Genomic DNA, 144,179 nt, shown 5'->3' on the forward strand with positions numbered 1-144,179 from the left:
TCTGCTGAGACAGGAGGCAAGGAAAGCCCTCTCTACAGACACACCTCACTTTCACCAGCACATGAACAATTCAGGCAGATTTTTAAGTGGCATATTATTGGTTCTTGTTATGCCTGAAGAAAGAAGGGCCAAGTTATAGTTGCCCCAACCTATGCAATCTAACCATCCACTTCCCCGTTTTGCCAGGCTGCACTTCGTGTCCAGTAAATGGCAGCTTAGTATTTTGTTTCAAGGTCATTGCTAGAATTAGGAACTGAAACTGGCCCAGGATATTTAAATATCTTTTTACAATTACTCAAATAAATGCTTTTAAAAACAGAGTTTACTAGGGTGTCTTCAGATTTTGTACTTATTCCTACTTTTGTTTCGGCATTCACTAGCATTTGTGGGAGCATGTATGTGTCTGAGCTCACATGCTGATCTTTGCTTGGGGATTTGTCCCCATAAAATGGGGCAGAAGGACTGATTTCCCATATGTTTCTGTAACAGGGAAGATGAAGACTTGCTAACAACAGCCTTCAGAGTCAGCACAGGGTCTGAGCCCAGCAGCACCTGGAGGCAGATCCGTAATGGGAGGAAGAGAAGATGGGTGGCAGGTCCTCCCTGGGCAGCCGCTAGGCCTCTCGCATTGCTGCCCACAGGGGATACAGGGGAAGGGACAGAGGAAATGCTGACAAGAGAATAAGCAGCCAGCTATAAATTAATCCTGGAACCATCTCAAGTCCCATATTGTTCATAATTACCTATCGTTTTCCTGATCCAAACATTCACTACTCTGAAAGACCCTAATCCATTACCTGCCATGTACTGCCCCTTTGTAATTTCCTCATCTGCGCTGCAACGCTCCGCTAAGCTTTGATGTTCTGGCAAGACCAGGGAGGCTCTGAAATTTGGGATTAGCAAACATCCGCAGGCATGATGTAGGCTCTCCAGCATTAGCACATGTTCCAGCATCTGAATTTAATAACGGCATGCTAAAATTTGAAAAAGGCAGCAAGGTGATTCCTTGCTCTTTCGGGTGGCAACGCCTGGACGAGGAGAGCTGTTTGAAGCCAGGGCAGGCTGGAAATGTATGTCGTGCGAGCTACAGCTGCTCTGCTAAAGGGAGGTTACACACCCTGCTGTCCAGGCACCTCTATCCTACAGTCAGCTCGGTTAATACAGAAATTCGTTCTGGGGAGAAAGACATTAACCCTTGGGCAATGCTGCCCCAAAGAGGCATCATTCTGAGTGTGTGTCTGCATGCCTTTTTGCTTCTTTAAACATCATACATGTTATTTATGAAAAAACTGTATATAAAAATCTCCAAACTGGTTTACATACCCCAGTCAGGAGCTGAGGAGTAGTGCTTGCAGCATGAGGGGCTTTAAAATCCAGCTGCTCCTCCTGACATGTTTGGAATCCTGTCTGTTGATTCCTAGGTGTACACGCAGTAATTACAGCAGGAGTAGAGTCCTGTTTGTATAAATCCGATTTGAACAACAGTATCAAAGACATGAAAAAACACAAATCACACAGATCCTTTAACCAAAGCGTTCAACATCCCCTGCATTAAAAGAAAATCCTTGAGATCCAGAGTACTAATCATAAACGTATTTCTCTCTGAGCAGAGAAGGTGCCTTTGCTGAGCTCTGACATAGAATATACGTTGCCTCAGACCATGGTAACGTCTGTTTATAAGGTTCAGATGCAGGGGTGTAAGCAGTTCTCCAATTTTGGGATAAACAGCTGCAAACAAAACACAAGAAAAACCAGTTTTGTTTTGGTTTTGACTAATTTGTATTTGCTGAGAGCATGGGGTTTGTTCCTGTTGTTGCAGCTGCAAATTTCAAGGCAGCTGCAAGGTAAAAACTGAAATTGTACAAGCAATTAGCCCATGGTAATGTCTAATCACTGCTGGCATCTAAAAAAATGTGAAACAGCAGGGATGTTTAACTTTGAAAACCAACTACTGCACAGATGCAGGAACTATGTTTGTGGAGGAAGTTTTCCTTGGCATATCAATGTGAATTTTAAAAACTGGCTCAAAACATGGCAACATAAAGACCACAGAACTGTAGAAAGAAGTATTACGGTTCATCACATCAACGTTTGAGTATAATTCCTAGGAAACTTATTCACACAAATCAAATGGTTTCTAAGGGCCAGTCTCCGCCAGATCAGTTAGAAAGTAATTATTTTCAGCTGTCCTTAGTATGCCTCAAGTTCATGCTCTTCTTAGCCATGAAGACTGCAGGTGTGATCCTGCATCCTTTGCACAGGCCCTGTGTGTGACCAGGGGCCAACCCAGCAAAAAAAGGTCACACCACAGCCCAATCCAGCAATCTGTGCTGAACTAAGCAGCATGCAGGAACCTCGAGGGGGTGTCTGTGCCAAAACCTACAGCAAAAAGCTGAAATGCATTAAAAATAACCATAGAAGACATGTCTACAGTCGGGATTCAGCTTGCTGGGAAGGTGCTGGGACTCCCCCCCATCCTGCCCCAGCCAGAGGGGGCTGGAGCCTCTCCTGACTGCCCAGCTCTGACCTGCTGGGTGCGGGGAGCTGGGCAGGGCAAAACACCGATTTATTTTCACGCATTTGGTGCTTCATAACTGATGTGTAATCTCCTATTGAGCAGTGGGGTTGGTGCCGACCTCACCACATGAAAGAGCTCTCCCTGATGTATGAGGATGCTGCTATTGTTTTTCCTTGCAAAATTATGGCTGTGGTATATTGCTGTCTCCAGAAATGTGTCTGTTGGAGAGATGTGTTCTGGGATCCAGAGGTACAGCCGTTGATTCCACATTTCTCAAAATTAGCTGTTAGCTTGACTGCTGGAAAATGTTGGAAGAACTCAGAATTTTCTAACTACAGACCCAGAATATTATGCATTAGTGTTCAGGGGGTGCATACACACAAGCACACAGGACACATGTGTTACCATGGCAGTAGCACAAGAACCAGATTTAAGAAGAGGGACTTGTCAGCCCTTTCCATTTCTGATCTAACTCAACCCCAGCACTGGTCTGTGTCACAGCATGTCACCTTGCATAGCATGCTAAATCCATTCAGCCTTTCTTTTTTTTTTTTTTAAAAAAAAAGAAAGAAAATCCTATATTGATTTAAATCACTGTAGGTTAATAAAATCAGTGGGAGTATAAAAACATGTCCCTGCACCAACTGCTAGCTCCATATTTTCAGATAAAGCAAGAAAAGAGTGGCACAGAGACAGCCAGCTAGAATTATATTAGGAAATAGTGGAGCAGTTAAATACACTCTGCAAATCTCTTACCTGCTTACTGCTTGCCCCTAAGCAGTGTCAGTAGAAAGGCATGGTAATACGTGTCCAGGAGCAGTGGGTGCAGTCACCCTTGGTCTGAGAGCAAAGTATGTGCACCAAGGAAAGCCAACACATACCCATGCTGACAGTGGGGAAACGATCAGCACAAGCCACTCAAAGTTTGCCTTCTTCCTCCTCATGAGTGACCATATGGGTGCACAGAGGGTCCCCACCTACCTGCTGGACTCCCTGCAGAACACCTACAAAGAGAGGACTGGGGGACAGGTTCTCTGCAGCCTACACTGCCTCTGAGGAGCCTCCTCAGCCAGCAAAAAGCAGAGGCTGAAGCATCAATGCTTTTCAGGAGCTTCACATGGCCAGCCCATACTCCTAATGCTCCACCACAGGTTGGTAGGCTGTGGGTTGTTCCCCTGCAGTAATGCTCATTAAGTGCTGGAGTACAACGTCTGGGCAGGTGAAACATCTCAGTAATGGGGTTCAGCTTGGATTAGTATCTGTAGGGAGTAGTTTAGACACAGCTGGTCTGTTCTAGTGAATGAACAAGGTAACATGCCAGTGTCACTCTATGATCCCGAGGCAGAGTGTTTCTAAATGTGCCTTTGGAGCCTTTCCAGCTCCATCAGACACAAGAGATGCACAGGGAAAGGAGCTGCTCTGTCCCTTCTGTGCCCTGATGAGCAGGACTAGCTACACATGCTCCTCCCAGCCTCTGCAGCAGACACAGGTGGATATTGGTTTGCAAATCCACTCATGCACTGAGTGCATGTCCCCAGGGGGAAAGTATGGACATCTGTAAAATGTTCCCAGGTGGGAACTGGCTAGTGGCTGGGACATGAGCTCCTCTCAGAGCAAACACTCAAGCAAGTGGATGGGTGAGAGCCATCACAATCACTAACTCTGGGGAAAATAAAAAGTGCCTGGATTGTCACAGATTGCTTCCTCATAATCAGTATGGGTCATTTCTTGAGCTTATTACAAAATTTAATTAAAAGAGTTTGAAAGCTTTTTTTTTTTATTATTTTACAGCTTTCATTTCTGCCGTCTGGGATTTTTTTGGCTTGGTCTTTTTTCTGGTTTTTGTTTTGGGTTGGTTTTTTTTTAGTTTAAATTACATATTTCTGTACTTCTCTATCACCTATCATAATTTTTTATGACACAGTAAAACTGAAAGTGGGCTTCGACGCACGTATATTATGCCTTTGTTAGCAAAATAAAACTGGAAAAGCGTCTTGCAAAAAACTGTATAAAAGGCCACTGTGTATATAGTATTAACTTTCTTTAATCCATAGCTGGGCACTTTTTCAAGGCCAAGAAAAAGAGATGCAGACTTAAGTACTTTTAACATAATCCTCCAACATCACGTAAATCACAAGAAAAAAACAGCTCCCACAAACACCAACCTGAAAATGTATGTAGGTAAATCTGGTGGTTCTACAAATCTGATGGGGTTTTGCTGAGCAAGTCAAATATGCAAGTTCAAGGTTGGCTGAACATCAGTATTATGTTCCAGTCTACCTCTACTGTCATATATTTAATCTCCAGTAATTAAACTTCTAAATGAATCCATTTCACGAAAGCCACAGTGCATAGAGTGAATCGGTGAGTAAATTTTTGTAACCTCAGAACCAACCCCAGATTGGGGTGGAGCGGCTCTCTGTGAAACAGCCTATGGAGCAGATAGAGATGTAACTGTCAAAATAAAGTCAAAACTAAAAGAAAAAATGCAAATAACTTCCTTGGCTCAAGGTTTTCAAGTTCTTTCCTGTTACTAAAAAATATTTTCTAAATACACAGCATATAGTTTTGCTGCAGCCCCTTATTAAAAAAAAATTATGAGGAAGATGATTAGAAACTTCTGATTAGAGGTAAAAAATATCACTGATAACATCTGGGTGCAAACCGAGAATCCACAGCATGGTAGACATGGAGAGAGCAGTCTGTCACCTGGATTGCTTTCTTTGGTAACATAAAATGAGTTTTACCATGGCCAAATCCAATGCAGTTAGCCAGGAGCAGGGACTGGATGTCATCCAGAGGAGTGCTACAGCAAAAACGGGCTTGCATGGTTCCAAGACGTAGTGCCAGGAGGGCACAGCCTTTCCTGGGTATGCAAGAGCAGAGAGGACAGTGCTGCAACACCACGAACAATACTGGTGTTTGACTTCTGAGGGATGTAGAAAGGCAGGAGGTGTTTTACTGGAAAGGAGGGCACAGTGACCTGAGTGCTAGGGAAACGCTTGCTCAGCACACACTTACAGAGCTTGTTCTTTTGAAGAAGATTTAGAAATGCTTGAACTATAGGACAGAAGAAACTTTGGGGAGAAAATACCAGGCATTTAAATGTTATTTAATAATGAGGGAAGACAGTAAGAATGACTGGGTAGGGACTGAAGCCAGACAAATTCAGATGAGAAATAAGGCATTACATTTTCAGAGTGAGGAGGATTAACCTTTGAAATGAACTACCTAATGAAGTGATGGATCATCTGTCTCCTGGTATCTTTAAATCCAGACTGGATGCCTTCCTGGAAGGCATGTGTTAGCCAAATACAGGTTTCTTGCTTCACACAGGGATGGATGGGTGAGGTTAAACAGCCCGAGGTACGAGGGTGCTAGTATGGATGATCTAACAGTCTCCTGTAGTCTTTAAACTCTGAATGTGTGACTCAAAGAAACATGGAAACATCCCCAGATCTCTGGATTACTGCTTGTTACAGGTCGTTTTGAACTATCCCATGCCCAAGAGGCACTCCCATTGACATCCATGGCACAGCCTGCAGAAGAAGCAGCTGTGCCACATGGACAACCACAGCTCTGTCTGGGCATAAATGATCATAAAATGACTCAATTTGCTTCTCTGGAGGACAAAACGAGCTAATGCATCACATCGTTTATCACAACTGTGAGCCAGCAGGTCTTCACCTTCTACTGCTACCAGCTCAGAAATACACAGAGCAGGACATTAATATGCTTTTCAATGTTTTAAACACATTATTTTTAAAAGATAAAAGTTTCTTTCCCTAATCCCTTATAGAACATGTCCTGAACCCCTCAGACACCTGTGTCCCCCCTTCAGATAGCCCTCCCTATTAAGAAGAAAATTAATCCAGATCAAAACTGGCAAGAACTTCCAGTAAATTCAAGCAAAATTTAAACTTCAGTAGAAGAATAACAGAAGAGACTAGGAAAAATCCTAGAAGTCCCACCAACTTTACAAAGCCCAACCTGTGCATGCTCCAAAGGGCTGACCCATCTCCAGTGAGGCTGGTAGTGTGCCCAAAAAAATCAGACGTCTAGGCTGGCTCTGGAGCAGAAAGGGAATACTTCCATAAGTGATGCAGAACAGCAAACCCAAAAATTTTCCCTCAAATGTCCAGAAAATCAGCAACACGTGGCAAGCAAGGCCACGTAGTGCTACCCCATTATGTTTCACTTCAATTTTTATCCATTCCATGTGTTACTTTCTTACCATTTAGAAAGTTAGTTCTCATTTATCAGCATTTTCACATTTCAATTCTGGACACTGCTACCCATGCATTATCCATCCTTTTTATCTTGCTGTTTGAACTGTGTTCTGTAGCTCTGGTTCAGTTTTACCATTCATTCATCAGCATGAAGTTAAACAATTACTAAACAACTTGGGTAGCTGGCAAGCAGTGAGGAAGCGAGATCCATTTCTGCCCAGAGGGAAGAAAGATTTTATACAATAGCATGGACTTTGTTTTGCATCTCATGGGTGATGCTATTGATGTGAAGGTTGTATCACACTATGTGCCAAACCACTTGAACTAGTTTCAGATTGCAGTTCCCCTTGGGGTATTTCCACTCAATATATAAGATAACCAGATCTGCTCTCTGTCCACTCCAAGCCTGGACAGTGCTTACTCAGCTCCCCAAATCTTGGCAAGCCGAAGCGAGAAAGCAGAGCTGCACTCTTTCCCTAGTTATTACCATTTTATCAATGATCACTCCTCTTAATGCTATGGAGCACATGGCAAAACAATGAGCAAATTGCGTGTTTTCCTGTGGTGAGCAGAAAGCGGTTAAGTGACTGTAAAACACAGTGCCCTGTAAGTGTCAATACATTCTGCTTGCATCTGCGGAATGGTAGTACTTTGGCTTTAATTCATGACCACAAAACTGCTGATTACCTTGCTGCAAAGAAATGGACTTTGGGTGCATGACAGAGGTGCAATTCTGCTTCCCACACACCAGGAACATCAGGATTCAGGGATCTGACCTGGGTCACATTTTATTATTTTGTTTATAGCATTATCTCAACATTTCCCACTACTAGGAAATACTGTACAAATAACAGTGATCTTAGCTTTGTTTTGTAGATCTTGATGTTCCCCCCCACCCAGCTTTATTTTACCTTGTAATTGTTATTTTACATTACAATCTGTATTTCATTATCTGGCTTCCCAGTTTTCTTGCACCATGCTAACTTGAAATACCAAAGAGGGGTTTTTGCAGAGCTTGATACCTAGCAGAAAGACCACTGTTGGATGACTTGGACTGTGCCGTAACACCAGAAACCAAGGTGAAAAGGGGCCAGTCTGCTAACAATCACTCCATAGGCATGTCTGAGGAGTCACAGCTCAAGAGAGCAGGATGTGCAGTCTGGCCTGGGGACGCTGTCCAGACCTTGTGCTTCCAAGGAGATGGGAATGGGGTCTGCAGGGAGGAGTTTAGGATTTTGTTGATTTAACCCTCTCAAGCTGTTTAAGAATAACATTTCCCATCCTTAAAACGTATCTCTGTTATTCTGGTGTCAATTGATTTTTTATCACATTTTTTTATTTTTGGGGGGTTAATGAGCTTTCACAAAATGACTGGAGGCATGTGACTACTCTAGAATGATGTTTTGAGTTTAAAGAACTGGACCTTGGGGCCCTTCTGCCCAGGAAAAATGCCAGATATAGGATTTTGTTTTGAAGAGTACCCAGGGGATCCAGAGATGGTTACAGCAGGTTTCTCCAGCACAAGGTGCTGGAAAGGCTAAGCACTGCTGGAGACAGCCAGCTTTTCAGGTGGGGATCTGGTTGCAGGGTATTAATGTCAAAAACATGTCACCTGCACTAGGGCCACAGAGTCTGCAAAGATTTTATTCTAGCACCCTGAGTCTGAAAATTTAAGGAGACATAAGGAACATAAGGAAAATGCCTTAAATTTTGAGGTCATTACTAAAGAGCTGAATCAAAATTCTCCATAAAGATCCTGAAAGCACTGAGAAATCCATCATCTGATCTCTATGGGTTGGGTTTATAAAAGCTCAAAATCAAAACTGTCTTTTCCATTTAAAAAGTACTCATGCGAGTACTCATCTCAGTGCAAGAGGCTCAGGTTCAAGTCTTTTTTTCTGCTCATTACAGGCTTTTTTTTGGCTCCCTCCCGCTGGAACCATTTAATTTGTATAAACAGTGAAGCATTCACCAGATTACAGCTCCTGCCAGTATAATCTGGTCTCCAGGACGACAGCCGGGAGATGGAAACCCCCGTGCAGGTCTCCAAAGCAGGCACATTTTGGGAAGTGTCACAGCTCTGGGTGCCCACCTCCCGCATTGCCCCCCTGCCACTCACTCTGCCTTTCTGAGCCAAAAATCCATCCCCAGGAAACTCTTCCCGTCACAGCATTATTGAATCCGGCGTGTTTCCGTCAGCGTTGTGCAGTGAAGCGCTGGAACAGGGGCATGTTTCTCACCAGCTCTAGTCAAAATCAGCAGAAAAGGGATGGTAATTTCATCCTGTTTTACAGGCAAGTTCAAAGGCATCTTGGACTTAGAGCATCTGCTAAAAGTAAATGTGTCCAACATTTCTTAGCAGTTAGACTGTGTTGCTTATCAGAAAATGCAACAAAAATAGGCTTATTTTGTTTTCTTGCCTCATCCAATATATTTCTATTGTTTATTTTGATTTTAGAAAAGAAACAATAGAGGAAAGTTCACCAAATGAAATGTTTGCCAATGTTTTCAGAGCAATATCTGCCACTGGAGGTCAGCTCCACATTTCCAACAGTAATTTAATAACCCAAATCTATCATACTGAAAATCCCTCTGGACTCTTAACAAACTAGAGAGACATTCATAGGTCATTTTTAAAACATCAGCATATACTTTGAAGATGACTCCAGAATCCCCTCTGTGCTATAGATTCTTGTTGGACAAATTGTCCCTGAATCTATTTATTTATATATTTTTTTTGCAGCATTATGAGAAAACATTGGTTTATCTAGCTAAAAGCAACTAGCTGTAGTCACACAACTGATGTTTGGCAGAGCACAGCAAGAGAGAAACAAAGGAATAAACTGGAAGCTACCTAGGAAAGATTTCTTTACTCAAAATTGTTTACTGTAACTATACAATTTAAAACCACTCAAAAATCAAAACAGATGCTATCAATGATTTAACTCAGTCCCACTGCTCAGCCTGCCTGAAACGATGATCTGTGCATTTCTTGAATGTCTTTTGCATACATTTTTCTTTCAAATGAAAAAAAGGAACATTCACCCAGGAATTCTCAGCAAATTGACATAAACTTTAGACAAAACCCTCTTCAAGTCAATGTAGGCTGGAGTCATCAGCCTACAGATTACACTGGCCAGCAGGCAGGCAGAAACTGAGTCGGTACACAGAGTCCTCCCTGGAAACGATCAAGGTCAGGTGTTTTTTTTTGCCAGTCCAGCCTCCACTGGCTCCTGGTGAAGAGGGGCCAATGCTGGGGATGGGCACAGCGCGATGCCTCTCACTGATGGTGCCACCACCTGCACTGCCACTGTGGAGCAGCACCGCTGGCTTGGCAGTCAGGGCAGCTTCACCCTATAATCTGCTTCAGCAAAGCCACGCTTAGCCCACCCAGAGATGGAGACTGGAGGTTTCAGGCCAGGCTGGAGGTGCTGCAGCAGTTGAGTACCACGCAGAAGCAAGCGTGCTGCACACAGAGTAAACCAGGGGTTTGGTCAATCGGAGGCACGGCCGGCCTTCCTTCCAGGCATCGACTGCATGCCTGAAGGCACAGACAATCTGTCTGAGACAATACAAAGAACAAATTCAAGCAAACAGATAAATCAGATGTTTTTAAGCAGGACTCAGGGTTTGCTTCGTGATGAGGTTTTCAGCAAACAGCTCTATGCCATGGGACTTTTCCTTTCCTGTTGTCCAGGCAGACCATCCCCAGCTTGCTGAGCCTCACAGAGCAGTAAAACCTCCACTTCTATCCTCGATGCTGCAGGGGAGAGAGCAGGGCTGCAGGCCAGCTCTTACTGAGTGACCTGGAAAGAGCGCAAGTGAGGAAAACCCTGATCTAACCCATTTTGTTGTTCAATCAGAGCATTCGGGCAGGAGTCAGCTGCTGTCCATCCTCCCTCATGCCTGCAGCATAAGAGTCACAGTTAATTTTCTTGCCTGATCTTAGAGCAACACACATGCTCATGCACATCTAATATATATTTCTCCTGGATCTGAGGACACTAACATTTTATTCTTGCTTTAAGAAAAGAGTATACCCTCTAAAAAAGCTCCTTGAGTTGTTCCAGCTACATGCAGCTGGTTTGGGATGAGATGCCTGCAGACTCTAGCTGGAATAACACTAATAAAACACGAGTTCAGGAATCCTTCAGCTGCCTCAGGAAACATGTCCTGCAGCCAGAGGAAAACCCACCACCTTCAGATGTTCCCTGAGGGGTATACAGTGGTCTGTTCCTCCCACACCAGCAGTGCTGGGCGAGCTCTACCATGTCTACCATGTCATCCAGGCAAAGTTGTCTTTGCTGCTGAGGTTACGCTTCTCGGTGAGGCGAGGACAAAGCGAGTTTCTTTGGGGGAAGAATGGAAAGTGTTTGTGTCCCTGGATAGTCTCTGGAAGTGCGTGGGTGTTTCTGCATGCTTTGAGGGCCCGGCTCCACAAAATACTTAGGCACATGTGTAACCAGAAGTGACGTCCAACCGCGTCCTGCAGAGACAGACACTTCCAGCCTTCCAGCTCCATCAGGATCCAAATGGTTGTCCACGAAGTTTCAATTATTAATTTTTTGTTGAAGTCACTAAAATAGCCTTCATTCTGACAAGTGCCTGCCCGTGTAGCAGCTGAATTAAACACACTTGGAAGTATAACAGGCCCTACACCTCACGAGGAGAAATATCCATAATACAAGGTAAGAGATCTTGCTCTGCTGAATAATACCTGGTTATTAATGTGAAAAACAGAATTAATTCAATGCCAAAAAGTTGTGAGAAAGTTTGAGCAAAAGCAACATCAATTACAGGGACCATCTCATACCACAGCTATTTTACAGCAATTCCACTTTACATTCCTTGGCCAGCACAGCTTATTGAATAATTAAATAGCCAGATGACACACAATCAGATTAAAAAGCCTTGAACGTGAATGAATATCAGTTTCCCAGTTCTGAAAGGAATTTAATCATGGAAACTTCCACCTACTGACCAGTTTACCATATTCTGGAGAGAGCTGAAAAACAGTGATATCCATAAGACAGATCATCTTCATGGTGCTTTTTCCAGTACAGAAGGAAACCTGAGCTATTGCCTTGCAGGGAAACTTGGTCACAGGACACAGCTCCTGAAGATTTGGGAGGAAAAACACCCTCTTCTCATCTCCGTGTAAAGTAGCTTTTTCTGACTGGGATTCACACATCATTAAAACAGACACATCATTAAACCAGACACTTCATTAAAATTGAAAACACATTTAAAACTGAGAGTGTGGGATAACTTACTAGAACTATACAGAGAAGAAATCAATTACAATCATAGTAAAAGAAATATTTTTTCACCTAATAGTATCCAATATGCATCATATTGTAAACAGTGTTTTGTGTTATATAAAGAAACTGTTTCTCAGCATATAAACCATTTAATTGCAATAACGATTCACATTTCAGCTGCAAAGCTAGACATGTATGTTTTCTGAATGTGCCAAGTAAGCAGGACACCAACTATCCTTGGTGTATTTAGAAGAACGTGCTTAAACCACACGTCAAAGTAAGTAGGAAAGCTAAACTATTGGTTGGGGGGTGGTTTTATTTGGGTTTTTTTGTTTGCTTTTTAAGCATCCTGATGTTTGCTTGGAACCCTAATACTTATTAAAATGAAAGTATATGAAAAAGTGTTAATGATTCATCCACAGAATGAACTTACCCATCATCTGAAAAGATGCTGAAAATTTTGAAAAGTGTTAAAGTGTGACTTTACTCACATATATTTTCCTTCTCCTGTTTTTACATCCAGAAAGTGCCTAAATAAGTGACAGATTTAATTAGACAAATTTTAAAATGAAACCTCAGAAGATCCTCCATTTTGTACTGAAAGCCGTCATACAGAGGAGCTGTGCAGAGGCAGCTTGTGATCTGCAGTAACTCAAACTTTGTGTCAAGTGGTCTCCATGCAGATGAACAGTCAATACAAAATATGGAGGAACTCCACTTCTCAGCCAAGACCGTAATCGCTATCTGCAAATTTAGAAACAGGTAAACTGAAACTTTCCTTCCTAAATTTGCATTTTCTACACGTAGAGAACCATTCACTTTATTCACTCAACTATATCGCATCTGATAAACACACTTTTCCATCATACCTACTGGGACTTCTTTAAAGAACCTACAGAATAAAAGCCCAAACTCATGAACTGGAAAGCTGGTGTGAGGGAGATGGTGGGAAAAAGGCAGTGGGAAGGGGATCACCCCCTTGCAGCAGCCCAGGCTTGTGCCAGATTAGTGACTGCATTACCATGGCCTGATGTAAACAGAAAAGAAATTTCCTGTCTTGGATTACATGGCAGGGGATGGAGGATTTGACATGTAAATGAGGGGAGGATAAAAGGGTAAAGCCCCTAAATACACACAACAGCAAGTCTGTGAGTAATGAGCCCCAGTTAAAAATGCTCCCGGACAACCACACTTCCAATGAATTGCTTTAAAAAGACTGATTTGCACATTTGTCATAAGCATACCATGGGATTGCCCTATGAGGCAGAAATATCTTGTCTTCCAGCCATTCCAGGGAATAAACAGACTGGCCTTCAGACGGGTGTCAGCCAGTGATGTATCTGTGCCCACCTACCAGCTGCGTCTGTTTACAGGGGGTCTGCTCCTGTAAAGCACAGCGTGGCAACGCTGCCGTTACACGCTGTGGACCAGCAAAGCTGGTGTGAGGCTTTCCTGCCTCCCCGTTGCCTATCCCTGGAAGAGCAGCCTGTATTAGAAGATCTGTTAGCCCAATTGGTGTCTAATCACCTACTGCCCCAAATACAGAGGCCAGGTAATCCTTGCAAGGAATCTTAACATGCTTTGGGTAAGGCTGTTATGATACAAAAGGCCTGGCAGGATGTCTGTGAATATAACAGCCAGACTTTCAGCTGAGACATGGGCTTGCAGAGAGGGACCAAGGGAGAAAAGAGAGGTCAAGACTTCTGTACCAACATTTCAGCACAAGGAGGCAGGAGTGCAAGACAACCTGTTCAAATTCCAGCTGCATTAGGATACACGGGAATCACTGCTACAGACAGCACCAAGATTCACCAGCCTGAACTGTTCCATAACGTGAGGATCCTCATCACTCAGATCTTGTCTGAAGCTTGCTCTTAGACTTCTAGCTGTCAGATTCCACTTAAAAACTGTTTCTTTCTCACTTTGTAGATGCAGCATCTGTCTCGCTTGTTATAGTGGGGGGAGGGAGGGAGATGTGTAATTAAGTGCAAATAGGGTTCTCATGATGCAATACAGACTCATATAATACTTCCCAGGTGCCACTGTCTCAAACAACTTGGCAGGAGTTTCCCAGTTGCGAGGCTAGGATTTAAGAATAGCAGTAAACTTGTGTGGTCCTGCAGAAGCACTCCTTACGTGCGGTGCTCCGATCCTGCCTTTGGGAACAGCTGTGCAAGTCCACGCTTATGGCTGGGCTGGTATTTCGAAGGGAAACTTGGTTTAGATTTTGTGTTTTTCCCCCTCTTCCCTTAAGACAGCCTTCAGTTTAAAACCAAGTTCTCTTAAGTTTATCACAGTGTGATAGTGCTGTCAAGCCACTGCGGGCAGCTGGTTTGTGTCGTGTTCAAGAGTCACAGCACAGGACTAAAAAAAAACCCCCTTAAATAATCCCTCCAGAAAGCAAGGTGTGGAGGAGTACTGTAAATTGTTTCAAAATACAGGCTGGCCATTTAAGAGCAGCTGACTGGTTTGCCAGTTGCAGTTGTTCTGGAAGACAGAGAATGAACTGTCACCAGAGCTGTGAGACGAAGGAAGCGGCTCCCAAGTATACAAAGAGATCAAGAATGGGCAATGCTGCAATTTCCATCTCTCCCAGCCCTGACATTTCCCCTCTGCTATGACTGTATTGGGTAGGATAGGCTTATTTTTCTAGCAAACACTCAATTGATGAATTTCAGCTGCTTATCACAATTTTTGCCTTTTGGCTGGACCCCCAAAAGCATTTTAGCTTTTAGCAAAGGAAATTGTGATAGGTGTTATTTTATTTATTTATTTTAATGAGTAGAAGTACAAGCCAGGAATTTCCCTCCAAAATGATTGCTCATCCCAGACTAAATTTTTGCTACTGCTGCTCCTGGCTCAGGCTTGGCAGGTGGCTGGATAAATTGATAATATGCTGCACAATCTGACAAGGAGCTTTATCAATCAAAACAAGCCCTGCTGTTCAGCTCAACAGGAAAGTTCAATCACTCTTCTCTAGTGAAATCAGTCTACATGTAATGCTTTCATCCCAAGATAATGTTAGACTGCAGATTTGGATCTGTTCTCACTGCTCCAGGGCTATTTATATCTTTGTACCTTGAGGGTTTACTAATTAGCAGCCTTCTTCCACACCCTTTGATATCATTAAAGTAATCTCAGTGTAAGCAACTACTTTCTGATGGTATCTCTGAGGGAGTGGAGAACAGCTGGAATCATTCGAAATATGATAGTTTGAGCAGTTCTCCAAGAGCAGTGACTGAAAGATGGCAATAGTTTTGCCTACGCAAGCAAAGCCAACAAAGCACCCTGACTTCTTCAGGATGCCTGTGGTTGATGGGATATGAAAGATGTTTGCTCTCAGCTGAGTCCAGAATCAGTAGATAGCAGGGAGTTAGTCTGGGCTTTTTCTAGTCATTGCAAACATCATATTATCAGGCAAGCACTTTTCAATCATTTTTTGTTCCCCCTCTTGCCCACCCCTTCATTTGCCTTGTCTTGTTCAGCATGTGGGGTCCTACACAGTCAAAAGACCCTCAGCATATTGGGGGCAAAGTAACAACAAAACCAAGACCCGAATATGAGGGCTCTGTGAGGACGCCAAGAAAGCAGCTGAGAGCTCAGTACTGCCTGTCTGGAATTACTCAGTGTTTGCCACACTTTGCAAAGCCCCCGGTGCCCTGTTTCTCACACAGGAAAGCTGGGCTAACTTGTTTGGAAGATTAATTTAACACTGCTTAAATCTCTTCTCAGGTAGTTTCTAATAACACGGTGAGTGAGGTTTATGTAAACCATAATTGCTTGCATTTTTTTTCCACGTTACTCGCTTCGCTGCTCCACAACACGAGCCAATTTAAAGGCCTATCATTAACTTAGCAACTCATTCTACAAAGTTCAAAACTGAAGATGGGAAAAAGTTTTCTCCGTGTTAAAAATGCACTTCAGACCAGAGAAACTCTGACGTGATCCGATGGCAGCTCCTGCTCAAAAGATGAGCCCTCGTAGGAAAACATGCAGTTTCCAACAGCCACTTTGATAACTGCCATTAATTGCCTGCTCGCGCTTGCATGGTCTCATAGCAGCCTCCTGCCCTTTGCTCCTTTTTGTTCTTGTTCCTGTTAGAGCACTTCCTTTTGTTGCCAGTCTCTTGCTCCCCTTCAGGACCATTTTAGAGAGATAATAAAATCTTTGTGCAGATAGAGCCAGATACAAACGTCTATGTGAGTGTATTTATGTTTATAGCATGAAGCCAGAGAACAGGCTGTCCTGGGTTCTGGTTTCCAACTGCGGCATAAATCCATCAGCGAATGCTACAACCCCAGAGAAGAAAGCAGAAATGTACCAGCAGACACTGCAGGACATCCACCAGAGCCACATCTCAGAGGAGTCCCTATCTCTTAATTCTCCAGAAGTGTGAAAGATGGAGGCTCTCACCCCAAATTAAATGAGCTGTCATTTCATTTCGTTGGTGGGGACTGCAGAAAGGCAGCAAGGAAACAATATCAGGTAAGGAGCATTAAATGCTTGGTTACATGCTTGAGAGCTTCCTCAGCCAAGGAAGCGCTGGGGCACCTCGGAGCTCTGTCTTGGGCCATGTCCTGTGTTTGCTGCCCCTTAACCAGCTGCACAGCTGGCATTACTTGGACTCCATCTTCTGGTCTCCCTTCCTTAAATCAGCTGTTAATTGAATAGTATCATCCTCTCTCAGTCACTCAGAGAGAAGCATCTAATCAATGAACATAGAACAAACTTTCCTTTGCCAAGCTTGATGTACATTACATTTACTGAACTACATCCCTATCTCAGATTGATAACAATCTCCTTCACCAGATAGCAGTCTCCAAAGGGGATCCTGGCACAGGTGGCTTCTCAGAACAAAGGAAAAGACATAGTAATGTTTTTTTTTCTTTTTTCCATTGAATGTTTTGTATGCAGGGCCATGCTAAGTGCAGACCAGATGACAAGCTAAGAGGATCATTTTGGCTGATGCAGGAGTCCACCTTTGTTCTGGTGGAAATAGGTGACAGCAACATGTGCAAGAAAGCCTGGCTGAACTGAAGCCTTAATGTGAGACGTTCACATCTCAATAGACTTTGAGACAAATGGCCTTTTCTTGTCTTCCATATGGTTTTGCTTTCCATATAGTAAGTGAATCATAACACTGACTGAAGGAGAGGAGCTATCCGACTGTGCTTACTGTGCTGAGCTGCGAGAGGAGAGGAAAACTTGGAGGGCAGAGAGAGACCATCTCTGGAGAAGCCATTGTGCTGATGAGGAACGACAAGATGAAAATGATCCAAGAAGTAATGAGCAGCACAGGAGGCTGAATAGAGCTGACCCAACAGTTAGGGTGAAAGGCAGTTAATCCGGATGAGAGGTGACCAGCTCGCCAGCATTCTTCACTCTCTTAACTAGGTTTGCACCAAACACCCTCACTAGTCAGTGTACTTCAGGCCAAGCACAAGGTTAAGCATGTAGTTGGCTCTGGGTCTTTGACAAATGGTTTAGGGGAGGTTATCTAGTCACCACTGACATCAGTTGGAGTTTTGCTGAGGATGTCGCTGAGACCATGATCTCAGTGATGCTCTTGAGAAGAGGTAGAAACAAAGCCTGAATGGGGTCCACTCCAGCATTATGCTTATACTACTAAAACTGCACTCACAGAGTAATTTAGGAGCTGCAAACACAATCTTTCACCCTAGAAATATTTTATACCTTAACACATTAGTTGTCAAGGTTAAAGAGATATGAAATACATATTAAAAGCCAAAGCAAACGGACTCAATGAGAGGGCAGATCCATGCTTCAAGAAGTCTTTGGTTTTATAAACCAATTTAGCCCAGGTCTATTAAGAGCTTTTCCTGGTGAAAGAGTGAGAGTATTTTCTCTGCTATAATCATATCAGCCTGTATTCTGGGTTAATGGAGATGAATATTACTGCCAGATTTTGTTCTTTCCCTGCATGTAATCTAATGCCAGATGGTTCTGAATGGGTATTAAATCCCCCATGTGCATGACCTCCCTGAGGTTTTTATCATTAGAACCTTAAAATAATTCAAGGAAAGCTTTCCCAAAGCCTGATCATAAACCTCCTAATGAGGGACTGAAGTCACAAAGAAAATCCTCTTGTTAATTCCTGTTCGGTGTTTTTCCCCCCTTTATGACAAATACGCAAGAATTCACAGTAACAGGGATGCTTTTAAACTGTTTCAGTGGAAAACACATAAAAAATGAGCATTCAGGTTAACAGTTCAGGTTCCCAGCAGGGTCTGGAGATGTAGAAACTGATCAGCCATCTTCAGCCTCTAATACAGGGCCGGGTAATGTCACCATACCTCAAGGCAAGTAGAAGTTACTGTCAGTAAGTGACTGTTTTATTCACAGTGTAACGTAACACCTAGTGTCAGAATAAATATGATCCAGTGTCAGAGGAGTGGCTGAAATGAGACCTTATCTACGCAAAAGCACAAGGACTTACATGAACACCATCTTTATGCTAACTGGAGTTCAGCATCAACAACTAAATTCTCAAAGGTTTTCCTAAGAATTTTCTGCCCCTTATTTGCACAGACTAGAGGGTACATTTTAATGATTTTATATTTGGTTTTCTACTTGCTGTTTACTGCATTGCACCATGCCTTACTTGCTGCCTGTTACTTGAGTATATAAGACAAAATTGTTCATAGCCTCATGGGTTTTCTGTACTTCTCATTATTGGGTCATCCAAAAGCAACATAAGTATTCCTGCAGCTAAATCACATGTTGTGAGACTAGGGAGGGGTGAGAAATAACCAGAATAAAGTAAAGAAGTTTTACTAGTTTTGGGGTATCCAAACTACACAGAAAACTTGTTTCTCAGAGACCTTTACACTATGCGGGCAAAACTCAACTCTCATTAACATCTATTGCAACTGGGAATATGTAATGTGTGCAAAAACCAGTCCTTGACCAAAACCACAGAAGTAGTCATCTTGAAAGAGTTTAGTTCGGGTAACAGAGGAAACTAAATCCAGTTCATCAGGAAGGCATTCAAATACATGAGACCTTAATCATGGGACCACCCTGCCCTGCCCTGAAGTCCCAGACTCACCTCCCATCATATAGGAAGAGGAATCTAACAGATAACATCCTTCTTCCAAGATCTGGCACTAGACCACAGCCACCCAGGGTGGCAGGAGACCTATAGAAATAAATAAGAAAAAAAAAAAAAAAAAAAAGACAAAGCCTGCCATAATACCCAGCAGTACCCTATCACATCACCAAGGATTGTATCCTTGTGCAACACATGATTTCCACAAACCAGAGTCACTCTCTCACACTTAGCATCCTACCTGCAGCCACACAGACAACACACATACAGACATCTGCCCCATATAGCAGCAGAAAAGCAGATGGCCTCTAGAAAGGTTAAGGAGAGACAGGAGAGTTCAGCTCAGAGCTGAACCAGGAGCACTGAGCTCCAACCAGGCATTGGAGAAGACAACATCCTGATAGGCAACAAGTCAGTTCATTAAACCTGTGAATGCAAGTCTACATCTTCTTACCTGTAACGCCAAATGTCCTGCCTTCACCCCTTATCTAACCTTGTCTTCTCCACCCTAACTCCAACCCTGCCTCATAGTCACTGTTCCTGTCCTTGTGGATCTCTACACCCTATCCCCAACTCTCTCTCCTGTTTACTGATCACTTTATTTATCTCCACACTTTTCTTATCAGCCTCGTCAGCAGCTCGTTAGCTCCCAGCAGCTCCCTGACTCCCCTACTCCAACCTAATCCCCTTTTACCTTGCTCTGCTCCCTGCCCACCCAATCCTCATTCTTCCTCTGCCCACTGCCTTCCTTGTTTATCTCCACTGAGGATAACCTGATGCCAGTCATCCCCACCCCAAGCTATTATCAGACCTGGAGGAGGTATTTGGACAAGTAAATCATTTACATGGTAGAATACTGGCAAAGGCTTAGGGGCAAAGCCCTTTCTGAAATTGGAAAACATCAGAACTGGAAATGGAGCACAACCAAACTCAGCGACAGATTATGGTACTTTCCCTCATCACCACTTTGGGTCATTTTCCTTCCAAGCACCCCGGTCATGCCCCAGCAGTAGTATGGGCTGCTCAGGGCCAGCACAGAAAAGGCAAAACTGGGTATGTAAGAACATAATGGCACTGCGCTGAGTTTTTCATCCTGCAGCCAATAAAATCCTGCCCTGAGTTTTAGTGTTTTACAGCCTCATGCAAGTTATTTCTTATCCTAGGCCAAAAAAAAAATGAGTTGATGGTTTCTGTCCATTCCTTAGATACCACATTTAAAATGAACGAAGGAGCAATGCTGCCACCAGCCCTCACCGGAGAGGCACCTGACGGGGCAGGGAGGACAGGCTGCTTTTTCTGGGTAAAGCCGGTGCTGGGTTGGGGTATGGGCTGTGGGGCCTTGGGATGCTCCGTCTCTGGGGATAAGGAGTATTTCTGGCATGTCGGCCTGGCACCTCCACTGCGCCGAGTGCAAGGAGGGGGGCAGCGGGGGCGAGCAGGCTTTGCTCCGCAGCGCTTTCGAGACAAAGCGATTTTACTAAAAAAGGAACTTGGAGCACTTCATTCCGATGAGGGCTGCAGAGGCCGTGATGGATCTGTCTGCATCCCAGCTGCAGTCCCTGGTGCCCGGGAGGAGGAGAAGGAGGAGGCAGCAGGAGGAAAATGGCAACAGGCACCCTGCTCCACAATAGAGGCTCAGCAGCCTCCGGGGGGCTTGGGGCCAGCCACAAGCGACCCTGGGGATGTCGGGCAGCCCACGGCAGGGTCAGGAGAAGAAAATGTGAGGCTAAACCCAGGGTTTGGGGGCCTGCTGAGGAGCAAGAGGCAACTGTGGGAAACTGCTTCCTCTGCTTTGCTCCCCTTTCCCCTCTCGCTGCTGATTGCCACTGTACGTTCTTGGGGGAATGAACCTTCTCTTGCTATGCATCTGCAACTCACCCACACCCAGGATCCCCCGCTCGCCGGGGACCCCCCGGTACGAGGGTACTGCCATGGGTAACAGCACTCAAAAATAAAGTTCTGGCTACATGGAAAATATTAGCAAATTATAACATTTCCCTTTATAGCTGTGCTGCAGACAGCGTTTCCAGATCGCTGTAAAGCATGCTTTCTTTTTCTTTCCATCCCTCAGTGCAACTTGACAAGTTTTGTGCTTTTTTTCTTAATATGCAGGTTTATTTTATGTCACTGAGCACTGGCAAGGACAGAGGGACTTTTAAATTGCAGTAATCTGAATTCTAGAAATAATAAGCTACAAAGGTCCATGATTAAATGCGGAGTGCGCGATATCTGCAAAAACAAGTACTCTGTGTTCTTTAACAGATCGTTTGGATAATAGCGACATAACCTGAGTACCCGGTCGTGGTCCAATTTAATCAGCAAACATGCCTCTGGAGCAGAACCATCTAACTTAGGAAAAGAAACAGAAGTACAGTCACCACCAGTAGGAGAAATTAATGCATTCCACTTAGACAAAGATTAATTATTATGAATCACTCCAAAAATACATTTGCCCCAAGTGGGAGTACATGTTCTTCTATTCATCAAGTTGCTTTCAAATAATCATTAAACATCTTAAAACAGAAGACAATTTTGTTCACTCAAAATAAACACTACTAAAAGTTACAAAATGAGGACCACCTTTTTTTTAACGTCTGGAGCATTTTGACCAAGAGTAGTTGCCTGAAAGTGGGACAGGCAGAACATCTGCTAGAAGAAACGTGTACAGATGCAGAGGATTCTGCTAATTGCAGTATAATTTTTCATGTTAGTTTTCCTGTCAGTGTTGATTTTTCCATACCATTTTTATCCTAAATTCACCAAATTAAATTTATATTTGCTACTAATTTTGTCCTGTCAAGGGCCTCAGCTGTAGTCTCAATGGCATCTCAAAAGGTCACAAAGCAGATTTAAAGCCCAAAGTCACCACAGTTACACGTTTTGGGGTAAAATGAACATGGTGGTTTCAGGAAGGGCATGAGTACCTGTCTTAGTAAGATCTCCCTTTGCACAGAGGTTCTCCTATTAAAAATGCTTCAGAAGGATGATGATTTTTTTTGTTTTGGTGGGACAAGTATGTGCTGAAACAGACTGGGTTTTTAAGTGGGCTTGGCTCCCCTGCATCACCAGTCACTTACATTTGATTTTCCATTTGTCTCTGGTAGTCCCTGGTAGACACGTCCTGGTGGCAGTGTTCTGGTAGAGCACTGCTTTAGGTAAGGCAATGTGCAAGAACAAAAACTTAGTCAAAATAAAATTACTTTGTCATTTACAAGGAAAAAAGAAAAAGTGCAAAATTAAAGGACAGAAGGAAGCAACTATGTTACTAACTGAAGAATATTATTTTTTTATTAAATTCATGTATACAGAAAGTTTCTCCTGTGAAACATTCCCTAAATCATCACTCCATACTCATGGCTCAGGACTCCTGGTGGGAGAGGAATGAGAAACTTCTTTCCATTTGCTTTTCAGGGCCAGGGTGAGGCACAAAGCAGGCACATAACATCTATTATTTAATCAGCAGAACCCCAGATGTTGAGGTTGACTTCACAGGACCTTTATCTGGGGGACTAAGAGATGGCCTTCTAGTTACAACATTTTTAGCAGTCTTCCTTTTCTCCAGTATTAAAGACTCTTTTAATTTAAGGCTCAGTCCTCATCCAGTCCAAGCAGTGCTGATAGGCACTGCTTCCACTGACGCTTTTTCCATTACAAAATAATGTTCTACCCAAACATACTTTGTTTGACACCAATAAATCAGGGCAGCTCTTTTAATCATATCCGAGACTGAACTAGGCCAATTTTTTTTAAAGCTTATAAAATTTGGTGACTTTTCAAAGAAAACTTTTTCTTTTTTTCTTTTTTTTTTTTTTTTTTTTTTTTAAGTGGCACAGTCCAGCACTCCCTGTTCCTGGCAACAGCTCAGAAGTGCTCTGAGAAATGCATCTCTTGTGGCAGTTCTGACCCAAATGAAATCAAGAAACCTTGGAAATCTCATGGGAGATGGATTTTTGTGAGTTTTCCAATTTAAACAGGTGGAGATAAACCAAGATAAGTGTCTGACACAGATCTGCAACATGTAGAAGGTTCATCTGTAACTAGAAATGTCTGACTTTATTTTTATGGCCTTACCCTTTTCTTGAGATATGCATACAGGCACTTGATTAATGGTGGACGGAGTTATGTAAATGAATGAATGGGGAAAATAGATGTAGTAGAAAGAAGCCTTCATTCTTAACTCTGACAAATGCTAGCTTTCCAAAGGAGAGATTATTTTAATTGGCCAGCTAGTGCCTCAGGATGAGTTTGAAATGACAGGGAAAGGATCTTCAAAAGCCCGGCAATTCTGATGCTTTTCCCAGGCAGCAGCAATGATAAAAAAATATAACATGATGCTTCTTTCTGGTACTTAGATATTTCAGATGTGTTGCTTCAAATCAGCTCTTAAGTTCCTCTACCATATTCACATGGCAAAAAAGAAAAATAGGCAACATCTTTATCTTCAGAACAGCTTTCTCAACTCACACCACAGTTTATTTTATGACTCCAATATATTCTGTATTTCTTTTACTCCATTTCTTCATTACCACCTCAATATTAGCAAGTGTTGCTAAGTAACATTCTACAGGCCCCTATAATTTTGCTACATGACTGCACTATAACCACACGTTAATACTTCACAAAGGCAGCAACTATCAGCAATAACCACTATATTACTTTAAGGGAAGCCACGGTACTTTCTCATTGTGGCTGTATATGCTTCGAAATTGCACCAGTCACCAGGGTAATTCACCACTGCTGGAGGCTGAGATGAATAAATTCCCTGGTGGATTTACAGAAATATTGACGCTTCTCTCATGTAATGGATGTGTGCAATGAGTTTAGCTGCGACTCATTTCCCTTGCATATTAAACAGCAAGTGCATTGGTTCGTGCTGCCACTGGCTGAATATTTTTGCTGTGGGCGTTACGTGTTTGCTGTAGTCACTGTACAGGCAGTATTGGGAGGGCACCTGCTGAGTCAGCAGTGAGGCACCGAGCCAGTCATCGGTCGGCTGGGTCGTGGGGAGCGATGTGACAGCAGGATGACTGGGACATGGTGGAGATCTCTGGTCAGCCATAGGGGCTCCTGTAAACAGGTTCTCCATGTATGATGCCAAGGTGTCACCGCACAGAGCATCTAGGAGGATGATGATCTTGGGAGGCTTGGCCCCTCGGTGTTTTGGTTGTATGTCGGTTCCTTGGGTGTAGATGGAAGATGTTGGTAAGGACAAGTCCTGGAGAAGGTCACCTACAGAAACTTGATATCCTAGAAGGTTCAACAGCAATAGGAAGCCACTTACTTGAAGACAGGTGGTACAAGAAGACATACACCAAGAAATATTTTAGCTTAACTTCTGCCTGAAATGATTCACTGGTCTTAACCAGCAAGGACAGAATGAAAATCCACGTCTCAAGAGTTGATGGTGATGCTGGAGTGGGATAAAGCAAGGCACTTATGAACCTGGTCTCAACACACACAGAGTTCAGAGGGAGTTTTCTGCCTGCATAAAATTTGAGAAGTCAGACATATAATTACTGTGAAAAAAAGAATCATTTTTCATCCTTTTCATTCTGTGGTAAAAGAAATTAAAGGAAAAACAAATACCTTTAATAATTTCAAAATGTTGCACTTTGTCATCAATCTCAATTTGCCATAACAAGCCTTGCAGGAAGTTCAAAAGCAGCAGTGGGACAAAAATGGGCTTCAGGGACATTGGGCATTTCAGAAACGTGGTTCAAATTGCGCCAGATAACGTCTGTCTCAGCCTTAACGATATTTTAGTATTAAGCCTGTTCTAAAGCGGAAACTGTATGCGTGATGAGCACATGTATATTTATGCACATGCATGCATATACGGAGAGTACACGTGTGCATGCTGCTATATGCATGTTCATACACATGCACAAATGTATCTGATGCCAAAGGGAACAGAGTCCTTCAATAGCTTTATAAAGGTTTAATTTCATATCTAGTGTTTTCCCTGATTTGCTTGGTTGAAGGCCTAGTATTTACGTTTCATTATATAAGGTTTCCTCTCTCAAGAACAGACTGTTTTGCCATGTTCAATAAAGTAATGAAACACAGAATAAATCTTTCTAGTGGAATAACTACATGATACTAAACCCATGTTTTCTCTTATCCTCACCATGTACTTCAGTTTCTTTAAATGTATCTTTGTAGCAAGCAAATTAGCCATAAATTAGTAATGGTGATATTACAGCTGAATTTAATTTCAAAGTCTCTCAGCAAGTTGTTAAGGGTTTCTTGCCTAGGTCACTCCTGAGGAAATTTGAAAACTCTGGTATGATTTATGAATATTGCTGTATTACTAGAATATAAAAGGCTATGGGGAATACAAGCACATAAACCCCTGTTTAATTCCGTTCCAATAAAAATTTCATTTCTTATAGCAAAATAAACATGTAAATCAATGTTTAATGATTCTGTTGTTTTATTACGTAACTAATACTTTGCCTTTAAACATCCAAGCCAAGTAAAATCTGGGACCCTGCTCATTTTTGTTGAAACATAATTAGTTAGCAATTAGACCTATTCTGCAGAGGTTGCTTCCTTGAATGGCATTCATAATGCAATGTAAGAGAAGAATGTCCAGGAACAAAAGACCTGGCTTCTCCTTTCCCCTGTGTACAAATACATTAGCCTTATTATTTGCCAATTTTTCAATGTAAACTTTTTTTTTCTGAAAATTCTGAAATAATTAGTTTCTTAAAATTACTATACTGTCAGTGTTCAATTTCAGAGATGCTGTTACTTTGAGACTTGTTGTACTAGTCACATGGACGTATAACTTCTGTTCCTCATCATGTAGCCTATCCCTTTATTTGGGAAATAGTCCCATCAGTACTAATCCCTTTCAGCTAATGAAACGAAAAATGGCTAATAATGAGGAGAAGGGGTTAAAAGAGTTAAAACTTTGGCCATTATTGCCAAATCACAAGCTCATCATAACTCTAGACTTGTATTAGTCACCTGCTGAAGATCCAGCTCTCCTTTAAGACACTGAAGTCCACGGGGCCTGCGTAAGTAGGAACGTGGCAGTATTTTGCAAGATCTGGCTGTTGCTGTCTGTAAGCACCGTGTCCTGTTGGCTTTTGCAATACCATACAATGAAAACGTCCCTCTCACAGGTGAATGAGTAATCTCCTAACTAGTATCATTTCTAATTTATCGTAGGTGCACATACATGAGTTTCTCAGAAATATTGCACACATTTCTTGATCACTGGGAGGCAGTAATCCGCAAGTTTAACTAGGTTTTCTCCTGGACATATTGCTTGACCTTAGGTGAGTCACTTAATCTTTCTTTCTCTTTCTGTTTTGCTGTCTATAAAAGTAGGATAATATTGGCTTACATCACCTGCTGAATAAGGCAATATTCAACACAAATAGCTGATGTGAGATTAATATTTCTAAAGTACTCTGTTGCTGAAAAATGCTGTCAGTCCAAAGTGTATGCTACTATAATTATGGTATAAAATAGAAATCAGGCAGCTAGGCTTATATTTTTGTGCCAGCCTTTATCTCTGCTACCTGACTTCACATGTACATGTCCAATGGAAAAGCATTTGAAAATTAAAGTGTCCTTGAAACTAAACTAGAAACTTTCAACCAATGGGGAATGTCCATCAACACCTGTCTGGGGCTACTACTATTCTTCCATCTGGCTCTGTCTGATTTTGTGGTTTCATGTGCTCAAATCCACCATTCTGGCTGGTAAGGGATGAATGGACAGCTTTGGGAAAAGGATTGTGGGTAGGTCAGGGTGCAGTGGGGCTTGAAGAGACCGTTCAGGGTTTTGATTCACAATGTCCACCGAAGCCACACACCTGATGATGGTAGAGCAAGAGGTGACAACTACCCTGTCGACTCTGCACAACCGTCATCCTGTGCCTGACAAGGGGACTCAATGATCTGCACTGCAGTCCACTTGCCAATGAATTAAAATACACAACTATATTCTGTTTAGCTGGAAATTCCCAGAAAAAGGATGACTGTCCCATCTTTTTTCCATTCTCAGAGAAAGCATTAATCTGATTTTCAGAGGTGAGCACTACATACCTTATGTCAAAGCCTTGTACAAATCTTAATGCAGCATCTTCTGCCACTGAGCGGGAGGTGCAAGGAGCTTTTCAGTACTCCTAAGAGAGCAGAAAAATATTTTTTCATTTATACTATGAAGTCTCACAAAGGGCTAAAATTTTAGAATGAATGAGATTGCATTTACACTAAATACCTGCTGTCTTTAATCTCCTCCCTCTCTTCTGTGTCTCTTTAGCTTTAACTTTCCTCCACCTGGAAAATGCCCTGAACATTTTGGGCACTATCAGGAACAAGAAACAGCCCATGTGTCATTCAGTCACAGCTGGTCCAAGGCATTTCTGAAAAATAAGTCATTTTGTTCTCACTTTTGGGCACAAAGTGGGTGAAGCAGGCGTGCTTTTTTTTTTCCCTTCCCAACTCCACATTTCCCCAGGGAATTCCTCCAGATTTCTCATCATCCACTCAAGCAATGTCATGGTGCAGCTGTACTGTGTTATACCAACCAAACACGTGTCCCCACTGCCCTCCAAGGTTTGTACACCTTTGAGTAGAGGGCAGCATTACACAGCTGCTTTGACTAAAGCGTCGGTCAATTTGATTGGGTGCATGTGGATGAAAAAACATAGGCTGTTAACTTTCTATAAAATGAACAAGAAAAAAAAAAAAAACCAAAACCCAAATCAACAGCCTGGAGATAAAAAGCTCTAAAGTTCCAGAAAATGTCAACTCTGAGAAATGTGGTGGGTGTAAAACCCACAAATTAAGCTTTACATTTATATACAGCATCTACGTTTGTTCTGAACAATGCTCAATGGTGAGAGCTGGGAACGCTGTGAGCACTGCCTCCCACTGCGGACATGCCTCCCATTCCCGGGGCCGGGCAGGAGCCACCCCTTCCCATGGATGTCCTTTCCCACGGACATCCCCACAAAGCCACTGTCTGTTCTGTGCAGTACCAGGAGGAGTTTTACTTCCTCTTTGGAAAGCCCTTTCCAGCAGGATGGAAGTGGTCCTGGCTCCAATAGCTGGCATTACATCTCTGAGCAGTGTATGAACAGGTACCAGACCAGGTCATTGGATATGGTGCTACCTTTTGCACTGCAGAAATTTGTGGGGAGATGTGGAAGCCACTGCCTTGCTCCAGATCTAGCCGAGGATTGAGGTTGGCTCATTAGCCTCAGCCCAGAGTACACAGGATTCACCGAACACAAGGGGTGAGACAATAATTAATCCTTGTTTCCCATAATAAGTCAGGAGAGGAGGGAAAATGTCAGCTATGTTGCTAATATTTGCATAATACCATTCATTAAATACCCACTCAAATTTGACTTAATTTCCAGATTAAAAAATAAATCAAATTAAAGATTTTTCAGCAAGCCCTTCTCCAACATTTGACCAACATTGTGGTTTTTTTTTTCCCAAGCAAAAAGACTCTTTTGACAAGCTTAAGGAACAAAATACAAAATCTGTTTAGCATGAGCATCCTCAGCTTTGCAAAATCTCTGTAGCAGCTGAAGATATTACAGAGGTTATAATACACAGAGTGCTTTAGGGAGGAGAAAGTGCTTTTGAACAGGCTGTATTTTAATACATAGTCAAAGCAGTAGAAACTATTTCAAAAGAAAGTCTTTATAAATATTTGGCTTTATGCAATTATGCATTGAATCAGGGAGTGGAAATGAAAAATATTATATAAACCTACTTTTTCTATGTCCTATGCTGTTTTGGAAGTTAATCTGGGTGCTATTTTATCTTGCAGAGATAACAACAATGTATTAGGACTTAAAATCTTCAATCCTTTCAGAAGACATTATAAAACCCACATCACGGTATCTGTGAAAACTGAATGCTTGCCTGCCTTCATGACTTTCTCAGAGGCTGCATGGCAAGTGTGCTTAAATCTTTCAACTGAAATTCAAGCAGTTAGAAGGAACTACTGAATTGCTGGCAACATGAGCTAATGTTGAACTAATATGAACTTCATGCAAATTTTTGCATTTGCCAGAATTGCAGAATTGGGGCGAACTTGTAGTAACAGGCTTGTCGGAGACCTGCCAGGGGAGTCTCTCTGGCAGGCTGCGAGCTGCAGCTGGAGCTGTCTTTTCTTGAGTTTGCTCTGAAGTTAGGACACGCTTGCGCAGCTCAGCTATAAACTTTTAGCTGGAGAGGAGACAGAGAGGAACCCAACAGCCCTGAAAGCAGCTGAATGTCAGGATAATCCCAGAGCAAAGTCAAACCTTTGGTGAAACTGCAAAAGTAAAAATTTCATTGAGGCCCAGACTGGGTCTAAGCCCATCTCATCTGTGCTGAGGAAGTTGTGGACTCAGGAGAGATAAAAGTATGCAGTTTGCTCCTTTTAATGACCGTCTGGGCTACCCATAGCCAGGCGTCTCCACCCCTGGATGAGAAGACCCACCACCTCCATGGAGCCACACATGGAGCTCAGGTCCCACCAGACAGCAGTTCAGTCCATCCCTCCTTCACTGTCTACTTGACCACTGTCACAGCAGTAAGGCAAGTTTTACAGAGAGAAATGACACCTTAAACTCTTTAAAGACTAAAGAAAAGCCCAACTGGAAAAGCTTTATCAGCTACACAACTGAGTCCAACACAGCACATTGCAGCGCTCACAAACTTTGTCTCAGCAAAGACAGTATTTGGGTTTGTCCTGTTTTCAGCTCTCCCAAGTAAGGAAGCTTTGTTGTTCCCTTAAGAAAGCTCTTCCCAGTTCATTGTCAGGGAAGATTTCCCTGATATTTTGCCAAGAGTTGGATAACAAATGACCAATGAAACAAATAACCAGATCAGGCCAGAAAGAAGAGAGGAAACATTTAAAAGGAGGAAAGGGACAAATGAGTCTTCAGAGAATATGAGCTGCAGAGAATGCGCTGAGTTTGTGTCTGGTACATTTTGCTTAAATTCCAGTAATTCATGCCCTGTATGATTTCTAGAAACAGATATTATAAAAAAACCACACCAATGGAGCTATTGCAGCCAATGAAAATGTGGATCCAAGATCAGTGGAGGAAAAAGACAAGTTTTCTAAGTTTTGACAGTCAAAAACATTTTCAGTGGGCCAATATATAGAATTTTCCCCTTCTAACTTGGGCTGAAAAAAGCAAATAGGATCATTTCTTCTGTCCCTGACCTTTCTGTCCAGAGGATTCCCTCCACCACTGCTACCCTGCACTGGATGGTCCACAGACCTCAGCCAGCACCTTTAGGTCAAGGTCCGTATTTCCTTTAGGAGATGAACAATGTTGAGTGCATGGACAGAGCTAGCCAAATCTCCAAAGACAAAGTCACCCAGCAGATGCTCTGAAGGCAGCAAGCCTTTCAGCGTGCCTACCGCGAGGCCTCCCAGCGCGACGATGCCATTGTGGATGTCAGGGACTCTAAGAGAGACAGCAAGGGTATTGCTGGCAGAGGCCAGACAGTCCAGACTTGACACTGGAGAGAACTTCGGAGGAGTTAAGAAATAGAAACTCTAGTAGGAGAGAGGGGTAAAAAGATAAAAAGAAAATGATGAAAAAGAGAATGACAAAAAAACCCTATGCTGTGTAAAATTTGCATATGAATAATAATAAAACAGTTACAAAAACATTATGAATGAGCAGTAGCGACTTATTAGCAGCATCTTCCTAGGACCATTTCCCACATCTGTGTTTTCCATTAAGACTGAGTAACAGCCTCTGGAGCACACACTGTTCTGTGTGCATCTACCCAGTGACTGTGAAAACAAAACTGTCTGTTACACAAATATTGGGAAATAATTCTCTAGATAAGCTGTGCATGTATTCACAAGTAAAATATGCAGCCATACCAGTCTGCGCACACAAAACACCCAATTTGTACGTGCAATGTAGGAGCTCGAGGCAGGTCAGTACTTCAGAGGAGACCAAGCACTGAACTGGCAACACCATTGGAACTGTCACTGCGAAACGACAGCGTAACAGCAGCCACCCAAGAAAAGCCACATCTTCATTTCTGCTGGAGCTGGTTTCACCAACCTTCCTCAAGTCCCTCATCCATGAATCCAGAATATAACTCAGACAAGAACACTCTTATTCTGACCAATGCATCATTCAGGGAAGCTCAGGTGTTACTAAGCCCTATAAACTATCACATTTCTATTCCCTTCTCACAAAAGTCACCTAGAAGGTTAAAAGCTGTATCAGTAGCAGAGAGGTATTTCCCCAATAAAGTTTTCATGCGATAGACATTTTTGTTGCAAGTTTGGTGCAAAGGGAAAGCCTCAATCTCACACATACAAATGGAAACTTTAGATCCTAAAAGCCAGCTGATTACCAGTGGTATTCTTCTACAGCACAAGCTGACAGTAAAGAATGGCAAAATTTCTAGTTGTTGCAAACAGGCGTTATAGCTTATTAAACCAGTTCACTGTTACCTCAGCAGTTCTCTGTTTCTGTACAGTGATTTTTATTTTCCTGAGTTAACAATATCCATATCAACGTGATGGGTGTGGTTCAGATCAAGAACATGTGCTGCTAGCTGGAAAATTGCATTTGACCTCTGATTTTCCTTATCTCTTTTCAGGGTTTGCTCTCTCTTAAGTTTAAAGATACACTCATTAAAGAAATTATTTCCTTTCTTTGGAGGCTGAATCAAAAGCCACTAAAATCAGTGAGTCTTTCCGTTAATTTAGCGAGGCTTCACATTAGACTTTCAATTAGAAACAGTAAGTGTAGAAGTATAAAGACACTAAAGATAAAGGAGAGGGGAGCAGGAGGTGCAAATGTTTCATGAACATTTACAAACCTCTAAGGTTTCATTTGGCTTTATGTTAAGTTTAGGTCAAAGGTTTGGGTCAGCTTTTGTTCTCCTCAGTCCCCATTTGCTCTGATCTTCTTTTCCAGAGGGGGAATCTTGACAGATGCACTGTGAAAAGGGAAAAATTGGTCTGAAAAGCTGGACTCAAGACCTGCTAGAAGCAGAATGATGAGGCAACCACTTTGCAGTTTGTTTTCATGTCACAGAAATTGCAATTCACTCAGATAAAGTAGTGTAACATTTGAGTGAAGCCTGCAGATATTATAGGGAAATGTAATTAGAGGTCCACATTATAATTAACGTTCTTGCTTGGCATCTCCTGCAACTCACCTCAATGGTGACAAAGAGCAAAAGCTAAGTTTTAGGAGAGTGCCATGCCCTCACACAGAAGCATTGTCTGGGTTCGCCACTTGTAAAACTCTTCACTTGAGGACAGTATTTTGTTGACCAATGAAAAAACACAAAGTCTCCCACAGGGAGATGGATCACTTTTCCTCCAAAAGTTGCACGACTCTGGGATGGCAAAACTGCCATCCTCACCAGCCTTTGCTTTGCGTTGACAGAAGGTTGAGGCAGTGAGAAGAGGATTTTGGCACTCATGATACAGAGATGCAAATAAGGCAACTCCATAAGGAGAGATAGTATCTTCAGGTTAATTTATTATTGTTTTTTTAATTTCTAGGTGATATAGCAGGAAAATCAGAGCAGCTTCCTGGCATGTCTTCCAACTAACTTAAAAGGTAAGTACAAGTTGAAAACAATTACTGAATTTAACTGAATTATGTTAATCAGTTGGACAATTGGGGGGGGGGGGGGGGGGGGGGAGGCAGAGAAAGGGTGGCTGGTGCCTGGAGAGAAAAGAAGGATGTTAGCAAGCAGAGGTGATAAAATCACTAGCCCTGGGGGACAGCGGGAGAAACAGGCAGCTCTCAGCCGGGAAGCAGTAAATGCACACTCACAAGGAAATGCTATTTGCTTCATCCCCATCTCACTGCTTCTGCCTTACGTCCCCATCCATCCCCACCTCAACCACACCAGCAAGTGTTCACAAGGCCAGTCTCTAACCCAGACCACTGAGAGCCGGGTGAACACTAGAACCTTCTGCACGGCTTGGATGCAGGCTTCCTGGATGGCACGTTACACGTGCTTTGGCTCAGACTCATCCTGTTAAATTTGGGCACTTAACCCCAGACTAAGTCCCTAATTCCCTTAAAATCCCTCTCCAGTGAGCAAAGGGAGGTGGGCACCCCTGGGGGCAATCCCTGCTGCTGGAGACATCATTTTTCTCACCACTGTCTGTAGAGGGACTCTGGGTCTGGTCACCCTGCTCAGCCCAGCCCTGTGCAGGACGGGTCTGGTCTCGCAACCTCTGCTCCGATGCTTTCCCATCTCCACATGGGGATAGGGACAGCAATGTGGTCACAGAAGAACAGAGACAAAAATAGGTTTCTGACCTACTTCTTGGCAGTAGGCAGCAGTGAGAGTGGCTGTTGGAGCTGAGGGTGAGTAGGTCATAACTACGCAAACGGGTTGGTGAGTGGGGAATGACATTGCTTCTCCAAGCTGACTTTTCCAACTTTCCTGTTTAAGCCTTTTCTCCCTCTTTTTCTCAATCCTTGACACACAGACCTGGATGATTTTTCTCCCTTTTCTGTTGATGTCACATTTTCTTCTGTGTTTATGTGAAACAACATTATTTGCCATGGTTTTGAAATCAGCTCAGGACATAGTTGCTGTCTCGCAACATCTATTTTGGAAACAGCATTTAGGAAACATTTTCAGCCATGAATATTTGACAATTATTATATTCATGGCACTTTCAACTATGAGATTTTTTGCATCTCAAGGAAATTGTACTGTAATACTGTGATGCTTTATATTAATTGCTTCCCTTTCTGATTTAAATTTAGACATACTGTGGATTTATATTACTACTTTTCATCAATAGCAAGTACTTTCCATGCTAGCAGGCTATCAGTGATATCTACAATGAACACAAAACACCTATTCCTTGAAGGAGTTTTCTCTAGATAACTTTTTATTTTGTTATTTCTAGACTATGTTTTTAATTATCAATATTCTCTAGTGGTTTATCTTCTGCAGAAACTTCTAATATCTCTAGGACATGTTCTTTTCAGACGCCTAAATTATTTCTTTGTGGAGGCTAAACTGGCTACATGGGACAGGCAGCCCTAAATACCTGACAGCTTTTAGTCTTGTTTTGTCCCGTGGGATGGTTTATACCAGCTTGGCTGAAGCCCTGCTCTGAGCAAAGGGACCGGATGCTGTACGCTGCACACATCCAAGCAGTCCCGTTGTAATCAATTAGTAAGATGAGATAATTTCAAAGAAAATATTTCCTTTGTCCCATACAAATAACATTTTCATTACTCATTTCATTTGGATAAACAGCAAAACCTAAGCTTACTCCTAATAAAAAGTGTATGGTCTTAAAGCAAACACTGAGAAAAGTAAAGATGATGGAATTTTTCTTTCTAGGAAGGGGTGCAACAGAGCTAGTGGGGAGTTTTATCTTTGGGTCACAGATACTTAGGGCCAACCAGGGAACTCTCTTTGAAAAAATTAAAAGTCCCCTGAGAAAAATAGCATGTTACCCCTCCTTACTGACTCCAAAAGAAGACAAATGACTGCAATTTTATGCAACATGTTCCGTTTGGTCCCGGTTCATGCCTGGGAAGGTGTGTTTCCCTCAGAGCGAGCCCATTGCTGCCACATCCTCCCATCTTGGTTTAGCTAAACCCCAAGAGTTTTCTCTCTGTTGTGTTGCCAGGATGCTCCTTACACCCCTTCTGTAAACAAACAGGACAGGTCTCAGCAAACTCAGCAAGATACTTTAAGCTCCATTTGCACAGAGCAATCTCTTTCCATTACAGGAAATGAGAGAAAGAGGAATTAACACTCCTTTTGGTTGAGAACCACAATTCTCGGTCATCCTATAGACATAGCTGTTTAGGGTAATCTCAAAAGACCCCGGTATATCCTCAAAACAGTTTCTGAGCTTGCTTAGCTTTAAAAAGCGTGAATGATGCTACTGCTGCCAGTGCCATTTGGGCTCAGATTTATGAAAAAAGGGTTTTTTTCTTTTCAATTAAATAATAACATACCTGTACGTATACTCACACTTCTTCAGAGGTTTGGGGGAATTAGATATAAATAGCTATTGATGAAACTCAAACACCGTGTGCTGGTGCTGGAGTTCAGAGCCAGCTTTCTGGGATTAGATGTCCCCGGCTAACCCCAGCTGTTAGGAATTACTTTGGAGCTTGGCCCTGGCAGGTGAGGGGGAACCATGAGGAGGAGAACAAAAGGGTTCCTCTCTCTTCTGCCCCTGCCTCCTCCCTTTGCAGTGTTGGGCAAATGTGGTTTCAATTCAGAAATACAAATGTCATCTTCAAAGTCACTCTGGGGAAGTAGCGGGGGAAAGGAGAGTTAAAAAAACAATCAATTGGATGGCAATTTATCAAGACTTCTTTACTGTGAAATTGAACTGAGAAGTCTTAACATCTGAGTGAGGAGCAAGTGGGGGAGCTGGAGAGAGGCTGGGAGTGCTGGAGCTAGATTGCAATGCACTTGCAATGCAAAGGACTTCCCTGCTGTCCGAAACAGCCTCTAATATTTTATCTTCTTCAAGGCCAGCCCTTTGGTGGGCTTGTTGATATAAATAAACTTGTGATCCCATATCTCCAGGAGTCTAGGGAAAACAGCTCCTCCTTACATACTATTTTTGGAGTGCCTAGAGCAAGGCAAAAGGTGTCACCGAAAGCTGTTTGGGACTGTTAAGTGGTAAAGAACCATTTTTTCCCTATGTTATCCCCCACCTTGTTCTTTTGCAAGTCTCCAGACTGGGAGCTATTTCTGTTTCCTCCAGGTTATGACAGCCACAATGCAATGTCTGCGTACGTGCTACAGCTCTGACAGCAGACGTGAATAATGGAAAAGGGCTACAAACACAAGTCATCCCTCAGAGTGCTCGCTGTACTTTCTTAATGTATGTGACATTGACATAATACGCCCTGGGGCACTTTGGATCAGATGGCGTTTGCCTGTTCCACGTGTTGGTTTTATGAACAGCAATCAAGTTGTGAAACACATGTAGGCAGCGTGTGTGGCGGGTGGCTTTCCATCCTGTGCATGGGTGGGAAGCACACAGCTGCAGTGAAGGCAACGCTAACAGAAAGCCCCTTTTGCCATCAGAAGAGAGGGCTCCTGCTCCATAGCAGGGCTCATGGTGGGCTGCCTGGATGCTGCTGCAAGGTGATGGTGTTGTACTGTCATTTTATCTGACTGTATAACACAGCACCTAGAAACAGCTTTCATGATACACAGAAGCTCCACCAGATACATCCCACAGGAGCTGACCTGTGAGCTGGATATGCTCCTCACCAATATAAGAAATTAAAACCTTACCTCCCAAGCACAGAAGCTGGATAGGAGTGTCGCAGATCCTCAGGGGCTCAGCCCAAGCCCCTCTTCCTTAGGCTGCGAGGCAGCAACCCATCAATTAGATACACAGTCCACAGAGCTGCATCAGTGAATCACCAGCACCGAGAAGCACGTCTCCCCCTCCCACAGCCCCCGTCTTTCAGAAGGAAAAGTCCATTTCCGTAGGGACAGGAAGCAGGATTAATCCCACTGTGATTTCCTCCTCTAACTCCTTCTCCCTGACACCCCATTCCAGCTTTCATCCTCCTATCTGGGCTATTTAGTCTAGAGCAGGGAAGATGGAGAGGAGACGTGATAACAGTCTTCAATTATGTAAAAGGCTTATGCAAAGAGGAAGGCAATAAATTGTTATCCACATCCACAGGGAGAGCACAAAAAGTAATGGGTTTAAATGCGGCAAGGGAGAGCTAAGTTCAGCACTAGAATAACTTCCCTGCTGCAAGGGTCATTAGGCACTGGAGGAGATCGCCCAGGGAGCCTGGGGGATCTCCACTGCTGGCGGGGTTAAAGAAACACATTAGGCAAACATGTGTCAGGAATGGTATTTGTGGGGGTGGTATTTGTGGGGATGATGTCCTCGGGTCCCTTCTAGCCTTATTTTCTTCTACACCATGGCGATAACCATCCCAGCCTCTCTCCTTGGCAGACAGCTACGGCAGAACTACTTCACCTGTGGTTTTCGGTGTAGGATGGCAATCCCATAGCATCAACACACTTGGCTCAAGGAACCAATGAAGCCAGAAGATAGGATGATCTCTCTGGTCATCACACAGCAAGCACAGCTGTCAGGTCCTGCACGACCCAGAAGATTACTCTGCCCATTTCATTGTCTCTTAAACAGTCAGCAAAAACAACTTCATCATCCTAAGAGCTCACCACCTCTGCAGAGGACAAGGGCTCATACTCACAAATGCACACTATGACTCTAAAGCAGGGGCGACCTCAACAGCCTCCCCCAAAAACACAGAGATGTCCCCACAAATACACTTGAAGAGAGTTACTTTGCCCAGTGCAATAATACCAGAACACCTTGGACTGAGTTTGCATTTGCAACCAGTACAGTCTGGTCTTGCGAAGCCCTTGCAAGAAGCCGCATCCCCTGAGATGCTCTACTCTGAAATGCACTTCTCACCAAATTGCACTGAAAATGGGACTGCTCATATGTTTACATAAGGATATCCTTAAGTGCTTTGCTGGATTGGGTCCTTACCCAGCTACATTTCAGGCTCTTGGAGGTCAGTAGGGATTGGTTAGCCTCTCTGCATGACCTGGGTGCTGAAAGCCTACATGTGTCAAAATGAGGATATTTTACTGAATATAATTTTACTCTGTGTTTTAGATATGCTTGGCAGAAAAGATGGTCAATAACAACAAAATCAGAAAATGGTTACCCTCTCTAACCAGCATAAAGGTGTGAGTGAACCCTAACAGATGTAATTTGTATCATTACCACTGATGAAGTTAGTAACCTTTAGCAAGGAGACATGGATCAATAGCTACTTGAGAAGATGCAGCTGCAGATATCTAAATGGGCATGAACTAGGAAGTGAGGTGTAAAAGGTAATAGTAGAATATTTAAACCAGATGAAAGCTATAAGGTAGGTTAGTGACCTTGAAAGAACCAGATAAGTAAAAAAGTAGATGAGGGCAACAATGATTTATATACTTGCCCTGCACAAATATTACAATGCTTATTGAAGGGTGTAGTAAATTATGAACAAAGTAGAACCGTATTAGATTAATGACAGGGGAATTTATACAGGAAAGGTGGCGTCTTTGGAAAGTAAGAGAAATTAGTTTTATATTAACTCTTTCATTTCCAGGCTTTAACATTTCTTTTTCTGCCATGGAGTAATCTATTTATGCTTGGTAATTACACATCTGTTTCCAGATCCTTGTGACACTAGAACTCAGTATAAGAAAAGCAATGAGACACCAGGAAGGGGTACCCATGGAGATGGAGATGCTAAGTGCTAAAAGTTGACAGTTCACCAAGGACCTGTTTCTGCCACTGTGGAATATGTGGGAGTTTTGGGATTGACCAAGAGGCTCCTGAACCTTATCATGATTACTGTGGTAAAGTCCAGACTCCCTGGTCTTGGATCATAACATGCTAGAGTCTGTAAAAAACACAGAAGAGGACAACCACCTCCCGTAAGTTTTAAATCTAGCAGAGTGGGACGAGGCTTGTTAAGACAACAAAGGGCCACAACACAAAGCGGTTCACACATGGTTGCACAAAAAGGTGGGCCAGGACCTCCAAATCCTATTTCCTACCCAAATGCCTAATCTAGACTAAAGGGAAGGACATTTCTGTCTGCAAGAACGAACTTTTTGAACTGGCTTAAAGGATTTTGTTAAGGAAAAATTAAAAGGTGAAGAAATAAAGTCTACCCTAAACAATTTTCAATATATGTAGTTATGTTTGCAAAATACTCTGCTAATCTCAGTCTGTTTATATCAGTGAGAGGGACAAATCAGCCATCATAGTACTCATAATTACATATGGAAATATATTTATAATTGTATCAAGTCCCAGCAGTTACTCTAACAACTTCTTGGACCACCGCCATCCATAAAAGAGCTAACTCTACAGGGAAAATGTTCTGGGGCACAGTCTGCACCAGTTAATCAGGGCATGGTCAACTGCATTACTGGGACACACCAGCCTGCTGATCATTAAGGTCTGTGATTGCCTTTTGCTGCAGAAGGATTCAGTGGCAATGCTCTCTCCAGCCCTGAGGCTGCACTTAGAGAAATCAGTGGCCGAATTCTTACCTCCATCATCAGGGGAAGGCCCGAGGAACTGGCACCATGCGGCGCAATGCTCATTATTCACCACTTGCCATGTACAGGTGACCCGAAAACCTGACCCACAGCCCAGTGAGCCCCCTTTGGATTTCTCTGTGCTCCAGATCAAGCCTCAAGAGAGCAATTAGAATGAACGAGCTCAAATAAATGAATTTCTGTGAGTGTATTTCTGATCACTTTTGCATGCTGCTCTTTGCTCCCTGTAAGAGCCCTTGCCCAGGTGTAATGGGGCCAAAGAAAGTTTTAGCTTAGAGAGGACTGCAGTTTAATATCCATACTCAAAAGAGCTGCTTACAGTGGAAAAGTAAGATGGTTAAGAAATCTAGAATATTCAAAAGAATCACCACCCACAGAGAATAAATTTTGCAGGTAGGATAGTGCAAATACAGCTATTATGGAAATATGAATCTTCAGCTCCTTTACATTATTATGTTTCTTCTTCCTTGTAAGATTCATTGGAAAAGTGGAATATGCTAATAATCCTCCCTAATTTGTCTCCCTTGAAGTTTTGTGTGAGCATAGTAACACATTTTGTTTGAACTCCATAACTCCTGTGTAATTATTTTTACTTATGTTCTCTTTAACCCTCTATGGGCGGCTAATGAATTTAAGAAAACATATAGTCTCCTTGAATTACCTACTGTAATTTCTCACTAGCGTTAGTACCATCATTAAAACTCTTCCCAGTCCGTGTGTGATCTGGACAAAGAGTTTTTCTCCATTCCCTCCTGCCTCCATGTTACTCAATATTTCATCCTATGCCACCCAAGGCTCTAGTATCTAAAGACTGGAGTTTTTCAGCTCTTCCATCTGCAAGAAGCAAAAGATAAATACGTATTTATTGGTCCACAACAGCTGCTGTCCTGTGATGAGCTAATGATGCATATGCAGGGAAGGTAGACCCATGGGACTTGGGGTGAACAACTTAAATTAGTCTGGAAAGGCAAAAGCTGAGATGGAGTCTGCTGCTTCTGTACAGCAGCGATACTGTCTGCAAACACACTTTTTTGCCACAAGAAAGTACAAAAACGAGGCCTGAGAAAAAGGAGGACAACTCCCTTCATCCTACACTCTGTCCTTCCCCCGCTGCACCTTCCTGAGAAATGGAAACCGATGGCTGCCCAACTTCATCCTCACACCTGCAAAACCTTCCAGCGGCCTCATTTCCTCTCTCCTCCGCATCCTCCCACAGAAATGGGTCTATCTGTTAAACAGAAGTAACAAGACAGACTTTTTTCTGGTGAAATATTTTAAGATGGCTCATGTCTGTATATGAAGACAGGGAAATTGTTTTCCTAAAGAATCTGCACTTTCTGAAGATCACAGGAAATTGTTTTTTAAAGGAAATCTATAATTATTTTAGGAAATTTTTGCCCTTACAATATCTTCTTCCTTGCAGGCAAACCTCATCCAGATTTCTTTGTGGGACATTCAATATGTGCATTCATGTTCTGATTTAAATAAGAAAAATAACCAAAATCCATAGATGTTAATAGAAACAAAAGCTTTTTGTCCTGATGGTGCAAAGAACTGTCATGATGACACAGCAATGAAACACAGAGCTAAAAAACACCGATATGGAAAAAACATTGTCATTTGAATCTACCACAGTGAAATATAATAATCAATACCACCTTAACACAAAACATTAAATATATCACAGTAACACCTGCCTGTGAAATGCTTGATTTTTATGAAATTGTTCCATACAGAAAATGGTCTCATAGAACTTTTTAACTCTACTTAATCAGCACCAAAAAAAAAAAAAAAAAAAAAAAAATCAAAGAAAATTATTCTCATTTCATTTTCTAAATGAAAAATGTCCATTTCATGAGGGAAAGGTCAGCTGTTAAGCAGAGTGATGGTGCACTTTAGAGAACTTAAAATCTGCACCTGGACTTCCTCACATCCTAAATATTCCCCTCCCTCAGCCTGGCTGAGAATTGCTGTTTAAGACTATGTTTTTGTTCTTTGTTCCTCCATTACTCTGAATGTTGTGTCTTTCTCTCAGAATTTACTCTTTCTGTAACATTTTCTGGATTATATACAATAAATACTGTTTTATGTCATAATCCCAGCTAGACAGCTATAGAAGTGTTAAAAAGCTACTGTGACATGTCTAATAAATAGCCATCTAAGCACATTATAAATAACCTCAAATTCAGTCCAATAAATATTGCAATAAATTTGTTTTTGCCAGTACATCTGTATAAATATCAGTAATAAGATAGACAAGAAAAGCTAACCATACTAAAGAGCTTTGATTTTGGAAAAAGTCCATGTGCAATACTTCATTGCCCTTAGGGGGGAAAAAAAATGAAGGAAAAATTATTCAGCAAATACTATAGCATAGGGAAAGGGAGAGATTCTTGAGCAAACTGCAGTTTACATAGATGAGAAAAAATGAGACATACAAATGAGGGCATGTTTAACTGAATGTCTGTGGAAGTTGCACAATCTTTGCATGCATTAAAAAGCGATAACTTTCCATCTATTAATTAGCTCCAATTGCCAATACCACTACCAGCAGCTGGAAACATCTACTGAATAAGACAGACAGATAGGTACCTTTTTCTTCCAGACTGCAATCCTGTATTGCCTGCCAAAACTTCTGAAAAATATGCCAAGTATTTGGCTATTCAGTAGCCTTATCAATACCTGCTGCATCAACATTTCCGCACCTACCACCCACTTTTTGCCATCCTTTGGATGACAAAAGCCAAGAGCATATCAGCTGGGAGTGGCTGGCGTGGCCTGGGCAGGAAGGAGAGGTCTGTCCCCACCTCCCACGCCTGATGCTGTGCCCATGCATGCCCCACGCGGCCGGCTGCCAAGCCTCAACTAGTGCCATTGGCACCTCACGCCACAGGATCAGGAGCTAGGTTGTTAATCTGTGCTCTACCATGTAGAAAAACATTTTGCATTTCCACTGCTCAAGTTTGGACACCTTTAATGATCCTCCCTGGCTTTGCTTTCCCGTTAATCAAAATACCGTTCACTCACCGAGAGTCACAATGACAATACCTGTCACAGTTCTGTTTATTCCATTCTGTCTAGTTTAGTTTGTTTTAGTTTTATTTCTGTTTATAAACTTAGGGGAAAAAAAAAAAGTATTCTGTTCAGAGAAAGATTTTCATACCCCAGTTCATTCCCTATTTATATCCTCCTGGAGACCTGGGATCAGGAGATATTACTACCAGTTTCCCCTCAGATCAGTCTGCTCATAGAAAAAAAAGACAAGTTATACAATAGCTCTACTGTTACACAAAGGATGTGCATAAACATCTGCATAATCTAATGTTTTCCACAGTGCCAAACTAATGAGTCATGTACTCTACACTGGTTTCTAACTACTGAGTTCTGGTAAGGACTGTGGAGGCACACAGTTAAATTATAAGGAAAAGGGAATATTTCTTCCACATTCAACTTCAGTTATCAGCAATACACATTAACAATACTGAAGGTTGCCCATAGGAACCGAAATTTTGGGCAAAGCATTATAGATGTGAAAACAGTGATTTTCTGGGAGCCTATGGACCATGGCAGAAACAGTCATACAGTAGAAGTGCAGTTACCTTGTCTCCTGTTCCTTAGGACAACACCACACAGTGAGCTTGGAGTCCTCACATCAGCTGCAATGACTGACAAGACCTTTCCAGGAGTTGACATACCTACAAGAGAAAAGACCAAAGCTGTTTGCTCTAATAGGTGATAACATTGCTCTTTCCATTCCCTCCGTGGTTGTCCAGCCTTAGACTGCTCCACTCTTTCCCCATACACCCCTCCGCACGGTCTGCAAAATTTTCTTGCATTTGACAGCATTCCCCATCTCTGTAGATGTCTGGGCATGGAAAGAACAGTCTTGGAACTCCTCAGATTTTATATGGTGCTGTCAAAATCCACTCCATCTTCTCCAGTTATGACCAATTTCCTGCCCAAGGAGAAGCCTGGCACATGCATAGGTGCTGATCACATATGGTTGTTTTCACTAGGTGGGATCTAGCTCTTAATTTTGTAAATAAATACAACACAGACCCTACTGACACACTGGTCTGTTCTGTCCATGTGTTATCCCAAAGAGGGACATCTTTCGGGAAAAGCCTGAGCTGCCTTTTGACTGAGCGGTGAAAGGTTCTCAGCAAAGCGCGGGATGGGCAGATTTGAAGCGGAAAAGCATATGGGTACAGAAGATCCTTTTTCTATTGACTGCTTTAAAGCACAGTCTCGTTAAATGTGGAGGGTAGATGTAGGGAAGCATGATCCTCAATTAATAGGTCAGAGCCAGCACATATCTAATTATAAACCCATTTGGCCCTAGCCTAAACATCCTAATCTTAGTCCCAAATTATACAAATCTGCCCGGAGTGTCGCAAAACAATGATAGCTCATGCAGCAACGTGCCAGCCTGAAACTATCCATGTTGTTCTTTCAGTTATCACAGTTTATTTTTTGGACATTGAGACTCTAGAGTGTACTTGCTGCAGAGCACTAAAGCACCACGGAGGATGCAGTGATTTGTGACAAATCACCTCAAGGACAAGGGGAACCTTTTCAACGATTTCACTGTCTGTCTGTCTCCACATGATGTGCTGCAAAGGTTAATTTGTTTTGAAATTCTTATTTTTAATTTGTGTTACTGATCAACCTAGCAATTATAAATGTTAATCTATTCTTCAGTGGCCTTATATTTGGAGATCGAGACTGTTGTACTAAATAAAAATTCCATTCCTTGCTGTGATTTATTAAGACTTGAGTGATACCGAGAACCCACTGGGTCAAAGCACTGATATAAGCATACTTTCAAGGCACATCCTTAATTAGTTTTAAAGCAGGATGGACCAATTTATATTGCTTTGATTTACATCAGTTTTGTTAACTGTGGTTTAAACAAGAACCAGGAAATCACAATTTAAGTAACTCAATTTGCATTGCAGCTGTGCCTTCTAACAGATATTCATAAGATATTCTCAGAGACTGACAACTAATAGAAACATTTAATTGTAAAGAAATCTAGCTTTGAGGTTGTATTTAATATTTGTTTTTGTTAACTAAGAGAATACATTAAAACCATACTTATGTCACTATATACCTCAGCATTTGTTTTAGTTTTTGATTTTTACATTTGATTTGTCAGAAAACAGGAGATGGCGTTTTTAGTGACCTGATTAACTTTTTAATGTGTGCTGTGCGTCATGCTGCTTCTGAACAAAAGTATCCAGAAGAACATAATTGTTTAAATAGAACTACATTGTGTCCTGTATATTTTAGGAAATATTATCAAAATATTCATTGCATTTCAAGGTAATTGGTGTACATAACAGTGCAAATATTATCAGCAATTAACCAGCTGAGCTATTTTTCCTTTGCTTCCATGTTCTCCAAGATCATAATTAATCGATCTCAGACTCCCACACACACCTTTTACTCATAAGATGGGAGAGGATAAACAAATTTTCCTGTTCTTTCAATTCCCAGTTGTTTTCCCAACTTGGAATATTCTAGTCATTCAATGATGTAAAGCAGATAAAATAAAAAGAATAAAATGTTCTTTTTGCACCTGCCAAAAAAGCTACAGCTGTCAAAAACTAGTTTATTACTTAAGAAGCCCCAATTCCAGGTGTCTAGCTAGTAATTTCTCCCATTTAGTGATTTGACATTCTTCAGAATTTTGGCAGTGAGTATATATGCCACTGTTACTCTTTTGTAAGGGTTTATTAATAAGAAAATATAATTTTATTTTAGGCATTCATAACAAATTTAGGCTGTCATTCCAGAATACATGTCTTTAAGTTTAATTTCAAAAAGAGAAAAACAGTAATTTAAAAATTAAAAGATGTATGGATGTGTGTTGTAAAACTACACACAGAGTTTTCATCACTAAGGAATAACTGAAAGAAGGACAAGAACCTAAATGGATTAATTCACATCTGTTTTAGAAGGAAACACAACAAAACCACTCGATTTTTTTTTTGTCCAGAGGATTTTTCTCCCACCCTCAGCTGAGAACTGAGCCTGTCCTAGTCTGAGAAATCATCTCCATTACAGAAACACTTTGCTGGTGTATGTAATACCTTTTACCACAGCCTGAATTTTGCAGGAGAGGCTGTGCACAGGACACCATTGTCTTGCCAATAGAAAGGAGAATTGGAGAAGCTCAATGTATTTGATACATGATAAAATATGATTTGTACCAGTTACACCTGATACAGATCTTTCCCTTGTGGCTATTTATACCACCAGCCTGGCAATGAACTCTCTTTTCCACACACCATCATTCTCCAACAACATGACAGGAAAAGCACAGCTCTAAAAATCAAAGTGTTCTTTCCTAATTCAAATACTTATTCTAAAATCTATCTAAACCTCTACCTGATAAGAAATTACTTAGCCAAGGTAATATGACTGCTGGGTAAGCAAAAGAACTTTCTTGCTCAATTACTTGGCAAAGCCTAGAGCATACTTTCTTACCACAATGACTGGTTTTGGTTGTTCCTGTCCCTGTCGGCAGCGGCAGGAGCAGGGCATCCCATCCACACTGACTGCTCAGGGAGGCTGGCAGGAGGGCAGGACTGCGGTGTACACACCTCCACCTCTGGACAATGGCACCAGAACACCTCAAAATGGGCTTTGGAGCTGGGTACTAAATTTTCCCCTGTGCTATTCTCAATATTTGGCACTAGGAAATCCTGTTCTGTGGGCCAAAAATCTGCAGTGTAACAGAGATCAGGCAGGGGAGCTCCAGACTCCAGTCTTCATTTGGGGTTCACACTAGATGTTCTTCATGTTTTAGTCATCCCCCAAAACTTGTGGCATTACACTAATTTTCAAACAGTTTTCTGTAATGAGACATTTGCTTTAATTTCTCCATCAAAGTGCTGAAAACAATATTGAAGATTCCATCTGGTACTTAGTTATCAGTGCTAACTGATAATGGTAAAAATTGTATGTTGGTCCTAGCTCCTGGAAAAGGATTAATTCCCCAGAAGGTTAAGAATTTGAAACTAAATTAAACAAGCAAGCAAACAAATTCGCTTTTAACCAATTTGTTGAGTTTGCAGCACAGGAATATGCATATAAAAATGGTCCAGGAGTGCTGTGACCAGGCAGGCACACACCTGGGAAGGAACAGGACAAAGCATCCAGCTAACTTTTCCATAAGGCCCTGAAGAAACACTTCCCAATCAAATGAAAACTTGAATGAAAAAAATTCAAATGAAAAATTGATAATTAAAAATTTTACAGAAGGGTTAAAACGTTTCTGTGGAATAAAATTTTTGCTTATTCTAAACTTCAGAACAGGCATAGACCTAAAGAGAGGTGCCAGAAGCAGTAACTGAAGAGCTGTCACTGTCTGCAGCTCGTACCCCCATGAGTTCCCCTTGGCAGCATCTCCTTTTCTGATGAAAATCACTATAGTTTAAAATTCCTCTATATGAATGTCAGCCTACCTGGAAATAACAACTTAAACATGCAGAATAGACAAAAGGTATCAGTAAGTATCTCAGTCCTGTATTTAGAGAGATGCACTATACATTCAAGACCAGTTAAATACTTTAAAACCTTAGCGAGTACCTACAAGATTTATGTCTGCTAAAGCCATCAGGTCTGCAAAACTTGCATAGGAGAATCATAGAAGAATTTTGCAAAGGGAGGCTCTTGACAGACTGATGTAATTTTTAACGTTTTGGAAAACATAGGAAATTCTAGCAATCATTGAATCAAGTTTGAATGTCTTTCTGAAAGATGTGCATTAGTCAAATATAAACCATTAAATGAATACATGGAAAATGCAATGCCCTGGAAGAAATAAACACGCGATACATACCACATCAGACTAAACAAGCTAGATATTCTTTCTTGGCCTTGCACTATCTTTGAAATCATTGGAAAATAATCATAAAGAACAGTTTGAAAAAATAAATAAAATGGAAGAAATGGCTCTTTCTTCCTACCACTCATGTCTGAACCAGTGCAGAGCAGCCTAGAGCCTAACATATCATCTTCCTTTAATCCCTTCATGCTGACAGTGAAAAATGCTGTACAAAAGCCCAATATATCTGGTCATCAGGAAATTACCTCTCTGTGCAAGGATTCCTCAGTCGCACAAAGCTAAGGAAATTAGGCTGCCCCTCCCAGACAGCACCTGAGGAGCCAGATGAGGGGTGCCTGAGGAACCACCACACTCCCCCTGATCCTGGCAGCAAGGTAGATGTCTGATTTTGGAAGACACTTAACACTCACCACAACAGCCAATGCTCAAATAACACTGACTACGGTATGTTTCATCCCAATCTGATCCAAAATTCAGGTCAGCTCTCCTGACAACTGCATTGTTAAGAAATCAGCTACATGGTGGAGCTAATCAAGATGTCTGTGATACTTCACCTCCTGTGTGGGGAGGGAAAATAAAGCAAAGTAAAACTAGCTGACATCAGGAAAATGGAGAAGCTGTAATTCATATGGAATTGGCCCAGAAATAACCAGATTTCTCCTTTATTTGTTCCTGGACCAGATCCATTCCAACAAGATAAACTCCTCTTCAGTAGAATACACAGCTCTGCACATTGATGTAATGAAGTGGTGGGTCACTGCAGTGCTATTGTACCCAGGGTTTATGAGAAGAAATCATCACCTGAAATCAGAAATTGGAGGGGGCAGAGATGTTTTGGTTTGGCTCTGCAGAAAAGTCTGTAAGGCATGTTTAAATAGGTGGGATGAAATCAAATTAAGGTGCTGTGCATGGGTGTATCTTCACTGACCTCAGAGGATTCCAGTGTACATTGGTACAGGATCTGACTGGTTAGGAATTAATGCATGAACTGGGTACATCTATTAGCAAAAGCAGGCACACCTCCTACAGGTAATTCAGCGTATTTTCTCTCCTTTCCTGAAAATTAAATGCTCAGTGCAGATACAAAAGCTGTCTTCCCTGTTGATCACCTCTTGTCTCTGGCATGTTGCTTGCATTCTTCATTCAGCAGCAGCTGTGCATAGTTGGTCAAACACTCCAAGTTGTTTGTCAAAGTTTTCCTAAGGCTTTTCATCTCCCTGCTTTCCTGTGAGGTGCCCAAACATAAGTCATCTCTGTTGGCTTTTGGAGCAGATTAATTCAGAGCACAGCTTCAGAACTGGCAGGTAATCAGTTAGCTGGAGTTTAAAGTGGAACATTTTCCCCTAACAAGGGCAACAAAAATGTAGGAAAGGTATTTCTGAATTAGCACATTTTAATTCAGGTAATATATTTCCTAGAGGCACATCTCTAATGCCAACTTATGGACAATTCTTTCACTAGATGTGATCTGAAAAGCCACTAAAGGGGAAGGAAAGCTAACCAAAACAGAGGGTATGATTTATTGCTTCTCAAACACGTGGGGGGATATCAAATTGTAGCCTCAAGTTTTTGGGCCCTGAAGCACACTGCACCACCCTGGATCCATAGTGACAGAAGGAGAAAACCTCCTACTAACATCACTCCCACTGTTCTCAACCTGTTGGAGATGTTACTGTAAGGGTTCAACAACAAGGAGGAACCATGGGCCACCAAGAGCCTGAGCCAGGCATGCAGGGGCTCTTTGCAGCACTCCTCAGCTATCTGGCAGCATAATACAGGAAAAAGGGGATTGGTGGCATGACCACACAGAGCTTTTGCCACACAGTGAAGAGGGAAATGGATCATAACTGCAACATCTTGGAGCCCTGATCTATAGCCAGCTAACCAGTAATCGAGTCTTCTGTAAAGAACTCCTCCATGGAATTTTTTGAACATGAATATCTCTCAAAGAATTTATTTTATTTTGGGCTGTCTCCTAGGGAACAGTCCATTCATGTCAGCATAAAGGAGTAGGATGCCATGCATAGATAGGCATGCCTGTTAACCTCCACCCTCAAAATATTTATCCCTACAAGACAGAAGGAGGGAGGGCAGCAAGGGACCTGATCTCAACTGACAGTCAGTGGGAGCCTGGCTCCTGTTTGTGCTTCAAGAGTTCTCGTACCAAATTTATGCCCAAGTTGTATCATATGATATAGGCCAAGCAGATGCACAGGTAGTTGAGTGACATCAGGGTTTAATTTGACACATCATGACTCTAGATCCCAAAATGATTTACAGATGTGAAAAACTTTATCTTAAGCAACAGGAATATTCATGTGCATGAAATTAGATGGGTAAGATCAGGATCAGTCTCCAGAGAAAAAAAAAATTATATAAGGGCAGTTATTTATCATGACTACTTTGTTTTTCTGGGAGGCGAAAAAAAAAAGGGGGAAAGATTTGAATTATAGCTATTTGATGGGTAACATTGCAGTAGACAAGTTAGTCCTTGTAATCCACTGGCACCATCAGCAGAGGACTAAATCAAATGTGTTTTTATTCATCTTGTTTATCTATTAATACAATCCATTGCAATGGTTATTCAATATTTATGTTGTCTGCCTGAATTACTGCATATTTCATTCTCTTTTGAGAACTAGGATAGTTGAAATAGTACAGCATTGCTTGTTATCTGACAGAGCTTTAATCTTTTTCTCATCATAGTTTTACCTGAACCGTTGTTCAGAAAAATAAATAAATGAGGTTTTGCAAGATAAGGAGTTCCCATATTAGAATTCTATTGGTGATAGTATCATGATACACCTGACACTCCTTATAAATCACAGAATCATAGAACGGTTTGGGTTGGAAGGGACTTTAAAGATCATCAAGCTCCAACCCCCTGCCATGGGCAGGGATACCTTCCACTAGACCAGGTTGCTCAAAGCCCCATCCAACCTGGCCTTGAACCCTTCCAGGGAGGGGGCAGCCACAGCTTCTCTGGGAAACCTGTACCAGGGCCTCACCACCCTCACAGTAAAGAATTTCTTCCTTATGTCTAATATAAACCTACACCCATTTAGTTTAAAGGCATTACCCATTGTCCAATCACTACACCACTATCACCTGTTGCCCGTTCTTAGCTGCACTGGTTGTTATACAGGGAGCAGACCAGGCTGCCTTTCTCAGCTCCAGTGTCTCTCCTGATGTGATGGGTCTTTACTCTTCAGTCTGCAGAGCGATGAAGCAGTTCTGCAAGGGCGCTTCAGGGGAAGTCTCTTCCTGCTGCAGGTCCTTGCCATTGCAGACTTCCATTCTTCTGCATTATTGGCCCCTGTCCCTCCTGTGTGTGCCGGTGGGGGAGTTCTTGGTTGTTTGGCTGTGGGTCCACTGCAGATTGCTCTTGGAACCAGCTATTTAACTCCTCAACTTCCCTGATGCTACACAGCCTTCTCACCCCCTCCCGCAGGAGGTCCCCCAGCTGGGCACACCTTTTGCAGGCAGGTCTGCTGCCTGTCCCTGTCCCAGGCATTTCCTGCAGCCTGAGGCCTGCGCTGCAGCCTCTCCCTTCAGCAGCTCTGTCTGGGTGGAGGCATCGGCCACTGCCAGGGTAGATGGTGCAGACGCCCCAGATGGAGCTGCAGCCTTTGCTCTCAGATAAGTGCCTGCCATTCTGCCTTGAGGGTTGGGTAAGATGAGTGCCCTCAACCTGACACAATGATAAGTGTGTGAAAACCTGTTTTTACACCACTTGTATTATCTTGAAGAAATAGCATCCACCACACGGAACATACTATAGCCGAGGTAGTCAAATTCCACCCTTTGGAAGTAAGATAATCACTTGCAGAGGTCAGGAAAGGTTTTCTACTCTACTTACAGGAATAAACATAGTTTGTGGCTCTTCTCAGCTGTCATATTCATCATGACACTCTTAATTTGATACAACATATCCTAGAAAAAATAGATCAGATTTCTCTAAATCATTAGAATATGCCTGCTGCTGCACTTCAGCCTTGCTTCGTTTGACTCACACTGAGATTTGCAACCCAGCATCTTGTGCCACTTGGCAATGAAGAAACAGCTGAAAGTTAGATTGGAGGAGAAAATCTGCAAACACAGACCTTGAGAGAAAAATCACTTGCCACCTTCTAAGTGCCCACCACCTCCATGGTGTGGGTGAAAGAAGATTTGCATCTGCTGTGACTGAAAAACCTTTCTCCTTGACCTTGTTCCTGAAGGAACCTTGCCATATATTCATTAAATATGATTCCAGGTTCAGGAAGACAAGAGAGATGTCAAGACGACATCAGGAAGGTCCAGGAAGTCATCAGCATGATCCATAATGTAGGTTTCAGAATCAGTTTCATAAGGGAGGATTCAAATGAAGAATTTAAAACAACCTTAAAAACTGAAAACAGAAACAAGAGACAGCTCTTAATGCTGCTATGCCATAATCCATGCTACCCCAAAACATCCTCCGAGGCAAGACACTGAAAAACCCCATCAAGGAAACAGCTCCATAAAACAGAAAAATAAAGTATAAACAGAAAAATAAAACCAGACGCCAATGTGTACCCAAAGGAACTATTAAAAGCAAAATGTTTGTCAGAATAGGATGCTCCACTGCACACATCTGGTGCTCTCAGCAATACAGAACATTTCTTTAATTGCTACACCTGAGACTGAGAGCAAGAAATAAATCTAGGGGCTGATCTCAATGTATTTTGAGACAGGTGGAGATGAGTAGCAGCATGAGGATTTCATTGTCAATAATCAAGCAGTTATATATTACTGCGTTAAACAGATACGTTCAGGATACAGCTATGTGTCTATAATTTGATGTCTGTTTTTTAATTCCTTCTGGTGCCAGACTTTGTAGAGATAACTGTGATAAGCCTCCCATTTGGTATGTATCATCCAATACTTTTTGACAATCTAAGATGTCAGTATGGCAATATCCAGTGGAAAAGGTAACGGACTAGAAGTCAGATCAGCTGGGCTGACTCCAGACTGCTGCTTCTTCTCATAGGGTTGTTGCGTGTTGCTGAACTTCTCTGTTCCTGTTTTATTTATTCAGACTGTAAGTACTGGCTGCCTGTTTAGACTGCACCTTATATAATGGATCCTCATTCTTTCCTGGGCCCTTAGAATCGTGCAAGTTAGTGTCGTCCACTCAAATTCATGACCTAGACCTTTTCATACAACAAATACAGTGAAGCCAATGCATCTATTGAGAGAAAAGGGTTCAAAGTTAGGCATAATGCAACAAAGGAGATAACTACCACTACTCTGAGAAGCTGTTTGACATTTCTAAACTGGAAAATGAACTACTGGTCGTCTTGCTCAGCATCTCTATTGCCTTCACCTCTCAATAGGATGGTGAAAGGTTCCAAGACGTTTTTTAAAGTGGTGTGAGTCCATAGAAAGAATACTTTAAATACTGATGCTAAGATGTTCACATCCTTATTAGAAGTGATATGTTTTGCTCTGAGCCCAAACTGAATATTCTGAAATGAATTTTAATAGTTTCTTTCAGAGTAACGCCAAGGTTCACCTTTTCATGACTCAATTAGCTATAGCTTGTCCTTTTCTGAACAATGGCATGTCACCTCCCATTACCAGCTGTTATTATTACATATACATTTTTCAGCTGTATTTCACGTAGACCTGGTGACCTGGTACTCCATTTACCCAAAATTTTGAGTTCTCATCCCTGTCACTACCCAAATCAAGAATGACATCTCTTGAACTATGATGACTGCCTGAGAGCATTCTCATCGTTCACAAACTGAAGATTTAGTCATTCATTACCTTACAGTACATTTAAGGTCTGGAAAAGAGATTAGGTTCCCAAGACTCATTCTTCAGGTTGGTGCTCAAAGATAATCACATTCTTAGGACTTACAACACTAAGCACATGATACAGAGGTGTCCTTAAAAGAGTCACTAGGTTTGAGCAAATTTGAGGCAGTTCAGATAGTGACTTTTCCACCCCATTTACCATGCTTTGACATAATTTATTAAAAAGAAGAAATACTTGAACTAAAAAGCAGACTGGACAATTATTTTTTTTTTTTAGGCAACAGAAAGTTTCCCATGTATGATGGCCCACTGCTCTGATTTATAGCAGTGCAGCCAGAGGAGAGGACTGTGTGAAGTGTTCAGCAATCAAAGCTGTCAGTTCTGCCTGTCATGATCAGACTGCAGTTTTTTGGCAAGTGTAGGCATCAGTTTCCTGATTTCATCTTTTATAGAGCACAAACAGAACAGAACAACTCCTTTCCTGAAGACCAGTGGCTCGTTCTATTTGCATCTGCTGGTTGTCTATCCCTTTGGAGCAATGCTCTGCAGACCTTACCAAATTTGTATAGGCAATGTCATAAAATGTTACCTTAAAACTGTCAAATCAGGACCAAGCCTAAGACTTGCTAAACACTCCTTTTGATGTTCAGGGTTGCTGAATGCATTTTGAACATCTGATTGGGTTTGCAAGGAATGTAATGGTTTTTTAACAAAGCTTGATTTTTCATCCTGTAAAAAAACCCCAACGTTAAGCATCTTGAAATGTGCTCTTGCACTGATTCAGAAAAAAAAAAAGGAAAAAAAAATCAAGGCAATATCAGAATTGGGAAAAAACACCACAAATCCAAAAACACCCCACAACCCACAGGACTGCAAACCCCATCTATGCTGGCCCCAGAATAATTTCTTGTGATGTAGTTGTTACATAGCAATATATTTTCTTGCTGTATTATAGATACATAAATATTGAGCATATATATACTATGCAATTAAAGTAAAAACTAATAAGGAATGCATATACATTGATGGTACCAACCAATATCTAAAAGAAACATTTCCTCTTTTCCCCATTTTTCAGAAACTTCTCAATCAGTGGACTTCCAGACTACATTTCTTTTTCTTGCTAAGGAAACATTCCCCTATACAAAGTTTTGTGACTAGTCCAGTGACATGGTAATTATTTCTTTCCTGTTTAGAAATATCCTGAATAGCATGAAGTTGAATTTCAGGCTGCAAATACCTCTTCATTGTGCAACTGCCTTTTCCACAGAACTATGTTAAACTTTAAGACTTTTATTTCACTGTCATTTAAAATAGATTTCCTGAAGCTGAAAAACCTTTGAATTTTCTTCTGGTCTTCTTCTCGTTACTACTTCCCATGTAATGATGCCATAATGACTCACTATTTGATGTTCTCCACGTTCAGACTTATTTATTGTAATCACCTAATCTCTTATGAGAAAGGCAGATAAGGAAATATTTCAAGAGGCTTGTAAATAACTGACAAGTACCACAAGACTGCAGTTATTTTTAATTTTTATCTAAACTGTTTTGCTATGCTAGCTGAAATAATGCATTTGTACAGTTTTTCAGTGCAGTTTCTATCCTTCATCACTCAGTAACCAGCATGAACTGCGCACCCTGTTTTAAAACCTCAAGGTATTATTCTGATTACCGTTACTGCAATGTATTGTATTCTGGAGAACATGCAATAGGGTAATAAATTGCATGACTTTGACTAAAAGACTCTCTTTTTTATTTGAGTCTAGCTAGTCTTGCCAACCAGAAGAAAATGGTACCAGTCCCGTGTGGTTGCACGGCTGCTTGGCTTTCCAGTGCAAGATGAGCCAGAGTTCAGTCTTCTCTGGATGTCAGTCACTTAAGAGTTTTACTTAAAGATGCTTTTTAATTATTTTTTATTGCACTCCTGCAAAATAGTTGAGGAAAAAAACCCCACCTGCCCTTAAAGCATGAACTTGCAATATTTTTCCATCCTGCCATCTAGCTCTAAGATGGAATGTGAGTTAGCTAATATACACAGGTCACAGCACCGTGCTGCTAACGTGATGAATGGAACAGGTGGTGGTGGTTATGATAATAAGAAAGTTAATGAGAAAAGCCAAGCTGGTTCATGTTTTGTAAGAAACAGAATAAAACCCTACGTTTGTCAACTGGGAAAAGACAAACATTAGAAAGAGAAGAAAGTGTACAGTCCAAGAAAAGGTATTCAGAAATGGAGAATGAAACTATCATAGCTACAAATATGAATGGTGTCATACATTGGCCTTGTGTAGTGATGCCTTGTTTACATGGTTTGTATTAATATTGTTAGTTATTTCCTGAACAAAGGTTGAAGCAAGGATTTACGAGGATATTTAAAAATAGGGTGAGGACATTGAGAAAAGAAAGATCAGAAGTACAGAATAAGATCTGTTGAGTTTAGATGGGTATCTACAGACCTCTGGCTTGTTCATCAGCTAAAATTTCAGACCCTGTGAAAGGAATTAAATGTCAAAAAACCCACCAAGATTTTAGCCGCAGCAGCTGAGTAAATCTGGACGAAGTATCACAGAAGTGACAAGATTTTAGATTCACTCCAGTCTGCCTTTACTTCTGTATCTGCAGAGCTTTGCTATGCAAACAGGGATAACCACGCAAAAATGAGGGACATACAGGTAAGACCATTCTCCCAATTACCTACACACACCTTTGCATAGGTGAAATGGAGTGCACCTTTTCCACCAGAACCCAATGAGAAATATGTCTTTGGGAGAGGACACTTTAGCTCCCCTTTCCCACAGAGAGAGGTATAATGTACACATCCTTTAACTGGAGCTATGGTTAAAATCCACCCTAACACCACAAAGACAGGTTTTGTTCTGACACACGTGGTGGTGTGCTATTTTTTCTCTCTCTGAAGAAAACTAATTTCTGTTAAGCACTCAACATTCCTCTCAAAGAGCCACTGGTCTGGTAAAAGTTCACTGAGAGATAAAGAACCACCTCTCAGAAACTATTCTAACCTGAAAAAAAAGAGGATGGGTGAGCAGGTTGAAACATATCAATTAATTGGTGCTAAAGTTAATTAGTATATATAGAGAGAAGAGTAGAATGAAAGCGGGGCTTTGTAAGCATGAATAGACCTTGAATTGCTCTAAGAAAGGATCTTACATGCATTCCTTTGGTTTCTACTTAATCATTAATTACTGCTGGTGTTTTTCAAATACAGACATGCCTACAATATCTAATGCAGAGGTGTGCTGGAGATCCCCAAGCCAGACATATGAGGAAACTAGCACATCTGCACAGTGCAATGCCATGCCACAGAGACAAACCAGTTCAGGTCCCAAAAGCAGCGTTACCTCATAGGAACATCTCACTTGGGTACAGCACTGGACCCAGACCCACAGCACCCAGCCAAGGCTTAGATCATCTATCTTCACATGGAGCAACAAGGTATGGGATGGAGACATAGTAATGGCTGAATGGAAGAGCACGAGCACAACACATTTCTTTAAAATATAGAAAAAAAAAATCTATTACATTAGGCCGCCTTGATGTTTCCAGAGCTGATTTACAAAGGAAGACTCTTGAAAATCAGATTTGCAGTGTCTGGGATGTACCTATTTTGTGGTGGTTCACAGTCTGGAAGCATCTCAAATCCTACTCATGAGAGGAGTAACCCCATGGAGGAAGTGCCACTGCTCCATAGGCAGACCTTAGATTCTCATTTTTCTTACACAAAATGTACAATAGAAGAAATGTCAGAGTGCGTGATCACAAATGGACAGTGAGATTGGCTTACAGTATATAACACTGTAGATGTCAGCAAAAGTCCAGATCAAACTAACTGTAGTCATGCTGCCTCCCAGGCCAAGAGACTCACTGCTCACCAAAACCACATGAGTAACAGTCACTAGATGCAGGTGTGGACAACCCAGGCTCAGCAGAGCCAGGACCTGTTTTTTTTCTGTTGAGTAAGAGTTTTCATTGCTCTCCTTGAGAACGTGGCAGAAGACGACTCAGATAACATCTGGAGTTCCTGCCACAGTGCCCAGTAGTTTGGTCCACGTGCATCTCATGAATAGCTTCAGCTTTAGAGCCTAGTGCTGAGTGAAGATACCAGGATGTGGTTCCCAAAGGAGGGTCCCTAGGGCAGCTCACACTGCGCCACAGCCTTCAGGGATCTCTAAAGGACACAGAGTCCCTGAGAAAAAGGAACAAAGCTCATAGCCTTTTCCACTTAAAAATAAATCAGTTAAATGAGAGGAAGCAGGACAGGTGGCTCATTTCCTGAGCACCGCACAGCTGATTGCAGGGTGAGTCTGAGCCCTGATTCACCAGCCAGGTCAAGGCCATTTTCCCAGTCCACCCGTGCACAGGAAGGAGAGCCCAGTCCCAGCTGCCCCGATGGCCACCGCCCCGGCACACCACTGCACCCTGGTATGGAGCAGGGCACCCAAAACCTCAGCGGAACTTACAGCTGCAAGTACAAAGTGAAGTAGCTTTTCCCCGCTTTGCTTTCCTCTCCTGAAGTTTGACCACCTGCATGCTACACTAGCAGAGCACTGTGCAGCTTCTTTAGATGGACCCCAAATACTCACAGGAAACAAAATATAAATAATCATAACATGTGCACTTAGTACACATATAAGAAATCATTGATATTATCCTCTTCCTTGGTTCTGGTTAAAAGAGTAAGCATCAAACTAGGGAGACAAATCACTTCCCATCCTGGTTACTCTATTTAGGGATGGGCTCATCTAGAAAGCCATGCCAGGGGACACTGTGAGCAAGAGAGCACTGATTTACAAGTAAGCTCCTCCTCCCAGTTTAAGAGGCATTCTATGACCTCCTGGGTGTTTCTTTAAAAGAGCCTTCCCCTTCCATCAGTCTTGCTCCCTGTTCTCTGTGGCAGTGGCTGATAAATTAAGACGATGACATGGGTTGATGAGACTGAATCTCCTCCCAGCCTGGCTTGCCTCTCTGCTTGGAACTGCAGTGAAGCTACTGCCCCACTTCTGGCACCCTGGTATGAGGCCAAGGAACAGTCTGTGTTGTCATAAATCCAGGCTTTCCCAGCAAGATCAAGAAGGAGGAGGGCTGTGGGAGGCCTCCGTGGAGGCAGGGGAAGCTGTAACAAATGTGTGAAAATTAACTGGATTCATGTTTACATTTGATATGTCTACACATATGGGCACAGGCAGCCATGCACTCACTTGGGTCCCACCAGATGCGAGCTGCTTGCAGCTGAGAAGTCCCCTTTTTTTTGTGTCACTGAGTCTGAGTTAAGCTGCCTCAGCGTATAAAACGTGGTCGCACAGCTCCCAGCCTGCACTGCCTCACATCCAGATGGAGACGATAAAGCAAATGTTTGCACCTGTTCATGTGGACACACATTCAGAGATTTTGCTGACCATGTCAAAAATAAAGCCTCTAACACACAGATACAATATAAAAATAGGATGGGCAATACTCTGCCCCCACATGTTTGCAGAGCTCAGTAGGAATGAGATGTGTCCATCCTGTCGGTTCGGGATGTCACGCATCGCTTTCTAGTAGCTTGTCCAAACATGGGATGAGCACTTCTTGCTCCTGCCTAATAGCATTACCCCCTCTGCCTGCTGGGAAAGGATTACCCTGTCTGTGCTGAGCACCCTGCACCAAAGGACCAGGGAAAGGCTCACCACAGATGCACCATCACTCCTTCTTCAGAGGGAAGGCATCAGCAGCAATTTAGCTCCTTTTTTTTTTTTTTTACCACTGCCAGAAAACACAGTTTCAGGAAAAAGTCACATTTGTCAAATCAGTAATTAGCCCATAATCTGAGGCCAAGGACTGCAATTCCTCTTCCCTTCCTGGTACTCAGTGTGACTGTGCCAAGACACCAGCAGAAGAGGACTCCTTTCCACTGTTTCTGGCTGAAGACTGAGACTAGATTAATTTAAGTGACTACTTTAAACTTGGAGCTTATGAGTGAAAACTGAGCATACTAAAATAGAGAAAAGTGTTTTTTCCCCTTAATATTTTTCATAATATTTCCCAGGAAAATGTCTAAACCGATGACAGTACAATCTACTTCCTTTTTTAGTCATGGCCTTACCATTTACTGTTTTCTGCAAATGCAAAAGAGGAGGGAAAGGTTCAGAGTTGTTCAGAATAATTTCTTCAGAATTAAATACATCACTGTACAGTCCCAAGCTTTCATCAGTTTCTCTCTTCTCTTCTGGAGGATTAACTTTCACATAGGAGTTACTGTCTTTTTAGCACCATTTTAATATAAAAAAACCCCCAAACATTAAACTTCTTCACTGGGTGCTAATTCTTTAATAGTTTGGGCAGTGTGCAGGGCTGCTTGTCCATTTTTAAATAGTGGGTAGTCACCCTGCATTCAGGAAAAAAAAAATCCTTACCTGGAAATCACCTTCAGTGCAATTACCTGATAAGACATCAAATGAAGCAATGCTTCATTACTTCTTTGGCAAAGATTTTCATGTGAAAATAGGTCTCCTCACAGGGGGTTGCCAACTTTATTATTAATGGCTATTCCCTCACATTCTTTTCTTTTGACTATTGCACAATTATTACTCCAGTGGAGCAGGTCTTGCCCAAGGGAGAAGAGCTGGTGGATTCGAGGGGGTGGCGAGAGTAGCAGTGGTGTGGAGTCAGGTCATCCATTACCCACCAGGTCTACCTGAGGACAATAACAGCAGAACTCACAGAATGCAATCGAGTGCATTCTTCTCCAGGGTGATTAAAGAAATATTCAATTTGATGCAACTGAGGTACAAAAGCTCTCTGTATCCTTCTTCTGCCAAGCATGAAAAAAAATGCCTTGCTTTAAAAGATTTACAAAAATTCCTGTATGCCAAAAATGTATCATTTACAGGGAATCCAGGCAGCTTCATGCAATCACAACACATAATTGTACCAAAAGTAATGGGGTGGGGGGGGCGGTGGGGGGGGGGTGGGGGGGAAGAGGGGAGGGGGGAAGGAAGCTGACTAAATGAAGTAAGTCAGCTTATCAGTGATCAAGGTTTATTTTACTTCTTCCAAAGGAAACCTATGGAGGTTTGCTAGCAATCTTTTTTCTGTACTAATGGGCCTAATCTGAAGCAAAGAACAACAACAACAAAAAAAAAATCTTACTTCTGATTTTGTAACTGCACCCAGTTTAAAATTTGCAAATAATATAAAATTTATACAAAACCACTTCTAATTAAACAAGACAAGGTAGAAGTGGCAATGGGTGAAAAATTCAAGAAGCCGTAAGTTTGTTTTCCTTTCCTTATTTCTCTCAGGCTTCTGCTCCCAAAAATCTCTAGCAATGGTATAAATCACATCTCTGTTTCTTCAAAGCATTGTTAAACGTCCAACAGGAGAAAATAACATTGTACATCACTTAACAGCAGTTGTGCCCTAACATATTAAAAATCAATTATGTTTCACATCATGTAGTCTCAACTTTTAGCAGTTATTTGTGGTGATAATTTGAGTTGTCCTGGATAATTAGAGGATCTGTATCTCCATCATTATAAAAAAATTACTTTTGCTAGGATTTGCACAGAGGTACTAACGGCATTACTATCACAATGATTTTAATAAAGGCCAGATTGTGTGTAGCTGTAATGTTCCAAATCTTTAATGAATTTATCCCACAATATCCACAGAAGATAATTAAGTGCCTTTATCCCCATTTTCTATCAGTGGGGAACTGAAGCTCAGCAGTAACACGGTTTAGATGCTCAGAGACGTAAGCATCCTTCTTACCTCCACTTCTAACACATACACTGGGAAAAAACAGCACAACCATGAGGATGGTAACAGAGAAAAGAGCTCAGACTCTTCCTGGAGAGGGCCTGAGCTTCTGACAATAATACACCCATGAGATAAGCTCTGTCTTAATGGATTGCAATGTTTCTAGGGCCAGCCTGACTTTATTAGGAAGGATTCACAGACACAAGCCCCAAGTAAGCTATAAAATATGGTGATGAGAAAAAAATAAAAAGACTACTGGAGATTTGCCCGCAGCAGGGGAAGGAACTTGCCTGAGGAGGGTTATTGTTTCAGAATTGTTTGATGAAATAATAAACAAAAATCCTGCACTGTTAATAATTTCTGTAGACCCATGATGCCTTGCAATGCAGAGGAGTACGCGTACTCCCTGCCCAGAAAGGCCTTCCTGCATAGTTTCAATCTGAAGAAACGTGCAGTCATTTGTCAATGACAAAAAGCTAGAAGGCAATTTCTGAGCCTTAGTGCTTTCTCTTGAGCAGAAATAGTTCCATCGACGTTTAAGTTGTGTAAAGAGATTCAAATGGTTTTAACACTCAGGCTTCTTTTCTAAATTGAATTAAAACTGCTCTGAACCAATATTGCAAAGCACAAAGGTCAAGGCTTTATTTATATAATACAAGGATGTAATGCAATAACCGGCTGTCTGAGACACGTAAGTAAAAGATCAGGGACAAAGCTGCAGACAGGATGTCAGCACTGCACGGGGAATTAGCCATGCAACTCCCTCTCATTAATTACAGATACGCACATCCGAATCACCATACATCATTATGAAAATGTACCAAGTGATAACTATGATTCATACTTTGCCATTAACAATGCAGCAAAACGTGAAAGAGGATGGTGCTCTTCCGGCACTATTAGGTAACCATGGTTGCGTGTTCTTCCTACATCCAGTCTGAAATGAAGCAGCCATGGAACAACATGGTAGGAAGTAATTTTCATAACCTCTTGAAAGTGCCATTTTTTTATAATGTTATTACTATATAAGGAATAAGTATTCCCATACCAATTGTCAAGCACTGATATAGTATTTTTCTACAAAACCTTAACAAAAAGTAAGTGTTGTTACACCTTGCAAGATCTCCAAAAGCACATTCTGTATCATATCTGTCAGAGACAAAAAGGGATATATAAGCTCAGGAAGACCTTGAAGAGTTCAATTTCTAAACCCTGCCTTTGTGCGAAGTAGGTTACTTGCTTAACATGGGGCATACCCTGCAACTCTGCTCCCAGTCAAGTACATCTACATCTTCTTGGACTCCACTACATACATATTGAATACAAGAGTACATCTTAGTTTTGTGCCAAGCATTCTCTTGCTATGTTTTTGTCCAAAAAAATAAACACACAGTTTCAGCAACAATAATGCAGAGAAGAGAAAAACATTTCGCTTCCCCTATATACTGGCAATATATATAAAAAGGGCAAATTACATATCAGAACCAATTGCACTCTTAAATATTCTTGTGCAATTTTATTGACATCAGTAGAGGAGGTGTGCACACAAAAGGCTGAACCTGACCACTAAAAACCCAAGTGACTGGATTCAGTCAGAGAGCAAGGAACTATTTCTAAGAGTTGACACTTCTTGCAATGAAGTTCCTTGTGTGCGAGGTCTGCATAATACTGGTCCTCATAGTAAAAGTGAGAAGTCCGTGAGGTAACAAAAAATTGCTCAAAGTATGGGAAAGGAATACACACCACATTTGAAATGATACACATTTGATTGAGATGTCTGACAACATAGAAATTTAATTGGTTTGGGTGGGTCTGCTGCAGATGCTGTTTTTTAATATTTTTTTTTGAACGGGAGTATCACATCATATTCAAACGTTGACTTTCCAGTTTGTGCAAGACTGCCACAAAGACAAAAACCCATCTTATTGTAACAGAACATACCTAAGGCTTTACTGCATTATTCTAGGAGTTTGTTGACATTTGGCTTTGTCCTCATGACATCTGCAACTAACGCAAAATTGGAGCCCTTATCAAGGGCGCTTTAAAATAAAGTTTACCAGCATTATATGCTAGGTAGCCTTTTTCAAATGTTTTCCATACACTTTCTGCACTAGATTTGGAAAATACAGCTCTTCATGTAGACTCTAACGGATGGAAAAGATCCATCAAAGCTCTTCTGGTAACCAGGTGTACCCTATTTTCCCAGGAGCAGTGCTCCACTGGCAAAGAACAATGACTGATGTTCTTTACCTCAAGTGAACTGTACCCTGTAGGCAAGGATAAAACTGAGCCAAGAATCTGCTCTTCAGCTGAGCTGTTTTACAGGTGAAATCACCAATTATGGCTCATGTTTACCCATGGAGTCTTGAAGGAGGCTGTGCTTGGAATAGGAACTCTGACTACTCCTTGTCATCACTGGTCTCCAGAAAGACATAGGCCAACTATACACTATGTGTAGGCTTTGTCCAGCTCTCAGGGCAAGAGGGTCCCCCTCTCACACAGGACAGCACAGGTGCCCTCTCCTGATATCTGAAAGTGCCACAGTGCCTGTAGTTATCTCTTACCACTACCAATGCTTCACAGCTAGTGATGATGAAAATGGGGGAAAGCTTTCTGCTCCATTTCCTTGCCCTTGTAACCAAAAATCAGACAACATTAAGGATGTCATTTACTCATGTTTCTATAGCATAATATTTGATATATAAATTTCAATATATAAATTTGGATGAAATACTTTAATCCCAAGACACTTTTTTTTTTTTTTTTTAACACAAAACAGATCTTTTCAGGAATGGAAGATGATGGTTTACCTTTTATGCTTTATCATTTTTTGCTAAGGTGACAACACATCTCAAAATTACCAAGTGAACTATAAAAGTTTTCAGTCACTGCTACTATTTCATTATAGTCCCCCCAACACAGCTTTGAGATGTAAAGGCCTTAAATTATAACACAGAAAATTATTAACACAAGACTTGAGAAATTTCTGTGTTAAAGATAGTGATTTTTTTACATTACAATCCAGATTCTCAGGATGGGAACATGCCCAGCTTCCTGAGTTTTTGGCAGCTGAAGATGCAGAGCGTGCAGTAGAGGCTGACTAGCACCCAATTAGAGCTGTCCTTTAATTTCTATGATCTCCTGTCTCAGCCTGCTAAGGACAGTCTCTCAAAGATTAAAGTCTACCCTTAAGTTACTATCTTTCATACTCTGCTCACGTGGACTGAAGTTCTGCAGTATGAAATACTTCTTATTTGAGTCTCTACTGAGCATTAAGCCCTTTGTAGAGGTAAAACTCATGAGTCCAAACCATTCGGTGATGAGATTTTCCAGACCCCCGGATCTTCAGGCTGCCCCAAGTCCTGTAGCGCATTAACCCAAGCTCAAGAAAAGCGCCCCGCCGCCTAGCTCAATGTAAAAGGCAAAACCTTTCCAAATGAAGAGGACATGCTGCTCTAAGTTTGGTTCCTCTAAACAAAATAGGGAGGTAAAGCGCAGGCTTCTGACCATGCTTTGAAAGGCGTTTCAGCCAGTTTTCCATCTGGTTATTTAAATGAGAGCAATCATACAGATTTTAAAGAAGCAGTCTTTAATGAGCTTGGTGACATTGCTACACACATAAATGATCCCTCAAGAAGAAAAAAAGGTGTAATGGCTGGTTTAGGATTGATGGACTTGCTGTGAACCTGTGCTTAAACAAAAAAAAAAAAAAAAAGAGGGAGGTGAGAAGAAAGTGAATGCATGGAAAAACACAGCCTCAGAGAGAAGGAGATATAAAAGGAAAAAGTAAAATGAAATGTTCTTTATCATTGCCCAACAAGAAATAGTCAAACTTTTCACATATGACAAAGATTTAAACACAATATGGACAGAGAAAATTATTACTCCAGCTCTACAGACAGAAACCCAGTCCCAAAATACAACCACCTAAGAAGTGGGAAACCCCCAGTGACTGGACATTCCCTAACTCAATGCCTGTCTTGTGCATTTTGATGTTTCATGGTGTAGGACTTCTGCCTGCATGATGGCAAGCACAAAGCTCCTTGTGTTTGCTTTGGGCCTCTGGCTGCTATTGTAATACATAATAACATAAATATTGCTCACATTCTTTCAGCAGTACACAACAGATGTAGAGAATGAACTGCAACAATCTGGAAGGAGAGTCCAGCGTGTCCTAACCAACAGTTTCCCCATCTTCCTTGAACAGCCATTACAAAGGAAGAAGAAACAGAAGTGGGAGCAGAAGGCAATGACAGAAGGAAGAAGGGAACAGACAGAACATCACACAGACCCATCTCTGCAGGAAACCTTCTGCTGCCCCCAGGCATCAAACTGCTGGAATAGAAGAAAGGTCATAAAAACCAACCAGCCAACAGCACAAATCAAACTGCATCGAGAAGCTCATTCCTGGAGAATATGGATGGATGTAGCACAACAGAGTAGAAAAAAAAAGTGACAGCAACATCTTGCTTAAATGAACACATCAGCTGAACATTTTTTTGTTACAATAAAAGAAAATCTAATTAGATGCAATGTGTAAAATAATTCAAGGGAGGAGAAAAAGCTACTACATTCTAGGGGTGTTTTATTACTGCCTGCTTTTGAATTGAAAACCAGTCTGCTCAAGGGTATTTAGAGCAAGACCACTGTAAGAGGCATTTGTGCTATCCAATGTCTTAGGAGAACAGGGAAGACTCCATCTGAAATGTCTCTGTAACTACATCTTAGGCAGTTGTTGCAAGCAGGCAAAGAGTTACTTGGAGGCCATCAGAACGGGATTAACATCTCCATGCTGAGACACAGACAGCTCATAGCCAGGTACCCCAAAGCTTCATTTGCATTCTGTGACTTTTAAATGACAAAGACGTGCATGCAAGTATGGAGTATGCGATCATACTCTCCCTGAGTAACTATTTATGAAATGAACAGTCTGCTCTTAATGAGGGCAAAATCCTGTCCTTTCTGAAATCAGATGCATAAATCTTATTGAGTTTTGGACATCTCCAATTTCAGCAAGTAACACATAATCCTACAGCATGAAAATCATAGCTGTGTGGGTATGCTGCACGAAGGGAAGAGAGCTGCTTTGAGTACTGCCATTCTCTGTAGGACATGCTAATCTTACTAGAACTGGAGACTTTTGAAGCTGTGGTAATTTAGACTGTTCTGGCTCATGCTCCTTGGCCAGTTCACCAAACTTCAGATTTCTTTTAGCTTGAACAAACACAAGCTGTACTACAGCATTCACAAAACTTTTGTTCAGGTACAATATAAAAATCAAAAAGGGATTGCTTCTTCAAGCTGTAGTCATGTCAGAGGTTACAATTTCACCAGTCTTCTACCTGCCCAAGGACTCGATCTGTCCTTGGACCACTCAATTTTATATAACACTGCTCCATGCAAAGCAAAGATACATATCAGGATTGAGAAGCGCATGGGTGTCAGTGGGCCAGTCAAAGCCTTCCAGAGGTCTCTGACCTTCTCTTGCGAAGACAGCCTCTGCACACGCGTGGCTTGCAGCCATAGCGGAGGTGCAGAGCCATCGCTATGCAGAAGTGAGCCGGCTTAGCCGTGACAGAGAGCAGCCACCACTGTCAGGCAGTTTGGTGGCCTAATGAGGCGGTCGGCTCATTCCCGGCCGCAGCAGACGGATGCCTAACCTCGCGCAAAACCATCACCACAATTGGAAGTAATTGGAGGTCTTTTCACCAGGCTCAGCAGGGAAAGCGAGGAGCGAAAGAGCACGGGTGAGCGACTGCTGGGGTTCAGCCACCATCCCCTTGGGGTCAGGGAGTGCTGGTGGCAGGGTGTGGAGGATCGCAATGCCACTGCCCACTGTGGGCTACCCCTCCAAGGCAGGGTGCGAGGCCCGCCGTTGTCAATCAGCTGTAACCACTAAGAGCCATTAAAATAAACCCCAGCAAAAGCATTGCTGACATCCCAGATTACATAAAGGGCCAGCTTCAGACAGCAGCATTGACTCTGTATTATTATAGACTTCCTTCCACCCTTCTTACTCCATTTTTCAACAGTGGCGGTGGCTCAGGTCTCATAATAGAAAGTCTCATGCTTGTCCTGGTCTCCTCACCACACACAGAGCAGGAATTTGGAGCAGCACTATTGTTTGGGGTACTTCAGGACTCAATGTTCTCCTGAAGTGTTTTTTGTTTCTTTTAAAAGCATTATTATTTAACAGTTTGATTAAAAATAATACTGGAGTGTGAAGGGACATTCGTGACACACCAACCTGACCTACTAATTTAAATTCCCAAATGCTCTAACACAGAGTCCCTGAAATGAAGGACATTTGATAACTGTATTTCCTAAGGAAATGTGGAAAGTTATTTTTCTTGGACCAAATCGTTTCTTTTTCTGATATAGCCGAGACTCTCCAGAACATCCTCTTTTCCCCAAGCTGATGCATGGTTAAGGTGCAAACCTCATCAGCTCCCAAAAGCCACAGATTAAGACTGCTCTGAATTATTGCAGCCACCAGACTGGCAATCCTGGGACAAGACACGTCACCCAGGGCATGGTGAGTCTCTTGAGCATGCTACTGCTTCCCCTGCAAGCAAGGAAGGGCAGAGAGGGCTGAGCTGAGCCAAGATGCTCATGCCATCAAGGGGACAACTGAAACTTTGGGACAGGGCTATTGTCTGCAGAGAAATGATGAAACCACCATTCCAGGCATTTGCCCAGGCTCATTCTGATTCAGGCTGATTCTGCCCATCAGCAGTTTCCAAAATCAGTGCATTTTCTCTGAGCACAGAGCATGTTATCCTGCTGCAGGTATCTAGCACTCCACGACATTAAAACAAACCAAAAAAAGTCCTTCCTGACTCTTCTGTAACCAATACACTGCAAAACATTGGTGCACAGCCACTTTTTTAAATGGTTATGTATTTCACCTGCTGAATGTAGCAGCCTTTTCATTGGGGTACAGTATGACCTCATCATTGAGATTTTGGCTCAGAAATCATCAGAATGAGAGAGGAAGCCATAGTCTCCCATACTGACCCTTCTTCCTCTAGTATTGTTAATGCAACTGGTGCTCTGAGACATTTAAGTTCTCTGTGTCAGTTTGCTCCCTGACTCAGAATTTTCTCTTAACCATAAGAGGTTACTGTATTTTGGGGTTGTTCCAGGGTGGAGGGAGCAGTTGGACAGCCTTGGTGATGACAGTAAGACAGCAGGCATGGGAAGAGCAGGAGTCCCAAAATAGGATGGGTAGGCAACAGAGAAAGAAGCACGCAGCTCAGAAGAAGGGACTGAGAAGTGAGCACAGACGGGCTCCACCATGTCCCAAAACTATTAAAAGGACAGAAACAATAAGCAGAGAGAAAACAGCAACTAAATTGGTCTTTGGGAAAAATGATGGCAAGAAAATTTCTCTAAACACTAGCAACCACTTTATGTATGGTCAAGGCAACGGAACCCTGAAGACAAAAGGACTAGCACAGAAAAGCAGAGACTGTGGTCTGGAGAAAGGACATGGAACAGAAAATCTGAATAATCTGGAGGGTAGAATGACTGAAATTCAGTCCATGAGGATTTTGGAATAAAGTTATCATCATTCTGTTTTGGAGAAGGATTAGAAATTACAGCATTCTTTATAGGCAGGAAATAAGAAAAAAGCATCAAAACAATATTAAGTTTTTCCAAATTGGGCAACAGCTGAGACTCCCACTTCTTGGTCTCTTGAGCTGCCGGGCACTCATCTTTCCTTTCCAGTAACCCGAGAGGGAGCCAGGTGTCCCCAGGCGCGTTCCCAGGCTGTCAGGAGGGCACAGCAGAGGTTGCCAGACTGCTGGCTTCTCCACAAGGAAACCATGGAGCTGGGTACCCTCCACCCAGGCAGTTGCTGGGACACATCTATGCTAAACCTGCAGACACTAGAGCCAGGAGCAGATTGAATGGCTGGGAGGCACTGAGCCAGCAGACCCTAGAAACCCAAACTCCCCGAGAGCTTGCCAAGCAGCTTGGCAGCGACCAGGCAAAGGGCCAGTGCTTCAGCACAAGTGAGTAGTAACCTCTTCTCTGTTTTGGTATCAGCTAGTCAGTCTTCTCCTGAAGATAATCTTTACCATTCCCACTGTGAAGTTGCATGTGTGGCCACTGAGGTGGTCCCACACCTTGATTTCTACCAGCCCTTGCAGCAGACAGTTGTCTAGATGTGACCCCAGTGCAGCCAGCGCATTTCCTTGTCTCATAACTATTCATACTTGACACTTATTTCCCCTCCCCCTCCAAAGTTAGATTTAACAGATTGAAGTAATTGTAATCTATTCTTCCTGCCCTACGTTCTTTGCTTGAGACTGCTTTGCCTCCATCCTTAGACAACACATAATTTTATTAGGGACATTTTGTAATAGATAGCTTTCCAGTTCTTGTATGACCATTTACTGCTGTAGGATGTAGTTGCTTCATGCCCACACAACATCCTCAGGCAAAATACTTGGGTAAAACTAAACATTCTGGAAAGCTTTATAGGATCCAAGGTCCCAAGCGAGTCTTTGAAAATGTTTATTGATTTGTTTTGACTGTATGTGAACAAAGAATTGAGGATCTATCCTGCAGTTTTAGTTTAGGCTGGTGCTGTATTACAGAAGGGGGGACTTTTGCACCAGTCAGAATTGGGACTTCAAGCTCTAAAGCCAACAACAAAAGACTCAAATATGACCTTTACATAAAGGAGTCATATGAAGAATGAGCTATGCTAAAACCCAACCTTGCATCTCCTCTTACAAGACACACACACTCCCACTCACTTTCAGGAGCTCTGCTCCTACCTTGTTCCTGGAAACTCAAAATAGAAAACAACAGGAGAGCTTTCACTGAATTTTCATGAGATATCCTGCCTTTTTTTTTTTTTTTTAAATCACAATGAATTTTCTTTTTTTCCCCGAATTTCTCTAATCTTTTTCCCTGCAGTGTGTCTGTTTTAGCCAGCCTCCACTCTTCCTTCTAGTGCCCAACACTGCTGTCTTTGTCAGGGAAGGCACAGGGAGTTCAGGTTATCCCCTCTCCATTTCTCTTTGGACCTGACACTGCTTCTGACCCCTGCTCAGCCTTTGCTTTGAAGTGCTTTTTCTGCTCTCTGCTTTCCCACCAGATCATGTTAACCCTCCTCCTTTCCCCACTCCATCAGTTGGCTTCAATAAGTGAGAGGAGCTCACTGGAACCTCCTCTTTTGTCTTATCAGCACGCTTTCACTTCTCATAAAATCCTACCCACCTTCCACATAAAACAGTTTGGCAAAAGACGATTGCTGCAAAGGCCTGGAAACACTGCTAAATACCACACAGGGAACACTGCTAGCTGTGTGAGACAAGCTGGTCAAATAGCTTTTGCATTCGACCCATACAACTTCACAGCAGTGTCTAAAAGCAAGAAGCCACATGCCTCCCACTCCCCAAGATGACTGCATTTAAGCGTCCTTTTCACCGTGTGCTGAGAAAAACGTTACCCTTGCAGAGCTTTGCACCTTTGCTCCTGCTCTAAAATCTCTTCAATTTTAGTAGAAAAAAAATCCCACAAATTTGGCTTAAGTATAAATGACCGATTTGATTCAGTCTCCTTGGTGCTACAGCTCCCAGCTGATGGATGTCCAGGTCAAAGCAAGAAATGGCATCAGCACAAAGAGAATGGTTTGGCTCTCACTTATTAAAGACTCCTGAAAGCTTTCCAGATCTATAAATATTCACATTATTCCCACAGAGGGGCAGAAGGAGAATGATTTGTATCCTTCTAGCTTGTTCTGTTAACACATTCCCATTTTTCAGTGTTTCCCAGTTGGATAAATACCATGGCAAACAGAGGAAACCCCTGCGAGAGAAAATACATTTTAAAGTAAATTGCAGTGATGTGTAGTTTATAAATACTTGCAATGGTACAGGGAAAATATCTCTATTCATCACGTTAATGTATGCTGAATACAAAGATGACCACTCTCCAATGATGCCTTTTTTTTTAAAGATATGAATAGAATTTCCACTATAGGAAGAAAGCCTGAAGACTTGTGTATGCTATATAGATACACATACATAAACACATAGACAAAAATACTGTAAGGTAGAAAATGTTATTTTAATTACAATAGTAAAGCTTGATTTATTTTCTATACCTCTTCTGCCGGAAAGTTAAACATCTCACAAAATCCAAGTCATATTGCCTGAAGATCAAAACCAGAGAAAATTGAAAGCTCGGTAAACGTTATAACCTCTTAATCACTCCATTAGTGAGAACTGATAACATTTAAATAAGAATGCACAAGCATTATTTTGTTCAAAAATTACATTGCAAAGAAACTGTAAGAGCTTGGGAATACCCTGGTTAACGCAGCAGGCTGAAGGACTTGTACAGATCTCTCCTCCAGTGTCCTAAGCATTTTTCATTATTCATTACCAGATTATTAATTATTTTTTAAAGGATTATCATAGTTACAAATTCCAACTCAGGCTTCTTCACTCACCACTTGAGAATACTGCAGCAAATGAGTGCATTTCTACACATGTACGTGATCTACATATGCATGTGGTTTCACAGGACACGGGAGCAGCATGTGGGCACTGAGCCACAGCACTCAAACACACCTCCACGGGTAAGGCTGGGTTTAAGTGATACCCTCCCTAACATCTCCGGACAGGTTAATTCCTCTGTGCCATACTGATGCAGCTGTAGGGGCAATAACAACCTCTCTCCTCTTCCATCTTTTTAACTGCCTTGGGCGTATCAAGTGTTTAATGCAAGCACTACCTCTTAGCCTAAAACATCTTTCACCTAACACAACAGCTGCTTCGCACAGTTGCTCATTTTCTAGCTTCCATCATCATCATGCAATTAAAGGATAGCTGACATCCGTCATTAAAAATCCACCCCATGAAGCCTTCTAAAACACAAACCAGTCAAGAAAAGGCACTGGGAACTGTACATGTGGCATGCACAGCCCCTCACTTCACAGCTATCAGCCTGCTTATGTGCAGTGATGACTTCTCACCTTTAACAATTAAAATAAGAAATAATAATACACACACACAGAGCAACCATTCAGCTGTCTTGCTGGCAAACAGTTCAACCAAATGGAAAACAGGTTGGGAATGATCTACTTTGATCTCCCCATAGTACCTGTGAAAATCAAGAAGTCCAAGACCACTGGTGTGGCTTTCCATACATTCCCAGCGCTGCTCCTCTGCTCGACGGCCGCAGGAGCCTCAGGTAGCCCTCAGCAGAGCCTCCTCCTCCCAGGTACATCAAGGATTTTAACAAGGTGAATGCCCATGGTTATAGAGCTGGCTAATGGCCATCGCTCATTTTACACTGGCCATTAAGCAGCCTGCAGGCAACCAGCATGGATGCAAAGCTGTTGCATATATTTACCTTGCCTGAGGGAAAACAAAGTAGGGGAAGGAAATGCTGGCAGAACCCATGTCTTGACTCTTGTACACAAATACCATCTTGCACCCTCCCATTCTGGCTTCTTATTTTCATTGCATTATATCCTCGAGGTCTCAGCCTTGTTGTGCTGGACAGTGTGGAAGAGAAATTAGCATCTCCCCCATGCAGCCCACAGGGTGGAAGCAGCCATGTCCTTACTGGTAAATTCAGGGCACCAGATGATGGCAGAAAACCTGCAGCCCCACCAAGACCAAAGGGAGCTGTAGTGGGCTGTACTCAAAGCCCTTCCAAAACAGCATGAGAGAAATGGCTTTCAAGAACAATGAGTGTGTACATTTTGTACCACGTTAAATAGAGAAAATAGTAACATGGAGAAGAAAAGCTTGGGTTGTGAAGGATGTTCTGGCAGAGGTGATTAATGGTGTTGAAAGAAACCAACTGTTGTTTCAAATTTCTTTCCAATTAGCCACAAAGCTACTCCCTCCTTTTCCCTTTTGTTTTATTTTTTTTCTTCCTTTTACCTGTGTTTGATTCTAAATCAAGGTTGGCGATTTGTGTTATGACAGCAAAAAATAAAGAATCTGTGTACTGTATGCATAGGGATTTAAAGCACTGCCTTTGATGGCTCATTAGCTGCATGTGGCTACATGCAACACTGCTCGACTGAGATATATTGCCCAGGATTTAATTCCAGAATAATTTCAAAGGCATTAAATCGAATGCTTGCCCTTTTCACCATGGTATTTAAATGGTACTTTGTATGCCAAGCTTAAAAAAAGAGCAGAGGAAACACAGATGCAGTACTGCTGGAGCGTGTACTGAACTTTGTTAAAATGTTAAACATTTATTAGAATTATTTTTTTTAAACAAGATAGTGTTAAACTAGTTGTTACTTCAATTACCTTTCTTTGCTACAAGGAAGAAAGGAGATTTTAATATTTTTTTTTAACTAACAAACAGCTCTCAGAACTAGTGAACAATATCTCATTTGTTCAGTAAGACTTAAAGATGAGAATGGTCTCAGGCTGGAAAATAGATGTGCACATTTCTGTGCTGACTGAGCAAAATAAACCAGACAAAGCTGCTCCCACAGGAGCGAGATCAAACCTCAGAGCTGAGCTGAAGGTCACGAGTCTTGCAGCTCTCCAGGCACAGCCCCAATGGGGTTACTCCTACTGGAAGGCTGCTCCGGTACCCAATGGAGAAACAGTCATGAACTCTCAGCTTACAGCCTGGCAGGGAATTCCAGGGATGAGAGCCTGCCTCTGATGCATGAAAGCAATCCTCTGAAACAGGCTGCACTCATTTACTGCCAATCTACAAACTCTGTTAAGACAGAGCTCCCTGTATTTTCTCATTTTTCCTCCATTTGCAATTTCAGGGATGCCCACTGGCAAAACACGAGAAAGTTCACTTTATCTAGTTTACACTCAAACTTTGATTCTGAAATGGAGCAAACACCAAAGCACAATTTTGCTTGAACTTGCAGCAGGGACAGCTCTCTACTTGCCCCCCTTTGCCTGCAACAGGTCATGCTTCAGTGCAGGTGGTTGTGCAGGGGCAGGTGCCCAACACCGTGCCCACCCGCCTCATCCCTGTGCGAGCCTTTATCAGCATCCCTGCGTCACAAACACACAGAGATTTCAATATTTGGTACAAGACTTTATAAACAGCATAGCTACTTGCACCATTTTATTTTACATGTGGTTACAATTAGCTGGAGCAAGTGGTTCTGCTAGAGCCTGAAGGACAGTGGGCATTACTAGAATTTGCATCTGGATTTACGCATGTATACAATTACCTAGAACTGTGTTTCCATGCAGCAAAACTCAGGAGTCTATAGCAGTACTATACTGAAATTCAGTTTCATCTGGAAACCACGTTTTACTACCTTAAACATGGGACTTTTGAGCAGACACTATCAGAAAAAGATGCAAGAGACAGAAGAATTTATTCGCTTTTTTGTGCCCATTTCAGAGCTCATCATCTTAAGCCCTCTAACAAAACAGCATTAACAACGGCAACAAATTCCTTCTTGTGCCTGAAAATGCACACGTTCACACACAGAGATCCTCTCCAGTTCTCCCCTGCCTACCAAAGGAAGTGCAAAGGAACAAACCTATCCCAACACATGGGCTTCATCTGGCTTCGGTGCTCTGCGAGGCTGAGCAGTGGGGGACAGCTCAGGGAGGCAGAGGAAAGGTTGCCCAAAGTGCTCTTTCTGGCTGACTTTCAGTATATAAATAATTTAATTGAGAATGTTACATTACCATTAGCCACTGTATAGCAACAGTTACCTCAGCTATTTAGCAGCCAGTGAGAGCTTTTTACATTTAAAACATTTTATCATGTACTAGGGTCTGAAAAGAGACCTTACATTGCACAGAAAGGTCCCACCTTGTCACAAAAGTGCAGAACTGATCCCTAGAGAATGGAGCTTAGTTTGGTTTTCTGTGGAGATTCAAGTTAAGAATAACATGCTCAAATTCTGGTGTACCCCAAATGACATATCAAAGGGATTTCTCCCCTTTCACCCCAACCATGGGATGATTTGACTGAAATGCCACATTCAGGTACATCCTGTGGTACATAATGGCCCTGCAGAGTTTTCCCAAGATCTGCTATCTTATGCACTTAAGTAAGGGTCCAGCTTCAAATACAGAGGGTGTAAAGTCTTGCTTTTACATGATTTCGTAGCATGTTGAGGAACAAAGTACTAGTGTTTGGGGCAAGTGATTTACTGACATGGGGTTATCCAGAGGTTTAGTTTGCCATGCATCTCACCCACATGCTTTGTTTCTATCTTTTCATTCTTTCTTTGGAGGCAGCATGCTGCACACCACTGGCAGTCAAAGAGCCTCCCTTTGCACAGCAGCAATTCATTTTTCTCAGCTTCTCTACAGCTAGATATCTGGATCTGCAAAGCCTCTTTAAGACCCTGTCAGAAATATGGAAGCCTCCTTTTTACTACTGCTCAGTTAAACACAGTCTCTGCATTCAGATTACCCAGACTGATCTGTGGATCAATCTCATTCCTTCCCTGTTGATAAAACATTGGGTGTCAGAGTGTTTTAATCCAGCGATCTGGCAGCCACAGTCCCATTCATCTGCATGGATGGAGGCAGCCCCAAACAAGCAGGGTTAAAGTGATGTCTGATCCATCGATGCCTTTACTTTTAGAAGCTAGGTTGTTCCAGTGCCTAAAATCAAGTCCTGTCCTGTACCTCATACCAGATACCCCAACTGGGAGCAGAAGAAGAGTCAACCAATAGATTTGGAGCTGAAGTGAGACCTCCAAAGGGTTTTGTTTTCACAGCAAACCAATCAACTTTAAAGCACTTTGTCCAGTCCTGAATCCTTCTAGGGCTCTGCAAATACTTGACTGCCAGGAGATGGATTTTATCATAGCAGCGTTCAGGAGGACAGTCAGTTCTGACATTTCCTTGTTTACTCTGACTCACTCTCTCTTGTAGCTTGGAGGCTCGCATCATGATGTCTCCATCCATGGTGAAAACCATCACACATCCTCTGCCTCAATATATGCACAGAGCTTACGCCTACTCTCTTGTAAATGCTGGTTGTCAGACAGGGGTGATTTTAAAGAGTTAAAGTCGCCCAAAGCAAGTCTTTTGCTCAAGGATGCTACTGGATCACAACCTGCAATAACCAGCAGCTCCAATTATTGCTCTTAACAGTTATTTTTGATCATGCAGAGTCTCCTGTCTCCCACTGCAACTACTCTGCATTTCATGTAAGTCATTGAAAGACTGGAAATTCACAGAACACAACTGCAGGCAGAAATGACTATTTATTTTACAAGGCTATGCTAGCAGTTAGGACAAACTATCACATTAGAAATATGCACTTGCATGCAGTAATGTGAACCATAAAAGAGATTAATTAGTGATTCAAACCTAAAATAGATTAATTAAAGTGCACTATACCAGGCATCATTTGCTCCACAAGCTGCTTGATTTTAATCTGACTCACTCTATAAAAGTGTTTTTCTTTGGGTTTATGGTTTGCCCTTTTGTGTCCTCCTCCAAAAGACACTTTCACAGAACAGCCCGAGAAGCACTGTCTATACCAGCAAGGACCAGGCCCTTTACAACAATATTTATTTAAAAGGGGAGAATAGCTGCATACTGACTGATTTCGAGATGGGCTTTCAAAACACACAGAGGGGATTAGTACTCAGCTCATTTTAACGCCTGAACTCATGTAGCTTCTTCAATTAACCTGCAGAAGTAATTTAATGATGTGTTTGATGAATCCCAAAAGTAAACAGTGGGCACTTGCAGCATCACAGACAAGATTACGGCAACAGAACACGTGCAGGCAGATGCCAGTGGCCAAACCCAAGAGAAAACATCTACTGAGTCCCAAATCCTTTGCCCATTTGGCAGCGATGATTATGATAATATCACAGTAACACCTCAAAGTCCCAGCTGAGATGCAGAGCTGACATGTTAAATAACCATAAAGATACAGAAAAACCAAGATTATCTGGATACCAAGAGCTTGCTGCTCTTTGGAGAGAGGGGATAAATTGGAGGAAACCAGCCGTTTCTTTCAACCTAGGGGCCGATGGTTGGGGAGGTAAAGGACCAAACCTGTTCTGTGGCCTTTAGCCAGGGGGGTTTTGCTCTCAACTTCAGCACAAACTGGAGCAAGGTCCAAGGTGAAAGAGGGAACCTGAACATGAGGGAAAGAGAAGTAGCTCTCTGAAGCTGCAGTCTGCAAATCTGGGGATGTAGCACATCTCTCAGATGTGGGGCATGGATACCTTCACATGCTGCTATCACTCTGGGTGCTCTTTTGGCCTGTATCAATTACCTTGGGATGCCCTTTGTTGCCTTGGATGCCCACAGGCCATTGTATGGGTAAAGAGGCAGTGAAATTGTTTCCACACTTTTTATTAGAGAGAGACTTTCTCTGCATTCATCTGCACTTTATAATCTATGGCTCTCTGCCATAGATTTGTGATAAGTGTAGAAGCAGCTCTTCCTTACAGTTTAGCTTCTTTAATGTGAAATAGGGATACAACAGTCCACTTCAGTTCCAAATCCAGCCAGAACATTTTTCTTTCAAAAGCAGTAAAGCAATTTTAAGATATTTCCTTGGGGCAGTAGAAATATGAAATACAGCAGTGTCTAACTTTAAAGTAGACTTTGTTTTATTTTTTTACTGTGAGTGGTGTGACATATACCAGCCACCATTATAGACTAATAAAAGGGAAACTCAATTTTCTGTCACAATGAAGGTGACCAATAAAATTTTAAACATGGACAACACCCATACAATTCTATAAAACCTGGGTGGATTCATAAAGCTCCCTTCAAAAGCTCACAGACCCTCATAGAGAACATTCTATAGGGGTATAAATTATCCAGCTTTACTGTAGAAGGGATATGCTGCACATCATGACACGCTCTTCAATGTTGTCTGAACTACCCCTCTTAAAAGGTTAGGGATTGCTCTTCAGTACCATCTAGGTTGTTTAGCAATAACAACCTGCCTAGCAACACAAAATCCTCAGAGCAGAATGCAACACAACAAGAGAATATGAATAGTTCATTAAATTAAAGCAAATATTACTCGTTATTACACAGAAGCCTGTAGGGCTCAGCTGAAATCATGATCCTCTCTGAAGAGAGAGGATCTCTGCCCTGCAGTCTCAGTAGAAGACACAGATGGAGATGGGGGGAAAACATTGCTCAGAGGCAGAGGCAACATGGCAACTGCTTGCAAATGCCATCAGTCCTGTGCATCCTTTCTGAGATTCATTTCTTGAATGTGAATGGGTGCAAGTCTTAGGAACAAATTAGCTAGAGAAGGAGACCAGGGAAAAGGATGGGCAGAGAGATGGTGAGGCAGGGCAGAGGCAGGGGAGGGTCATACCCACAGGTAGAAAGAGGCTAAATATGCTTGGCACTTGCTTGCCTGCAGTGAGACATAACTGCACCACACAAAGCCCACTAGAAATTAACCTGGCACTAAATAAAAAGGGAGGTGCTACAAAACAGGAGAGGGGTCACTATGGGCTGATACAGCTATAGGAGGACAAGGGGAACCAAACTTTGGATAGCAAAACAGCAAATCAAGTTTCTGAAGAAGCTCTGAAGTGGCATTAAAACTAAAGCAAATATTCAGGAAGAACCTGAGTCCTTTGCCTTGGAAGAGGAGGCAAGGTGGGTAGCTGCATGGCCATATGCAAGGTGCTGCCAGTTCGTAGCAGGCAGGAAGACGTGAAGAGCCATGGGGAGAACCCCAACAGTTAGGGCAGGCGGCTGGGCACAGTTACATGACAGATGCTCACCCTGGAGCACTCTCAGCAGTGTGAGCAGCAGCTCCTGAATCCTATTGAAAGGTATGTCCTAACTGTACCTACATATCAGACCAGCTTTATTGCCAGCATACTTAGAAAAAGAGAGACTAAATGCTTTCAAGCACTGATAAGAGAGGTTTCTGTGAGGCATGCCAAGGAGGCAAAAAAGTACTATGCTTTGCTTCTGTCTGGAAATGTGGAAACACTGTCTAAACCAGAGAAGAAAGGCCTTTGGGAGTATTTGAATTAGAACCCAAGAACCTGATTAAGGAAAACACTTTAACATGTTTAAAAAGCTTTGCTGCATTAAGGCCCAAATCAAGCAAGGTACAGATGTAAGGTAATTTGAGAAAGAGGATTAAAGGGTCAGATTCTTTCATTATTTAGGAAAAAGGAGGTACAGAATTTACCATATTGCAGGGCATGCAGAAGATAGAGGCCATTAACCTGGGCAACCCAAGGATTTCTCTTCAGTTTTCCTTCTCCCTGCTCTGTGGGGTTATTGGGGCTCTCCCACACCAGATGCTTGCAGGTCCACAGCAGGTTATGAGACACATTTGCCTCACAGCAACAGCAGCATTTACTCCAGTGTAAATATTAGAGTATTATGCTATGGTTGTACTGTAATCATCAGAAAACAAAAGTGTTGGTTTTTTACCCACAGTCCACAGCAGTTGGAATTAAAGGAAATACAACTGCAGCAAACAGGAAAATGACTTCACATAACAAAAGCAAGACCATAATTTAGGGTAGTACTTTCTCAAACTTGTGGTCTTTCCAATAGGTAACAACAGTTCTCTTCTGGTGGTGACAAGAATTTGATAGAAAAGAAATCAGTACTTTAGCCATTTTTGGAGCTATTTTTAGTTGGTTTTTTGGGTTTTTTTTAAGGTTAGATGTATCAAACAAATGTCTTTCTAAAAGCCTACGAGACTACACGTGTACACACTGTTTCCCTTCAAGACCAGTCAGTGCAGTCCTTGCTGAGAGCAGCAGCAGTGCAGGTTGTCTGCTTTGCATCTGCCTACATCCTCCAGCCTCAGTGGTGTGCTGCAGGCCGCAGGGATGAGCAGGAGGACAGCAGTGGCACGGGCAAAGCTTCACACAGCAGCATGGCTAGCATTATAGTGCTGTCTGTACTGAGCATTTTTCTGCATTACGGAACAGGACTGGCATTAGCAGTGCTTAAAGGACTCACACAAAGGGTCAAGTCTGGTTCTCAGGACAGCAAAAGGCAGGGACAAGCAGCACTGAACAGGCTTTCAGCAAGCCTTGGTCTGACAGAGGCAGCACTTTCCATTGTTCTCTGCTGATGTGACTGAGATGTTGCTATCTGCATAGTACCATACTTGAGCTCTGATTGACTCACATGCAATTCTTGCAATAACGGAGCAAAACTGCATCATTGACAGGATGCTGATTCATTTGAAATGACAAATGATGGACTGGAGAATAATGAAATCTGGGAAGATCTGAAATTCTTACCTTCTGTGCATCAAGCAATCAAGAACCGTAACTCCTTAATGCTACTCCTACCTACTCTTTTCCTTTAATATCATCTTTTCTTGTCAGGGAAGATAAAACTGATATGAATTCAGGGATTTATGCTTTAAGTCACTATTGAAAGATTCATGTTCATTTATTTTATATCTCTAGGCATTGAATTTTCAGCAATACGCCTGGTATTGGATAAAACTAAAAATTAATGATGGAAAAATATTCAAGAACACATGCAAGAGGGTAGCAATTACATCAGAAATAGATTTACAAGAGGAAGGCTTAATCAGAGGAGCAGGGTAGGACACAACATGCATATCCAGAAACCACGTCTCCAAATACACAAGGATGAAGTAGGCATGTGGTTTGCTGAACCCAGCTCCCCTTGGTACCACTGCAAGCCACAGATGTGAGGTGGCAGGAAGACACTAAAGTTGTCCAACTTAAGGGCTCGTTACTGAGATGGATTATGGTTACAAGAGTCCAGCTTTGTCAGTACAAGCGGCTGCCAGTGTCCAGGTCACTCAAACCAATACATTGCCACAAAACAGTCTCACATACAGGATGCAGTAAGAGGTCAGAAGCAGTAGCAACCATTAGTAAGATATTCTGCTAAAAGAAAAATAAGGAAAAGCCCCTTTTTATAGGTATTTTTACATCATTAGGAGAAAAGGAAAATAAAATACCAAAGTCTGCTGATAATTTAAAAACTGAAGATTAAACATTTGCTTTATTTGTGGCTGTAACATTAGAGTACCATAAAGAAAAATACTGCTGAGAATTCACAATGTCTTCTAAATAGAATAAAAAATAAAAACGCAAGCCTGATATAAAGTATTTGCAAGCAAAGAAAAAAAAAAGATGCAAACCTTCCAAACTGGAAACAACATAGGCCCCCAGGAATCCCCTCCTGAGAAGCTTTATTGGTTATAGCTCTCATGAAGTCCTTACACTTTCCCACTGTACGTATGAATGCAAATAGGTCCAGAGGGTGCATTAACAAAGGACATCATACCAGCCCGAGTGATGCCATTGCCTTACACAGCGCGGATGACGTGTGTGTGCCCTTCCAACTGCCTTCCTTAGGAAGGCTGTTATTGTATGAAAACAAGAATTCTCAGCATGGGCTTCGCAAGCCAGTATCAAGGAGCTGCGTCTTTCCTTTACTGCTCAGGACAAAGTCCTCTTGGTAAAGCACAGCTGAAACGGGAGGAAGTTTCAATCAAAGCATGGGAAAGAAGAGCTTTGCTGTGCAAGAGACTGGGATGCATTGAATAGAAAAGGCAGAGGGAATAACGAACAGCTAAACCAGCAGAAACAAGAGGATGAATTCAGCTCCTGCAGACAGTGTTTCACCAGGGAGAAAGCAAAACAGCTTGGTTTTATTTTAACTTATTTGGTCTCCAACCAGAGAACTATAAATCTAAAGCCTTGGCCAACATGAAATAAGTTGGTGTTTCCTAGTTTATTGAGCCTCTCACTAAAAAAAATGAAAACACCAGGAGAGACCCAGGCACTCAAGCAGAACTCCTCATGATAATGAATATAGTGTTCAGCACAGAGAGTAAGTTGCCAAGGAAGGTTATCAAAACCAATGGATAAAGATAATTTTAAAGACGCATCTGGACACTGTTATGACAAGAGCAGTTCGCAGCACATAGGGATATAGTTTTAATGAAATATTCTTAACAAGAGAAACTTGCTACGCTTAGTCAGTAGAGAAAGGGGCACAATTCCTTATCTTTGCAAGTAATACATCACTGAAGCCAAAAGCTCCCCCCTAGGAAACACTGGGCTAAGGAAGCACTGGCAGAGATTCAGGCAGTGACCGCCTGCTGCTGTTGCAAGAACACCCCTTTGGCATCAGGGAGAGTAAAATATTTTTTCTCTTTATTAGAGAGGTAATTATTCACCTCAGGGGGTCTGTTTCTCTCAGACAAGGTATTAGCATCAACTGAGCAAGACAGGAGGGAGACAGAGTTAAGGGGCACCCATATATTTTCATTCTGACTCCAACTCACACACCAAGGGAAGGGGATTAAGTGGAAAGGAAAAGAGAGATCTTATCAGAAATGAGAGATGAAGGAACCTACTGAACAACAACAACAAAACATCAATGTGTAACAGCTCTTCCCAATCTCAGGCAGTGTCCAGAAGCCCCAAACCAATGGTCTGGCAGTCAGAAGCCAAGCCATCCCTAGGGTGCTCACGGAAATAAAAAAATATCTGGTTTTATCCAAATGCAGGAGGAGATAAATCTTGAAGTTACACTACATAATGCATTCAGAGCGCTCAAGTGTTATGGGCCAGCTCTTCCACTGGTTTTGTCTCACCTAAGCAAGAGCTGCAGCTTCCATAGGTGAAGGTCAGACCAAAACCACTGCTCAGAGCACAGATGCTGTGATCCAGGTCTGAATTTCACAGGTGGGGAGGGGAGGGCAAGGTGGGGCAAAGCCCCACTGCCTGCTCAGCCCCTTCAGGAGGGTATGTAAAGGGTTTCAGCTTTCCCCAAGGGATCTTGTACCGCTTATGGGGTGCCTCTGTCAAATTTAGCAGAACCTGTCTCTCTTCCAGTACCACAAGTACCCACAGCTTAAGACTTTGGGCATGGTGGAGATGGCCTCAAATCTATCAGGCAGCTTAAGCCTCCTCCTACACTTCTCTTTTTTTTTTGTTCCTTAAATGAGCACTTGGGAAATCATTGTTGTTGGCTGAATACCATTATAAATCACATATTACCATTTTTCACAGAGAACCACTATAAATCAAACCCCTCTTTCAGAGGCAAAGAGCAGAGCAGCACTCCAAACCACACAAAAAGACCGTAGATTCCAATATACCTATGAACTTCAGAAGAAAATATATGTTCACCAGGAACATTTTTCACTCGGGGCAGTGAGAAATCCATACGCCTTTTCCGTGGGTGTCCCAGGGAACAGGACATGTGAGTACAGCAGCCGGACTATTCTTTGGGGGAAATTCTAGAGGACATTTCTCATTAAAGAGACGTTCCTGTAAATAAAGGAGACTACTGTATACCATCTCCCACCCAAAGCAGACGCTTTAACGCAAGCTCGAGAGGCAGGACTGCTCAGTCTCAGAATGTGAGTTAAGTCCTGGGAAGGGATCTGGAAAATGCCACTGCTGACAGCTGAGAGGAGTGAGGGGAGGCAGAGAAAACTGATTTTTAAACCACAGAAACAGCAGACTACATGTAGACTACATCATGCTGTGGCAGAAGAAAGCAAGGGGCATTGGTGTTCAATCTTCATCATTGTTAAATACCGGTTTATCTCTCAAAAGTGTGCCTGCCCTAAGCAGAGCTTAGCTCAACTTCTACAGTCAGCGGCACACACAAAAGTTTGGAGTCACTTACAGGGCGCTCATAGTCCTATTTATTGAACATTTATTCAAGGTAACAATCTTTTCTCTCCACTTCAGGGCACCATTCCCCTTCCACAGACAGAGATCTTCTAGCTGGAAGGTGACCTCAGTAGGCTCAGCTGGAGTTAGCCAGTCTTAAAAAGAGAACATTATCTTATTAAAATCACCAGAAGTTTATCCCTGTGGCTTTCAATAATCAGTCCAGAAGACACTTTAGGCCCTAATGCTACCCTTCTTAATCCCGTTGAGCAGCATTCTTCCTTTGCAAGTGAAATCCTTCTTCCACACAGGAGCAGCAGGGCCAGAGATGAATCCCCCCCACCTTCAGCCACCTAAATGAAAGGCGTTTAGTTTAAAATGGCAATCTGAGCTCCTGCTCCAGTCAGGCACTGCAGAGAGAGAAATCTTACATACATGGGTTTATAAAAGACAACGAATCCCGCTAAGGAAAATACCTCTTTTTGCCATTGCTTACAGAAGATCCTAGCAGCTTATCACTGCAGTACTGTAACACATAGTAAAACACAAAAAAATACATTTCCACATCTACTGAAGTTCAACACACATTCAGTTACTTTGTTAATCTGAAGTCCTAAAAACAAAAATGTAAATCACTTCAGCAGCACACCCCTCCCAGTTTATTCCAGAAGAACAGTTTGTACAAATCTAATTAGATAATTTACAAGTTTTATAGCAAAGCCCTGAGTCATTTGTAAAACAAATTCAGACCAGTGTCATCAAGAAAGTTGCAGAAGTTTTTAAATAAGGAGAACATAATCACAGTATCGGGGAACAAATTTCTTGTTTGACTTACAAACCAGACTCTTTTTCATGAACTTCCATAAGGTGACCAGCAGAAACAGTTTGACCTCAAAAACTGAAGTTTCCCATGCAGATGTAAGTTAATAAAAAAAGTCATCAAAAGAAGCAGAGAACAGACATCCACAAAGCATTAGCGGCAGTATAAAAACCACATGTTTTTTTGCCAAGCAAAAATATGATATATGAGTGACACAACAGCAATGCACACAAAAGGAGAAAGCCTGGAGAATCCTGATACTACATTTCAAGCTGAGGCTGTTCCATGCATGTCAGGTCTGTGCAGAGACAGATGACCATTTTAAAGAAAGTGAGGCTCTCCAGTTTCCCAATATTTCCTCTAGCAACTCCATAAGCAGGGTTACTCAACCCTTTGCTTTATTTCGTTCACACACAGGAGTCTAGAAAATACTATTCTAATAAGAATTAGATTTCTGTCTGCAGCTGGGGCAGGAAGGGAGGAAAATTCACTCTTAGATGCTCCAATTGCCCAAAGATTTAATAGCTTCCATTTGCAACATGATGACTGCATAAGTTAAAAAAGAATGAAAAAAAAAAAAGAATTTGAGTAGTATCAAAGGTTTCAGATTGGGAATTTAAATACATGGTTACTGTGGGTGTTCCCTTTCCTAAGAGGAGATTTACATATCTGAAATTTAGCATGTCTCCAAAACGTTTGCTTGTCTAAGAACACAGGATTACCAGAACAGCCTGTGGTGTGCCCCTACAGCAGTTAAGGCATTCCTCTGGAGCAGGGAGCTAGGCTCAGCCTAGCTTCTGTCTGGCCAGCCTAGGTCCAAAAAAAAAAAAAAGCCCTACAAACCCCCTTCTAGGTAAGTTGTGCTTTGCCTTCCTGCTCAGCTCCAGACTGTCTCAGCTACACTGCCTTCAGCATCTGAACCAGTAACCTTTTTTTCCATTGCTTTTTATTTATGTTGTCATACTTATGTTATCCGTCTAAAATTAAACATGCGCTACTTATTTTCTGCAGTACCTACAACATTACTTAGGAGTTATTACAAGTAGAAGAGAAAAAAATTATGCCTAAGTTAACCTATGTAGAAAGCTTGGGTATGGCCTCCTGTTTATTCACTCTCACTAGGAACTAACTAAAAATAAAACTGCAGTGAAAGAAATTTAAAATGCCTAACATGAGTAATTTTAGGGAACGCACTGCCATCAGGTATTTTGCAGGTTTGGGTTTTGAAGTTTAAAACAACAATAAGCATGGAGTAGCATTAAAGTATTTCCAAACTAGCAACACGAGATAAAGTCTAACTGAAATATGTTAGGAATAACACTCAGTTTTTGCTTAATTGCTCAATGCATCAGCTTCTTGATTAGTTGCCTGCAGGCGCCCTACCAGTGCCAGTACATAACCTCAAATATTAAGGTATCAAAACTCATTCAGACTCAGTTCTTCACCCAGTCTGGATCCCATCTGTGGGCTCCAGATGTCAGCACTGCCCCCTGTCCAAGATATGCCTCCCCACCACATGCCATCAGTCCCATCGGGCTGGAAACCCCCTTGCCTCAAGTGGGCATCCACACTGCTCTATGGGACAAATCCGGATATTTCTGTTTAACACCATGTGTAAGTCAATGTTTTTTTCTATTTCTATTGACTCACAGTCGGTTTTGTTCCCCTTATAGTCAGGAATCAGAGTTTTTAGATACAGTCTTGTTTATTAGGATTCCTGTGGGTAGGTTTGCGGTAAATACGTATTCTTGTAGATACTCAGCTATTTCGGTGATATTACATTGGAGTAGCCCCAGCCTGCTCATGGTCTAACCACCCTTCCACAATTAGAAGTAAGGTTTTAACAAATGAAAAGGAAGAAAAGACTATGTCCTTTCTTTTTAAAGGCACTAAGAATGGGCAGGCATTAAAAATAACTACATAACACAAAAATTTCTAGCAGAAATAGTTCTCTTACAAAGGTAGTGGATGCATATCTGACAGCAAGCAAATCATTCTCAAAACTGCTAAATAACTGCACTTTTCCCCCCTTGTAAGTGTGTGATTACCAACTGTTACAGATCTTACAGCACCCACCCAGTTAAACTAAAACATAAGTACACGACTGCTACAGAACAATAACCAGCACGGGTTGGGTACAATTACAGGGCATTTCCTAAGAGCACAGTTCACCTCAGGATAGAGTGTTCAACCCAGCCCTACATCGTGCTTAAGCCTTTTGAGACAGACAAGGGAAAATTTCATCTCAGAAGAGCAGAGACTCTCTGCAGTCTTAATAGAAGGTTACACAGAGATAATCATGTACTGGAGATATCCCACATTGACTTAGTGCAATATCATGGCAAGGACTCCCAGTCCATCCGAGCTGCGAAGATTTTAGAGTTGTGTACTCCCAGATGGTTCACAAATACCTGTCCTGAATTTTTTCAGATCAGTGGAAGAGGCTAGACTTGTTGTTCTCAGCTGTTTTTCCTACCCTGCCACAGTACTCTGCCTGTGTTCCACGTCCTTAGTGTATTTAGCACTAACAAAGTCATTCAGATGCTCTTCTGTTCAGCAGATAGAACAAGTTTTCTATCTGACTTCAGCGATTATTACCTTGCCTTCCAGGGATGTCATATCATCTGCATTCCCCAGGGAACAGAGGACTTATTAGGTACCTAATCCACTCTTGCAGAAAGAAGTGTTGCAAATACCTTCACTCATTGCAAAAATTTAGTATGTAGCGGTTAATTTAATACACAGTATAGTAACTGCTCAGAAACAGTTCCCCAGCCCCACCTCTCCCACTGCTAGGAGCATTCCACAGAAGCAGAAGCCCTACTCCTGACAGAGCTGCAACAGGAGGCAAGGGTCAATAAACCTCAGTCAGGGATTTCTTATAAAATAATAGGCATAAAACAACTTAGCTTTGGCTGGTAAGACCTTGCTACAAGATCATACAAAAATAACTAAGATATTGCTTCAAAACCACCATTCTGAAGATTTAAACAGAACTGTTCTTCTGCACATAGACATCTAGGAACAGATTAATTAGAAGTAAAATCTAATCCAAAACAACTTTAAAACTGCTGTTTTGAAGCAAATGTAACAAAAAGTTCCCACTTTTGATTGAGAGCCAGATGAATGTGAAATAAAATATTTGTGTTGAAAGCTTTGGGAACAGTATTGCAACAGAAATAAAAATATTTAAATTTTATATTACAAACATCCTAATTCTGGGGATGAAAAGGAGAAAGAAAGTAATTTGCAAAGAACGCCAAAACTGATGACTGAAACCTCCATTGCAAACAGTCATAAAACTCCAACATGTACTTGGCCACAAATGCCCAGCCATGCTCATTTCTATTTGTCAAATATAGTCTGGATTTAACTGTGGTTCTCAAGTTTCTGCCAAGGTTTATACAAAACCTGAACCTCAAATGTAATGAAAGAAGGTTGAAAGAAGAGATCTGGCAACAACCTTTCAGGTTTTATTCAAGTAGGGCTTTAATTATGGAGGAAAGTGGACCTGGACATCTGTCAGCACTTTAATATAGCATCTTCAAGTGTGACCACATTGTTTAACTCTTTCAAATAAAATTGAAATGTTTATTTTGTAATATCACTAAAGATTTAAACAGAATTGTTTTTTCTGGACATAGATATCAAGGAACAGATTAATTAGAAATAAGATCTAATCCAAAACAACTCAAGATCAATCCCCTTTTGAAATTTTGGCTGCTTCTAAACAGAGAGAGAAATTGAGATCTTCCTTTAACAGTTCTTCTCTCTTCCCAAGTGCCCTTCTCCCTTCTGTCCCTGTTGACCTTTCTGAGGTCCCACTATTTAGAAACTCGCCCTTTTTAAGCACTTTGAGTTAGTATCTTTCAGATATTTGGAACAAATGTAGTAGAACATTTCTACTTGAGCTGGAGTCGCTGGCTTAACGTTGCACATGCCAAACTTGCCAAAGACTCTATGGAGGTTAGGAGAAAGCCTTCACTCCCTGAATGCAGGAGAAAATTATGTGTGCGTGGAAGATTAGCAGAGGAAGAAATAGAGCCCATAGCTAATACCGTTCCTTTTCCCCATACTGAAACACAAAAATTATTAGCTACTGTAACCTGAAAAACAAGCAACTACAAATTTCACTAAATTTCTTGCTTAGAGAAGAACTTGGGTGAGCAGGAGAACTCTTCCTCTTGGCTAAATGTTTCATCACAGTGGTGACATCTTGAGCCACCTCACCAGTGCCTGCTCTTGGTGTCTTGACAGACTTGAGTGGTTCTCTAATGAATCTAATCTAGGCTTTTTTCTCCCAAATCATATGCCTTCCTGAAGACATTTCCATGTACCTTTGGTAGCCACCCTCTTAAGTATCCTCCTATTCTTTCAGCTCTTCTGGCTTTATGACTGGCATATCTTCAGTCCTATATATGTTCTTCCCATCTCCCATGGAATTGGTGAGCAGCCCTATGTCTGAGGAGAGCTCTGCCTTCATTATTTCATTTTTAATTGCTTCTTTTCTATAAAATTAATACCTTGTTCTTCTCTGATACGTTCTCCTCCTCCCTCAGGGGGAAAAAGAAAATTTGAAGGTGAATCCCCGGTGGAACTAATTTTCATCACCCTTAGTACTTCTATAATTAATTGCAGCTCTCACTCCATTGCTCTAATGAGAGGGGCGAGAGCTCTTTTGCCAGTGGATGGGTTAGGAGATCCTCAGGTTTCCTGATAATAGACTTTATTAGCAGAACTGTGCAAATGAGGAATGGAGTCCCTCTTGCTCATCTAATAATGCCCAGGACATTCAAATTAGTTTCTTTTGCCCTCCAGTGCTTGCTCCCGTAGGTTTTGGATAAAGTCATCCTTGCAAGGTTGGATAGTACTGACCATCCCTGAGCTGTGCAATCACACACCCTCTCTCTGCTTCTGGAAAAATGGCCATAGTCCTCTGAGCATGGCCCAGACCATAGACTGGATGCAGAAGAAACAGCAGTGCCACAGAACACTTCTTTCTCTTCACAGAGCTGAGATCCTTCACACCCCACAGTTGTCCTGCTGCCTGGTCCCCCACTTTCCTCCCACCACATAGGAGCTGTGATTATGGAAAATGAGGGGGGAAGAGCCCGTTTTCACCACCTGGGAGGCTCAAATGATACTGTTTCCATGGTTATTTCTCGCCATAATTTCTGTATGGAATATGTTGTGTTTTCTCTCATTGACACCTCAAGGGGACACTCCAGCCAGTAATGTTCCCTCCAAAAGTCAATTATCAAAGTCAGTTACACAAAGCCTCACCTGGTTTTTCTTTGTAAAACAAATCATATTCTTGACTAGATCAACAAATCTAAGGGATGCTGCTCTTCATTCATCTAAGATTCAGTACACTGTTATGAACCAAGAAGCAAACTTGGAGATACATTCATGGCATTGCACTGCTGGTGTCATCAGGCTCCAAACTAGGCCTTCAAATGAGATAAACTGTTGTCATGACACTCAAAACAACTAGACCCACTATTTCATTGTCATCCTGTGCTAATTTTTCCAAATAATCAACACTTTTCATTAAAAATGCTGAAACAGGCAACCACTGCACGAAGATCTTGTTCAGCTGTTGGACAAGCCTAGGACATGGGTGATTTCAGAGGAGTAGATTAGGAGCATGGGTACTTTGTGGTTAATGGGGAGATGCAACTGCCCTAAGGATTTTCTCCACCCCAAACTCCAGACAACAACTACTGGTCACATCCACCAACTAGAGCACATCAACACAGGACTGCTCTTTTGAAGAAGAGCAGGAGAGCACAACATCAGAGAATCCACAGCAGATTCTTCTCAAATATGAAATCAGAGAAATTGAGTACAAAGTTTTCATTTTTATGCGGTCATGTCCAACCATGACCACATTTCTTGTCATATGTCTCACTTTAAGCAGATTGCATTTGTAATCTGCTCAGGTTGGTGCTTTTCTGGAGCAATGCAGACTGACCTCCAAGTGCCATTCTGGGGAACATGCAAAGGTGCGTGATCAATGACGCTTCAGTACAGTTTATTGTCTTAAGTTCTATCCGGTGCATATGTTTCAAAGATACAACATATAAACAGTTGTACCCGACACCTGTCTTTTGTAAAACCTTTGTTCCTTTATTAACTTCACAGACTATCACTAAGTGGTCTTTACAACACTAGTGTCAGGGAAGAAAAGTGACTCTTAGAGACAATATCTCAGTGGAAAAGTCAAAAGCTCTGTTACGAGCAAAAAGAAAATAAGTACCCAAACTGGGATTAAAAATCCTGAGGCTCCTGCCCTCTAATGGATGATATGCATCTGGATATGATTTACTAGAAACATTTCATAAAATATCACAGAACATCGTGTTACTTTGAGTTGTATGCATTACTCATCACGTGTGTTTCAGTCTATGACAAATAATTTCAGTTTCCACTGCACAAAGTCTATAAATATGTGATATGGGTTGTTATTATAACCAGAAGATAACATTGTCTACATGCTTGCTTCCTTCTTGGGGAAAAAAAAAATGAAGTCCCTACATTCAGCACTGTCTCCAGCCTGATCTCTACTGTAGCCATCAAACCTGCAGACTGACTTTGGCACCACATTGCGCTGATCAGTGCTTTATTTTTAATGCATCAGTATGTTGCACTTGAAACATATTTTCAAGCAGTTCAAGAGACTAACATCTGCATTAAAAGTAATCACAGGCAGCATTTTACACTGATTGATGAAATAGCAAGATCATTTTATGTTCTTCACTTAAGTATCTGAAAGTCTCCGAAACCATATCTTGCATCATGAAATGCACTTCGAATCACTACCTATCTGTAAAAATCACTAGGAAAATGTTAATGCATCTGCTCTCAGAGGACGGAAAAAAACCAGACTAAAATGTTCGCTCTGCTCTAAATAATTAAGCGTAACCAGCAGAATTGAGAGACTGGCAGTGCAGATGTTTCTCAGCACTGTTAGTGCAGCCAATGGGCTGCAGATTTCCCAGGTCTCCTGGTTCTTCAGCTGCTTTCAGCAGCTTCACATTCACATTCCATTAATGGGGGACAGTTAATTCTGTCAACTGCGCTGCTTTGAAAATCACTGCAAACAAAAAAACAACTTCTAACTGAATGTCTTTCCCTGTGTGAATATGGCAACTTTTCCCAGTGACAGAAATTCTGCACTGAGTAATGGCAAGGCTTGCTTTGCTGAAACCTCCTGCAAACCCACAGAGCAAAGCCAAAGCCTGATGTTAGGAACAGTCATATCTTTGCTGAAATCGCTACAATTGAACAGGAGAACAAAATAAGGTGGAATTTGATTAGATACACACACATTTTTCTTTTTACTTGGACAAATCCTGCCTAAATTTATATCAGCACAACCCAGCAACTGCAACAACAGAAGTCTATGACTCTGCTGACATATGTACTGAGATTTATGCATAAAGCGATCCATAACTGAACAGGCTTATCACCTCAGAAGCACAGAAATAACATACAGAAGATCTACAATATACGTACATCCCAATTTGTTTTCTGAGCAGACACATATTCTCTACGGGATAACCCAGTCCCGCAACTGAATTATTTTAAAAACACATGCAAGGCACATTTAGGAGGACTTCAACTCCCTGTTCCTTAATAAGGGTCATATCACTTTCTCAACCGGAGTATAGTATGCACGGACGCTTCTAGAATTTTACCATTAAATTACTTGCACCATGCCTAATGACTCCACCTAAAAGCCATTGCTAGAGACTACAAAAAAAAAAATCTCTGTAGTACTCACAGGCCAGGAAGTATTCCAGATTCATGATTATTCTGCTGCAGCAATGTCAAAGCCGTTGACTACTGTGCACCACACTCTCCTGGGATGAATCCTGTCTAGGAAAGGCAAGCCCTTGTCACCAATCTTGTTGGCTTTACTTCATTAATCTGAAAAAACAGGTTCTGTGGCAGCATGCAATCCTTATCTGTGTGGACTCTTAAGGGTAAAGAGCCATTCCCTTCTTGCAACATAGCTGGATATCTGTCTAGAAGTGTAAACCAACTTCAGGGACCCAGTAAGAGCTTGTAGGAGGAACCCAGAGTCTCTCAGAGCTTGCTAGAGTGACAGCAGATTTTCCTCTTCCTCAGTGGCTGGCTGTTCTGCATCTACTTCTATTGCAAAACACTGGGAAGGAGAGGACTAGACCAGACCCCAGCTTCAGACCCCCTCAGTGCGGCCAAGATGAATTCTACAACTGATTTTAAACCAAAGAACACCAATTCCTCCGTCTCAGTAACACAGAGGCACAGATATTTTCAGTTTAAGTAGTGAGGTCTTCTAAAGTTCATGCTTAAATACAAAAGGATCAGAACAAAGATGATACCAACACATTATGGTATATAAACACTGAATTCTTCAATTGTATCTTGTTAAGCACAACCCTGGGTAGAGTTACATAAACTGTGTTTACCAAATTAACATGGCACAAGTCAAAGTGACCATTTGTCAGTCCTAAGGCAGAGTGGTAAATATAACTGTTGCATCAGCAAATCTGAGGCAGCAAGAACCTCAGTTTGATTGGGAAGACAATTTTTTTTCCTCTGGCTGAGAAAGCATTATTCTGGGTATCTGCCCTGCCTTGAAGGGCAGCTCTTAATCCATTTAAAAGCAACATTAGAAAGATAGAGGGGAAAAGTTGTACAGAAAAGTCACAATGAGATGCACTTGTCTCAGGGCTTAGCCAAGGCCCTTCTAAGAAGGCAAGCAGACTACCAGAACAAGCATCCTGAATGATTTTGCCCTGAAGTCCCCAGAACCCTCTTCTCCCAGTAGGTATAGGTGAATAGGAAAGTGGTATACGTTGTACGATGTGCTTCCCACTTCCACGTAACCTTGGCTGATACCTTAAGGAGAGAGGACACAGGACCCTGGAAAGGGGACCCTGACTTACAGGGCCACCTCCTCACATCATCTACCCTTTGCAAGTCTTCCAGCTAATTTAATTATGACCCTCAATGCAAGTCTCAGGGCAGAAGCCACAAACCACACGGAGGGGGAATGAACTGACAGCAGTTTTATAGTTAAGGCCACTCCTAAAAAAATACCCACAAAAAATAAAAGAAGTGGTAATGAAAGAAAGAAATTTGGTCAACATGCCCTTGTTGCAAGTAATCCATGCTCCGGAATGTCCTATAATATTGTTTAGATTCCCAGACATGCCTGCAACCAGAAACAGCCATGAACCATCCTCCCTGGGGTCATGACATATCTCCTGATGTTCCAGAGATAAAGTGGGACCAAAGATGGGAAAATAGAATTAGTACCAAAAGCCACCCCCCTAGATCATTTGTTTTTCCACAAGTATGTTAAGTACATAAAATAGGAAGCTCTTCAAGAAAAATGCATCTTTTTCTCTCTATGCTTAACGCAGAAACACAAAACAAGTTTTTGCTGAAATGAGACACATACTGTCACTCACCCATAACTCAGTTTGATTTAAATTATACCCATAAAAGCAGCATGGCTGTTTAGTGCCAAGAATCATGTTTCAGTCTTGGGGTGTTTTCTTCCATGGACTAACACACTTCCTTGCATTTTGAGAAGTAAAATAGAATTATTGTGATGTTGGGAAATACATTTAGAAAATATTTCTTGGAACTCCTCAGTAACGATACAGGAGCTGAAATGTCAACCATTTACAACAGCTCAGAAAATAACCTTTGGCATCTGGTCCGTAGAATTCACAGCAGAGAAACAGCGCTGAAGGAGTGTTGTTAATTACCAAAAACTTGAGCACAGCCCAGCCTGGACCAAGAGTACCTACTCCTCTGAGGGAAATAGTTGAAGGTAAGAGGCTTCAAGGCAAAAAAGCATCCACTGTGACTGAGTCAGTTCTGAAAACTCCCTGCTTTTCTCAATCCTCAGCTCTTTTCCATGAAGACAGTGCCTTGACAGAAGGCAGTCATTTCTGGCATCAGCTATGAATGAACTAGCTCGTTATCAGCAATTTTACAACTTCCTGTGCAAGGAACAAAGTGTCCCAAAAAAGAATTGCTGCGCTTGTTCTCTCTCCTCAAAACTACCACATGGGCTTATCCAGCACAGCAAAAATAGATGTTAGCAGCTTTAGTTTGGACAAAAAAAAAAAAAAAAAAAAAAATCAGGAGGCAGTAGGGGTGAGAACTAAAACAGCAGAGGTGAAAACAGCCCCCAGTCCAAGAAGGGGGATGAGGAGCTCCCTTCTCACCTGCTGAGAGCATCTTCAGCAGAGCCAGAGGGGCCTGATGTTAGACCAGTCCCACAGCAACTGAACTCTGGGGGCTTCAACAGAAGTATGAAATAAAGGTAACAGCAGATACCACACCATTTCTTAGCTTGGGCACCATTATTTCCTGGGAGCAACTGCATTAATTGTGTGTAAACCAAAACATCCGAGTGAAATCTCAGTCTGGTTTTAGGAGCAGGGCATGGGGGTAGGAGACCACAGGAGATGGACACTGCTCAGTGATAAAGCATGATTCTGTAAGCATGACTCAGGCTACAACTGCTGAGGTTTTACTGTAAGCAAGGCAACAGAAATATCCAGCTATTCTGTGACCTGTGAATATTGCACAAGAGAAAAACCTTCATGTGCCCAGCCTGCTCTGCTGGGAACTGCAACAGACTTCCCACTGAGACGGATATTTCACCCTTGAAAACAATGACCCCACCTCACCTACATCCTAAAACAGATTCATCTTTGTCTTGATATACATCTCACGTGAAGTTCACATAAGGAAGATTTCCTGAGCTGGAGTCACTGCAAAGGTGGAGTTAATAAGCTTTTTTTTTTTTTATGGTCCTCACTATTGGTTCAAGGTAGAAGTTATGTCCATCTTAACATCAAGAGGAGAGCACAGAAACAGAAGAAGAGAGATCTGTAAAGATATCATGTTGCAGGAGTCCCGCATTAAAACACATTATCTGAAGTGAGATCTGGCTGGTAGAGACCAACTGGTCTCAAAATGCTGACAGCTAATCACTTTTACCAAGGCTGTTTTACAGCTAGAGAGACTGATGAACAGATGGCTGAAGTGCAGTGCAGCAGACCTGCAGTCAAGTAAGACACAGTAGTTTTTGGCCTCAGTGTGATCCTCTGCACATGGAGAAAGTTGTCCTTTGTTCCAGCACACTTTCATAGTGAGACAAGACTGATGTCAAAGCAGCAAACCAGCCATTTTTGTCTAAACTCAGGAATCCCTTAAAAATCCAAATCCATGTTTTCTTCACCAAAAAAAAAGCCATCTATGGGGTTCAGCAATAGCACATATAGAGAACTCACAGAATTTAGCCCAAAAACAGAGGGAAGGGAGCAGAAATTACATTTGCAGAGCAGGAAGCAGACGCTTCTGGCAATGGTTCTGCTCAGCCACCGGAGCGCCTCGAGGAGGATTACGCAAGAAATAAACTCTCAGCTTAAAGTATGTAAACCGATAAAACAGCCTTGCTTTGATGCTTGCTCTGCAAGAAGCATTTCAGCGGAATCAATAGCACAGTGTTGTTCTTTCACTGCAGTGTCTGCAGAAATATTTTCACATTTCAGCTGTAGTGTTTATTCCAGAAAGTGCAAAGTTTGTGGTGCTTATATTCTGGACATGCAGTCTGTGACAGTACATTGCTGCATCCTCTCAGAGTTTGTCATGGGATGGATGATATAGGATTTAGCCTTCTGTAACGAACAGCATGCCAGATTTATGTGCGTATTGTATTTCTGCAGTAAGAATGCCTGACTTTTTATGGAAACTACAGAGAGATCCAGGTGGAGAAGTACTCAGGATATGACAACCACCTATTGCAGATTAGATCACAAAGGGAAGCAGCAGCTGAGTTTAATATATGGAGAAAGAGTCAAGTTTAGTTTATGGTCTTCTCAGAGCATCCAAAACCAACCATCCATTTTAAAGAGTTCTAGTGCATCACTAGTAGTTTTGCCATGCCAAAATTTTTATATTTGGCAAAATAAAACCAAGTAGTGTAGAGCTATGAATGAGTATCAAAGCAGGGAGGATAGGTAAGCAGAGGACATGCTGAATTTGAGTGCTCTGAGTTTTGAGCAGACCTAGATTCTGTTGAAGTTCATCTCCCATTTGGCACTTTTTCCCCCCAAATGTAAGTCTCTTGCTGTGTCACAGGTACCAGTACATCAGTAGTTATCCTAGAGGCAGGGCAAACAAATTTGTGTCTTTATAATAGAGGGTTTAATTTTTTAAAAAAATCAATGTTTTTATTTAAGGGAAAAAGAGATCTCAAAACTTCTGTCACACTGAGTATTTGGATTTATTCATTCTCAAAAAGGCTGTTGCCAGTTGCCACAGTGTATATCCAGACAGAAAATACCTCACTTGCTTTTCCTGTGAGCCTTCTGGGTTTCTCCTTTTCTGCCTCAGTGCTCTATCACTCTTCTGTCCTCATGCTCCTTTTGCTGGAGGCTGCAAGACTCCTTTTGTCATTTACCACTTCTACACAGAGGTGACAGTATCCTATAAATGATGAACCAGCCCCATTACACCAGCAGCATCTGCACATGTTAGCACAGCCAGGCCCTGCTGCCATACCCTCAGTGATCTCAGTCCAAGGGATTGCTCATTCAGATGGGTCCCTATGAAACATGGTCACATTTTCCATAGCACTAAGGGCAGTAGCGGTACCAGCAGAGTTGTCTTTGTGCAAGCTCTTCTTTCCTTGAATCAAAACAAAGCCATGACAGGGTGCACAGCATTCCCATTTTGACTTTTGTAGGAGAAACACACTACGTATACTTTAAAAAAATGTCATTTGAAAGAAAAAGATTGAAGCATGCCACTGTGACATTGTGTAGTGCTCCATTTGGGGAGCAGTGCATGAAAGAACTTTTAGCGACATCACATTTCAGTTGTTTCCATTTAAAGTTGTCTGTAACTTTCAGCTGGGGGTGAGGAATGAAAAAAATTTTCAGAAGTGGTGATTTCTGTGCTAATATGCAGAGCCAAAGTTCAACGCTTTTTTTTTTTTTCTCCTCTTCCTGGCTCCATTATCATCAGTGCTCCAGACAGATGGAGTGAGCAACACAATGCTGCAGGAATGAGATGGGGGCAGAGAGGCAACAACAGTATAGGCAAGAAATTTTCCAATCTCTCAGTCCTAGAATCCTTTGAAAGCTTTTCTTCTTTTTACAATAGTATCCCAGTTCCCTGCTTCATTCATTACCTTCATTTCCAAACACCTTGTTTTAAATTTTAATCTGAGCATTTGATGGGAAAAGGAGCATCACCCTTCAATTTCTATTTTTAATTCCTTTTGTTTGATCATGCTCTTCATTATTGTCTTTAGTCATCTTCTGAGATCTATTCTATTCCTCCTTTCTGCAACTTGGTTTCACATTATTTCTCTTTCTGTATTTTCATTGATTTATTCTCCCTCTCCATAGTTTTGATCTTTATATTTTGTCCTCCAACAGCTATAAATGCTGCTTTCACCAATCAATCCCTTAGTACTGCTGCCATGCTTCAAAAGCACATGCTCTCTTCCTTTCTTTGTGTTGGTAGGAAAGAACCACTGTGAATGCTGTCTCCATTTATTTACTCTGCAGTGTGACCTCTCTGATCCCAGATTAATTGTTTAGGATGGCTTTTCATGGCAAGAGATAGCACCTTCTCTCTGTTCCATTTTGACCTCTTTGCCTTGCATCTCTTTGCCCCAGCTTATGGAAACAAGTCACAGCATTGTATGAATTGTCAAAACAAGAGGCATAACTCAGCAGTCTGATGCTGTTCAGTAAGTGAAGAGTCATGGGCTCTCTCCAAAGATATTTGCCAATTTTTATTACGCAGGAATAGGGTAAGTCAACATATATGACCTCAGTAAGCCATCAGAAAGTACATGGTCAAAATGGAACAGGGTCGTTGAATCCCAAGAGGGACTTTTTACCCCCCTTTCAGTAAAGCAAGGGTCATCTCCCTTGGGGTAGGATGTAACTCAAGTACAGCCAAAACATCCATGGGAATTGCATCAGTTGGGCGGGTATACAACGCTTGTAACAGATGATGACAAAAGCACTTGAGAACAGACTCTGAACATCAATTCTGCACTGCACTTTTGGGTTTAAATCATTCAGTTGCTGCTTCATATTTTGTGTAATTTTTCCAACAGTTTGGCACTGCATTTGTTGCTGCTGTTAAATAATATTACTTTGGAGGTCAGCTAGATAGCCCATTTTCTGATGTTACTCATATTTCAGTTTGCCTCTCCACTTACTTCAGTTAGAGATAAGAGTCTACTACACTGACCGCTGTACTCAAACCAGCAAAAAGTCTATCCCAGCTGTAAAGGGTTTGCAGCCTGCATTGGGGTAATATGGGGAAAACAAGGTGGTTATGTCCCATGCATATACAAAATACTCTTTCCTCTTTTGATGCTCTGCTTTCCTACAGGACCTGCCAGCAAAGCTCCTCCAGTCATCCACAACAGCTAGCTTCCCCAAAAGCAGGTCACAGTAGTACATATACAGGGTCTCACATCAACTGCACTAGTTCTTTACAGTTCGTCTTTGTATTGCATTGGAGGTCAGCTCCAGAACTCACATTTAAGATGAGAATAGGGAACCTAAACCACCACCACACTCTCTCAAGTACCCACACCCTCTCCTGCACCGGTAATGCTACAAGCAACTGTTTGCAGCACAGTATCTCCAAGGAAGTGGGTTCTGAGCTGTATTCTGTTACACAATAAGTACAGGTACTTGAAAGCCAGGGCAACTTATAGTAGAACACACTGTAACTCAAAAAAATCACTCCCTCTATAGCTCTGCAAAGATTATCATGCAGTCACTCCTGCATGCACAGTTTGAATGCAGCAATCTTGCAGGAGAGAGGAAGAGTCAGTGCACTTGGCAGTTCAACTCACTTCCAAGTGGCTGACACAGGCAGAAGGAAGAAGTGGCACCCTGCCTTGTACAGCTGCCTCCTGACATTTGCAGGAGTTTCCTCTGTTATTGCTACATTGCCGCAAGTAGCAGAAGAAATACATTACCCTTTGCTGAAAGAGTTCTTCAGCAACCTGCTCCTATTTTGGTTGGCACGGGTCTCGAGAGGACTTTGGGAATTTGGAAGCTCGAGAGAATTTGCTTCTTACACACTACTGGCACAGCTAGTACAGCATTCCAAGTCCTGTAACTCCTCCTCCCCACAGAATCTGTTTTCCCAAACATTTAGCCATCTCAAAGCCCTACTTGGATCTCTGCGAATGTTTATTGCGCTGCTACATCACTCCTCCGTGGTGCTGCCCAAGCGCTTGCCTAATGTCTGACTCTTGAAAAAGCATGACTGTTTATAAAAGCTTTAAATGATGCACGTACTGATGAGACACATTGGATTCGGCACATTGCGTCCAAAACTTCACTATTAAAAATAGCCTGGACTGCATCACTTCATTTGTTCTGATCTAGAGAATTCATGGGCTCTCTCTGGTGCCACTAGTAAATAATTGACTGTTTAATATAATGAGTGTCAGAATAATTTAATGTTTAATCTGACTAGAGTTTTTGTTGTAGTTTTTAACTCTTTGCTACCTTAGGCTAGTTTTTCCTTTATAACAGACTACCCCTGTGCAGAGGTGGAAGGGAAGAGAGCAGTGACTTCTGGTCATCTTTCTGCATCTTTACATGTTCAGCACTGACTTGTTGCCGTGATGATTTAGAGCCACATAACAGCTTCAGTGATACTCCACACCAGCATCTCCATATGTTCTCCCACCCTCAAGGATCCTCAGAGAGCCCCAGTTGGGGCCAACACACCAACTCTTCCTTCTCTCACCATAAGGCTTTTTCCTTTTGTCTCACACATTTCCAGGAATTTCTTATTGGCAGGCTTCCATTCCTCAAGTTCTGCAGTGAAACAACCGATTTTTATTTATAAAATATTTAGGTAGTTCTTCACAAGTCTCCTGAGGACTTTCCAGTGAATAAATAAAACCAAAAATCAACAACAATGAAAAAGAAAAATCCTTCTCCATGAATCTTCCCATGCTGAAAAATGGTCTGTAGATCTCGTTTTCTCTTTCCTTTTGCTTCATTTTAAGTTACCCTCCAAAAATATCCTTTACTACCTTCTTCTCTGAAAGGCCTTCCCTTCTCCTGACCCTCTTTAATCTTCCTGTATCTCAGGGGCAGCTGTGATGTTTTCAGGAAACTCCGTGCTCTTGCCATTTCTAAAGTTTTTACAACTGAAACAAACTCACCATCTAAAGCTGATGGGAATCTGCTGCAAAGTTCAGAATAATATTATTGCTAGTAGGTTACACCAATAGCTACATGAAAGCAATTGGTCTCAAACACCCATTTTGAATTCATGAGCTATATCAACTTACTTTAGGGTTTATGCAAGATTTAAAATAATCCAATGTCACTTACAGCTGACTAAGAAATATCCTAGATGTTTCTAAAAGGCCCCGCAGTTATTTTCTCTGTCTCACATCCTCTAAGAGTCCCTGAATAGCTGTTGCAGCTGATCATCAGCAATTTCTTTCTTTTTAAGAGCTTTATATTCCACCTGTGCTCCAATAACTTCCCATTTGTTATCTATCTTCCCAGTTTCACCTGTCATTGCAGAGAGATCAAGGGGAAAAATCCACAAAAACCAAAAAAACCCAGTTGATTTCACAAGTGTTGCGCCAGAGTTCAGAGATACCAGAACTGTTAGGACATTAGATGGCAGATTTTGACCCTGTTTGGAAACTGAACTCTTGCAGCCCCAAAACAAAGATCATGTCCATTTTCTCCTTACCAGGTGTCATTCATAATAAACCACTGTATACATCACAAAGATACTCAGGGAACCCAGCCATCAGCACACAACAGATAGAGGTAACCCTGGGAGGTCAAGGAGCTGATACAAAGCTGAAGACAGCAGGGCTTTTCTTTTAATATTGCAGTATCTTCACACTGCAAGAAAAGAGCAAACACACACTTTTCTCCTCTTCAAGAAACACCGTGCCACATTTGTGTGGTATTTGTTTGTTTTTCTGGACCATATGGAATTCCTTTCCTTATTTATGTATTTCAGATGAATCTGTTAGCAATAGCTATTCAATAGCTACAGTCCTACGACAGCAGCCACATAATTTCATTTCCAGGTTTGTAGGAAACCAGCACAGATGTAGAAACAGCACATTTCAGTATTTATGAAGTGCTGCCTTTCCATGAAGAGTGAGAACCTGGTTATCATCATAACTGTTCATTAAATCCAAAACACACTTACAGGTGAACAACAATTAATTCAGAACAGCAAGGTTTTTAAAAACACTTGTAGGGCCAGGTCTATGTCCTCACACACTAATCTCAAGCATACCAGAGTCACTGGAAGTTTCAAGAGATTCAAGATTTCACCTGAACAGCACCGTAAGCTCAAGTCCTAGCAAGCTGCTGGAAATACACAGGTCCTCAACAACATGCAGTGCATTGGCGTGGTGAACTATCACTCCACAAGTCATCACAGCATATGCCACAAGAAACCTTGTTCCTGTATCCCTCAGAGGTTTACACAACTGGTGTACAACAGAGCTATCACACCTCCCTTATTATTAGCCCTAATAATTCTTCAGGGAGAAATTAACATTTATCCCCTCAGTAGTTCTATTTGAAAATATAGATTTAGACCAAGTTGCAATATACTTGAATTCATTGATAATATTTTGCACAGAGACAAGAGAAAGATGTGTGTTATGGACTAGCTAATAGCAAATTCACATCATGAGTTGTTTATTGCCTAACTCTCTCTTGAAGCATCTTCCACCTTCTTCCAATGCCTTCACCATTACCTCTGACATTAGTATCCCACATTCAAAGTTGAACATTGGACTGACCTGGTAGAGCCACTGCCATATCCTTATTTCTCTTATTCACTTTCTAAACCTAAGTTTTCCTCTCCAGCAGCCATCCTACAGCCTTTCCATGAAAAATTCCTCAGAAAAAGCAAACTGCAATTTTCTGACCTTTGGTTCCTGTCAGGGTTGCGTTTTGTGCAGGAGGTGAGGTGACCTGTGAAAGATATCCTCAAGAACAACTTTAGGCTCCCTGGGACTGGCAGAGTTGCTCTTACAAAGTTCAAGCCTACAACAGCAGGAGATGCCTGTAAAGTGTTAGCCTTCCTTCAGGTTCAGGGCCCTGAGGTAGGGTAGATGAGTTTGGTGAAAAGCAGTGATTTATAAGAATATTCTCTAATTAATCTTGAGTTCTACACATCAAAGCATAGCCAGCTATTTGCATTACAGGTTATGAAGAATCCCTTACATCTCAGAGCAAGGAGAAGAAACCCACAGTGACTGAGACAGATCTGCTAGTCCAGGACAGCACCCAGATTTCCTGCTTCAAAGTTAAGTCTAATCTGTAGAGGTTTATGATTTGGTACTCCTGGAGCAATTTTGTGATACAATATCCCACCTCTTGCATGTTATACATTTTGTTTCTGAACTGAATGAGGAGCACCAGTGCAAATTAAACCCCAGTATCTACACCTCCTGTTCCTCCACCCACTTCCTCTGTAGCTTTGCCACTAGGACAAGTGTTGTGTCCTTCAGGAAGCTCCATCATCCTGCCCTGTCTGAATGGCCAAAGAACACTCACACACCTTGGTGCAGCCTGGTGGGCAAAACATTGTGGTGTGGGTATAGGAGGGAAAAGAAACAGATCCAGAGAGGTTCATTAGCAGAGCTACAATGCTGCACTTTGCACTCTCAGACAAGGCTTCTAACCCAGGTTCTGCTGACATTTTGGGGATTCTGATCCACCTTCATAAGACAAAAGGAAGATAAAGTCTTAGAGTTGTTTCTCTCAGAAGAAAGAAGATGTGGAAGCAGCACAACATCTTGAGATGTGATGTAGCAGAGTGCAGTCCCTGCTGGGAAACACATACTCACGTCCAGCTGATGGACTCTGCAGTTTCTGTCATTGTGCATGCAGACACAGAGGCAAAAGCCATATTTACAGACATTTTAATTTTGTCAATACGCTGTTTTGCGGCCAGCTTTTTCAGTACAGTAATTAGATGGAGATTTTCAGAAAAGCTCAGCTCCCATGAGTATTTATCTAGTGGCTACTTTGTGCCTGTGAAAACCTCATATCTCTCCTTAGTGTCTGCAAAGCACCATTTTGCATTAGAGTCCTAAATAGGAGCAATTACCCTTGCCTTGGCAGTAATACAGCTCTTACAGAAAGCTAGGGCTGCTTTGTCTCCTCACTCCAGTTTCCTCCCATGGAGCAATTTCTTTAATACTAGTCTCTGTGCAATGCTTCCAGAACTTGTGCTGCTATAAAAACCTTACTTCAAACCACCTGACTCTTATTTCCCTCTCCCTAAATCTAAAAAAATTACTTTATGATATCTGGGGCTTATAATAGATGGGATGCATGCCAGGGGGAACAATAGGAGGAAATGAAAGATGAAATTATTAGCCAGGAGTTAAACAGGAGATGAAATTACTCTGAAGTGTTTTGGATATAAGAGGGCCTTTATTTTTGGAAAAAGCAGGAAGATTCTCAAGACTGATCCTGGGTGGGGAAAAACTCTTACAGATAAAGAAACAATTGCTATCCTCTTCTAATCCTTGCTGTTCCACCCCAACATATTTTAAGTATCATTTCTATCCTTGCACACCCACTACATTGTTTCTTCTCCCCCACCCATTGCCTATGATTCAACAGCATCTATAATAAAAATGCTAGTTAGCAGCAGGAAGGGCAAAACCATACTCAGTACAACAAGAAGAGACATGGTTTTGGAACACAACCCAAAACTGGCAGCCACAAACTTTCCTGATTTAATCCCAGACTGGGCTTCACACAATTCAAGCTGGTCTAGCACTAGGGTACAAAATAAGGGCTGTACAGCCAGCAGGCTTCACTCACCATCCTGCCAAGAAGATGATGCTAGCAGTGCTCTCCTCCTCTGCAGGCCAGCTCCCTCAGACCAAGGAACTACATAAAACTGCTTGCTTGCTTTCTTCCTCCATTTAAACCCTTCTTATCAGGCTGGAGAACACATGTGGTCATTAGGCACTGATGAAAACCCCCTGTGGCCCCTTTTTTTATCAGCACCTTGTGTAACTGATAGGTTTGCAAGAGGAATCAACTCAAGCAGCTTGTCTGCAGCTGAGGTCCCCGGTTCTGACTCAGACTGCAAATATGGACATTTTCAGAACAAGCTAAGACAAAAAACATAAGAGTCTGCCCATAAGGTTGCATGCACAGGGGGAAGGAAAACTACCCCAGTGACTTCACAGGTGTTTAGTGTGAGCAACTGCCCCAAAAGCTTTCACAGGTGTTTAGTGTGAGCATCCATGATGGACCTGTGGTTAGAAGGATGTTGAACAATGCTTATAGCAGCAAAGTGCTTTCTGAGGTACAGTGAGCTGATATGCCAGGGTGACAGTCTTCCAATACCACAGCAGAAACCCCTGGGATCTTCTTTTGTCCGTGATTCTCACTGGGGATGCTTTTTCCCCCCCATCTTTCCTTCTTCAGCTACAGCTCAAGGAACTTACCTACTCTGAGCCTCAGAACACACAGATGTCCCAAGTCCTGAAAAAAAAGATAGTAAGACACCCAAGCTAGCAGAATTCTTTAAAATCAGGTTCCCCATGCTGTGTTGTGGCCTACGGTGCCCTTCCCTGCCCATCCAAGCCCACCATAACCCAACGCCACGAGTCTCACCGTCCAGCTGCAGCACACACAGTGTTTGCCCTCTGGAGCAGCCCAAACAAAACCGGGCAGCACAGAGAGAGAAGAAACACAACCAGGAGGCTAAATTAGGCAAATTTGGCCCTTTTCAGTCAGGTTGGAGTTCATTAAAATAATGAACACAAGTTTAGGTGAAAAACTCCTATTTCCTCTTGTTGAAATTTCAGGTCAGGATGAAGTATTTCTAAATGAGCCAGCAGATCAGTTATTTTACTTCCTATGCCAGGTTTCATATTGTGCTATTGATTTTGTTTGGGAATTGCAGATTTTTTTGTACATTGAATTTTTAAGGTTGTTTATTCCCCTTTCTCATTAATGATGTTACCTGAAGTTGAACTATGCACCAGTTGCACTACAGTTTCCCTAGAACCAAGTGGTGGTCAGGGTGACCTTCATTTGACACAGAAACTAACATTCATTTCCCTTACAACCTGCTATAAAAATAATAAAATATGGTTATTACTATTAATCTTCTCAGCATGATTGCTGTATGATGAAGGCTATTAAAAAAGTTAAGGTTATTGTTCTTTTGCTGAAAGGCTGAATTCCAACAAAATGTATATTACTCACTATTGAACAGTTTAAAATTATCCCAAATAGAAATTTTTATCCATGCTGAGAGATGGGAATTGAGGATAACAAGGTGTGCTCCATTACTGAGTAGGAGATGTACAGCTACTACATTAAAGGTGACTCTGCTGTGCTGAGACACTTAGCACCAGCCCTGCCCCTTCTATGAGCTTATGAATCATAATCACTTTTCAGTAACCACCTTATCATTCTTCTGGGGAGACTTTATATTGCCCTGTTAATGTCTGCTTTATGTACTGTAGTGATGGATCTATTAACTATTCAGTGCCTTCATGTTTTCTACTGGGCACTGTTGGTAGTAAGCAGAACCTCTGGGTATTATCTGGCTTTTGGTGCCTTTATAAAGCCACGTTGTGCGCCCAGTTCCCCTTCACAGCCAGAAGATGAATCTGTTTTACAAAATTTCCGTGTAGTATATCCTCAGTGGGCTTTTGACCTAATGTTATGCAAATCTTTGCTCCCCTAGAGAAGAATTGGAGAAAATAAGCTGAAAAATATTCCAGACAGAAATGTTACGTGTAAAAAATATATTAGCCTAGTTTAAGAGAGGATATTAAGGATGAATTTGAAATAGAGCATTATTTCACATTAGGCAAATAGACCATCTCTGATGCATATTTAATTTACCTCTTGATACCGGCAAGTGTATATTCTTGTATTTCTGAGCTTGCTCCTGGTTGTATCACAGACACAGCTTTAGCTCAATCAGTGTCTGTGAAGAATAAGTCCTGATTCATTAATGGTCAATAAATACAAGAGAAAAACTGGATAAACACTCAATGATTGTGCCAATGCTCAGCACAGTAGCTATCAGAACACTGTCACTTCCAATCTGCTTGAAAATACATACGATGCTCAGTTTGATCAGACACCACAAGGGAAAACAGCTAAAATGGAGTAAAACTATATCCCAGAAATGTTTATTTTTCCAGATTTTACATGTCCTTCATCTACTCAGTAAAATCACAAAAGGCGTCTGATCTCCCCAGGTTTCTTTTTATTGTTTGTGGTCCTGTCTGCATTTCTGCTGGCATATATCAGACCGAGTGCCATCACAGGAGGGGTGTGAGAGTGGTCCTTCAGCCCAGCATTATTGCCTGTTGCATTTGGTAGATGAAGCTGCAAGATACATGTGGCCTGAAATCTGATGCTGTCTGCAGGAGCAGGAAGACTTAACCATATGCAATATCTATGCACAATAAAACCTGAAAATCCATACCAGTCACATTTCCTCACATCAACTTCAGCCACGTCCCAGATTTATAAGCCACTTCTAAGTGATTTTGTTCATAGGAATGCATCCTGGCTAACACTGCCTTCGCATGCAGCATGCTGCTTTTGATTTAATCTTGATTAATTATTTTTGTCCAGCCATTCAAAGCCCACTCATCGGCGGCACTGATTTATGGTGCAGGGCACGAAATAGCCAGATTCTATTAGAAAGATTTGCAGTTACAAGGCTGAAGCATTATTTATTGGGGTTTCACTAGTAATTGGTAACTTTTCCCCCAGCACCTGTGAGTGGGCAAGAGGATTCTGTTATGCATTTTCTGTGATGGCTACTTCTTTTATTTACTTGTCTGTTCTCAACAGCCTTGTGAGAATAACAATAGTTACAGGTATCTAACTATGTGCATTTAAATGAGACCTAAACACTCTCAACAGTAAATGGAGGGGATGTAAGACAGTCAGGAGTTTCCAGCACTGAGCACACCTAATACCTGGATCTCCAGGCAAAAAGACACAGAGCTTATTGACTTTTAATCAGTTAAATGCCCAGAAATAGAAGTGTTGAACACTGTCTTTTGTATGTCACAAATCAGCTGAAAGCTTTCCAGATACACTCAAGCTTTCGTGCCAAGTTAAAAAATGCTGTTCCCAAAGTTTCACAACTGGTATTTTTGTGGAAGTTAAAAATATACATATATTTGAACAAATATTGCCTCTCCTCCTACCCTGCAGAACCGATGCCGCTTGTTTGCCTGCGGCGAGAGGGGAGGCAGGGGCAGTTCTGGGACATGATGCTGCTCTGCCTCTCATGCCACACATGCCTGCCTGGACCAGGCTTTACTGCTCTGTTTCCTCCTTCTCGTCTCTCCCTTAAAACCCAGCTTGTGGCATCAGATATTTCTCTCTGATTCTGCTGGAGTGTAAATGCTCCAGGAGAAAGGGCTCTGGTTATTTTTCAGATGAAGTTATTAAACAACGAGAAGGATCGTGTGTACAATGGAGAGGCAGTGGAGGGCCCAATGGGAGCTGGGCTCAGGAGGTCAAGGAACTCTGAAACTCAAACAGTTCAGGAGAGCTCCTGACAGACACCAGGCACGTGAGGTTTAAGACTTTCTTCTGTGCTGTGATGCTGCTCTTCGCTGCGAGACAGGATGTTAGAGACACTGTCCTTGGATTAATGCCTCCATTGAAATGTGGGGTTTCTGATCCAAATTAAGTAGTATATAGATATTTAAGTTAATTCAGTCTAACTTGCATAAACTTGGTCAGGAAATGGGGTATTTCTGGCTTAAGGTACTGATGACCAAATTCAGCCTGCGAAGCCATGCTGTTATTTCAGCAGACCATCACTTACTTACACCACAGACCAGCAGCTGCCCTGGTTTGGTGACTCAGGATGGAATCACACACCTAAGAGCTCTTCATTTCTCTCTCCAATATCAAGCCCTTTGCACTGCATGCAAAGAGAAAGCTCTGGTCAGTGAGAAATACTAGTTTTCCCTCTGCACCTTGCCCTGAGGTCCCATCATTTTTCACAATCTAAACAGGACTGGCCTCTTTCAGTGTGCACTCAGGAGCCCAATAAGTAACATGTAGGAAATGAGGGGAAGGATGCTGGCAATTCTGTGGCATCTTTTGTAATAGATGGGGTCTTAACCCCAGTGTCCTGGATAAACTCCAGTTCTGGTAATTGCATTCTGCATAGTTAAAATCCCCCTGCAGTTTCAAATGAATCCATTATTCTTCACTTCCTTTCCCAAATTGCTGTGCAGCTTTGCTTTGTGCTGCTGAAGAGTTGCTTTGTTTCACCTGAGGGATGATGGCATTTCATGGCTGTATGAAATGGGCCTGACTGCACAGTTTGTACAACAGTCAGTGAAACACTTTGGGATTATTCATAATTAAGTATCCGCTCCCTGTAAATGAATGGGTTTATAGCACTGGGTGAAGTAGTACAACACAAAGCACCGCTTCTCTCTGTGCTTGAAAGTTGGCAATATAAAACTTATATGGGCAGTAAAAGCCAGAATTTTTCTAAAATTCCCCTTACCCAGCTAAGCATGCAAGCTTTAAGTGACTGTCTCAGTCTTTACTTTCCCATATTGTTATTGATTAATTGCTCTACTTCAATTTCCTTGTTCTAAATGGAAACATTACAATCATAACTCCAATCTCTGGCCACGCTACAACCTGATTTTAAATCTTTAAATTGTGTCAGTGGGAGGAGGTGACGGGGGGTGGAAGGAAAGCTTTTTATTTTTATTATTAATTTTCATGTGTTCCAGGACTTACTAATTTCGCCCAGATGTAGAGAAACCACAAGGTATTTCTGCTGCAGTCAAACCCAGGAGATGCCTCAGCATCATAAACTTCCTCTGGCATGATCTCGTCCCAGCGGTGTGCCCTGGTAAGAAACATGAGGATATTCCACAAACATCAAAACATACCAGTCTTTCTGGAACTGAGCCAGTGACCTTTTTCAGCTCCAGCTGGTTGAGTTATAACTTTGTTCCCCTTCAAGATTTGGGCTTGTTCTTATTGTGCTCATTGCCTTTGGCCTTGCAATAATGTCACAGGCGTCTTCTGAATTTCCAGCCTGTCCTGGAAGGAAACGGTACCACCTAACAGCTCTGCGTCCCACGGGAGAGATATGCTTTCTAGGAGCCTTAGCAGGAGAGAAAATAGCCAGGACTCCTACCCTTGGATACAGTATTACTTAGCTAATACTATTCCTTCGACCCAAAGCTATTACCCACAAAGCAGAAGGTCAATATAATGGTGTAAGTAGATTCCTCACACCCTTTTCTTCTCTGCCAGGTAGGTCACCATTTGCTGTTTGATTGCTCCAGTGCTGTTCTGATGAAAGCTAAGAATGAAATCAATAGAAAATATTATAGAAAATTATGTATGATGTGGCATCTTGGGGAAAAAAAATGCTTAATCTGAAACAGAAAAATGCCGGCTTAGGAGCCACATGTGCATCTCATTTAGAAAAAAATCTATACTGTTATTAAAGTAGCCACAATGAGAGTATTAGCTACAAATTAGGTATGTGTACTGGGAAGCAAGCTTTGTGTACTGTATGGGAGAGGGGAAGCAGCATGTCTTACACTGTGAGACAGATCAAGTAAGAAGCTGAAAGATCTGAGGGCTAGACAGAGGTCAACTCAGGACCCGACTGAGCTTCAGTGGTATTTTATACATAAACAATATTCTGTACATAACCACAGTATTTTAAGAACTGTCCTCTAGCAAATAACATGTCAGGGAGTAAATACCAAGTCTTTCCTTGAAGATTTGGAGGGGCAGAGAACCCATAATGATTAACAAGCCACAGCCGACAGTGTGCCTCACCTCCAAATGCCAAGGAGACCGTTTATGGCACTGCTCCCCTGGATGACTTCAGCATCTCCATGCAGCATCCTTGTGCAGTTCGAGGGGACCCCCAAAACCCAGCTATGGCAGACTGACTTCTCTCCCTGCACAACCCATCACTTTTTTCTGCAGGCCCTGCAGCAGCTGAGGCTGTTGCAAGGATCCCTTCTCCTTCCTCCATCCCCAACCCCATGTTGCAGGGTGGGTCTTCTGGAAGAGAAAATAAGCAATGATTTACTTCCCACATGTTCCTTTGCCATATCATCCAGGCTTGCTCCCCTTTCTCTTTCAGGAAGGAGGTGATATTCCATCTTTAGCTTGAATATTGACAGAGTCTTTTAAAATGGATATGAGAACTGACTGGAGTGAGCTGGAGGACTTCTCCCCCAAGCCCAGATACTGGCCTGATTTTGAAATGGGAAATTTTCACAAGCAGTGCTTCAGAGATTTTGAAAGTTTTCCAATTTTTTTTTTTTTTTAAACAAAACCGGGAAATGAGTAGTGTATTTTTTTTCCATGTTCCTCCCTGCCCTTTTTGCTTTTTTTCAGTGAGAATAGTTAAAAGGAAAAAAAAAACAACCCCAAAAGAGAAAGGGAAACAGGAAGCATAAATGAGACATTATTTTTAAATGGATTATTCTGATTAAAAGTCCTGTCAGAACTTTGATACCCTTTCACCAACAGTGTGGTGGGGAAAGGACCGTGGAGGACAAATTAGAGGAATATTGCCTCTGCCTCCCAGTTGAGTTAATTCTGTTAGTTAACTATCGTGAGAGCAGTATTTACATAACCACCCTCAGTGGGAATCGCATACACAGCGCTGCTCCAGCTTCCCGGCCAAAAATACGGGTAGGGACAGCTCTCAAGGACCTTGCCTTTGCGCAGTGATTTAATTTGCAGGCGTAAGAGCCTTCACAAGCCTGATCACAGCCTGCAAGGCTCGATTAGCCAGCTCACTGCTCCTGCGAGAGTTTGCAGGGGAAACTCCTCTGCCTCTCCCAGGAGCTGGAGGGCTGTGGGCTGCCCCGCCAAGGCGAGCTCAGAGCACCCTCTGCTGTAACCCTGCCCGCGTGGAGATGGACCGGGAGCATGGCTGGACACGGCCGTGGTCTGCGGATGGACAGACGGACGGCTCGACCGAGTGCTCGGTCCTTGCATGGGGCATCACCCCTATGGCAGGAGGTCCACGTCTGGTCACTCCACTGGAGAGGGACTGACTGCCAAAGTCTGCTTGCATACTTTCAAGAAACTCATTGCCATGATTTTCAGCATCAAAATAGACTATCTACTATGTCTTTTGAGCTTCCTTTGTTTTTCTTGATGACTGACCATGCCAACAGTGAAAATGTCTGTGCTATTTAAAACACAAATGGATCTTAATTTAACTCTCAAACATTGGTTCTTGCTATGTCTACAGGCACTGGATGGAACAGTACCTACAGAATATTTATTCCTTGTGAAGATAGGTAAACCCTGCAATCATAGAATCATAGAATCACAGAATCATTCAGGTTGGAAAAGACCCTTGGGATCATCGAGTCCAACCCTCAGCCCTACTCTACAAAGTTCTCCCCTACACCATATCCCCCAGCATCTCATCCAAACGACCCTTAAACACATCGAGGGATGGTGACTCCACCCCCTCCCTGGGCAGCCTATTCCACTGTCTGACCACTCTTTCTGTGAAAGATTTTTTCCTAATGTCCAAATCTAGCCAAACAGATTGAGCTCTCTAAATCTCACACCATAAGGCACATTTTCCTATCGTATCTTTACTACGGCTCCTTCTGGCACCCTTTCCAGTTTTGCAACATTCTTTCCCAGATGTGGAAGGCCTAACTGCTTGTGCTGTTCCAGACTCACCATAACAGTGGAGTAGACAGAGGTTAAACCATTCACTCTCTGTTCTCCTGTGTCCTTGGTCTCAGCAGAGGTATAGGTCAGCAGCACTCATAATGTTTTATTTTATTTGATTTCCTTTCCTTTAAGAAGAGAATACAATTTCCATTCAGAATATCACTGACAAGACAATTCATCTGTTGCTTTTAAGACCTGCACCTTTTATTCAGTCTCAGTGAAATAATAATCCCTGATCCTGTAAGTGAAATTGTTCTGAACCCAGATGAATTAACATGACCTTGTTTAGCAAGTGTATTTAAGAAGACATCTGGCATGCAATGTTTCCCCCTCATTTTCTTCAGAGAAAATCCTATCTAAGCATATGCCTCAGGACAGAGCACAGTAGTATTTCACACTACATGAGACACTTCTTGTGCATTTAAAATTTTCCCTGCTGATGAGTATGAATTCTTCCTCCTTAAATAAAGAAACTTGCCTTGCAGTCACAGCAGCTCTCCACACAATACCCATTTATATGTTGCTGAAAAGAGGTCACCTTTGCCTTCAAAAGGAGGTTCTTCAGGAATCTCTCTTCTGCAGTCATCTGATTTCCTGGAAAAAAATGAAGATATAACCATGTTAAGAGATGCATTTATAACCACCATTGGTTCTGTTTCAAACTGTTAGTTTCTCAACACCCTAGCCATAAAAGAGCTGTAAAAGCAACTGCTTGCCAGAAGCCCTTGCACTGTCCCATGAGCACTCATAGCTACTTATTTATGATCAAGACCATGAAAGAATAGCAGAAAAAATTGCACTTACGCAGATTCCTTGCAGCAATCTTTTCTCCATAAGAAGTGAACATTAATTTATTGTGTAAATACAATTTAGGGTCACTCTTTAAAGCAGAGGCAGTTACCCAAGGATGGAAGTATAAGCTATTATATGCATTGAACAGACAAAATGATGTGTTCTCAGAATCTGACACAATCCATACTTTAATGCCCAAGTCATGCACAAGGATCTTAGCAAGTGCAATTTAAAAAGTAATTGAAATATCAATATATATCTTCGCATTATTTTACTTGCAGTCAAACCATTATCGTAGCACATGTCAACTGAGCTGGCCAAGAGATCTTACGTGAGCGCATTGTACAATCCATGTTGACAAAACAAGTTCAGATTGTACATGCACAGCTCATGCTGTGGCCAAAATGGCTCTCAAGTGGTCACTCCAGTAGTGACTGGAATCACTACAGAAAATACATCCCCCAAAACCCATATAAGGAACCTTAAGTGGAGTTGCAGAAATAAAATAAAGCAGCGACTAGAGGATGCATTATTTAGAATGAGATTCCAAAATTCTCCCCAAAAATGGGATGCTTCCATTACCTTGCAGGCAGCAGAATGGGGAGATGGCGCCTGGAGCCTGGGACCCCCAGCTTGCCCTGTCCCATCAGGTGCGGCAGCTCCAGGGATGTTGTGCTTCATGTCAAAACGTGGATGACTGGGGCCATAGCTCAAACAGAATTTTTGGGGTTTTTTTGTCTACAGAGGAAACCGTTTGAGTGTCTTTTGTTAAAACTTGTGTACAATCAGACTAAAGAACAAGGCTTTGAAGAAAAAATTTACTTGCTGAAAGACATCTTGTAGCTGACTCATTCTTCAAGATACACACACTTACCCGCTGTCCTGATACAAACCGCTCATGCTGTGTAGTGTCCAACCCACTTTGATGATAAAGCACAGTAAATAGCTACACAAATAGCTAGGAAAGGCCCTGTGTAACCCTGAGATTGCTTCTGTTGCTTCACAGTGCATTACTCCAGGATTTTCTCACAGAGCAGGCATGAAGAGCAGTGTCCAGCTTTCATGCCTTTGTTGACCGTTATCCTAAGATGAAATGGCCTCAACGGATCACTGAGTGCTCTTCATGCTGCTCTCACGTCCATCAGGCATTGCACAGGGAGACATCTTCCAGACACCTTTATGTGACAGATTTGGACACCAAAGTGCTGTTGGAGTTACCTGGACTTTCAGTATAGCCTGATCTGAGCATCCAGCAATTTGGCATGGGCGGCACGAGATCTTGGATTGGGTCTTTTGGGCACCACTGCAATACAAATACTAAACAGCAGTAAATAAGCTTCATTTCTAATGTGAGTACCTTTTTTTTTTGAAGTGTAGTTTGTTGATGAAGACTCCACAACAGGAGAAAGATTATATTCACTTATTAATATTTATCATCAGTTATTCTTTCTATTCTCAAGAAAGAGAATATTCTATTTACCGAGAAAATAGTCTCATTAGACTCTGCACAAACCAATTATACAATGCTCATCATCTTTCAACTTTCATAGGTTCTTAATTGCTGTGGGAGAAACAGTTGTTAAAAAGTTATTTTTATATGACTGTTGAACCGATAAAATGCACAATATATTTGTGCCATTACTCTTAAACTTTCAATCTTCTTAGATTATAGACATGACCCTTGCAAATCATCCAGTTAGCAAGGCAGATACAATTAAAGTAAAATGGATGTGCTAATATGTGTATATATATATGCAGCATACAAAAATACACATGCAGCTCCCTAGTGCATCCTCTTTCCTCACAGCTAAACCCGGGAAGATTCCAAAGGTGTGCTGCAACTTAAAACTATAATTCTTCCCAAATAAATTGCTCCGGGCTGTAAAAATCCGGTAGTTCATTAAAAACATCATGACATCTAAAAATAATAACTATAACATAGTTTTAAAGGCAGCAGAGTCTTAACTTGCCTTCTGAATTTTGGCCCTGGAGCTTTGTATGTTCCCCTTTCTTTTTGGAATCATTTAGTGCACTAAATATTTACTTCTTTACTCTCCTTAATGAAAGCTGAGATTCTCATGAAACACCACAACTAAATAACCTTGAATCACCTCACCAATATCACGAGCAACAAGTCCTTCAGATCATTAAATTAGTGACTAACGAACAAGGAAGAGTCACTGGCAACTTTCAAATAGGATATACTAGAATAGAAGTTATTCATCCAAACCCTGTAAGATGTCTGTAATTGTGAGGTCCTTAAAAAAGAGCTAAGGAGGCCAGGCTGTTCTGAACCACAAATACCCCTTTGAAATATCCCACTGATCGAGCCACGTGAACACCATTGGTTCTCCAGCCCCACAGGAACAACACACAACTCACTTCTTGTAGAGCACAAGGTAAAAGAAGATCTTGAGTTTCCCCAAACAGATCCACAATTGATGCAATTTGACTAATCAGGAGCAGAATCTGTGGAAGGGACATGCAAAAATAGGAGAAAAGGAACAGAAGGGAGCCAAAATAACCCAGAGATTTCACTCAGCTGAGAGCATTTGCCAGGTCCTTAAGGAAAAATCACTGCTCCCAGCAGGCAAGCTTCCCCTTGTCCTACCTGAACAAATGACATTCACCATCCCAGTATATCAGAGAGGATGAGCTGGCAGAGAGTGTGATAAATTGCTGTAATTAAAGGAAGAAAAAGGCACCAAATTAGCTGTCAAAGAGCAGGACTGGAAGACTGCACCTGGGATGAGCTGACCCACAAAGTGCAGCTCTGAGATAGAGCTTCACCGCTGTTTGGGATACTCCAGGCAGTAAAACCACAGGTGATCCCCAGATATTCTCGGGTACTTCTGTCACACCTGGGGTATTAATCTAGCCTGCAGCACTCCCTATGCTTCTATTACAGCCTCTGTAGAACAGTACTTTCCTTTGCTTTTCAGACCATTGTATAATGCTGCTGTTTAAATGACACCTACAGCAAGTGGAGTGAGTTGATACCGCTGGGTGCTTTGTAAAGCTCTGCAGGGTGCACTGGGATGCCAGTTGCTGCACACAGGCAAGAGCTTAATATTGCTGTACCACTGCCTGTAAATGGTGGTTGCTAGGAGGCAAATATCATATTGAGAAACCTGAAAGGATCAACAGCTTCAGGTCCAGTTTGGGGCTCACTGAAGTCTTTCTGTTGCCTTTAAATAGGATGTGATTCATCCTTTAGCAAAGGTAGTGGAATTTTTTGAAGAAGTCAAAATGGATGTCACCCAAATGACTCCAGGTAATAAGCATGAACAACACCAGGCCATTGGAAAGGAAGAATGGGGAAAATGAAAAGCAACATCAAACAGCTTTAGTGAACAAAACCCCACCAGATAAAGAATCTGACTGGAAAAAGTTAACAATGATAACTTGTATAAAATGTGTATTATTCCTAGGCTCCCCCTATGCCAGGGTTAAATTTGGCAGAGCCACTGGGGTTTTTCCACTTTTCGCATCACATGGCCCTTCTCACCTAACAAATTCCCTCTACCTGTAAAGTTGTACAAAACTGTCGCTACCCTTTGCCCTTTCTGCTCTCCTGCTGTGGCAACTTGCAGTGATTTTAGGAATTGATCTGGGCTAGAGGAGGTTTAAAGTTCACTGGATGAGGCTGGGGGAAGTTTTCTGGCATGTGGTGTGGACCCATCCCAGCCCCGATCTGGACCCCTCTCCACTGTGCACACAAAAACACCCCAGGAGCCCTGAAACACCACAGCTGTTTTGTGGAAGCACAAACGAGAATAAAGAAACTTTCAAAGTGGAAAAAAAACATCAGACCTGACTGAAACACAGTCAAATTCCCTGCCTACTGTACCATTGCAGGACAAATCCTTTTGTTCAGCAACCTCTACCGGCTCCCTATTAATGAAGCCCCACGCAGGCTCTCTCTCCTCATCCCGGCCAAGTTTTGGCAGGTTTTTGGCTCCTTTCTGGCAACTCCAGCGCTGCTCATGCTACAGAATCCCTAGGAGTTAGGACCATTGCCCAGCAAGGCACCTCCTTTATTTTGGGGAAGGACAGAGCTCCATCAATCTGGTGGGGTGTCCCCGAGCAAGAGCTGACGGCCAGGACGCTGCAGCCAGACAAACCTCCTCTGCCGCCACATGCCTGTTATTAGTAAAGTGCTGTCCCCCAGGTCTCCTACCTTCCCAACTAACCAGGTCTCAGGCAGAACTGACCTACCAGCCATATCCATGTTGGTACCTCCATTTCTCTTCTCTTTACTTTTTCTGACTTGTCTCTCGGTGACCGCCCAGGGCTGGGGATGGCATTCAACACACCCAGCACAACGTGCTACACACCCAGCCTCCCCCCAACTGCCCCAAGCACTGCAGGGTTTAGCAATCTCTGTTGGCATCGTAAGCTGGGTTTTTTTTGTTTATTTTGTTTATTTATTTTCACTAAAAGAAGACTGAGAGAAATAAGATCAGTCTGCAGCAAGATGTGTTTTTTTGTGTGATTGTTTTGATAGGAGCTTCACTGGGATAAAAACATATTGCAAAACAGTTGAAAACAGTATTTTCATCACCTTCAGGAACTCCCTGGTGGGGTTTCAAAGTCTTTGCTCACTGCTGAGATATTCACACCTACTCTGGTCCTTTAGAGAGGAATCATTTCCTCAGGTTTTGACTGTGCTCAATAAAAAGGACACCTCTCTTTTGCTAGTGAAAAAGCCCAAACCCCCCAAAAGAGAAACTCATCACTGTGATCCTCACCTCCTGAGTGCTAATGTGGCTTTAATAACGTCACACAGAGTGTCCACCCGCTGACAACTGGTCCTCTCATCTCCAGAAACAGTATGGTCTTCTCTTCAATATCCACACAAATGAGCAAGGATTAAGGAGGACAGTTCAAGGAGGCGTAAAAATGCAATTGCTTCTCCCAATAATATCTGGTAACTGATTTTTAGCAGGCATGCTATGTGGTTCCTTGCTCACACACATTCAAATATTTGTCCCAAATGGGTAAATTATTAAAAGCTTCAGGGTCCTGAAAACTATAAGCTTCACTTCATGGGTGGGGGATTGAATCACAAAACTCACCTGCCTGGTACTGACAGGATCCATATTTTGCAGTGCAAACTCAGCTTGAAGTTCCCAGCTCTCTGCGATCATCTCATCTCCACGTTGTTGTTGACTGCTGTGAAGCTCCCTCATTAAGTGTATTACCTGAAATTTGATCAGGTGTGACAATAAACCAGGAGAGCCTTTACCTTAGTAAATTAATAAAGTGACCAACAAACTTGAATCAAGCTATTATAAATATTAGCAGATAATGTTAAATTTTATAGATGGAAAAATTAAAGTTAATTTTTAGTGATCTCAGATTCAAGGAATCTTATTAACTGCTGGAGGCATCCAATAATTCATGCAGGTGACAGAAGACCCAAACCCCTGTCCAACCAATGCTACATTCCCACTATCATGATCTGAATTTCCCTGTAGCTGACAGATGGGGAAGCTGCATGGGAACAGATCATTGTCTGTTCTCCCACTTGGCCCTTCTGGGGCTCCAAATCCCAAGCAAATCCTGTGGGCCACCAAACCCAACTGCTGCTATCCTAAGAAAAATTATAAGTGGCAAAGCGGAGGCTCCTAAATCGGAATTAGATTTAGATTGATTAAGATAGCTATTGCGTGTCAATTTATTTAAATATAAATGGATTATTTGGAACGTGTTCATTGAAGACTAACAGCTCCTGAATGCAATATAGATACGTGGCTAATTATGAAGTCAAGCAGTCATTATTTATATTTTTAATGATCAATTTGTATTCCAACAACATAAAATCATCAACTTTAAAGCTCCAACAATCATGGTAATTGGGAGAAGAGACTGTGCTCTATGCAGAAAGCAATCAGCCGACTAGTCCCTGGCTGAAATAAGAGCTATAAAGCTGCCCACAAAAAAAACCTGAGATCTGAGAGTCTGATGGAGGCTGGAGGAGCTGCTTTTAGGTTTGGGGTTATTTTGGTAGGAACAACCAGGAGGAGGTTGAATGAAAAGGTAAAAGAAAACTTGCTGCAATTGGGATACACACACGGGCCTATAAGGGTACGTGCTCTGGCACGATGAGGGACCTTAATACAATCCCAGAGTGATAGAGAGGCAATAGGACAAGCAGTCCCTGTGTACAGATAAGATTTACTCAATTAGATATACTTAAATGCAATAGATTTCCATGGAAAAACAGATCAGTTATAACTTCCATTCTGCATGTCACTCGAAGGAGCAGCAGTAATTTAATAAACTGCACTTGCTATTCTGTGCAGTCGTAGCGTCGTATTGCTGGGTTGCTGCCAGAAGGAAAGTAAACACGCTTTTCTGAAGAGATGGTGTCTTGCAGTAAATTTGGTCCAAATTAGATTTATTGAGCACTGGTACGCTTCAGGGCCTGTGGAGAGGAGAGCTTCTCCCACCAGAACAAGGGGCATCTCCCAAAGTCATCTTGCTGAGGCTATCTGGACCAAGGCTCACATACAGGTGTTGGGTGGAAATCAAACACCTGAGCCCTCCCAGTCTGGCTGATTTTCTGCAGGGGACCTCGCTGCATGCCCCCACCCTGCTCCTGCAATGCCACCCTGGTACAGAACAAGCAGCCAGGCTCCCTGGGGTGGCTGTGAAGTGTGGGGACATGTGCTGCCCTGCAGGGGCCATGCACGGAGTCCCCCAACATGGTCCTAGACCTGACTTCTCCCCATCCCTCGGGCAGACACCATGCGTCGTGGTGGTGGAAGAGCTGGAGACAGGAGCTCGTGGGTGGGCTAAGCCTCCCTCCATCCCATTGCCAGAAAACCCAGATGGACCATCAGCAACAAATCCCTCTGCACAGCCATGAAAACCCCAAAGAGTGAGCTGCAGCCGCGGCGGGCTCGCAGATGGGGCTGGGGCATGGCAGCCGCTAATGACTTCCAGTCACCGCCCTCCTCTTGCCGAAGGATGCACGGTTTACCCTGCATCATAGAGGGGATGAGAGTGTCTGCAGAACTGTGCAGGAGCTTTATGGAGCAAGCTGGAAAAAGCCCATCCTCGGGGCAGATGTATGTTTTGGTTTTAATCTTAGAGCTAACTCTGAGTGCAATTCTTACCTTGAGATGCAAAACAAGCGCTTCTTCCACCATGTTCTCTAATTCACTCACAAAGGGGACTCAGTGCAGGATGGCACCAGGCAATCAGTGGAAGGAAAGAGAATAGGGAAAGGAGATGTCCCCTTCCCTGTCCCTCCTGGCCCATGCATGCCACCACTCCAATGGGCCAGGTCTCATAAGCAAGGCCACCACAGGAAGACCACCCCTGAAGGGCATCTCAGCAGAAGAAATCCTGGCCAGGAAGGATCCTGGGGTGAAGTTTTGGGCTGTTCCTCCCATTTATAACAACAACCTTGCAGGGGCAGATGGACTAATGATTTTTTCCTGGCTCTCCCTGATATGACAGATCAGAATGAAGCAGCAGCGGTGGTAGCGCTGTGAGTGCTGCCTTGAGCCCCCTGCTTCAGAGCTGGGCGAAAACTTCCCAGCAGAGTTTCTGCTTCTTTTCAGCAAAAATTGCTGTATTGACCATACTGACACATTTTGTGCAAACTGCTCTGTTTCAGCTCACTGCCTTCATCTGGGAGTTAGCAAATCATTTTACTTCCATAGAGCTGAAATGTATCCTCTTGGTTCTGGTTTGATTTTTACATATTTGTGTATAAATAACACTTTCTGTAGTGGTTTTATTATGCATAGCAGTGATTTTTTTAATGTTTCATTTTTTCATGTGGGATATTTTGAGCAGATTCAGGACAAGATGAAAGTCTGGGATCTCTAAACCCCTCATGCTACAGAAGTTTTCTTTAGCTTACTGTACAAACAGCAGTTTACAATAGCATACACAGTCCAGCATAAAGGCAAGGAAAGGCTCTTCATTCTGCTGGGAAATCTGTTCGACTTCTTCATCTAGAAGGAGCGAATACAGCATACGAAAAAAGAAGCATTTTTTTCCCCACTAGCTAAGGGGGTTTATTACTGTTTCCTGTAAGCACCACTAGATTTGTGATCTAGTGACTTGTGAATCTCAATTGTTTTGCAAGAAAAAGCTTTCCCTAAAAATTGCCAGTACTTTCAGTTTTATTCCAAATCAAGAACTGGCATCTCCCCAACTTTAATTAACAGTGGTTATTTTTTGCCATCTCCAGTAGTAAAACCACAATGATTGGCCCAGAAGTAGAGCAGACATGGCTTCTGCCATGACCTGCTGGGCAGTCACTGTTCCCAACATCACCGAGAAAAAAAATCACACTAGCCTTAATATATTTCTTTTTCAGTGTAAAATAAATGTTGTACTAAATCACCTGCTTATCACTCTCTAGGCATTTGCAAATAAATCCAGGCTTAGGTTTCAAGCACGTCAGAAATTTTCCACCAGAAAGCCCCAATTAGATGCAATATGCTCTGTGGGAACATGTTGATTCTGTCTGGCCTTTGGGCATAAACCATGTCTGGCTTTTAACATGTCCATCTTCCCTACTTTCCTGGCTTCACCACTGTCTACCTGCCAGAATGCGGAGGGAGGTGGCTCCTGGGATGGACCTACAGCTCCCAACATACCCAGCACCCCTCTGCTCTGGGTGCCCTCCCCTGGGACAGAGGAGCTCGAAGCAAATGCTCAGTATAGCAGTGCTGTCACCAGGAGGTAAAAATGTGGATGGGGTGAGGCTAGCAACACCTCTGCAAAACAGAGTTTGAGGTTATGAAGAACAGAGTTTCTTCGTGGGCTTAGACCCAGTCATGTCATGAAGGAGGAAGGAGGCCATGGTTGAAGATTCAGAGGGGCAAAAAGGCTGGGAAGGATCTCAGCTGAGCATTTCTGGACTCCAGCACACCTGTGTCCCAAGGATCTGCTACAACTCAAGTTTCTCAATGCATGTTAATCTGACATGTCCTAAAAGCTTTCCAAATACTGCATGGTCCTTCCCAGGAAATCCTCGGGGCGCTTTGCCAGTCTTCCCGACAGGATCCCTCCGGCACCCAGCATGACACAGCTGCAGTTCCCACTGCGCTCTCCTTCCTCTGTGCACTGTGGCCAGGGAGGATGGACTCAGCCTGGCCCCATCCGTGAGGGCAGCCCAGCCCAGCATCCCCCAGCCAGCCTGCCTCTGAGCCCCCAAACCTCTCCCCTACCTAACGCATGGGGTGGGATGTCACGTTTGTCTTTGCTTTGTTTTGCCAGGACAGGGTGGAAGGAAACTACAGCCAGACCCACAGTCTCCCTCTACTCTTTAATCTTCAGCCAATATAGACTGTGTCAGACAGACACCCAAATCTAGAAGGACAAGAGCATTACTCAGAGAAAAGCTTTATGGCAATTGCTTGATGTTTCACCCATTCAGAAACTAAATCTCAACAAAAATATATATGCCTCCTATTCTGGGATACTGGCACATCCTACGGCAGGACCGGACGCTGCAATGACAACACAGCACTCAAAGTGTATTTTAGCCTTTAAGAAAATACACTCAGAGCTCAGATAAAAACTTCAAAGCACCATGCCTGGTTAAAACCCCTCAGTGTTAACATCTGGCCTGTTGGTGTCTGATCTCTTGGCAGCACGAGGAGGTGCATTTGCCGTTGTCACCCCCCTGTAAACCTCTCCTGCTTTGTTGTTTGGGATTGCAGGCAATCCCCAGCGGCCCCCCCAGCCCTGCCTGTGTATAGTCTAGCGCTGCATATGTTAGTAATGAGCCGCCATGGCCCATTCTCAGAATATGAGCTCACTGCAGAAAAAGAAAATGAATCTCCCTCCCTTTTTTATTCCTTGGCAAGGCAGAAGGCTGTTCCTGCAGCTGTGCTGGAGCACAAGCCACCAGCTCGGGGGCTGCTTTCCTGCTCAGGGACCTTCAGACAGAGGTGGAGGGTGGAGAGGGTCTTGAGAGCCAGCGCTAGAGGAGCCACTGTAGTACGAAAGCTGCAGTGATTTCCTCATTTAGGAAAAGTCAGAACAAACAGCCAAAAACACAGCACTACAGGGGATGGCCTCACACTGAACTGGATAGCAGGCACAGCGATCGACGCCTGAAGCGCGTGATAGCTACCCTGAGCACATCGCACGGCGCGATTTCACATGCAAAGCCCCTGGTTCAAGTGGAGCATTTCGAAAGCAGATGTGTTATGAATTGATAAGGTGTCAAATAGTTCTGACGCTGTCTCCAGAGATAATATCAGGACTCATATTTATGCTCCATCCCACTATGCAACTGCAAATCCCCAGCCGGCTGACACCCTGCGCGGGCGTGCTCAGCTTACAGCTGCCGGGGGTCTGAGGAAGGTGCTGGGACATCACCTCGCTCCATGCACACCCAGCTTAGGTTAGTTGCAGTGAACACCAAAACCTCTGGATGGTTACGGCCATTTGTCTGAACTTTATGACACCTTCATCCTGCCATGGTCGCCTCTCCACCTTGCAGAACTGGTCAGGCTTTGGTTACATGAGGAACTGTTTGCTGGTCAAGCTGTTGCCCCATGTAAATAAGACTTGGCTGCCTGTACGATCTCTTCATCAGTGACTCTGGTTTATCTGCATCTGCACTAGGCTTATACTAGAGCAAATATTTTCCAGGCATAGTAGTGCAATTGCGAAGTGTAAATTCATATCAGTTTTCCCTTCTGTGAACTTTCTATCAGTATACCAAAGAAAAGAATGGAAGATTTCACTGCCATATTTATTTAAAGAAAAGTAATTAACCTTGTGGCAGGACTGTGAATCTCAGATGAGCCAGCTCTCATTTAGATGATAGGCACAGCCTTCCTTACCTGCCTGGCTATTGAGTGGGGGGGCCAGATGATGGCAATCACTGCATGGTGACCTTGCTGCAGCATGTGCGGAGGCTCCAGGAGAGGAAAGCAATCACCTGGAGCTGCACCGGGCTTGATCCCCACCGCCCATTGCCTCTCAGGCAATGGTTATGAATGCTGACAATGACAGCAAAGTGGGAGCCGAGACTCAGCTCTCATAATCACGCCGCCCAAAGCAGCTTGAATGCCCACAGAAAAAGCACATTTTACAAAATCAGGCACATTCGTACTGGTGTCACTTTGCAAAGGGTAAGCAGATACAGAGCATTTTTAGAGCAGAAGAGCAGTGGCTCATCAGGTGTCAGAACAGCTTCCCAGCATCCTCATAATTTGCACGAACTCTTGAATATCATTTCCTCAAATCCCTATGATAAACCAAAGTTTGATCTGCCTGGCAGCACCAAAAGCACAGCATGTACCTGTATTTGGGCCAGGTACAGCACAGTTGCCACATGCCCTCCAGCCAATGTTTCAATCCTTGGCTTCCCCAGAGTCACAGCCCCCATCCCAGGGATGCACAGGCAGCCAGACAAGCGCTTTGTACAATCAAGTAGTCAGGGAGCTGATCAGCTTCCAGATTCAGAGTTTTCTGTGCTGGGAGGGATCATTGGAGGTCGTCGATCCAACCTGGGCTCCAAGCAGGGCTCATTTCAGAGGTAAAACAGCTTGCTCAGGACCTTGTGCCAAGTATCTGAATATCTCTAGGATCCCATAGTCTCTTTCCAGTATTTGGCCACATCCATTGTGAAGAAGTTTTCCCATAAACCTACTTGCAATTTCTTTTGCTGCTACTCATGCCTATTGTCTTTCTGGATACACTCTTAGCCTCCACAATATGTTCTACTATCGAAAGATGAAGTGTTCTACAAGGATTTATTTTTTTTTTAAGTGATAGGATCTAGTCACATTTTTCAAAAAGGGGGAAATGTGGAACAGTGACAGAGGACTCATAGGATTTTTTGTGATTGCCCTCTCCTGCTATGTGTGGCAGAGTGGCTTCCAGCATCCCACACTGCAGCAAGCACAGCACAGGAGAGCCACACACCATGCAGAGCACACGTCTCAGCAGAGACCCAGCCCACATTGCAAATACTGATTTTTGCTGATAGAATAACTCAGTGTTACTTAACTCTTTAACTGCTTCTACTAGTTGGCCATGGGATTCCTCTCCCATTCAGTTACTCCCCTTATGAGGGTCTCCCAAGTTCCAGGACTGGTTTATCTGTGGTAATGTCATGCCAGGGTTCAGCTGGGATTCATCTCACCTCAGCCTCTGCCCCAAGTGGAGACCCCATAGGAGGAGAAATTATCCCTTTGCAAAATGTCTCCAAAATTAAAAGTCTTGAAGAGAATGCATTTCTGTGGTGCCATTTTAGAGGCATCATACGCAGTCCTCTCCCTCGTTATAATGCAGAGAACCTGCCTCAGAAGACGGCTTCAGCAGGCAGGACTCCTGGCAGCACACTTACAGCTGCATTACCTGCCTGTTTATTCAAGAGACAAAGTTCCTAGAAATAGGTTAATCACTTTCCTTTAATTACACATTCTCTTATTAAATGCCAATAATAAAAGCGAATGTCTGCCCTAGAGATAAGATTATGCCACATTCATAATTCGGCTTTTGGGGACAGCAGATAAATGTCTCAGCCATTTTAAAATACAAATTTGTCATTCATGAGAGCAATAAATAATGCAAACAGGATGTGTGGTTACACTGACATTATCACCTCGTAGTTGCTTAAAGGCACCCTGGGCATGAATATGTGACACTATAACCTCAGACTCTTTGATAAATTATTGCCCATCACAATCCTATCTAACACAGGGGAATGGATGAGCACTGGAAAGATTTTATGGTTGCAGTTGCAGTACTTTGTGGCTGTATTACAATTACTGGAGTTATTGCTGAAGCAGCGAGGGATGCTGGAAAGTAAGGGAAAGTCTGCATCCTCCTGGGAGGTAATGTGTAAAGAAACCTTAACAAGTATACCCCGTGGGGGATTTCCTACCCTGCAAGTATTTAAACTGCTAATTAATTCCTATTAAAACAAGGTCTTTTGTGTACATCAGAAAATGGTGCCTGAGGCTTTGAGCCTGCAGTGGGATCTCCTAGGACTTTGCACCAGCTGAGTCTGGCAAGCTTGGCTGAGACAGTGTGAAGTTCTGATGAGTCCTTTAGTGGCCTCCATTTCGGGTGGGAGCACAGTGCTCATGTCCACAGCTTAAGTCCTTTCCCAGGCATGATACAACCACCAGAAAACCAGAGAGCACAAATGGAACCAGCCTCCAGGCACAAATAAATTATGCATGTCTGTGCTGAACCCTTACTTTGCATGTGCAGAAATACGTGTTTCAAGATTAGCCACCATAGCCACATAAAACCTTTGCTTTTAACCTCACGCTTCCTTGAAAACAGGGGAAAAGTTAGAGATAACTCACACTCTTAGATCATTCATGAAAAAACAGAGTCTGACAAAGAAGCCTCAGAGGTCAGAGAGCTCCCGGTAAAACAGGACCAGGCTGTGAGAGATCAGGTTATTGATAGCCTGCCGGGGATGTGATGCTTGTTTTGTGGAGTGGTTCTTCTCCCCATTCCTCCTCTCCCTGGGAGGACACCTTTAGTTTTATACACTCGCAGCTGTTTCTATGCATATTTTTTTTTAACTTCTTCTCTTTTATTGCCGCATAAAAGACACTGACTGACAATGAGGTTGTCTTTTACTGACACAGTATGGGGCTGGCAAACCCCTGTGTTGGAGCAGCCTGGTTTGTTCGCGCGGATGCTGGGTGATGTTACGTGGCACGAATGCTCCAGCAGCTCCATCAGAGATGGTGGGAGCTGGGACACCTCACCCCAGCCATGCCAGGGGAGGGAGTTGATCAAGGATTGGCATTCCTGCCCTGACAAACCCAGATGCAGATAATGAAGCAGCTGCTCTGTTGAGCTTTCAGGCAAGTACCACCAATGCAACCCTGTGCCCAAGGTACCATCGGAAATCCCAGTGGGCAGCGACAGACAGATGGGCGCCGTAGGTCACAGTGGAACCCCGTGAGGGGTCAGGGCGGCTGTCGGGACCCCAGAGCAAGACCTGTGCCCCAAAATGTCCTGCCCAGCAGTTTTGCAAGGCAGCTGTCACTGAACCAGGCAAAGAAGGTGGTTTATGAGCTTGGCTGCCTCTTCCACTGCCCAGCCCTGGGTGGGAGCTGGCCTCATCCTGTCGCTTCCCAAGCAGATGCCTCTTCACAAATAGGCTAAATTAATCAGCCATAAATTGTTCCCATGCTAATCACACCCTTGTGCGACTCAATTCAACGTAACACTGCCCTCTTGTGCTTCGATGCATAAGGGGCCTTTGCTGTTAGGTGACTTTTTTTTCATTGCTTAATTGGAGGGAGGGGCAATCTACAAAACCAAATTTCCCCAGTTGTTTGTAAAGCAATGCCCATGGTATTTTACCCCAGGAGGTCAAATGGTTTCCATTTCTCATCAGCTCAAAGCATGGGTGTTCTGCACAGTCTAGGCTACCCATCCACTCCAGGCAGGGAAATTAAAAAGATGAGTAAAGGTAATAAAATCAAAAGCAAAATAACAATATAAGCACTACTCAAGGTAGAGGAACAATGGAAAAGATAACAAGTAGAAAACTGAACTATTATGAAAGCACTTTTCCTCACACAGGCTGTTCTAAACCTTTCTAAAGCACTGGTTAATGGCAAGAATCAGCATTTAATTAATACTCTGTGAAAATTTAGTTCTTTAGAGTCACATATCCCAAGCATAAAAAAATCAATCCATCATGATTAATGTTTTACCTAGAAATAACTATAACCAGCTCAGTAATCATGGGCAATAGCATGTCTGGGGCTAGGGGCTTTCCCTGCACACAGTCTTTCCAATAGACTATAGGGAGTAAATTTTCAAGATAAAATTTTTAAAAAAGTTTAGTAAATTTTCTCTTATTCTGTGAGGCCCGATGGGCAACACAGCATTTCTGCTGGGCATAAAGATCTCAGTAATGCTGCTACACCTCTGAGAAGACAACCCATCCCTGAAATCATCCACTGCTTCACTCACTTGAAGGACTCTGACTGAGGCAATCTTGGCCCTTGGTAGCCCAGTAATAGCTGCTGTAGACCCCACACAACCCACTGTCCTCCCTTCCAGGCTCCTGAAACAAAGCTGGAACCGATGGGGCAGTCCCTGGGGAGAGGGTGCAGAAATGCAAAGGCACAGGAACATGCACTGGCACACAGTCTGCACGGCAGGATCTCTCCCTGTGCTTTTACACCACCACTCAAATGACTGCAAATGTCACCTCTTTATTCTGCAGAGGAGACATAGATCAGGTCTGATTTTATTTCACTATTTATCAGACCTGCCTTGAACAGCGCTTAATACCTGACAGAAATGGGCATTAAAAAAACTTATTTTAAAAAATCAGCGGATGCAATGCAGTAACCATAGCATTCAAGCAGAAAGGCATTAGAAGCTCACTGGAGGAAGAAGGAATGATGCTCACAGAGGAGAAAGAAAAACTGGTAATGGCACAAGGGAAAAGGTGCTTTTCTGACACAATACTGATTCTTTCTTGGGTATTGGTATTTAATGGATTACTCGCAAAAACAGAAGAGAAGAAAAATGAAAGAAAATAAAATAGGCGCCAAGATACAGACGTGGACATCCTGCATCATTTTCTAATTGGTTTTAGAATAGTCTGTCCCTATGCAGCTGCACACTCAGGCATGTATATGTGTTTTCATGCCATAATCTCTAACGTGCTTAAGTACGTGCTTACCTGCTGTGCAGAGCAAGGCTGCCTATGTGGACCTGCACAAATGTTTTCTTAAGTTGAAACCTTTGTCCCTGGGTCCTTTGAAGAAGCCTCCAGGGGATAAACATTCATTCAGAAGGGGAAAAGACTGTAAGAGCACTTCAATCAATGGCCTATGAAATATGTAATCACTGAAGCTACACCAAGCTTACGCTGGCTGAAACAGGATGAAGCTCATTTGCTACAGTACAAAGCTATAGGGGGGGAAAGAAAACCCTCTGAAGCGGATTCAAAACCCGGATCTTTGCACCCCTCTCATGATAGTGGAGGTGACAGTGGATGGTCACAACAGCCATCCTTCCTCGCCATTGAGATGCGTCATTACTGCTGTTTGCCCCAACCCTTGCGAGACATGTTCATGATTTTTAAGCTGGCAAGAAGAGGACAGAAGTCTTCCTTGGCATCACCCAAATTAAATATTGAAAATGTTTATGTTAGGGAGAGACGTGGCTGAGGATTTGGGAAGCTCTTCAGACATTATTAAAATGCACTAAGTGGTTTGCTGGCAATTATCTACTACTGTCACCAACTCAGGCTGGATCTGGTATGTCAGAAACTCCTGCATGCATTTTTCTAAATAAAACCTAGATAAGAGAAGATGGTACAAGTTTTTTAACCAGGAAACTTGACATTTTGGTGTTGACATCTCCTACTAAGTATTCATAATAAAACTTCCCAGGAAAGACAGACAAATTATGTTGTGAAGCTTTACTGGGCAGAGTTTAAGGTGTCCTTGAGTGAACTGATTTAAAACTTCTGCATTCTTCTTTTTCTACCAGTCAGAAGCAAAAATTCCTTGCAGAGCTACCAGAACTCTTATTATACCAGTGAGATTGATTCTTCTGATAAACCAGTTAAAGCAAAATACAGCACTGGATGAGAATACAGCAGAGTGACCTGCTTGACTGAGATTTAATCCCAATAAAATTGATGACATTGAGGGCTGTTGAAGCCCTGACTAATATTGTATTTTCTTTTCCAGTTGAGGGTGTCTTGATGTCACAACACGTACTATGTGGGTTTGTGGGTCCTCAGCTGCTAGAAAGGGTTTTTCAGCAGCAATGTCCTGGAATGCTTCCCATTACCTGCTGCTGTCTCCAGCTAGCGATAATTCTTAAGAGTTTGTTTCAGATCTTGAACTTACTGCCATAAGAATAGCATTCATCAGCTCAGGATTTGAGTCTGTAATGCATTTTTCCTAAGGCTACACCTTAAGGCAATCTAGAAATGGAAGGGAGTGAGGATACCTACTTATTAAGTATGGTAGGGTTTTTTTACTCAATGAAGTTTAAAAAAAAAAAAAAAAGTCCACCAGAAAGCTAACTTGTGTGCCATTGCGTACACCAAGTGCTTTTCCACCAAGTGGAAAAAACCAAGTGTGTGCAAGATCTTGGCCAACAGTGGGAACTATGAGAAAACATTGAGAAGCCAGTACAAACGGCAAAAATTATTATTATTGCCCACAGTGAATTTAATCTGGAAATGAGAAATATGTTTATAAGCATCCTTCTGATTCAGCTTTGCAAATAGGTAGCTTTAATATAAAGACTGTTCCATTTATAAAGGGGTTTTATGGTGTGCTTGCCTATGGCAGCAGAGGATGGAATTTGCTGATCCCTGAGGGCCCTCACTAGTGCAATGCTCTAACTTTCAACACTGTTAAAGATTCCATGTTCACCTGATGGTGAAGAAATACACATTAATCACCAATCCTCGCAAAGGATCCTGCAGCTCCATCTTCTGAGGTCTCAGACCTGTCGTCAGAACTGGATTGGCTTTGTGCTCAGGAGCCCACAGAGGTTTTCCTTATTAAATGTCTTGGCAGAGAGTGCAGGTGTGGGAGCCCTGTGGCTTTGCAGGGGCTGGGGATGCTGAGATGGGGCTGCAGCTCCTGGGGGGATCAGCCCCTCACTGCACCACAGGGTGATGTCCACCACATTGCTCTGGGGACCACGGCATCCAACAGCATGGGTCAGCCCAAAGAGGGTACATCACTTCTTTCCCTTGGCACAGAGAGAGAAACAACAACAAAACCAGGCAAGTAATGTGGTACAACGGCCTTTCTAAACTGAATTGTTCTTCTCTGAAAAAAATAAAGAGAGGAAAAAAAAAAGAGAAAGTAGGTATCTTCCTACAGCCAACCTTCACCAAGCATCATGAAGAATAACTAGCACGAGAAATCCATCTGTAAAGCCTTGATGGCTAAGAACAAAGATTTTTACACATGCCAACTCCACCGTGGCTACATTTATAGGAATTTAAAGTGTTACTATGTGACAACAGAAAGAGCTTTATGTTGGCAGACCTTTTTTTAATGTGTTAAAGGGTCATTAATCATTTCCTAGTGCTCCAACAGTCAGATGTACTTGATATCTTCATTTACCCATAACATTCATACCAGCTCCTCAGTTATCTTCATTTCCTTGGAAACACCTGGTTCGCCTGTTAAGGAAAACAAAGTAATATTTAAAAAAAAAAAAAAAAAAGAGAGAGAGAAAGTGGAAATACGATAAAGACAAACACAAAAACTTGAAGGTTCTCAGTAAATATAGACCTCTATTACATACGTGGAATCAATAAGGTCACTTGTGTAGTAACTCATAACAAAGTACAGTTGACAATGTGTTATTTTTCTGCTGGAGAATATAATGCTAATGACTTTTGGAAACAGGCAATGACAAAGATTGATTAATATCAGTTGACAGCCTGTTCCACAGCTCCAAAGCAGGAATAGCAATGATTGATTTGCTAAAATGTGGGACACAGGCTTTAGATAATAGAAAGGCTACATTTGAGCTAAATCTGGTTTCAGAAACACGATTTAAGGGCCAAATATTTAACAGTAGTTAAAAGCTTAAAGGAAAAGACAGAAGTGTAGCAATATTTTCAAAAGGCACCTAATGTTAATGAATTTTTTCAATGTCTAAGTACCTTTACAAACCTGAACCTGTAGACTGTTGAGTTTAGGACCAGAAAGCCTACATAAAATGCAGAAGCAAAAGAAAACAATGGGGAGGAAGCCAGAATAGTTGTTTTCTAAAAATCAGAGACATCATCAGCAACTTAAAGCAGCAGGTTTCAATGATGAAACCCTCACCTAATGTCACCTAGTGAAGAATCACTTTCTGTGATGATGAGGAGCAAGATGAACAAACAGCCACAACACTTTGTAGAGCTGCATGCTCACTACCCAGGCTGCTGGGCAATGTCAGAGAAATATTGCACCCCAGGCCAACAGGGATCCCTGTATTTTTAAGCCATTGCATATGTGACAGAACATGCTCCCCCTGGGAATAACGGGAGGAGAAGCGATCCCATCTTCACTTTGTGGGGAAAGAAGGGTGGGAAGTCCTGTTGAAAGCTTGACCCATCCTTCCCATTTTCTCCTACACTAATGAGTTCAGCTTTTTACGAAGCACAGCACAGCCCAAGTGCCCCTGAGCTTCAGAAAAGCCAGATCAATAAGCAAATACCTATACTCATGCTCCATTTAGAATGATTTTGTCCATCGCAGCACATAAGAGAGAGCAGGAAAGAAGGATGGAGAATTTCATGACAGATGTCCAACCACAGGGCTAGTCCTCATCAGGGATGTGGTCATGTGTGAAGAGCTGAGCTAGCTGACACGATGCTAGCTGTTCTGCTTAGACCAGGCCAAATTGCAGTCGGCACTATGTCAGCTAATTGTGATTAAACCTCACTGCTAATCAAAGCAGAGCCTCTAAAGCGATTCCATCACCTGCCTCAGACTGCTGCAGCCAGTGCCTTTGCAGCGTAACGCACCATCTCAGTTGTATCCCACGTGAGAGAGCTGTACAGTGCAGACCTAATTAGGAAAAGAAGGCGTTAAGATAAACAACAACAAAAATGCAAGAATTTTCACAGAGCACAGAATCTGTGAAAAAGTGGACAAGCATTTGTCTAGGAGAGCTTGGGGGTTTCCTGGGCTTCGTTCCAAAATGCATCTTTTAAATACAAATGGTGTTATGTTGTTATGTTATTTTTCATAGCGAAGCTCATGGAGAATCCAGCAGGCTCCTGAGGAGCTGAGGATGGGAGTGTCCTTTTCCAGCCAGGCCTTTCAGGCAGGGTCTGAGTTTGGGGATTTATGACCTTTTGAATTATGTGACATTTATCAAGATTCCTCCAAAAAGAAATGTAAGGTCCTCTTCCTCTGAGGCCAGCTCATTTATAAATCAGTAGTATCTACAACTGACAGATTTTTCCTTAATAAAATATGGTGTGCAATGATAAGTCAACCTTTTAATATGACCAGCCACCATTAACTACTAAAGTCTGCAAAGAAACCTCCATCCTGGGTAAGTTGTCCCTCAGATAGGGCTCTGTTGATCATGCACTAAAGAATTAACGTGCCTATTCCCAGGGACAGGTTACTGACATAAAGAACTCCTTTGCAGCACTAGCTGTGCCAGAAATGAGGATGGGGGGCAGACTAGCAGCAGTACAACATTTTTAGTGGTTGGTTGATACCCATCTCACCTTCCTTTGGTCATCTGAAAGTATGGAAGGTCTAAATAAGTTATCAAAAGACTCCTTCTGCCACCTGTGGATAAAGGCAGGTGTCCTCAAAGGGCCTTTGTTTCTCCTACCCTGGACACCTCATTTAATTGTGCTAGTGAACATAACATTTATGAAAGGAAGAATTTGAGAAAACCTATACAGTGAATTATAGTTGTAACACTCATGCCAAAAAGCAGTCCTTTTATAAAAAATAATCTGTAAAGCCAAATGTGGTTACCAGCTCCAAATACTCAAATCAATTCAACCAAGAGATGAGCGGTGTGACCTACAGAGGAGGATGTGACCTGCAGGAGTTGGGACTTTTCTCCCAGAGCCTGTCCTAAGGTCTTCTTGGCTCCAGTGCATGTGTTTGCAGGTGCATTTGCAATACAGAGCCTTCCCTTGTGTGCATTGCAGTCGCCTCTGCTCTTACTCCACCTGCATGGAAGAATATGTGATGACATTTGCTGTCTTACTTGGTTTTTAATATCTTTCCTCAGAATCAGAGGCCTTGGTGATTGAGCAGGCAGTGTGATGGGCAGATACTGAAACAGAAGCCACTGATACTGCTTGTAGTTCTGACCTGAACAATTAGTCACAATTCAGACCCTTGGAAGTTATTTCATTTAAGGGGAAGTTGATGGGTCAGGTAGCTACACTGCAATGATGACTGCATGAAGTCCAGCTTTTTTAGAAAAAAAACAAGGATCAAACCACTGCAAATTACCTCATGATTCCAAAGCCTTTCCTAAGCTTCCCTCAACACACACACCATCTCCAGGTTCAGCATCTCTTTCTCTCTTCTGCAAATCCACTATACAGTACTTTGCAAAAGAGCATTCACGCAAGCTCTAGGCTTTCAAAAACCAAACAAGACTCATTTGGCTTTTTTGGTGGGGGTGGGGGTGGGGGGGTGTCAGGGGGTGGAGCAGGTGGTCACTGTCTCTTACAGTTACCATATGAAATGTGGTGCTCAAACCCTTTAGTCTTGACTGGGTTCAGCTCAAATCAGAGTAACATCATACAACGCACTGTTGAAAAAAGAGCACTGACCATAGAAATGTTTAGTACTTTTTTAGGACTTTGTGAGCCATCCATCAAGTGAACTTTCCCTTAGAAATCAATAGAATTGATTTTGTTTATGCTGGACACTTTTCATGTGGCTGCATTCTGGTTGCTAATTGACAGGTCAAAATCTGTACATGGAGTTTAGTAGAGAATACCTTAAAAGTTTATATTTAAGGGACAAAGTTAAGTGATTATAGATGTCACTCTAACATTTAATACCAGAAGCAAGCACAAACAGTTTTTAATATTTGAGTTCACAATGAAAAGATACAGCACAAAGAATACTTACACCCTGCTGCCATAAAGCTCTTCAAGGCTCAGTTTCCCTGCTCTGAAATGAAAAGATGAGAAAGGTCAGGGAGAACATCAATTAAGTTGTTTTTCTAGACTAGCTACAAGTTTTAAGACTTTAGGAGAACTTTTGCTTTTATTCCCACTTCCCATCGGGAGGAGTGTTAGTATATTTTTGCTAGAAGTGGTGACTAAATCAAAATGTTTATCTTTACCACAAGTATCTCATCAAAGTCTACAAACAGAAACCAATGAGGCTTTTTGATGTCTAATCAAAACGTTATTTGTTTCTACAAAATATACACAAGAGCATTTTGTATGGTAGGAACCAGTTAAGATCCCATCTGAGAGTTACGCTGTGGTTTGCTTTCATGCACAAAAGTGCATAAAGTTCCCGTTAATGGAGAAATAAGAACAAATATCTTTGGAGTGAGTCAAGTTTGAAATACCTGTGAACTATACAAAAATGATTTTTTAGCACCTTGTGTCCTTATAAGACGTTAGTGAATTCAGACAAAAGGAAAGAGCTGACCTTTGACAGCCTCTGATGATAGCATCCCATATGAACAATTCAACTCTAAGATTAACCAATGTAATGAAGTCTGTTAACTATTGTTTAAGGTATACTTACTGTGATGTATGGCATGCTTTGCAAATGCTTGTGTGAATAATGTCAATCAGTTCTTCATGTAAGTGATGACTGTTGTCCTGCCCTATTGACCGAGAGGAGAAACCCAGGAAACTCTTGAGGACAAGAAAAATGTGATTTTTACCTCTGAGAGGCTGAGGAAGGTCCAGCAGCCGCTGCACACAAATGAAAGCAGAAGACCTATAGGACCCTCGGTGGTTTCAGAATGAACAAAGTTGATTGTTAATTTACTTTGTGGTCAAGGCACTCGACCTGATTCTCAAAACCAACACATGAGGCTTAATGCTAAGGGAATGTTACAAACAGCACAAAAAAAGTGTATCATGCTGCAGTAGAAGTCAGCCATAGCTGTTATCACCAACACAAGCTGTATGGTGATGTATGGATGGGGTAACCTTATAAACAGATCAGCCATTTATCAAACCAGCGTTCTGTTTGAAGACCACCATACACCTTCTGGGTCAGCACTCAGAGGAGGCGTGAAGCGTCACTACAAACTAATGCGTGATGTACATTAAATGACATGCACTGAAGTTTGGTAGGTACCCAGGTTCTTCTGTTGAAGGAGTCTTGGAGGGACTCCTCCAGGAGAGAGCTTGCCCTGCTGGGCAGGGGGTGCAGAGCTCTGATGGTGAGAGAAGCTGTCCTGAGGAACGGTAAATAAGACAGCTTCTTTTTAAAAATAAATATGTTTCTGTAGAATAGTTTAGCACACAGACTCACATCTTTATGTGTACAAATAGTCACTGCCTAAGTTTGTTTTGGGCTCTGCTGTCTCATGCAATTTTATGAAGCAGTATTCAAGCTGGAAAGATATGAAGGGTGAGGAGAAAGGCAGGGCATTTCCTGGGAACTGCTAGAAGCACAGTCAAGAATATGCCTGAAGAAAGTTCAGGAGGTGAGGCGAGGGTAGTCAGCATAGTGTTGGAGTTGGAAACATCTGGCCAAGAAGAGGAGGAAGGAGGGCATAGACTGGGCAGAGACCATGGGAGCTCCTCAGCACTGCTGCCCACTGCCCAGGACCCTGCTGAGCATTGGCTTGTCGTCTCTTTCTCCTCTCTTCCTATTCCATGGACTCTTGTTATTCCACTCCTCCTTTCTGACTCTTTGCTTGGTCCTCAGGGGCTCCTCCAGGGTACACGGGCTTCCCAGCTACATCCCACTCAGATGCACACAACAGGCACACACAAGTGCCAATTAAACAGCGCTGAATCAGAGGGAAGGGAAGCTCAAAGCAAAGACTTCATGAGATTCATTAACACAGGGTCCAGGGCCTCCAAACCAGGGACTGCTGCAGTGAGCCATGGTGCCCGAAGCAGGAAGGATGCGATCGAACAGATACAGAATGCTTCAGGGTGATAGGTTCTTGCAAATATTTTATTATGACCCTTGTGTTATTTGGGGTTCTTGAGCTTTTCTTTTTAGTTGATCACAAGAAAAACCCTTAACTTCAAGAAAAAATAGAATTCTTGCTTCTTAGGGTGCCAGAAGAAGCTTTAAATTTGGATCTACGAGTCCAAAATTCTGAGAAAATACACTCAAAAGCAAAGCTATCTGAATTTTATCTCATGAAGTCAAAGCCTTTCGTGATTTTCTGCGATTGTGCTCATGATTTTTCCAACCTAGGACTGGGAGTTTATTTTCTCTCATTTCCTAGCCTCAGGGAATTACTTAAAGAAACTCTGTTATTGCATTTCTATAATAGGGAACTATCCAGGGCTGGTGAGGCTAAGCAGCTGTGCCTCCCCCGTTCCCTGCTATCTTCCACCTAGCTGAGTAATTACCATCCTGCATTGCCTCTTGTTCAGAGGATGAGGTTATTCCCTCACCAGATAACAAGGTAAAATCAACTTTCCTCACAAATCCCATTATCTCCCGGAAGATCCTCTCGGAATGCAAATCAACAAGTTCAGCAGAGACAGGAGCCCAACAGCAACCCGCGGCCTCAATTCAAATTACCTCCACGCTGCAGGATGAGACAATCTGGATTACTGAGAATTACCTGGGCAGAGCAGTGACTCTGCATCTTATGAGCTCTTGTTCCTCAGATCAAAGAGGTTTGATGGGCGTTTAATTAAAAGATAAAGTAGCCAGCCATAAAACACCAGACTAACCTTTCAAGTATACAACTCAAGTTACAATTAAGGAATGACTGTAATTGTTAGATTTTTGGACTTCACTGGCAATACACTCCATCATTAAGGGATAAATTGACTGTTGAGAGCAGTGTCCACCTTGCTTTTTAATACTGTCATAGGGCAAGCTGGCTCAGGTGGTAAGAGCTCACATGCAATGTTAGGAGTCTCTTGTTCCCCCAAATCCAGGGAGATTCCCAGATGAAATCACAGCTGCTCTTTCCTTCTTCCAGGACTGCACCAGAGGTGTTCTGGTCCCAAAGGAAGCCATCCGTACTCTTACCACACATTCTTTAATTTTTTGATGGGACATTACATTCCCCCATGCCCTGGGGAAGAACAGCCAAGGAGAAAAGCTGATTTAGAAGACGTATGTCTGGACACTGGGGGGGCTGTTCAGAGAGTGCTGTGAAACATCACAAAGAAAGTAACTTCAGTATTATCTGCATCAGGTTTTCTTTTTCCCAGCACAGTGATATAACTGTTCCCTCACTGTGCAATGCTGTCTGAGACAAGGTGCTAGTAGTTTCTAAACAGTTAGCACGGCCAGCTTCTACCTCTCCTCCATCACACACATTGACTGTTGGTATTCACTGGTTTATCTCATAGGAAAACCCCAGCTTCTTGTCACACAACAGGACAGCAAACCCTTGCAAGTTAACACCCAGCAGAAACATGCTTTTCTTAGAGAGAGACACAAGTTGCACAGGGAGAGGAAGCAAGTCCCACCAGAACAGCTGATGCAGTAGAAAAAGCAGATAGACTCTTGAGTGCAGAAGCCCCTGAGATCTTCTTCAGCAGTGAGGTCTTCCCTGAAATAGCACAGTTTGAGAAGTGTTTCAAACTGACATGGAAGCCAAAGTCAGTCTGCTGCCATCCCTCACATGTGCACAACCACTGTCTCGGAGCCCAAGAAACCGAGGTACCAAACTCATGTAACACAGCACAAAACCAAACACCTCCTTAAGCAGGGCCAGAGGAGGACGCCAGTGCCCCCCAACACCCCCCAGCCCTCTATGGCAAGTCCTTGCTCCAGCATTCTGCTGATCACCTCAATTGCATTTTTCACATATTTGGTGCTTAACTGTACTTTTCTCCAGTGCATCCTCTTACTCCATCCCTGTGTATATTTACAGTCTGCTCTAAGGGTGATTTACATTAAAACTTCAGTGTTAACACGGTGAAACCCTTTGCATGGAAAAGTCCAGAGCCATAAAACATTTACAACATAACAAAAATGGTTTCCTAAATCTCTGGCTTATTTCAAGATACAGAAGAGGCTGTTATTTTCACTTTGCCCTCTGGATCTGGTTTTTGCTCCTTTTCTCTGGCTGAGTAGCATTGTAATCTTGGAGGAATGAGTCATTATTCAGCCTTGATAAAAGGGGCAGAACCACTGCCTGAACATGTAGAATTGAAGTCCCGTTTGATACAGGAGTTGTGATACTTTTCATACGTTTGTTTCAATAATGAAATGTTTCAAAAATATTAAAGGATCTAAAGATGTTAAAACGTCTGGGTGCTGGCAAGCTCTTTGATAAGTTAATTTTGCATTCAAAACCAATAAAGCGTTGGTCAAAGTGACACAGGGTTTGTATTTACCCTGGGTAATTCCTTTGCTGTAAGACATTTAAATTAAATCAGTTAAACTCTGACTGTGCTTAGTCATTGGGATGTCAGTGTTAACACACCATGTTCATTGAAGCAACACTGAAGAGTATTTTGACTTTAACTTAGCAAAAGATGTATCAGCTTAGCTGTAACCAACAAGCAACACATGCACTCTGCAAAAGAGAATTTAAGGGCTCATTCTGAAAAATAATGCTAGCTAACAAGAGGCTACAAGTCAAAACAGCCACAGGGGAAAATGAACCAGGAATCTGTGGTGAGGGGAGAGAAAGAGCAATAGGGAGAGGGTGTCTGCAGAGCTCCTGTTATGTGCAGAAGTATCTTGCTGCTCTCAGACCCAAGGTGCTCCAGTCCCACTGGGGTACTCACAATATTAGACCCTCTGAAGGCAGGATTTGTTTGTGAGTAACCATCCTGCAGGACGGTACCCAAGCTACAGAAGGAAATATTTTGCATTTAGAGGAAGATATTATAGACACTATCCAGACTACCGTGTAGTGAAGATATATCAGCTTTGAGCAGGCACTCGATTCAGAATGAAACTTAATGGAAGGTGAAAGATTTACTTGAAGTTTGTCTCCAATCCAGACGTGTCATTTTAGGTATTGGAAACTATTTAAAAAGCAAGTAATTTTCTTCTTTAGGAAGATACATGCAGCCCTATAAAGCTGCTTTATCTCCATATTGCTATTGCCACACATAGAGGACTTAACAACATCAAAGGCATTTGAAAAGCTGCCAACAAATCATCTATCTTGTTACAACAATATTAATACATTTGTTTCCCTTGAAAAGTTCAGTCTTTCTTTTCAATGAAAGGAACTGAGCATCTGTCCTTTTCTTCCAACTTAGTACAACATCACCATCCCACAGGATGGCCAGGCAAGAAAGAAATTGTGCAGATTGAGTTTTCAGACCTCAGGCAAAATCTTCCAGAGATGTTCCTTCCTCCTGAAAACTTCCCTTGAATTTTGCAAAATACTTACAGCGTAATCATGCTAAACCTGGCGCAGCTGGGATAATCCCTACACACAAACTATCAGAGAGCACAGACAGTGGTTTCATAGTGTCATCAGCATTTCCTTCCCCAGTCAAACCCGACACCAGTTACACAAATATAAAACTGCTCTTTCTCCTCTCTGTAGTGCTTACTCCAGCCAGGTTTGGCAGAGATGCAAAAGGCAGCAGCAGAATAGCTGCAAAGGTACATGAAAACTGCATCAGGAGATCCCCTTAGCACTCAGCAAGTTATTCACTGGGGAGAGTTTATGGATTGCATTAAAGAATGTTGTTTTTATAAGCATCCTAGTACCAAAAAACTCATTTATTTTTAACTTTCTGAGTAGGATGAATGGTGATCAGATCCAAATAGCAACCATGAATTTTTAGTCCATTTAAAGTTCTAGAGCCCTGGGGCCTGTTGGTACTGCAATCGTTAGCAGAGCTGCGAGTAATCAATCGCTCCCTCTCTGTGTTTACGCGAGTGGAGCTGACTGATTCCTCACTGCTAACATGATTGCCAGCGCTGCAGACATTTCTCTGTGGACAGTTCTCCAAAGCAGCCAGGGTCTGAGGCTAACAAGTGCTCTGCTGAAGGGAGGAAGCAGGACAGCAATTTTTAGGTTGTTTAGGTTAACATCGTAACTGCGATGTTCAAGTGTTCTGAGACTCTTGAGGCCCCCAGAGCCTTCGCATGGTGTAAGGCACAGTCGAGGTCTCATGGCCAACATACCACACCTTCAGCAGATAGAAATGAATTGTCCCTTCCTTCCACACAACGATTTCAGGGACCTCCTGCCCATATGTTTTGTGAGAAGAGAGGGAGGATTTGTTCTTATCTTCATTGTACCCGAGCTAGCAGGAAGCAAGTCCCCCTTCACTCTTTGTTTAAACCTTCCCATCTAAACCACTTCTCAGGAAATTGGTTATAATTAAGATTTTACTGGTCCTACAGTAACCCAGGATTTCGGTATTCTCCATCGTCTATTACCTCTTTTTATTATTTTATTTGCATATAAAGGAATATATCTCTTTCATTAATCTCTCTTTTAGAATCTACACTTATTTAAAACAGAGAGAGTTCACCTCCAGGCCATATGATGGTTGGTATGAACTGACATCGTTTGTGACTATTGCAAGTCTTAGACTGAAGGATGCAGAGGGATAGAGTACAGCTCCCTCCCCAGCCAGAGATGCTTTCAGGCAGAGGTGAAGCTTAGGGTCTAGAGCATGTTTATGACTAAATTAATAAACTGAATGTTTTTTCCCAAAATGATGCTTTTGGGAAGTGGGGATCAACAAAAGCATCATTTTTCTCTAATCAAAGGCACTAAATAATTAAGAGAACTCTTCTATGCCATTTTCGTGTTTCACACTGCCTGTAATCTAAAACCCTGGCAAACAAGTAAGATGACCCAGAGTCTTTCTGGCAAACGGCAGAGACAGGACAGTTGAACTACTCCCAAGTGTCACAAGATTTCTACAAGAGCCACTTACAGGACACTATTAATTGAGCTTGCAGAGAAAAATGTTGGCAGTTACTGATGATCAGAAAACACTACCAGTTTGATTTATATGGATTCTTCTGCTACTTCAAGAGCAATTCCAGTTTTAAAATTAAATCTCTATTTGTCTCTGTTGTACTTCTTAGCATCTTACGCAGAAAAAACACCCCAATGGCAACAACAAAAGCAGTGAGGTACTAAACATGGATGTTGACTAAATATGCACAAACAGACAGAGCACAACTAACAACATAAACTGTTTCTCCAACCAGATTCTTGTGTCAGCTACAGCACAGAAGCTTTAGGAGCTGCTTCCCAAATATATTCAAAGGGAAACTGCATTATTGCATTACGACTGCATTTTTCAGGGAACAAGCACAGACACCTTGCAAAAGCCAAACAGATCCAGAAGATGGTGGATGAACTCCCACCACTTCCATAGGTCTCCCTTCACAGCTTGGATCTGTGAGGTTGTTACTCCCACATTATCTAGCAGTGAGAAGATAGGTCCTTTTTGCTACCTTTTGGCTTTTTTCTTTTTATAATTAGAGGAAGGTTTTTCAAGCAATAACTGACTCTTTTTATAAGCATGCACAAAAATAGTTGTGCGTTTTATCCATTATAATGTTTGGAACAGTAAGGTAAAAATTGCTAGTGTCTTTTAGCTACAACAGAAGGCAATGTGTTAGGAAAGGTGATGGGAGGCTGTGAATGTTCGAACAACTGCTCATAGATATCTCCAACTTCTCCCAAGCAGTTGGACATCACTGGTTCTTTGTTTCTTTCCTTCTTTCTTTTTTTAAATTTGACCTTTCTTGCTCCTGCTCTCCCAAGAAGTGGCCACATTGACTCCAAGTGACATTTCAATCGCAGAGGTAGGTCTCAAGCACAATACATTATTAAAAAACCCCACTAAATCAGAGAATGTAATAAAACTTCAAACACTGCAGTTCTGATGCCATTGATCAGGAAAACAAAATCCCTGCCACAGACAGACACATTGGCTGGGGATATCTTGCTGAAGGATGCACAGGGAAGTAAAATGGAAAGGGTTTTTCAAAGATGAAAAGAATAAAACAGTAAATTCAGCAATTCAGGAGTTCAGATGAGATACATTTCCATTCCCTCAGAAAGAAAAAAACTGTTTTTCTTTCCCACCTGACACCTCCATGTGCCATTTCAGACTCTCATATTCCCATACATAATTCTACAGACAATGAAAACATGCACATGTCATGCTGAGGCATCACCATGTGGACTTGTTTACCACTTAGCAACACACCAATGGGGCAGATCTCATGCAGCTCTTCCTCTTCTGACAATACAGATGAAAACTCCAGTGTGAATGGGACTATACTGCAGTTCACGTCAAGGAGAATGGCAATTTCCACCATTGTTTTTGCTGTTCTGGATATTCATGCAAAGCTTTGCTTAATCATCTGCTTGGCTGTTTAGCAACAACATTCTCAATAACCATTTAATTTAATGATCAATTTTTTTTAATGAATACTTTAATTACACGTAGTTGCTGGAGGCCCTGCCAACAATCAGCTGGTCTGAGTTTTAAAGAAGCAGATGGAAGAGTACTGGATATAAGAGGAGCCTTAGTAATTTTTGTCACTAAGTGGATTACTCCAAAACCAGCATGGTACAGAGTATTCAGAGAGGGATTGAAGTCCCTACATCGGATTCTAGCAAAGTCCTTAGCACACCAGAGAAAGGCTCTGCAGACTACAGCATCAAATAACATTTTAAATGTTGAAAGAAAATGGTACTATTGGTGCCCTTATTTATCTATATTAGAGTCAGTTCTCAAACATTGACTGTGGCATCTCTCAAAGATCTTCTTGACTCCATATGTACCCTCCTCGGATTTGAGCTGCAGAGCCATGGGGTTCCGCAGCCCACAAGATCCCCAGCTGTGCGGGGAGGTTAGCACATGGCTCACAGGGTCACTAGGTGGATGGGCCCCAGAGCATCCTTCTTGGCAGGCACGAGGAAAGCAGCACCTTCCTCCACCCTGGCCCGCTCACTCAGGGCTGAGGCAGAAGTGGGCTCATGCCAAACGTGCAGCTGTGACAGAGCTACCCCAGAAAAGCAACTCTGCAACAACATCACTTCTATGGCAGAACAACCTTAACAAAATTCAGCTAAGCAGCCAAAGCCCTCCGCTCGGTGCTGTACCGCTGAGCCAGCAGCAACGCCCAAGGACAATAGCGAGTCCTAGCACTCATCTCGATCCCTGCCGCCCAGCATCACAGAGATGTGCCAGGCACATTTTCAAAGCCACATGAATTCAGGGGAACCAATCCTAATGTCCTCCATACGACCAGCTTTCATCCTCAGGATCGATTCCAATTTCATCTACATTTCAGTAAAATACTGCTGATTTCGATGGAGACCATCCTGACAAATGCCAGCGTATACAGATGCAGAAGCAAATCTTCCCTGCAATCACCCAGGGCATCTGAAACCAAGAGGCATCTTGGCAGGATACATGAATGGCCTGATTGTGTCCATTTTCAAGAAGGAATACATATGTATAGCGCTGTGATCCAGCTCAGCCTGTACGAGATTCTGCTCCGCTTGATGAGCAATCAGTCTGCTGCAGGAACAAACACATAATGACTGCTTTCAGCTGCTAATGCCACTGCTTTTTCTGGAACAATATAGAAGCCTGAACTGAAATTCACATCTGGCCTTGTTGGAAATTAACTGAGAATCGAAAAGGGTTTGCAATTAGCCTTTGGAAAAATCTTCACTAATTCACAATGATGAAACAGGACACTAGAGCCTGCAATGACATTTCTGAGGGATTGGTGGTGTGTCTGTAATAGGGGGTTTTGTGTATTTATTTTAGGGAAAGGCTCTCTTCTTTTTGGCTTTGGTCTATGGAAGAATTCAGGAACAATGATATTCCAAACATATGGTGATACTCATTTTCACAGCAAAATGCTATTTGACTACAGTTTCCCACTGTGAGTGTTCAATTTCCATGAATGTTACTGGGATTAAGATTTTTCATGGCTTTTTTTTTTTTGCCATTTTCAATAAAAAGTGGCATTGATATTTGTACACTTGTTCTGTTCTTGAAGTGTTACAATATTCTATTCTGCTAAAACCCCTAAACCTGTTTCAGGTTTAC

At 42.3% G+C, this 144,179-nt stretch overlaps 1 long non-coding RNA gene across 1 annotated transcript; it reads right to left on the reverse strand.

The window, feature by feature from the left end:
* Nucleotides 1–21,162: 21,162 nt before the first annotated feature.
* LOC141947592 (uncharacterized) lies at nucleotides 21,163–91,803 on the reverse strand. Its single transcript, XR_012630210.1, has 5 exons — nucleotides 91,747–91,803; nucleotides 42,761–42,856; nucleotides 27,313–27,457; nucleotides 27,138–27,217; nucleotides 21,163–24,559 (listed from the first exon to the last, which is right to left on the reverse strand). It is a non-coding gene; the product is annotated as an uncharacterized LOC141947592 (long non-coding RNA).
* Nucleotides 91,804–144,179: the final 52,376 nt, after the last annotated feature.

The sequence above is a fragment of the Strix uralensis genome, chromosome 10 (assembly GCF_047716275.1).
Source record: "Strix uralensis isolate ZFMK-TIS-50842 chromosome 10, bStrUra1, whole genome shotgun sequence".
Lineage (NCBI taxonomy): Eukaryota > Metazoa > Chordata > Aves > Strigiformes > Strigidae > Strix > Strix uralensis.